This window comes from Pseudophryne corroboree, chromosome 6, assembly GCF_028390025.1.
Source record: "Pseudophryne corroboree isolate aPseCor3 chromosome 6, aPseCor3.hap2, whole genome shotgun sequence".
Taxonomy (NCBI): domain Eukaryota; kingdom Metazoa; phylum Chordata; class Amphibia; order Anura; family Myobatrachidae; genus Pseudophryne; species Pseudophryne corroboree.
The window spans coordinates 47,592,307-47,736,485 of NC_086449.1; the positions used below are offsets into that span (position 1 = coordinate 47,592,307).

The following is a 144,179-nucleotide window of genomic DNA, read 5'->3' on the forward strand; positions in this document are numbered from 1 at the left end:
CGTTTCCTTCACTTCCTACAGTCAGGAGGGACTTTGGGCCTGAAATTGGGTTCCATTGAGGTCCAGATTTCGGCCCTATCCATTTTCTTTCAAAAAGAACTGGCTTCTTTTCCTGAAGTCCAGACGTTTGTAAAGGGAGTGCTGCATATTCAGCCTCCTTTTGTGCCTCCAGTGGCACCTTGGGATCTTAACGTGGTGTTGAGTTTCCTGAAGTCACACTGGTTTGAGCCACTCAAAACCATGGAGTTAAAATTTCTCACGTGGAATGTGGTCATGCTATTAGCCTTGGCTTCAGCTAGGCGTGTGTCAGAATTAGCGGCTTTGTCACATAAAAGCCCCTATCTGGTTTTCCATATGAACAGGGCAGAATTGCGGACCCGTCCACAATTTCTGCCAAAAGTGGTGCCATTCTTTCATATGAACCAACCTATTGTGGTGCCTGTGGATTCTCGTGACTTGGAGGATTCCGAGTTACTAGATGTGGTCAGGGCTTTGAAGGTTTATGTAGCCAGAACGGCTAGAGTCAGGAAAACTGAGTCGCTGTTTATCCTGTATGCATCCAACAAGCTGGGTGCTCCTGCTTCAAAGCAAACTATGGCTCGCTGGATCTGTAACACGATTCAGCAGGCTCATTCACAAGGAAGGTGGACTCTTCTTGGGCGGCTGCCCGAGGGGTCTCGTTATTACAGCTTTGCCGAGCAGCTACTTGGTCAGGTTCGAACACTTTTGCAAAGTTTACAAGTCTGATACCCTGGCTGAGGAGGACCTTGTGTTTGCTCATTCGGTGCTGCAGAGTCATCCGCACTCTCCCGCCCGTTTGGGAGCTTTGGTATAATCCCCATGGTCCTTACGGAGTCCCCAGCATCCACTAGGACGTTAGAGAAAATAAGATTTTACTTACCGGTAAATCTATTTCTCGTAGTCCGTAGTGGATGCTGGGCGCCCGTCCCAAGTGCGGACTTCTTCTGCAATACTTGTATATAGTTATTGCTTAAATAAGGGTTATGTTTGGTTGCATCAGGGTTGATCTGATGCTCCGTTGTTGTTCATACTGTTAACTGGGTAAGTTTATCACAAGTTATACGGTGTGATTGGTGTGACTGGTACGAGTCTTGCCCTGGATTCCAAAATCCTTTCCTTGTACTGTCAGCTCTTCCGGGCACAGTTTCTCTAACTGAGGTCTGGAGGAGGGACATAGAGGGAGGAGCCAGAGCACACCAGTATCCAAATTATTTCTTAAAGTGCCCTGTCTCCTTTGGAGCCCGTCTATTCCCCATGGTCCTTACGGAGTCCCCAGCATCCACTACGGACTACGAGAAAAAGATTTATCGGTAAGTAAAATCTTATTTTTTGGGCCTGATTCTGGACACAGAACAGAAAAAGGTTTTTCTTCCGATGGAAAAGGCTCAGGAGCATATAGCTCGGGTCAGGAACCTATTAAAGCCAAAAAAGGTTTCAGTGCTTCACTGCACACGTGTCCTGGGGAAGATGGTGGCATCGTACGAGGCTATCCCCTTCGGCAGGTTCCATGCGAGGACTTTTCAATGGGACCTACTGGACAAATGGTCTGGGTCTCATTTACAAATGCATCAAAGGATCACCCTGTCTCCCAGAGCCAGGATATCTCTCCTGTGGTGGCTGCACAGTGCTCACCTCCTGGAAGGCCGCAGGTTCGGCATTCAGGACTGGATCCTGGTGACCACGGACGCAAGCCTCCGAGGTTGGGGAGCAGTCACACTGGGAAGAAATTTCCAAGGTCTCTGGTCAACTCTAGAGACTTGTCTCCACATCAACGTCCTGGAGTTGAGGGCCATATACAACGGCCTACGTCAAGCGGAGGCATTACTTCGGGACAAACCGGTTCTGATTCAGTCGGACAATGTAACAGCAGTGGCTCATGTAAACCGCCAAGGCGGCACAAGGAGCAGAGTGGCCATGGCAGAAGCAACCAGGATTCTTCGCTGGGCAGAGAATCATGTAAGCGCACTGTCGGCAGTGTTCATCCCGGGGGTGGACAACTGGGAAGCGGACTTCCTCAGCAGACACGACCTGCATCCGGGAGAGTGGGGACTTCAACACGAAGTCTTCGCACAGATCGCGGGTCGGTGGGGACTGCCTCAGATAGACATGATGGCGTCCCGTCTCAACAAAAAGCTAAAGCGATATTGCGCCAGGTCAAGAGACCCTCAGGCGGTAGCTGTAGACGCTCTGGTGACACCATAGGTGTTTTCAGATCGGTCTATGTGTTCACTCCTTTGCCTCTCATACCCAAGGTGTTGAGAATAATAAGGCAAAGAAGAGTGAGAACAATCCTCATTGTTCCAGATTGGCCACAAAGGACTTGGTATCCGGATCTGCAAGAGTTGCTCACAGAAGATCCGTGGCCTCTTCCTCTAAGGCAGGACCTACTGCAACAGGGGCCCTGTCTGTTCCCAGACTTACCGCGGCTGCGTTTGATGGCATGGCGGTTGAACGCCGGATCCTAGCGGGAAAAGGTATTCCGGAGGCGGTCATTCCTACCCTGATTAAGGCTAGGAAGGACGTGACATCGAAACATTATCACCGCATATGGCGAAAATATGTTTCTTGGTGTGAGGCCAGGACTGCTCCTGCGGAGGAGTTCCATTTGGGCCGTTTACTTCACTTCCTTCAAACAGGAGTGAATTTGGGCCTAAAATTAGGATCCATAAAGGTTAAAATTTCGGCCTTGTCCATTTTCTTTCAAAAAGAATTGGCTTCTCTTCCTGAAGTACAGACATTTGTGAAGGGAGTGCTGCATATTCAGCCTCCTTTTATACCTCCGGTGGTGTCGGTTTCGCCGTACAGTGACCGGAAACCCCAATTAGCGCATGCTTCGTTCCCAATCAGCGCATGCTTCGTTCCCAATCGTAGTCCACGTGGATCGTAATGTATGAAAAAGTTAAAAAAAAGATTTTTTTTAAAAAAACATCATGTCGACCTTTTGACCTGTCGACCTAGAACATGTTGACCTAGTTACTGTCGACCAATAGTGGTCAACCTAGACACTGTCAACCTAAGTCTTGTCGACCTAGAGAACAGATACCAGATAATACACAAGCTGATGTACAGTACATGGAAAGCTACTGTGACACATTGGTCTGGTGCAGTGTATTCTGGCCAGGGGCTAATTTGTGTTGCGGCTCTTGTTAGTCCACCATGAATACCCAGCCAGTAGTCCCCTGTTTCCTCTGGGAAGGAAATATGTTAAATTTGCCGACTGTCAGGATCGCGGCTGTCAGGATACCGATGCCGGAATTCCGGTAGCCGACAATGCTGCCAGCCAAAATCCCGGTAAAACAGGTCTACGACACCCACAGAGCGAAAATAGATCCTGTGGTGAGCCACTGAGTCCGCAAGGGGACTGTTTGCGCTCGCCCCACTGCCGGCATTGTGGAGGCTGGGATGCCGTCCGTCGGTAAATCATACTGATTCCCTGGGAAGGACTTCTGTTCTTGGGTGACCTTCTATAACGGGATCCGGTCTGAAGATCGACAGTGTCTAGGTCGACAATGTTTAGGTCGACCACTATAGGTCGACAGTCACTAGGTCGACATGGATGGAAGGTCGACAGGGTTTCTAGGTCGACATGTGCTAGGTCGACATGAGTTTTTTAGAAAAAAAATTCTTACTTAACGATCCACGTGGACTACGATTGGAACGGTAAAGTGTGCCGAGCGAAGCGAAGGCACCATGCCCGAAGCATGGCAAGCGAAGCGAGCCATGCGAGGGGACGCGGTGCACTAATTTGCGATCCCGGTCACTCTACGAAGAAAACGACACAAAAACCCCCCAAAAACCTCATGTCGACCTTTAGACCTGTTGACCTAGCACATGTCGACCTAGAAACCCTGTCGACCTTCCATCCATGTCGACCTAGTGACTGTCGACCTATAGTGGTCGACCTAAACATTGTCGATAAAACAAACCACACCCTTCTATAACTAATATCCCAGATAACACAGGTCTACAATGCCTTGCCCATTCTTGTGTCCCTAGCTGTGGATCCAGGAAGCCAGTCTGAAAGGGTCCAATGCTGTGTCGCACCTAGGAAGGACCTGTTTCCAATTCCTCGGTGTGACCCGGCATTGCGGCGTGAAAGAGGTATAAATTATTTAATTTGTGGGTTTCTTTAATTTCAGCATGGCAGCTTTGTTGCAATTTTAATAATAATTGTAGTAACAGAAGACTACCACTAGGTGTCACAACATCTCTGTTACAGGAATGTATTTTCTAAGCATAAGGGTTGCATACTATTAGTCCTGTGTGCACCCTTTTTACTCTAGCATCCATAATTGGGGGAGACTTAGTATGATGGGGTATAGACGGGGTCCAAAGGAGCCAGTGCACTTTAAATTTTCTTCACTGGGTGTGCTGGCTCCTCCCCTCTATGCCCCCTCCCACAGGCAGTTTAGAAAAAAGTGCCCTCAGGAGAGGATGCACATCTCTGAGCTCCAGAGAGTTTTCTTCAATTTATTTTTCTTGTTTGTTATTTTCAGTATGCTGTTTGGGCAACAGCATACCTGCACCATGGGAGTTGGGGGGGGGGGGGGGTCACCGGCCTTGCGAGGTGCAGAGCCGCTTCCCCGTTGCAGGACCACCGTCCTGAGGGGTTGTTGTTCTGCGGGGCACTGCGCCTTGGCTGTCACAGCCGCAGCACGCCGCACACCCCTAACATATGCCTCAAGGTGATGTCTGTGGAGAGTATAAACCAGGGGGGCCCTCTAGGGGGGAGTCCCCCAGTTCAAAGTGCGGCTGAACGTGGGGCATACGTGACCCTCCTGGGGGAGTCCCGCTAGAGCCCACTGTGTAGACTGGCTATAAATCGCTTGAACTAGCACTTGTGTGATGTTTTTAAGCAAAACTGAGACATTGCCAGTATAAATATTCAATGTAGCTCCGGCGCCATTGAGGGGACGGAGCTACCTCAGCGGGATCAGAGGCGTTTTGGCGCCTTCCTCTGCTTAATGCAGCACACACAGCGCTTCCTGCCTCACAAGACACGCTGGAAAACTGGTACAGGGTGTAGCAAAGGGGGAGAGCTGCTATTGTACACTATCTGGGTCCTCTGTAGGGGTGTCGTACGGTATGCCGGCGCTCGGGCTCCCGGCGACCAGCATACCGGCGCCGGGAGCCCGACTGCCGGCATACCAACAGCGTGGCGAGCGCAAAGGAGCCCCTTGCGGGCTCACTTCGCTCGCCACGCTGCGTGCACGGTGGCGCGCTATGCGCGCCACACTATTTTATTCTCCCTCCGGGGGGTCGTGGACCCCCACGAGGGAGAATAGTTGTCGGTATGCCGGGTGTCGGGATTCCGGCGCCGGTATACTGTGCGACGGGATCCTGACATTCGGCATACAGAAGACCACCCCTCTGTAGGACAAAATTTCTTAGTGTTTACTGTGATATAGTAAGCTGACAACCTCACTTGGGCTGTGCAGCTTAAGGGTGTGCTGGTGTCCTTCTCTCTCTGTGTCTCCTCTCGCATACAGTAGGACAGGCTTGCTAATAGAACTCTGTGTATGTGTATGTTATAGTGTTTACTGTGAAACCTGGGTAAACAAAAACTGCAGTGTATGCCACAACAGATTCTCTCCATTATCATCTGATTCTGTTTCATGTGACAAATGCAGCCAATCTTCTCAGTGAAGAGTCTGGGGGAGAGGGTCCAGAGCCCACATGGCTAGGGTCTCTTAAAGGTATGATGTCTGATATGTCATCACAACTCAGCTATTATAACAGGCTGTTGCAGACTTAGCTGCTAGGGTAGATGTTACACAGACCCCTCCTCTCATGCAGGGCCACAAAAGCGTGGTTTGCCTGCTCTACTATCTGACACAGATGACAATGTACAGTAGGATGGGGAGGACTTAGACCCCGTTAGTGGGGATCCTGATTCTGCTCAGGGTATTGAACCCCTAATTCTGGCTATTCGAGATGTGTTAAAGCTCCCTCTAGAGGACATTGCCTCACAGCAATCGTTTTTCTTTACACACAAGCCTAATGTCACTTTCCCTGATTCTGCAGAGTTAGATGACCTATTCAAGCTGGCCTGGAAAAATCCAGACAAAAAATTTCAAGTGTCAATAAAGTTTTTGCGCACTTTCTCATTTACTCCTGAAGGTAGGAAATTTTGGGAGGAACCCCTGGGGGTTGATGTGTCAGTTTCTCGCCTATCCAAAAAGGTGGTGCTGCCTACCCCTGGGCTCCTTTACCATAAAGGATCCTGGGGATAGAAAAATAGAAGCCACGCTCAAATCTATTTACGTGGCAGCTGGTGTCTCGCAAAGACCGGTCATTGCGGGTTTCTGGATGACCCATGTCATTCATTCCTGGGCCACTCAAATTCAGGAGGGCCTCTCCGGGGCTATGCCTCTGGTCACTATGGTGACCCTCCTTAAGCACATTCAGGACACTAAACGCATCCTGTGTGATTCGCTTAAGGAGATGGGTAATATTAATGCTAGGACTTCTGCCATGGCAGTGTCGGCGCGCAGTGCCTTGTGGTTGTGTCAGTAGATAGCGGACGCGGAATCCAAACGCAGTGTGGAAACCCTCCCCTTTTCAGGGTAATGGCTCTTTGGGGTTGAGTTGGATACATGGATTTCCAAAGTTACTGGGAAATCCATGTTTCTCCCCTCTGTTCATTCCATCCGGTCTAATAGATTTTGATCTGAGGCCAGAGATGCCCCCAATGCGGCTAGAGGCACCAGAGGTAAGTTAAGAAAACCTGCCAGCACCAACTCTCAGGGACAGCTCACCAGTTCATCTTCCACTAAGGCATCAGCATGATAGTGCCCACCCAGCCCGAGGGGGATCTCGAGGTGGGAGCTCGACTGCGTCACTTCAGCCGCGTTTGGGAGACTTCCTGCCAGGATACCTGGGTCAGGGATCTCGTTTCTCAAGGCTACAAGCTGGAGTTCGACAGTACTCCTCCCCAACGATTTTTCAAATCAAGCTTACCAGCTTTGGAGGATATGCGGGTTATGTTGGAACAGGCCATCCAAAAGTTGGTCCAGTGCCACGTCATTGTTCTAGTACCAATTCCACAACGAGGCAAGGGTTATTACTCCAACCTGTTTGTGGTGCTGAAACTGAACGGTTCGGTAAGGCCCATTTTGAATCTAAAATCCTTGAACCCATACCTGAAGGTGTTCAAGTTCAAAATAGAATCCTTGCGAGCAGTGATTGCGGGCCTGGAAAACCAGGAATTCATGGTTTCCTTGGATATCAAGGACACCTATCTCCTTATTCCGATTTGGCCGCCTCATCAGGCGTACCTGAGGTTTGCCCTGCTGGACACTCACTACCAATTCCAGGCACTGTCCACAGCTCCGAGGGTGTTAACGAAGGTGATAGCAGAGATGATGTTCCAGCTGCAGGTCCAGGGAGTCAATATTGTTCCTTACCTGGACAATCTTCTGATCAAAGCAAGATCCAGGAAGCTTTTGTTGCCCCATATCGACTGCACTGTCCAACTTCTGTCACACCATGGGTGGATCGTCAACTTACAGAAGTCCAACCTGGAGCCGTCTCTGCTGCTCCTGTTTCTGGGGTTGTTACTGGATACTGTGGCCCGGAAGGTGTTCATACCAGAAGACAAGGTGAGAACACTTCAGGAGATTGTCTGCATGGTGCTCGGACCTACTCGCGTGTCCATCCATCTTTGCATAAGATTGTTGGGAAAGATGGTCACCTCATACGAGGCGATCCAATATGGGAGGTTCCATGCCATAACTTTTCAGCTGGATCTCCTGAGCAAATGGTCCGGATCACATCTTCAGATGCACCGGATGATACAGATGTCACCTCAAGCCAGGATTTACCTACTGTGGTGGCTGCAATCCTCCAATCTTCTGGAAAGCCGGAGCTTCGGGATTCAGGATTGGATCCTCCTCACAACGGATGCGAGTTTGAGAGGAAGGGAAGCGGTCTCCCAAGAGGCGCAGTTCCAGGGCAGGTGGTCAGCCCACGAAGCCCTCCTTTTGATCAACATTCTGGAACTTTAGGCGATCTACAATGCTCTGCTTCAGGCCTGTCCTCTGCTCAAGGATCTCGCGATCCAAGTACAGTTGGACGACGCCACAGCAGTGGCGTACATCAATCGACGAGGAACAAAAAAATAGAGCCTGCATGCGCCAGGTGTCAAAAATACTCCTCTGGGCAGAAAGAAATGCAAGGGCAATGTCGTCAATCTTCATTCCAGGTGTGGACAACTGGGAAGTGGATTTCCTGAGTCGTCACAATCTCTACTCGGGGGAGTGGGGCTGTCCACAGATAGACATGATGGCTTCTCGTCTCAACAAGAAGCTTCATTGGTATTGCTCATGAACCAGGGGCCCTCGGGCGAGGGCAGTAGATGCACTGATGTCACCTTGGCCTTACGGGCTGGTCTACCTGTTTCTTCCAATTCCGTTGCTCCCAAGGATGCTCAAGCACATCAGATATCAGGGAGTCCAGGCAATTCTGATTGCCTCGGAGGGTGTCATACGCAGATCTTCTGGACATGTCCGGAGAAGACCCTTGGCCTCTACCTCTCAGAAGAGATCTTCAACGAGGACCGTTCGTCTACCCGGACTTACGGCGACTTCGTTTGACGGCATGGAGGTTGAGCGGAACATCCTAGCTCACAAGGGCCTTTCCAAGAAGGATATTGCTACCATGGTTCAGGCCAGGAAACCTGTGACGTCAAAACACTATCATCATATCTGGCGGAGATATGTCTCTTGGTGCGAGGAACGCACGTATCCAGCTGTAGAGTTCCACTTGGGGCGCTTCTTGTGTTTCCCGCAGGCTGGTGTGGATAAGGACTTACGTCTGGGTTCCCTTAAAGTCCAGATTTCAGCTCTCTCCATTTTCTTCCAGAAAAAATTGGCAGTGTTGCCAGAAGTTAAGACCTTCTTGCAAGGGGTACTCCACATACATCCTCCCTTTGTGCCACCTACGGCACCCTGGAATTTGAATGTGGTTTTGATATTTCTACAGTAATACTGGTTCGAACCTCTGATGATGGTAGAAGACCAGTACCTCACGTGGAAGACGGGGATGTTACTGGCCCTGGCTTCTGCTAGACGTGTCTCAGAATTGGGAGTCTTATCGTGTAAAAGTCCCTACTTGGTCTTTTACAAGGACAGAGCGGAGCTCCGGACTAGACAGTTCCTGCCGAAGGTTGTCTCCATCTTTCACCTGAATCAACCTATTGCGGTTTCGTCGGGTTCTGGTTCTTCTGCTCCTCCGGAGCCATTGGATGCTGTGCATGCCTTGGAGATCTATGTCAAGCGAACAGCTCGGATCAGAAAGACGGATTCCTTGTTTGTGCTCTATGATGCGCAGAAAAAGGGTTGTCCTGCTTCAAAGCAGTCCATTGCTCGTTGGATTAGGCTTACTGTCCAACAGGCCTATGTGTCAGCAGCCGTACCTGTACCTAAGTCTCTGAAGGCCCACTCTACAGGATCTATGGGCTCTCCTGGGTGGCTGTCTGTGGAGTCTCGGCCTTGCAACTATGCTGAGCTGCTTCCTGGTCGGGAAAGAACACTTTTGTTAAGTTCTACAGATTTGATACCCTGGCCAAAGAGGATACCCAGTTTGGGCAGGCGGTGCTGCAGCAGTGTCTGCACATTCCCGCCCATTCTGGAAGCTTTGGGACGTATGTAAGATTAACTCTAGGGAGGCTCTAGTAAACCATGATAGGATACTGTTAAAAAAAACAAGCGGATAAGGCAACCACTAAACTAAAATGTATGCTTGCAAATACAAGAAGTCTAGCAGGTAAAATGGGGGAGTTGGAATTGTTAGCATCAAAGGCTGAGTACGATATTATAGGTATTACGGAAACATGGTGGGATGACTCTCATGACTGGGTTGCAAACTTGGAGGGGTATTCTCTTTTCAGGAGGGACAGGGCAAGCAAAAGAGCAGGAGGTGTATGTCTTTATGTTAAACCATACTTAAAGGAGGTTATTTATGAGGGGACTGGCGATAATGTGGAGTTGAAACACTATGGGTTGAAATCTCAAGTGGGGGTATTGATGCAAAAAACTAGTTATAGGCAAGTGCTACAAACAACCAGATATTAGCATATATGAGGAAGAACAACTCTTGCGGCAAATTGAAAGGGCTGCGGGATTGGGGGACATCCTAGTGATTGGGGATTTTAACTATCCTGATATTAATTGGAGTAATGGTTCATGTGTTAAAGCCAGGGGCAACAGGTTCTTAAATATGTTAAATAGATTGCAATATTCACAAATTTATTCCCATGGGCAGTAAGCGCAGGTGTACCAAACTCAAACCGATGGGGCTTAACAAGAAGGTCAAGGCCGAAATCGATAAAAAGAAGCATGCTTTCAAAGCATTTAAATCTAAGGGAAAGGAGGATTTATTCCAGTACTACAGGGAATGCAATAAAAGACGCAAAAAAGCAATAAGAGCAGCTAAAATTGAAAACGAAAAGCAAATTACTATAGAGTAAAACCTAAAAAATTTTTTAAATACATAAACAGCAAAAGATTAAAAAAGGAGAGCATAGGTCCAATAAAAGATGAATTTGGAGTATTGGTAAATGACGATAAATCAAAAGCAGAAATACTGAACAAATATTTTTCATCAGTGTTCACCAGAGAAGAACTGACGGTGGGAGTAGTGCATAGCAATAGTGACAGTAAGGATTTGTGGTTAGATACTTGTTTAGCGAAGAAGTAGTGAGGGAGAGATTATGTAAAATAAAGATTAATAAATCACCTGGTCCGGACGGACTTCATCCGAGGGTTCTTATGGAGCTTAGGTCACAACTATCAAGACCCCTATACTTGATTTTCAATAGTTCAATTAGCTCTGGCATGGTACCGAAGATTTGGTGTATAGCAGAGGTAGTGCCATTATTTAAAAAGGGATCCAAAAATCATCCGGGTAACTACAGGCCGGTTAGTTTGACATCTATAGTGGGGAAATTATTGGAAGGAATTCTAAAGGATAGCATACAGGAGTATCTGCAGACCACTAAGATTATTAGCAAGAACCAGCATGAGTTTGTGAAGACAGCTCATGTCAAACTAACTTGGTTAACTTCTACGAAGAAGTGAGCGATAATCTTGACCAAGGAAAAGCAGTGGATGTGGTCTACTTAGATTTTGCAAAAGCATTCAATACAGTGCCTCACAGGAGACGAATCCCCAAATTAAAGGAGCTTGACGTAAGAAAAACTTTATACATGGATAAGTAACTGGCTGGATAACAGGGTACAGCAAGTAGTGGTCAACGGGAAGTCCTCCAGCTGGACCCCAGTAGTCAGCGGAATACCACAGGGGTTCGTACTCGGGCCACTACTGTTCGACATATTTATTAATGATCTAGAAATAGGCCTGGAAAGCACAGTGTCAATCTTGGCAGATGATACTGAACCTTGTAGGGTAATTAATTTAGAAATATATGTGGAGTCTCTGCAGAATGACTTATCTAAACTTGAAATCTGGGCGTCTAAATGGAGAATGAGGTTCAATACAGAAAAATGCAAGGTTATGCATTTCGGGACTAAAAACAAACTTGCATCCTACATATTAAATGGGGAAAGTCTAGGGGTAACAGTTTTGGAAAAAGATTTGGGGGTATTCATTGATAATAGGCTTAATAACCGTACACAATGTCAAAACGCAGTAAAGAAGGCAAGTAAGATGCTAGCGTGCATAAAAAGGGGAATTGAGACAAGGGACGAGGATGTAATTCTGCCGCTGTACAAATCATTGATACGTCCACACCTGGAATATTGTGTTCAGTTTTGGGCATCACTATATAAAAAAAGATATCGGTGAACTCGAAAGGGATCAAAGGCGAGCTACTAAATTGATTCAAGGGTTAGAGGGACTGGATTACGGGGAAAGGCTTACTAGGTTGAACATGTATACACTGGAAAAGAGGCATCTAAGAGGAGAAATTATTAATGTCTTCAAATATGTAATATGGCACTACAAAAAGTTAGTGGAATTATTTATTTAAAGAACTCTGTTTAGGACACGTGGGCACTCGCTGAGGCTGGAGGAGAGAAAATTCCGTACACTACGGAGGAAAGGGTTCTTCACTGTTAGGGCAATAAGGATTTGGAATTCCTTGCCAGGGAAGGTGGTAATGGTGTACTCTGTAAATGCATTTAAAAGGGGATTGGATGAATTTCTGATTGAAAAGGATATCCAAGGTTACAACATTTAAAATATTGACGTTGTTAATCCTGGTGTAACATGATTTGTAGTTGTCAACTAGTCATAAAGCATTCTTCAGCAGGTACAGTAAAATCAACCTAACGTAATACAAAATACAGGTTGAACATGATGGCATTTTGCCTCTTTTCAACCTCAATTACTATGTCCCCATCGTACTAAGTCTCCCCCAATATCCCTTATGGATGCTAGAGAAAATAGGATTTTAATTACCTACCTTTAAATCCTTTTCTCGTAGTCCATAAGGAATATTGGGCGCCCGCCTCAGTGCGGTAACTTTTCTGCAGGATTTCTTTTATGTGGTTACCTGTTCAGGTGTTGCTGTTGTTGCTTCCAGCCGTTTCTGGTTGTTCTATGTTCGTGGTGTGCTGGTTTATAAATCTCACCACTCTTTGTTGTCATATTTCCTTCTCTCATATATGTCCTTTCTCCTTTGGCACGTTTTTACGTGTAACTGCCTGTGGGAGGGGGCATAGAGGGGAGCAGCCAGCACAACCAGTGAAGAAAATTTAAAGTGCACTGGCTCCTTTGTTTTTTATTTTTTTTTAATTACAGTTGACCAGCCTCTGATCACCCTTCCATTCCTTGTTTCCTGGCCGTCTGCATATCTCTTGTCTAGGGAAACTGGTCAGCAAAATCTTTTGTTGTTTCCTTGATATGTTTTGCTTGTATGTATTGATTTGCATATGGTGTGTTAAAAGTAACCATTTAAAAATAAATCCGTTTGCTATAGTACTAAAAGTACCCTCTGTATCATAGAGTATACATTATGGTGCATGGACCTAAAAATTGGCAAATAAAGAGTATCCGAACATATTTTTATTCATTTTTACTAAAGTGAAGTTAAGTAGCGGGAAATAAAATGTATATTGCAGCAATGTTTATAATGGGCCCTACACATTGGCCGATCCGCCGCCGAGCTGCCCGACGGCGGATACGTCCGACAGGCGACCTGGCGGCGGGGGAGGGGGCAGTGACGGGGGGAGTGAAGTTACTTCACTCCCCCTCGTCACAAGGCTCCATAGAACTGCAGACAAATATGGACGAGATCGTCCACATTGGCCTGCATGCAAAGCCGGTATCCGGACTCCAGGTCGACACACCTTAGGTTGACGCCAATTGGTCGACGCACCTTAGGTCGACATGGACAAAAGGTCAACATGTACAAAAGGTCGACAGGAACAAGGTCGACAGGAAAAAAGGTTGACATGAGTTTTTCACAATTTTTTTTCTTTTTTGGAACCTTTTCATATTTAACGATCCACGTGGACTACAATTGGAACGGTAATCTGTACCAAGCGAAGCGGAGCGAAGGCACCATGCCCGAAGCATGGCGAGCGAAGGGACCCATGCGAGGGGACGCGGTGCACTAATTGGGGTTCCCGGTCACTCTACGAAGAAAATGACACCAAAAAAACATAAAAAATTAATGTCAACCTTTTTCCATGTCGACCTTGTTCATGTCGACCTTTTGTCCATGTTGACCTTTTGGCCACGTCGCCCTAAGGTGTGTCGACCAATTGGCATTGACCTAAGGTGTGTCAACCTTTTTGTTGTCGACCTGGAGTCCCAGACCCGCACAGCCGACGGGGCACTAGCGATGAACGAGCGCGGGGCCGCGCATCGTTCATCACTGGTGCCTCCACACTGCACGATATGAACGTTATCTCGTTCATTAATGAACGAGATCGTTCATATCGTGCAGTGATGTCGTCCAGTGTGTAGGGCCTATTAGTTGTTATGAAAGACCAGTATTATTTGGATCACTCTTCGAGAAATGTCCCATTGTCCCACTTGGCTCAGAGATTACTGCTTCTTCTCCTGCTGTGTGTCCCACACCTGGAGCAGCACTTGTGATGTCCAGCAGCCAGTAGCGGATCTTGCCACGGGCAAGCAGGACTTTTGCCCGGGGTGCCGCCTTCCGGAGGGCGCTGGCGCCATCCGGAGGGCGCCGCACCATGGCAAGATCCGCCACTGCTGTGCCCTCCGCTGCCCGCTGTGTCCCCCGGCTCTGGTCCCCTGTGAAGGGAACAAGACGCGTAGCGTCTAGTTTCCCTTCGCGGAGAGGACCTTTGCTGAGCGGTGCGCGATGACGTCATCTCGCACCGCACAGCAAAGGTCCTCTCCGTGAAGGGAACTAGACGCTATGCGTCTAGTTTCCCTTTGTGGAGGGGACTTTTTGCTGTGCGGTGTGCGATGACGTCATCGCGCACCGCTCAGCATTTAAGCGGCGCTTCCACTGTACAGGGGGCGTAACTGGCCACGCCCCCTGTATTAAGCTGTATTAAGCCACGCCTCCATCCCCTGCCCGGGGCGCCAAGGGCCGTCGAACCGGCCCTGCCAGCAGCAGTTGCCTTCGTTGTACTGTTCCATATACCCTGATATCTGTTCTCTATCACGGGGGGAATCCTGGTGGGATCTCTCTCCTGCCTCATCGCTTACGGCGCCAAAGTGCACTGATGTGGGACACATTTTTTTTAGTTTTTTTTTTACAGATTTGACAATATTGATAACAGAACAGGGCCTACGTTGACACTAAGGAGCATCTTTACACATTTTTGGGTTTTAGATCTGATCATGATCAATTCTTATTGGCGCTATTCGCGGCAGTAAGGAATTATAGTTTGCCCCAGTGTACAGTTAATCACCCGCATTGACACACACTCCGAAAGGATCGCATCCTTGAGATGTGTAAGTAGTGAGATGATTGTGAAAGTGATCATTTCCTTTCTCCTTTCGCTCTGCACATGTGCGGTGTAATGACCACACATTGGTGGCCTCCATTTCCGGTGAGAGTTCTGGAGAAGCCCTCTCCTGTACGTTTCTGCAGAATGTAGGCTACAGCAGCTAATGCCACATTCAGACAGGGTTAGCCGCTGGTGCCAAAATCCAGAATGCTTCACAAACATAAGGGATGAGTGTAATAGCCTGAGAACTGCAGGCATCAGCGGTTCCATGACAATCTGCCTGATTATCATCATTATTATTCTTTATTTATATGGCACCACAAGAGATCTGCAGTACCCATTACACAGTACATAATCAAATGCGCAAACAAGAAAACAGCACTTACAGTTCAAGACAACATAGGACAGATATAGAAAACCAGGGGTTAAGTGCCATCAAAGGGAGTATGGAGTGTAAGTAAGGTAAGAAAAGGAAAGGCACATGAGGAAAAAAAGGCCCTGCTCTTGCAAGCTTACAGTCTAAAAGGTGAGGGGCTGACAGACAGGGGTGACACAGATGGGGTAGACAGTGAGCATAGACAAGAGGGTTAGGAGGAGAGTTGGCTGCGTTTGGTGAACAAGTGGGTCTTGAGATCCCGTTTGACGTTTTGTGGAGAGGTGGAGAATTCCAGAGATAGGGAGCAGCACGTGCAAAGTCTTGTAGGTAGGAGTGGGAGGAGGTAATCAGTTGGCAGGAGGGACGGCGTGCATTAGGAGAGCGAAGAGGAGAGGTGGGAATGTAAAGTTAGATAAGGTCAGAGATGTAAGAGTGAGAAGTGTGGGTGAGGGCTTTGTAGGTGAGTGTGAGAAGCTTGAATTGGATTCTGAATGGGAAGGTTAGCCAGTGGAGGTCCTGCAAGAGAGCGGAGGTGGATGTAGTACATTTGGTGAGGAAGATGAGAGGGCAGCAACATTGAGGATAAATTGGAGTGGAGAGAGGCATTTTTCAGGGAGGCAAGATAGGAGATTACAGTAGTCCAATCTGGAGATGACCAGTGAGTGGATGAATGTCTTAGTAGCGTCCTGGATGAGAAAGGGTCTGACCCTTGAGATGTTTTTGAGATGGGAATGGCAGGTTTGTGAGAGGTACTGAATGTGTGATTTGAAGGAGAGGGAGGAGTCAAGGATTACTTCAAGACATCGCACTTGGGGGCTAGAGGAGATAGTAGTGCCATCAATGGATAATGAAATTGTGGGAGGTGAGGTTATGCAGGAGGGAGGGAAGATGATCAGCTCAGTCTTAGACATGTTAACTTTAAGAAAGCACTGGGACAGCCAGGAAGAGCTAGCAGAGAGACAGTTGGAGATAAGAATGAGGAGAGTAGGGGAGAGGTCAGAGGTGGACAGGTAGATTTGAGTTTCAGCATAGAGATGATTTTGTAAGTCAAAATAGCTAATGAACTTACCTAATGATGGGGGTAATTCCAAGTTGATCGCAGCAGGAAATTTTTTAGCAGTTGGGCAAAACCATGTGCACTGCAGGGGTGGCAGATATAACATTCGCAGAGAGAGTTAGATTTGGGTGGGTTATTTTGTTTCTGTGCAGCGTAAATACTGGCTGCTTTATTTTTACACTGCAATTTAGATTGCAGATTGAACACACCACACCCAAATCTATCTCTCTCTACACATGTTATATCTGCCTCCCCTGCAGTGCACATGGTTTTGCCCAACTGCTAACAAAATTCCTGCTGCGATCAACTTGAAATTACCCCCCATGTGTAGAGAGAGAAAAGTAGAGGCCCAAGAACAGAATCTTGGGGGACACCTACTGGTAGATGAAGTGGGGGGTGAGGTGGAGTCATGAGCGGAGACAGAGAAGGAACGGTCAGAAAGGTAGGAGGACAGCCAGGAGAGAGCAGTATCACGCAGACCAAGGGAGTAAAGGATTTGCATAAGTAGAGGGTGGTCCACACTGTCAAAAGCAGCATAGAGGTCAAGGAGAATAAGCAGAGAGTAGTGGCCCTTGGATTTAGCAGCAAGGATGTCATTGCAGACTTTCGTGAGGGCAGTTTCAGTGGAGAGGATGGAAACCTGATTTGAAAGGGTCAAGCAAAGAGTGGGAGGAAAGACAGACAGTGAGGCATTTGTAGACAATATGTAAAAGGAGTTTGGAGGCAAAAGGGAGGAAAGAAATGGGTCGGTAGTTTGAGAGAGTGGTAGGATCAAGGGTAGGTTTTTTAAGAATAGAGGAGACAAGTGCATGCGTGAAGGCAGTGGAGACTGTGCCTGATGAAAGTGAGAGATTGAGTAGATGAGCAAGATGGTAACAGGCAGAAGAAAAGAGGAAACGGAGAAGGTTCGAGGGAATAGGGTCAAGTGGGGAGGTGGAGGGGAGGATGACTGGATGAGGACCATGACTTCTCCAGATACAGGGAGGAAAGATATCAGAGTTGGTAGCATGAAAGGAAAGTGTGGTCAGGGAATGGAGGAGGGGGGTTGTTCAGGTTCTGGTGGGATGTTATGTCCTGAAGAATGGAGTAAATTTTGGATATGAAGTAGGTAGCAAAGTCAAGAGCAGAGAATGAATTGGGGAGTTGAGGTGGGGGTGGGCAGAGGAGTGAGTTGGCAGTGGCAAAGAGGCTTTTGAGGATTGGGAGGAGATGAGGTTTTTGAAGTATGATTAAGAGAGGGAAAGGGCAGAAAAGTAGGATGAGAGCATACATTTGTAGTGGAGGAAGTCTGCCTTAGACCGTGATATCTATATAACTTTTTCCCCACACATTTTCCTCTCTTGTAACTCCTAACACTGAGCAGCTGCTTTCACTCATTGAATACTCTGTAACACGTCATGGTTATCTTTCATTAGTGTGATGTCTTGGGGTGGTTTTGGCTGGGCAGTTTTGGGGATGTTCCGCTCCACAGATGTGAACCCTTAGAATATTAGGGACTTACCAGATGAGGTGACCTGGACGTTGGTAAGCCCATAACGTTGGCCAAATTTATGCTAACAACCTCTTATTTTATGTTTAATTGTAAAATGGATTTCAATTTAGAATACTAATGTTTGCATATTGCACCTGCATCTTTTCTTGCTATGTGTAGTACTAAAGGTCTCAGCAAGGTAGCACCTCTCATTACAAATAGCTAGGGTGTGCAATCTAGGGCCCCTATATATCTGATGTTTTAAAGTAGCAATCATTTAAGGTGCGCATTAAGAGAGGAGGGGGCCCTGTGGCAGTCTCTGTCTGGGCCTCCTCCTCTCTAGCTGTCATCTAAGTAGACTGAGCACTAGGGTCATAGTGCTGTACCAGAATCTCGTGCGCATGCACAGATCTCCGTGGAAGTGGTGCGGCAGCTATTTTTCCAGTGATTTTCTTACTGTGCATGTGCAAAACGCCGGGAAAAACGGCTACCGCACCATTTTCCACATGATTTGTACAGCGCTGCTGCCACTGGCGTGGCCCATGCACCCATAATAGATACGCCACTAGACTACTAGAGGAGATGAAGGCGTCACTAATGCAGTAGTGGCTGGAGCCGACGGTGAGACCTCTCAACCCTAGGGATACAGCAGCTGGTGTGGTAAAATCGACCAATGTGGTGTGAGTACATGAAAACTTGCATGTTTTTTGGTCTTCCGCAACTCGCACAGTTCAAACTCAGATCCATATGTTTTCCATAGGAAGATCTGTGCATGCTTCTGTCTGTAAAAGCTTAGAAAGAGTAAAAAAGTAAAAAAAAGAAAGATGTACAGTACTAGGTGATTAGTCTGTGGAGTGGCTGAATGGTGGTTCATCATGATCCATGATCCTTCATTAAATTCTCTGTTACTCCCAATTTAATGTGCGCTGGTGGTTACAGGATCTTACTAGGCCCCACTAGTGGACTGTAATGGACGTTTCTTTCACCCCTGGATCTAGTGATTGCCATGAAGGGTAACCTTGTGCAATGACAAGAAACTAAAACAAGAACCCAAACCGAACATGCTTTAAGTGGTCTGTCCTGTTTCATGAATGCAAGAGCTAACATTTTGCCCATTGACCAGCAGCGTTATTGGGCACTGCAGCGCAAGGTGAATGTGCCAAACTGGTGGCAGGCAGTGAGCCGTTATTCCAAACAGAATATGTGAGGATCCAAGAGGACTATGGTTTCACTATGTATCTAGAACATCATTCAGCTTTCTCCATATACCTGTCCAAGTTTGGATTATACATTATAGGTTTTTTGGGGGCTGCTTCTGTGTCTGAGGCGTATGCAGAATCGGATGCATCCTGACACTTTCCACTGACCTAAACCTGCATCTTAACTGCAAATGGTGAGCGCATGCTTTGTGCAATGTTTCCATGGTATCTGCGTCTGAGGCGCACCTTGAGAGGATGGTGCATAATGCGATGTAGGTGTTTCTGGGCGGTAACTGGGAGGCGACTTCTTGGATGCATGGAGTAGGAGCATCTCATGAGTGTACCCCAACTTCCGTACTTATGTGAGGTGTCTGGACGCAGATGTTTCAGATAAATCTTTTGCAGCCCTCATGGGGCAGATGGCTTGATGCAGATGCAGGGCCGGCTCCAGGAATGTTCAAATAGAGCGGCTGCGCAGGGCACCACCCTTAATGGGCTCTGCACACTGGCACCGCTATATTCGAGCCTGGAGCCAGCCTGCTACCAGCCTAAAGCTTTGAAAATTTCTCGCTCAGGGTGCTAGTAGGCCTGGAGTCGGCCCTGTGCAGATGCATGCAGAGGAACGGATACTCTCATAGATGGGCAGATATTTGCATTGTAATAACCCAGTATGTAGGCTGCGGCAGCCATATGCTAAAGCCATCTGCAAATGCGTCCAACACAGACTCAGCCCCACTGTGTGTTCCCCTCCAGCTTTCTCAGTTTCCTTTCAGAGATTACATTATGCCATCCTGTTCCTTTCCCATTGCACCTCCTTATTAAATCATCTGCTGATTACTACCATGATCGGTTCTTGTTTGCTCAGCTCTTCCTCCGTGGGGAAATTTCCCAGGGAAATTCTGTTTGCATCTAATTTTATACTTTAGATAAGTCCTCAGTGAGTCACTTCCTTCCCCTCCAGCCCTGCGTCACATGTTCCCTTCCTTATTCTTATTTAGTAAAACAAGTGACTCTCTGCGCATCTTTTCTGTGCATGTTATAGTTTGATGTGCTCGCGCTGTGACTGGCCAATGTTGAGGAGCGCTGCAGAATCCATTGACGCATTTTAAATACTTATAAGTTACTGTGAAATGCAATGCACTTGTATCTAGAGTTGGCGGCACCACCTTGTGGGGGACACAGTTACTGCAATGTAAATATGCGGCATAGGATTTGTTTTTTTACTAGTATATTGGAGGACGTTTCATAGAAAAGTGATGAAACATTGATAGGGTGCAGCAAATATTGGGGTCTGTAACTTAAATTTTTTCTCCCTCGCTCTTCTGAGCTTCACACCGAACAATACTGGGCCACATGGCTACACTTTCTCTTTTCAGGAAAGCAGCTGCAAAATGACCCACTGATCTTACTTTTGGGGTGTATTTGGAACAAAGGCTACAAACTGATCAGGATACATCTCGCTGAAAATAGCTCTAATCCTGTGCGGAAGGCCTCGCAATCCAGTGACTACATATATGTACAAATGGCTTAACCAGGTTATGTGGTTTATTGAATGTACAGCCATACTCACTGGTACACTGGATGTCCAGAGCATGAAGCAGAGCGGGGTTAGGCAGCTCTCTACGCGGTGACTGTCTCAGGTATTGTGGTAATGTTGCAGGTGCCAGTAGGTGCTACCTATCTAATCGCTCCTTCAGTGTTCGCTTCTCTGAATCTACCTCCTCTGCGCTACCTCTTTCAATGGAGTACCGCAAGGCTCAGTCTTGAGTCCTCTGCTTTTCTCTATCTATACCTCATCTCTTGGTAAACTAATCAGCTCTTTTGGTTTTCAGTATCATCTGTACGCAGATGATACTCAAATCTACCTATCCTCCCCTGACTTGTCCCTATCTGCACCGGACCGTGTCACTGAATGCCTTTCTGCCATCTCATCCTGGATGACATCTCACCACCTCAAACTTAATATTTCAAAAACAGAGTTAATTATATTTCCACCGGCCAATAGTAGGTACCAACCTGATATCTCTATCACTGTTGAAAACTCGACTATCTACCCTACCCCACAAGATCACTGCCTAGGTGTCATCCTTGACTCTGATCTGTCCTTTGTTCCCCACATTCAATCTGTCTCAAGATCCTGTTACATGCATCTAAAAAGTATCCAAAATACGACCATACCTTACACAAGACACTGCTAAAACTCTAATCCACGCTCTCATTATCTCCCGCATTGATTATTGTAATAGTCTCCTAACTGGTCTTCCCAAAACGAGACTCTCACCACTACAATCCATTCTGAATGCAGCGGCGAGGCTTATCTTCCTCGCTAGACGTTCATCGTCTGCAGATCCACTCTGTCAGTCCCTCCATTGGTTATCTGTACTCTACCACATTCAATATAAAATACTTTTACTCACACACAAGGCCATTAACCAAACTACACCAACGTACATCACTTCGCTTATCTCAAAATATCTCCCAACCCGACCTCTTCGCTCTTCACAAGACCTGCATCTCTCATCCACACTCATTACTCACTCCCACTCACGACTGCAGGACTTTCATCGGGTTGCACCCACTCTGTGGAATGCCCTACCACGCACAATAAGACTCTCCTCTAGTCTCCAAACCTTCAAGCGTTCCCTGAAAACTCACCTCTTTAGGCAAGCGTATCAAATTCCAGAACCGCCCACATAACTTTCATAAACCTTCCTATCAAATTACATCTACTCTGTACAGTCCACACATATCCTCACATGTCTTCTCATTCCATGTAATAGATAGCACCTTTCCTTGTGTACACATGCCTATTTCCCTATAGATTGTAAGCTTGCGAGCAGGGCCTTCCTACCTCTATGACTGTTATCACCCAGTTTGTTATTGTTATTTCAAATTGTTAAGCGCAACGGAATTTGCTGCGCTATATAAGAAACTGTTAATAAATAATAATAATAATAATAGTTTAGGGGAGGACAGTCCTCCTCCACAGTATCGCTCATACACAGTGTACAAGATGGCACCATGCATGCCCAGTTATAGTACCAGTGGCCATCTTGGTAAGGGAAATTAAGCCTCCCTTGAGGAGCCATGTTGTTGGAGACCGTGCACAGTAGCATATTCCACTTCTAATACAGAGTTCTTCCTCTATACCCAAATTCCAACGTTCCTCTTCTTTTCTGAACTGTTCTTTGTCCGGTATGTAGATTTGTAAAAGGAACTCAGCTGCCCCCCCTCCAAAATAATTTTCTGGGTCCGGATGGTTGCAGGGCCCCTCTCTTCCTCCAGCAGAGTTCTTCAGGCCATGGCACACTCCTGCCAGTTCTCGGTAGTGGTGGTTACAGTGGCATACCACATGGTGGTGCAGGTTCATGGACACCTCTACCTTGGTTTCTCTTCCTTTTGCTGCCGACCACTTACTGCCCTGGACTCCTATTCAGCCGAGCACCCTGTCCACTCACAGTGTAGACCTTGTTTGGTAGACTATATCCATTACACACTGTCATTGTCTGATCTACATCTTACCCTCTGTGGTCACTTGCTGTCACATCTCTTGGTTCCAGTTGATTCTCCTGAAGTGCCAGTTGTTTCAGATTATTCTTCAGAATTCCCCTGATAATTTCCTTAACTTTTGTTTTGGTGTCAATCTCCACCCCACTGACCGGCTACATCTCTGAGCAAGTGATTTGCCACCCTGTCCCTGCAGTGCTCAGTATCCCAACCAGCCATTTTGTTCTGGCTGTCCAGATACTTCACGGTACAATCTAACTTAATAAAGTTTGGTTTCACAATGGGAGTCTAGGGAGGTGTGTGGTCTGCTATGATTCAGTTAAAAAGTATGGATAAAGGTTTCTTGCATATTCCTTTTGCGGCCTATATTGGTCGAGGCCGAGTCCAATCCTTCTAATCCTGGGCAACCACGCACCTGCTTCAGATGTGGAGATTTTCGCTACCTGAGTAGCACATGTAATGTCACCAAATGCACGCTCTGTGGAAAAGTTGGACCTGTGGCAAGAGACTGTAATGATGTTAAATGTAACCTACAGTATGCGGGGTGGACGGCCGCCATTACAGTCGATGCCCATAGGCAAGCTATAATATGGACAATGAACGAGAACAGAAGGAGGAAGAAATTGTCTTTGTAGATGTAAAAACCATGGCTGCTAAAATAGTGGAAAAGAAAGATACATTTCAAAAGGAAATCAGAGGTAAGAGGAAAAAGAAGGGTGACAGGGATGAATTCATCCTCTTTAATAGATTTGATACCTTTTCCACTGATGAAGAACAGGAGGGGGAGGCAGTAAGAAATGATACAGATTTAGTTTTTGTTTCCAAGGTTAGTAAGAGGAAATCAAAGCAGGGTGATAAAGCTTCCGTAGGTGACAAAAGAAGGAAACAGGTTTGGAGTGGGCAGAGTAGTGGAGAAGAAGGATTAGCGTGGGATCCAGTAGGCACAGATTTAGGGAATGAAGAGGTGACTGAAGATTGGGGACGGCACAGATGGTGTAATGGTTAGCATTACTACCTCACAGCACTGAGGTCATGGGTTCGATTCCCACCATGGCCCTAACTGTGTGGAGTTTGTATATTCTCCCTGTGCTTGCGTGGGTTTCCTCTGAGTACTCCGGTTTCCTCCCACAATCCAAAAATATACTGGTAGGTTAATTGGCTCCCTACAAATTAACCTTAGCGTGAATGTGTATGTGTGTACATGTGGTAGGGAATATAGATTATAAGCTCCACTGGGGTAGCGCAACTGATAATAATAATAATAATAATAATAATTCTAGGGTAGATGGCAGGGACTGCCTTGCTCAGGTGATGGCAATAGAGGAAACATCACAGTTAGAGGAGGAGGAAGAGATTGAGATAGATTCCTCAGGTTCAGTAATTGCACCAAGTGGGGCACCTGCAGGTGATCTGTTGTGGGTTCCAGGCTTGCCTTCTAGGTCACAGCAGAAACCACTAGATCCTGGACCCTCACAAAGTAAGGGTTGCCTGTCCCAAAATTCAGTCAATTGTGATGGCATGCAGGGTGCCATTGGGAGGGGAAAACATCTCTCAAAAGGCAAGATTCTAGAAGATCAAGGTCTTCAAATAGGGTGTCAAGGAAGAATGTAAAGGAAAAGCAAGCAGGGTCCTGCTTCTATAACCCAATGAAACATGGATTCCCAACCCATACGATGTGCCACCATTAATGTGGCTTCTGTAGTTTGTGAATGAGCCTTTGATTTTTTTTGTAATACAGTTATGATTGATTTTTTGTTTTTGAAAGAGACCAAAATTAGTAGGTTGGGCATCCTCCACAAGGTGAAGAGGGAGTGGAGGCATGGGTCTTCCTACTGGTCACTTGCGGACGAGTTGTACAGTGGGGGGCAGTGCTTTTTACTGGTATTGTAACTGTGCACAGGGTTATAGAACTACAGGCACGTAGGTGTATGATTTTAGATGTCAACCTGAGGGGACATAACCTGAAGCTCATTAATATCTATGGGCCACAGTCAAAATGGGATAGGAAATGTCTCTTTTCAGGGAGATAAAACGGCTCAGCAGATTGTTTGTGGTGGTGATTTCAACACCGCTATTAAGCCAAAAGACAGGGGAAGTTCAAAGACAGCCCTGGGCTATGATTAAAATTTTTATTTAGTATGATTATACAGGCAGGTCTGGTGGATGTGCACATTCGCCATTCTCCAGACCTCATGGGTTACACTTTCTTTAGAGGTAGTCGTAGGTCTAGGATAGGTTTTTTGTTAAAAATACCTCACAAACTTTGCCTCCAGTGGTAAAGCCAGTAGAGTTCTCTGATCACGTTTTTCTCTCTGTCATTTTGAATGCTTCAGAAGCTACTCAGAAGGAGCGGGGCTTATGGCAATTGAATTCTGAGCTCCTAAAGGAGGAAAAGGTTTGATAGTCCCTTAGAGACTTCTTTCAATCTCAGGAAACACTTTTGGAGGGTGGATGGATTAGATCTGAGTGGTGGGAAGAAATGAAAAAGAGAATTTGGAGATTCTTAAAGAGGTTGGTAGCAAAAATAAACTTAATAAACCAAAATACCAGAGTTTGAGAAGGAAATTAGATTTCTTGATTTCTGAATGTGAAGACAGTGGAGATATATCCTGAGTGAAGGCTCAGATGAAGGAATATCAGTATAACCAGCTGGATTGTTTGATTTTGGAAAGGGATTTTGGAAAATACCACTCACCTGATACCAGAATTGTGGAAGATCAGTTGAGATGAAGGAGGTGAGGAGTCTTTGTGACAAACAGGGTGTTCTTCGTAAATATAAAGAAGGCATCTTGGCAGTCATTAGATCCTATTACTCCGATCTTTTGTCTGAGTAGCCACTTATCAGAGAAAGGATGGAATATTTCTGAGGGAGACTCCTGAACTTTGTAATCCAGATGCCTCAATTGAACCTTGAGCAGGAATGTGATGGCAGAGGGAGTTAAGATGGCAATTGATAAGTTAAATTGTAAGAAATCCCAAGGCCCAGATGGTTTAACATGGGTTTTATAACGTATTTGCAGACCTCTTGATTCCCCGCCTAGTAAAAGTATATAATGAGTGCCTGGGTGAGGGAACCCTCCCTCCTTCTATGAGGATATCTGCCCTCGTATTCTTGTCCAAGGTGAAAGATCCATCTCATATTGAGAACTGGCGCCCCATTGCCCTTCTCAATACAGACAGAAAGATTTTGGCAAAATTACTTTTCAACAGGTTGTCAAAATTTTCAGAACAACTGCTTTCCCTGTCTCAGAATTATATGGTGAAGGGCCGAAACACGTATAGTGCTGTCCTTGGTGTCTGGGAGGCCATATAGTGGTGCTGTGCTGAAAAATGGGGAAAATACTTGCTGGCTTTAGATCAGTCTAAGGCTTTGACCAAGGGAATCATGAGTACCTATGGGCCCTACTTGAAAGGTATGGTTTTCCAGTCAGGGTGGTGAATTGGCTCAGAATAATATACAGTCAGGCCGAGAGCTTCCCGCTTGTTAACGGTTGGGTGGGCCCCGCTTTTGAGGTGAGCTCTGGAGTCCGTCAGGGTTGTCCCCTGAGCCCCCTCCTGTATGTATTTGCGATTGATCCCTTCATAAGGAGGGTAGAGAATGCTACGGTGGGAGAGGTGCAGCTGGGCCCAGAGTTCCCTTTTAAGGTGGTGGCTTTTGCAGTGGTTCTGTCATCAGTGGCAGAGGCATGTGATGTGGAAGAGCTCATCTGTGAATACTCTGTAGCCTTATGCTCTAGGGTAAACCAAAAGAAGTGTAAAGCATTCTGGATGGGGGAGATAGGGGAAGAATTTTTCCATCTGGACAGGCTCCCCTGGACCAGTCCTCAGATAAAGATTAGGTACAGTATTTGTGTCTAGGTATTTGTTTTGACCATGGCCATTATGCCACTCTAAATTGGGTGAGGTGTCTGGAGAATGCTGCCAAGAAAGTGGAGTGCTGGAAGAGATGTAAATTCTCTTTCAGGGAATCGGTGGACTTGTGCAAAACATACCTCATCCCATTATTTTTCTTTGTCAACTATGTGCTTTTTGCCTCAGTCTTTATGGGTCAGGTTGAACTCCATGTTTTTCCTTTTATTTTTGGGAAACAGGATGAATATAATCAAGAGAGATATTACTTAGGGTGTGTACACATGGTGAGATCCTTGCTATGCCCGATTTTCACTTGCTTTTCTTGAGATATGGACTATGTGTGCTTACGATTTTGGCTTATGTGAGATTTTGGCTTTTGTGAGATGTCATTGACATGTAAGATGAACTAGATAGTACACCGATCTAGCAAGAATTGACTTGCCTGCACAGTATCTTTTCTTGCGATGCCGACCTGGCGGGACCGCGCATCGGGATCGAATCGGGATTGCAAGGTGACTTTCACCTTGCGATCTGTACTAACTTTTCTTGCAATTTTGACTATATAGTCAAAATCGAAAGAAAATATCTCACCGTGTGTACACACCCTTACAATTCGAGGAAATATGGAGGAGCTGGCATGATTGTTACAGGTGGGTTAAGTTCGAGGATTCCCAGAAAAGTACTTCAACAAACAACTTGAATATATAAATACAGTGTATGAATTTATTGTATACTTAGCTATGGTTATTGATCAATTCAGCAGATGTTCAATACAGCAATCACATCAGCATACTCAAGAGCCCTCGCTTTCTGTGTCTACAGGCTGAGTTATATTCAGATCATCCTGGCACTTCTGCAGTCAGTGGTTTCATCTAGGCTGTTTAGGCTCCTTACCCACCCGAAGGTCACATACTTATAGAGCTACTGACCAGGCTCAGATGTGACAATACCATAAAAGGGCATAAACCTAGAGGTCACAAACTGATTGGGTTATGTAGCAACAGAATATATGATGCACAAAAGAATGTATACTGATATATGCGACGTCCTATTATTCACACTCATATAATGAACAGAATGAAGTTAGAAACACGTATTGTGTATAGTTAGTATACAATCTGACATGTAATATCTTCAGTATGTTTATTCATTCTGTTCTTTGTATTAGGTGCTAAAACTGCCTGAAAGCATGAGTTTAATATAATAGTGAAATTTATATTTTTGTATCACTCCTGACAATGATCAACCCTGTTGTCTTTTTTGTTACAACTTTTTTAAAAACTTAATCTTGGTAGTTTATTGTTAGAAACTCCTTCTTAATGGTAAGTGGATTTGAGGCCTGGGTGTTCAACTTCCTCAAGCTTTGGTTAGGTGGTGGCCAAGTGAAGAATCCTCAAATTCAGAAAGGGTATCTTCTGATCTATGTTGTCCAGAGCTTGAAGGTGATAAAGCGTTGGGTCTAGCAGTGGGGGAAGTCAAAAGCATTTCCTGGAAGGAGTTGGGGGAGAGGATTTTGTGAACCCACTTTCATGTTGGGCTGTCACTAAGAGATTGCCCAAGTGATGTCGCTTCAGCTGGATTGGCTCTCATAAATTCAGAGAGGATACCGTTGAAGTTTAGAGAAATTGCTTGGCTTTCTTTCCATGGGAAGCTTTACATGAAGGGGAACATGATGTGAAGAAATGGCAATGATCATGGTTGTCCACGGAAGGAATACCTAGCAGAGGTGGAAACGATGGACCATTTCTTGATCAAATGCCCCTTTAATGTAACAGTTTATAAGAGAGTTTCAGGAGCTTTGGGTATTGTGTGCCTTTCGGGACTTAGTTACCCAGAGTGGGCTTATTTAGCATTCAGAAGATATGGTGTATTTTATTTGCTCTGTTTTTTTTTTAAATAAAATGTGTAAATAGTGGTAAAATATATAAAGTTTTGTTTTTTTGTACATATTTCTTTACTTTGATGATTTTTCTTGGTATATTGTGGTTTGCATTTAATTTATGTTATATTATGTATAATGGGGTGATATATTATTTATTAACTTATTTATTGTATTATATTGTATATATTGTAATATAAGTTGCAAGTTCAATAAATGGGAGCATTCCCTCTCAGCTCTGCATTACCTGCACCTGGAGTAGCTACGTTATTGCATATAACACATATAACTGTGACAGGGAAGGTGGTCCCTCTCAGCTCTGGGCCCCATAGCACCTGCACTCCCAGTACCTATGGTAGCTACACCCTTGTATATAACACATGTCACTGTGACAGGGAAGGTGGCCCCTCTCAGCTCTGGGGCCCATAACAGCTGCACTCCACCTATGGTAGCTAAACTCCTGTATATAACACATGTAACTGTGACAGTGAAGGTGGACCCTCACAGCTCTTGGCCCCATAGTAGCTGCATTCCCAGCACCTATGGTAACTACACCCTTGTATATAACACATGTAACTGTGACAGGGAAGGTGGCCCCTCTCAGCTCTGGCCCCCATAGCAGCTGCACTCCCTGCACCTATGATAGCTACACCCTGTATATAACACATGTAACTGTGACAGGGAAGGTGGCACCTCTCAGCTCTGGCCCCATAGCAGCTGCACTCCCTGCACCTATGGTAGCTACACCCTGTATATAACACATGTAACTGTGACAGGGAAGGTGGCCCCTCTCAGCTCTGGGCCCCATAGCAGCTGCACTCCCTGCACCTATGGTAGCTACACCCTGTATATAACACATGTAACTGTGACAGGGAAGGTGGGCCCCTCTCAGCTCTGGGCCCCATAGCAGCTACACTCCCTGCACCTATGGTAGCTACACCCTGTATATAACACATGTAACTGTGACAGGGAAGGTGGGCCCCTCTCAGCTCTGGGCCCCATAGCAGCTGCACTGGCACCTATGGTAGCTATGCCCTTGTATATAACACATGTAACTGTGACAGGGAAGGTGGCCCCTCTCAGCTCTGGGCCCCATAGCAGCTGCACTCCCTGCACCTATGGTAGCTACACCCTGTATATAACACATGTAACTGTGACAGGGAAGGTGGCCCCTCTCAGCTCTGGGCCCCATAGCAGCTGCACTCCCTGCACCTATGGTAGCTACACCCTGTATATAACACATGTAACTGTGACAGGGAAGGTGGGCCCCTCTCAGCTCTGGGCCCCATAGCAGCTACACTCCCTGCACCTATGGTAGCTACACCCTGTATATAACACATGTAACTGTGACAGGGAAGGTGGGCCCCTCTCAGCTCTGGGCCCCATAGCAGCTGCACTGGCACCTATGGTAGCTATGCCCTTGTATATAACACATGTAACTGTGACAGGGAAGGTGGCCCCTCTCAGCTCTGGGCCCCATAGCAGCTGCACTCCCTGCACCTATGGTAGCTACACCCTGTATATAACACATGTAACTGTGACAGGGAAGGTGGCCCCTCTCAGCTCTGGGCCCCATAGCAGCTGCACTCCCTGCACCTATGGTAGCTACATCCTGTATATAGTAACTGTGACAGGGAAGGTGGCCCCTCTCAGCTCTGGGCCCTATAACAGCTGCACTTCATGTACCTATGGTAGCTACACCCTGTATATAACACATGTAACTGTGACAGGGAAGGTGGCCCCTCTCAGCTCTGGGCCCTATAACAGCTGCACTCCATGTACCTATGTTAGCTACACCCTGTATATAACACATGTAACTGTGACAGGGAAGGTGGCCTCTCTCAGCTCTGGGCGCCATAGCCAGAGGCAAATGCAGGATTTGGCAAGGGGGGCTTACACACACACACACACACACACACACACACACACACACACACACACACACACACACACACACACACACACACACACACACACACACACACACACACACACACACACACACACACACACACACACACACACACACACACACACACACACACACACACACACACACACACACACACACACACACACACACACACACACTTAAAAAAAAAAAACTCTATACAGCAATATAATGATGCCGAGGTGCCCTCCACACCAAAAATAATTATATTTGGAAACACTGGAAGCAGTCGCAGGACTTTTTAATGTATAGAAAATGTTACTTGCACCACTCTATTACTTCCTTCATATACATATAATCCCTGAAGAAAGTTAGAACTGGAGTAGAAGAGTGGTGCAAATGTCATTTTTTTATATATTAACAAGTCCCATGAATGCCACCAGCCTGTAGTATACAGTATCATACCTCCCAACTGTCCCGATTTTCGCGGGACAGTCTAGTTTTTTGGGGACTTTCCAGCTGTCCCACCCGCGGGCCACAGTGTCCTGCGGTTGGTGGGGGGGGGGGGGCGGGGGGGGCGGGGGGGGGGCAGTTAGGAGGCTCTGTCTCTCGCTGCCCTGCTTAGCAGAGCAGCTGTGAATAGACGCTGTGCGCATGCACACAGCGTCTATTCACAGATGACAGAGGGAGAGGGGGCATGCCAGCAGCTCACAGAGCGCTGGACATGCCCCCTCAGTGACAAAAATGGGGGGCGTGGTGCATGATCGCGGCACTCCCACGAAGCCATGCCCCCTTTTCGATAAGCCATGCCCCCTTTCGGAAATCGGGTGCGGCTTAGCCACGCAGATGTCCCTCTTCCCACGAAAGCCAATGTTGGGAGGTATGCAGTATGTAGTATATGCCTGTAGTATATTTACAGTATATATACAGATCTTGCTTTTGCTGTGCTGCAGAAGCAGCAAAGGTGCTGATAACGGGCACACTGTAGTATTAAGCCCCGTCCACTCGCAACGCCGTGACTCGCGCATCTGTAAGGGGATGGGTCCAAAATGCAGTGAGGGGCGGGGCTTTTATTGCCGCGAGGGGCGGACAGCTGTTTCAAAGAAAATCGGCCTGTCAGGGGGTGTGGTCTTGGGTACTTATACCCTCCCTGCGTTTGCTAGTGATAGGAGCTGTACTCCCTGCACCTATGGTAGCCACGTCCTTGTGTGTGACTACAGTATATCATACAGCCCACCAAGAACCTCTGCAGTCTTGCTGGACCAATATATGATAGGTAGCACCTGTCCTTGTGTATCTATGCCTATTTCCCCTATGGATTGTAAGCTTGCGAGCAGGACCCTCCTACCTCTGTTATATCTATGTCTGTTATTACTCAGTCTTCTTTTATTCATAGTCTGTGTATAAAATGTATTTAATTCCTAGTGACAGAGGCTAGAATGGAGGACTTTGATGGAGTTGAGCAACTTAATAATTTTTTGCAATACCTTGGAATCAGCATTCCCTGATGAATAAATGAAAAACAGTCTGGAATGTAAGTGGGTGAGTGTATGTACGACCTGTTCCTTAAATAGTATGGCCAAGCGGAACACAAAATGTCACAATTCTCACTTCCTTATATTCCCATTTTATAGTCTCAGCGACAGGAACCGGACTGATAGAGACGGAGAAACCATCACCACTCTTGTAGTGTATTTCTTCTGAGGAAACATGACATCATTTTATATAATTAACTACATATATGTCGGTATATTCTTGCTGGACAAGATAAGAGGTAATTTGTTGCAAAATGTATTGTTTTTGTGTTTGATGTTTATATCGTACAATGGACCTGATTCAGCTTCAGTTGCCAATTGCAAATAATCGCACAATTGGTGTTTTTTTAGCAAACTACGCATGCGCAAACATCACAGCGTGCATGTGCCAGATCACAAACTGCGACAACTTAGGAGATTTGCATACCGAAAAGAGGTCGCAAATAGGTAACGGGGAAAAGACGTGGTGGAGGAGTGTCAGCGGGGCGGCTTTGCAATTCTGCAAAATGGGGTGTGTAGTGGGTGTATGGTGCCTGTGTCCCAGGCGGTGAGTGGCGCACCCAGGGGGGGGTTTCCGAGTACCCAGAAACCCCCCTCCACTAAAAAAAAAAAAAAAAAAATTTTTTTTTTTTTTTTTTTTAGCTGCATGAGTATTATTAATGACTGTCTAGCGTCCTCTGCAGCCTGCTGTCTTCCTGGTGGCACTTGCAAGTGCAATACAAGTTTACTTTATATTAATTATAGTACATATATATCCATGTGCCTACATATATACACATGTATATACATACATACATACATACATACATACATACATACATATAAACACACACACACATATGATATATATATATATACATGTGTGTGTATATATATGTGTACTGTATGTGTGTGTGTATATATATATATATATATATATATATATGTATGCATGTTTAATATGCTATGTATATGTGTATATGGGTTCACTACGATCTCCCGGCGGCCGGCCTCCCGGCGACCAGCATACCGGCGCCGGGAGGCCGGCCGCCGGCTTACCAACAGTGTGGCGAGCGCAAATGAGCCCCTTGCGGGCTCGCTGCGCTCGCCACGCTACGCGTGCCACACTGTTCTATTCTCCCTCCAGGGGGGTCGTGGACCCCCACGAGGGAGAATAAGTGTCGGTATGCAGGCGGTCAGGCTCCCGGCGCCGGTATGCTGGTCGCCGGGAGCCCGACTGCCGGCATACTGAAGACCACCCGTGTATATGTGTGTGTGTGTGTATGTATATATATATGTGTGTGTGTGTGTGTGTAGATATATGTATATATATATATATATATATATATATATGTGTAGATATATATATATATATATATATATATACACACACAGACACACTAGTTTTACGGACACAGCATATACTGGGTCACCTCAGTCCCCACCCCCGTGATTGGCTCCGCCCAGTTCTGGAAACCCCCCATGCAAATCCTGCGTTTGCCACTGGGTGTATACCCACATCTGCTAAGAGGCAACCTTAAAATACCCACAATGTGATCGCAGCTTATGAGTAGCTATAGAGCTGCGCAGATTGCAGCCATCACCATGACAGCTGCGCTACTATCCATGTTTCAGTTCATAATTGCACAATTAGTGCAAAATCACACACAGTGGATGTGTTAATGCCTAGCTAAGCTTTTTACCCCGATGCATACCTAAGTAGAGCAGTTTTTTTTTATCGTCTGTCCGTAAATTCAGCATTCAACCAAAATGTTGTCTTAACAATTATTAATGCTAGTAACGTACACAGATTACATACCTCCCAGAGTCCAGCGCGGGGGAATGGGGAGGGGGGGGGACGGACAGATTACATACCTCCCAGAGTCCAGTGCTGGGGAATGGGGAGGGGGGGGACGGACAGATTACATACCTCCCAGGGTCCAGCGCGGGGGAATGGGGGGGGGGGCAGATTACATACTTCCCAACTATCCTGAAAACAGCGGGACAGTCCCGCTAATTGGACACTGTCCTGCTCTCCCACCTGCGGGTCGCAGTGTCCAGCGCGGGGAGGAGAGGGGGGGGGGGGCAGATTGGGAGAGCCAGTAATTACCACTGCTCTGCAAAGCAACCAGTGATCACTGAATAGATGCCATGCACATACGCACAGCATCTACCAGTGCATGGAGGGTTAGCCGGGGGCATACCCCTCCACACTGGGCCACGCCCACTCACCACAAGGTCACACCCCTTTTGCCTGCGGTTATGCCTCCTGCATGGCAGGTCCTGGGCCTGCAGCATCAAAAGTTGGTAGGTATGAGGTTATATAAGTTAGATATATGGGTTAGATATTTCTTAGGTTATGCAGACCAAAAAACCCCAAACATCCGATAGTCTGTTTGCAAATGTCCACTATATTTGAAGGTTACACACTCGCATGGCTGAATTGCCAGGTACGCCGGCTGCCTCCTCTTTTGTGTACGGATGTTTTTTTTATAGCAAGTTAGCGTTGTGGGCGTGTATTGTGCCTGTTAGCAGATTCGCGATTGATTGCAAATAAACGCAAATTACCTTGTGTCTGCATTATTTAATGATCCATGCTGAATTAGGCCCTACATCAATGCAGTGAATGAACAGACTGATAGCGTTAATAAAAATAGATTCTTTTTAATGGTCATTTTCATAACAAAGCCACATTAACAAATACATATAAAAGCATTCATAATGAATTATTGTCAGGGAGCTTCAGTGTATCAAACAAACAAACAAACAAACAAACAAACAAACAAACAAACAAACAAACACATAACTAATGGAATATTTAGAATTACCAACAGGCGCTATTGATTCTATGCTCCGTGGCTATTTGTGGTCCAGCCACAAGATCTCTAGAAGTACATATTAAAGGTTCTTTACGCATTTGTTTAATGTAACGCCTCATCCTAGAGTCCCTGATTGTTTCCCATCATGTTACATGATAATTCGGCCGCTGCATTCTGCAGGTCTGCTGTTCTTACACAACATGACATCCTGCATCAGCAAAGTGCAAAGTACTGTATGGCTTTGTCTATTCCCTGACTATTACTAGTAGATGGAGAATACAAGGTAAGCAGGACATCGGTGCAGAGTAATCTGTGCCTCACTGTTTCATTTTATACAAAGCTAAAGAAAAAAACAAAAGAGCTACAACCCTTAAAAATGACAGTAACAGCCTACATTTCCATTTCTGTCCACAAGGGGGTGTCATGTCACCCAGATCACATTAGTTAGACATATTGCAGTATTGCTAGTACATTACAGAATTTCCTATAAAGCCAATCTGGTAATTAATACAAAGTGATATTCCCAGAATCTACGCCCTTGTGGCCTACTGTAAACTAATTCATACCCTTTGTGTTAATTGTTTTTCATCTAATGCCGCTTCCTGCACAGCTACCGGTAATCTGACCCTTAGGTGTGTGGCCTTTCTGCAGACGTGAGTGGACTGAAGGATAATCATTGTGTCTTTGAAACACAGGTATATTAATACTGTATTTCATGAGACTGATATTATCTGGGGGTTTTTTGAAGAAGAAGTGAGACGTTGTTTCGTTATGACAGAAAGTGATTCCATTTACCGCAGTGCCACTCATGACTGTGCATCTATTTATACAGCACTTATATATGTCTGGAGAATGGTCACGTGACAGGAATTCCTAATCCTAAGCAGCGCTGGGGAACATTGTACAGGGGAAGTGGAGGCGGAGCACGGGGCTGCTTTTGGCACTAAGCCAATGGGATGGTTTGAGTTGCCCGGATGCCCATGGCAGGGCAGCAATATTTTAAGCTGCATTTGCTTGGGCATGCCCAGTAAGATGTATCATTGGCTTATTTGGAAGACTTGTATTAATGAATATGAGACACTGGCCCCGGATGGGGGTCTGGGAAGAGTCAGTGTTTTTTTTTATCATGTTACTGGGCTGCCCTTTTGGTTTCCTCTACTATTGCTGGTGAATTTTATCACACCTTCCTAGAACTTGTACCACCAGACTAGTCCATTCCAGCCACATAATAGGCCACTAGGGGGAGACACTAAGTTGGCCACAGGACCGTGAGCAGTTCAGTTGAGTACTCGTATCTTTACTTTTAGCACTGACACTTTTTTCATAGACCTAAAACCATCGGCCAGACCCATCTGAGTGACGGCCGTCTGTAACCTATCACTTGGCGGTGACATGTCTGTGTTGGAGGTTAACAAACAAATGGGGGCTATCCTCATGAAAGACTGCACCCAGTGAGTACCATCGCCACCTCCACCAGCCGCCATGCCATGTTTTACAGGAGCCGGTGAATGTCTTTACTCAAAGTCAAAGTCAACAGGTGGCTGCCCAAGTGTTGGGGAACTACAGGTCTCAGCATTCTGATAACAGCAGGAGAGGGCTACCCATTGGGTGGTTACCCATTCTGTATTCTGCTACCGGACCCCATTTACCAGTTTTTCCCTGTATTGTGTGATGCATGGTGGGAGCTAAACCATTGTTAGATCCTCAACACAAAGATACCGTGTTTTTTTTTCAACTAACAAAGGTGTAGGGAGTGTGTGTTTTCTGGTCTATGGAGGATGTGATTATCTCCAACGTACATTTATGTAAAAGGGTCTTATGAAACCGTAGATAACTATACAAAGACCGCACTGGTGGCCATATTGCCTCTCCGAGATCAATGATTGTCATTGGCTGAGTACCCAACATTCAGAAGATCAGGATTCACAATGGAGGATTTGTGGAATCCATCCATAGTCCGTAGACCAGGTCTGTGTTACTAGCGCTGTAATATCCATCTTCTACCTGTTACAGAACATTGCTTCTCTTCACCTTTTTCGTCCATGGCCTTCACGATATGGAGTCCTCTGATTGTGCGACACTATAGCACACAGGTCTTTCATCGTAAGGCAGATTACCTTTGGGTCTCCTCCTCCGGCACCATAAGGCAGTGCCAACGACCGTAATTGCAAAAATAATTCCAATTAATGAGATTATGGCAATCTTCATCTGTTTCATCTTTGTGCCATCATCACCTTCCGATGGTGCACCGTCTATATGAGAGGAGGAAAATAAGGAGTGTTAGTTGATAGACTCCCGGGACAGAAGCTGAGACATCAGAAAACAAGAAAAAAAGCATTTTGTTTCCCCCAGCACACTGAATGATACCAGTAACCAGATTTAAATCCTACAAAATAATAGAATTCAGAGATCTTTGTTACATATATTTGTGCAAATGTATGAATAAGCCCCCAAGCCTCGTCAATGCTTCTCTGTATATTGGGAGTCCCTATTGCTATATCTAGGTGCAAGGTGCGGCACCCCAAAATTCAGAATAAGCCAGAAATCCCAGGGCAGCATACCAGTGAATAAACGAGAGTGTTAATAAATTAGTGTTAGGAAGCCGAAGCTATATATAGAAAGTGATACAAAAATAATGAGATGTAATTAAAATATTGAAGAAATAGTGTAAGGAAATTAGTAAGTGAGAAGTGTTAATAAAATGTAATGGTATGCCACACTACAGCCCAGCCAATCCAGGGGCACCGCACCCCACACCTCCATTACCCCAATTTGGGTCTATGATTAACCAGCAAAGAGCCACATGATAATGGCTTATTACTTATATATATCTAAGAGCTGCCTGCCTTGTAGCAACCCCATAATGCTCCATGTGGCATATCAGGACCTGCACCTCCTCCTAATGCAGGAACCTCTCTGCCTCTCACAACAGACATATATAGCGTCAGATGCTCAATTAGCTTAGTGATATCATTCAGGTGCTTGCAAGGGAGGGGTATTTCTAAGCAAGAAAAAAAGCATTTGGTTTCCCCCAGCACCCTGAATGATATCAGTAACCAGATTTAAATGGGCTTATGTGCATGATTTGTTCCCCTTAGCTATAACATTGGGATACTTATTAACAGTTGTTTTTATAGCGCCTACATAACGTTACAATTAGGAATGAAACAGCCATAAAATAAGACCGAGTAATAGCAGACAGAGAGGTAAGAGGACCCATAATCTGCTCTACAATCTAAGAACATTTTTGATCCCTGACAAATATATATTTGTCACAATAGGTTACACAGTAAATATATATAATGTGCTGTACCGTGCAGGCGGTCATTGCCATTTGCGTTTGAGTCTGACGCTTTGGTGGTGAGTGGGAATGTCAGCGTGGTAGGTCCATCTGTTCCCGTAGCCCCAGTGGGCTTTTGACTTCTCCCGTCCTGGCGCTGTGTGGAGACATCTTTATTGGCTGCGGACCTTGTTGTGGAATCAGGGGATGTGGGGGGCTTCTCGTCGGAGACTTTGGGCCAAGCTTGCTGAGATTCAGTGTGTGAAGTCATTGCAGGTGGACTTGTCCCTGTGGGAGTCAAAGATGGTCACAGGTAACTCCAACACGTAATATAAATCAGAGACTTCGGCACATTGCTCATTAGCGGGTAAGTAACAGGAGCTCAGCTGTAAAAGGGCCACAAAACATACATTTCAGCGGCTCTGTATCAACTTCCATAGTGGGTACAAGGGGTGCCGTTGCTATGGGGCCCTGAGGCTTAGGGGGCCTGGACCCAGGTGATAAAGTTGCTTACCAATTTCCCAGATTTGCCTGCTAAGCAATTGGGTCTGATCCATTGGCCATCCTGAATTGTGTGACAATACATTATCAGTGAGAGGAGTGTGCAGTGGATGTTATAATGGTAAGGGGACACTGTAATGTGGCATAATATGAACTGGGGACACTGTATGTCATAATTGTGGATATTGTATGGCATAATGTGTACTGGCAGCCCTACAGTGAGCCATCATGTAAACTAGGGAACTACGATGGTTCAGTAAATAAACTAGGGCATTACTATGTGGCATAAAATGAACAACTACTGCAGAGAGGTGTCTCTCAAGAAGCACTGGGAAGAGAGAGATAAAGTAGCAGCCAATCAGGTCCTAACTGTCATTATTCAAACACATCCTGTGACATGGCAGTTAGGAGCTGACTGGCTGCTACTTTATCTCTTTCTACATTCTATCACTGTCCATGGCTTAGAACATCTTGTCTTCTTACTATACCACTGTCTCTCTGACCAAAACCATACAAACCTACTTTATGTCTACTTTACTGCCCCAGTATCTCGATATGTGCACTTGCTATAGGGTCCGTACCGTGTTTCTGCTCCACAGTAAAGGATTATTTTTTCCCACTGGTTTATAAACGTTACTTTGGTTCAGTCATGTGATCATTTTTGGCTGACATCACCGCAGTCACGTGAACGACCTTTACCACGTTCTGTAGGGTTATCCATTACAGGTCACTTCTATAGGAATTAAAGCTGCGGATGGATCTGCTGCTTGTGATGTGGACGCCCCTGTCTCCGGTTTTACTCTTATTTTGTGAGGGGGACATCACAACTCTACAAATGCCAGTTAATCTTTCTTATATTTATTTACCCTTCTCACACTATGCAGGGCTGTACTGGGAGTGCTCATTATAATCATTCACATTAATCTGTGGTCATGCAGAGCTTCCAACCAGGGATGCGTCACTAGGTGTGGTGACACCCGGTGCGCACTCTGCACTATCCCCCCCCCACACACCTCTGACGTGATCGCCCAAAAAGGGGGCGTGGCCTCATGGGGGTCTCTCCGTTTCTTCACTCCAGGGGCATGTCCAGCATCCCCAAATGCAGTGCCGACTCTTCATTTGTGACAATAGCCAAGTGCTGCAGGTGAATGTCACACTGCAGTACTCGGCTCCAGTCACTGCAAGAGCCGGCACTTTGGCGTCACCCCTTCTGTGGGTGACACCTGGGTGCAGACCGCACCCCCCGCACCCAGCTTGTGATGCCACTGTCCAAACTAATACACACACACACACACACACACACACACACACACACACTCACACACACACAGTAAGGGTCATGATTGGAATGGAAATCATGATAACAGTAATGTAAGTGATGTCAACACAACTTGACAAAGGTAAGGATATGATTCACGGTATCCGTACAATAGATAGACAGTGTCTAGTTAGTCAGTCAATAGACACCACATGTTAAACAGACATTAGGTCAACGGGGGTCAAAAGGTCGACAGGGTCAAAAGATAGACAGTACAAAAGGTCCACGTGAAAATGATTGACATAAAAAAGGAAGACAGGTTTTTCATCCATGTCGGCATAGCGTTGTTTATAAACCGTGTGGCGAGCCACAAAGCCCGAAGCGTGGCGAGCAAATACCTTTCTACAATTGGGGGTCCCAGATGACAAAACAATCCACACAAACCCCAAAAATGCAGAAATAAAATGGTATCTATCTTTTGACCCTGTCGACTTTTTGACTGTCTAACATGTGGTGTCTATTTATTGACTGTCTAACTAGACACTGTCTATTATAACACACCCATGTTTTACAGGATATTGAATATACAGTACTAATGTCATGTCTGTTTTTCAAATAAATCTATCTATCTATCTATCTATCTATCTATCTATCTATCTATCTATCTATCTATCTATCTATCTATCTATCTATCTATCTATCTATCCACATATGAGTTGAGCAATATAGTGTGACATCTTTGCTGTACCGTTCAGGTGTTCACTGCCGTTCAGGTGTGAGTCTGGTACATCCGGTACTGGAGCCTGGGTGGGCGCGTGTTTGTCAATCATCCGGCTCTGTGTGGAGGCATCATTGTTGGGTGCAGATCTTGTGGAGGAGACAGTGGAAGTTGTGGGCTTCACTAGACACACTTGTCTTCCTGTACAGAGGAGAAGTAGAGGATTGGATGTAGCCTCCACACATGATACAATGCAGGACTGTAAGCCCATTGTCCTTTTATTGCTAATTTTTATTTTTTTTAAAAGGATCTGCCACAAAGTATTAGCTTAGGAGTGTACACACCTCTGATTATGTGAGTCAGCGATATGAAAAACTGAAGGACTACTTTCTATCCCCAAATGTGAATCCACTTATGCTGCATTCAGATCGCAAATGCTGGATCCTACCCGGTAAGAGAAACGTGTCCTTACCAGGTGGGATCCGGCATTTGCGCTCCTCTGCTGGCTTTCCGACCCGGCAATATACCGGGTCGGTTGCCATAGCAGCGGGGGGCGCAGCAGCAGCAGGGGCGGGGGTGGAGGCAGCGCTGGGAGATGAGCTCATCTCCTGCGCCGCCTCTCCCTATGCTGCGAATGGGAGCCGTGTCGCATCGGAACGGCTCCCATTCACACTGCACCTGACCCGGTATTCAACCTGGTAATAACCCTTCTTTTTTACCGGGTTGAATTACCGGGTCAGGCGACCCGCTAATTCTGCAAAGGACCTTTCACATCGCACACTGACCCGTTTCGACACGGCAATATGCTGTGTCGATACCGGGTTTTTAGTGCGATGTGAAAGGGGTATTACTCTACACATCAAACAGCTCCAGTCTGAGTAACCTGGGCACTTATAGGTTAAATCTGTGGTCCTAATTCTGAGCTGATCATAGATGTGCGAAAAAAACACACATCTATAATCAAAATCTCTGACATATGGGGGGACGCCCAGCATAGGGCAGGTCTGCCCTGCACGCCAGGCCCCCCCCCTCACAAAGGTGTAAAAGCATTGCACAGTGATGATGCTTTTGCACCTGGTGAGTAGCTGTCTGCATATGCAGCCTAGCTGTGGAGGCAGGCGGCTACCCGCCATGTTTTTGGCCGCAGCGGCTGCGTGTGATGTTAGCAACAGTCCCGACACGCCTGCGTTGTCCAGACAGCGCCCCCCCCCCCCCCCAACGACGTCCGAGTGCTGCCGGCTCTGCCCTTCCCGTGACTGCCTCTGCCGGTCAATCAGGCAGAGGCGGTCGCACCAGTGAGATGCTGCACGTGCACACACCTCACTGGGCTTTAGCCTGCGATCACTGCCGCTGCGGTGACCGGGTCTGAATCAGGCCCTGAATGCTGCAAGACCTTTCAATTTCATCTGCAACTACTCATACTTACAGTTTTAACTTGCCACAAACACCTGATTTCTCACCTATATCAATGTCATTTATATTTTACCTATTTTTATAAGTCCTGTCTGAATTACCATTGATTTTCCTCTACTCTCACAACCTCTCTCAATTCTTACCATCTACTTTAAAACTCAGTTTATGCAATCTTATAATCTTCACTTCACATTTCGCTTGTAACTCTATTTTTGTCATCTACAGTAATATACACATTTACCAAAACCGTGCTTTTACCTAAACTCTTGCAATTCTACTGCTCTGTCTGTATCATACAGGCTGAGGCTATTGGCACCACTTCCCTATCCTCTGTGCTCCACTCACTTCTCTCCTAGACTGTCTCTCTTGTGCCCTGAACAAGCCACATCCCTATACAATGCATCTCTTACTTCTGCTCTTGACTCTGTTGCTCCACCAACCACTATTCACCCTCACAGATCAACAGTTCAACCCTGGCACACCAAATGCACCAGATATCTGCAAAAATGCTCACAAACTGCTGAGCGACTTTGGAGGAAATAATGCTCTAAGGCAGACTACCTCCATTACAAACTTATGCTCCCATCCTTTAGTGCTGCCCATTCCCTCATACTTCAAGATTCTCATCTCCTCCCAGTCTTCCAACCCTCGGCGGCTCTTTGCCACTCTCAACTCACTCCTCTGCCCACCTCGCCTCCACCCCATCACTCTCTGCTCTTGACTTTGCCACTTACTTCACATTCAAAAATGACCCCATACGTTATGACATCACATCCCACCAAACAATCAGCAACCAGCCACCTCCTATCCCTTACCACACCTCCCTCTTACCAACTATGATATCTTTCTCCCTTGTATCTGGTAGTCATGGCCCTCATCTGTTCCTCACCCCCCTTTGCCTCCCCATTTGACCTTATCCCCTCCCACCTCCTCCGCTACCTCTCTCTCTGCTTGCTCCCATCTTGCCCACCTCCTCAATCTCTCAATCTTTCCCACTCATCAGGCACTGTCCCCTCTGCCTTTAAACATGCTCTCGTCTCCCCTATTCTTAAAAAACCTATCCTTGATCCACACACTCTCTCCAAATATTGACCCATCTCTCTCCTTCCTTTTGCCTCCAAACTTCTTGAGCGTATTGTCTATAATTGCCTCACTGCCTTTCTTTCCTCCCACTCACTACTTTACCTATTCCTGTCTGCAGTGCCGTAACTAGACATTTTAGCGCTGTGTGCAAGAAACGGCCTTGGCGCCCCCCCCCCCCCCCTCTATGCAAAACAGGTGCAGTTCATTTTACTGTGCACAGTAGCGTCACTACACCAGGTAGAGCCCCTTTTACACATTATGGCAGACAGATTCACCTTTTAACACATTACGGTAGACAGCGTCCCCTTATTACACATTACGGTAGACAGCGTCCCCTTATTACACATTACGGCAGACAGCGTCCCCATATTACACATTACGGCAGATTGCGTCCCCTTATTACACATTACGGCAGACTGCGTCCCCATATTACACATTATAGCAGATTGCGTCCCCATATTACACATTATAGCAGATTGCGTCCCATTATTACACATTACGGCGGACAGCGTCCCCTTATTACACATTACGTCAGACAGCGTCCCCTTATTACACATTACGTCAGACAGCGTCACCCTTTTTACACATTACGGCAGACAGTGTCCCCCTTATTACACATTACGTCGGACTGCGTCCCCATATTACACATTACGGCAGACAGCGTCCCCTTATTACACATTACGGCAGACAGCGTCCCCTTATTACACATTACGGCAGACAGCATCCCCTTATTACACATTACGGCAGACTGCGTCCCCATATTACACATTACGGCAGACAGCGTCCCCTTTTTCCACATTACGGCAGACAGCGTCCCCTTATTACACATTACGGAAGACAGCGTCCCCATATTACACATTACGGCAGATTGCGTCCCCTTATTACACATTACGGCCGACTGCGTCCCCATATTACACATTATAGCAGATTGCGTCCCCATATTACACATTATAGCAGATTTCGTCCCCTTATTACACATTACGGCAGACAGCATCCCCTTATTACACATTACGTCAGACAGCGTCCCCTTATTACACATTACGTCAGACAGCGTCACCCTTTTTACACATTACGGCAGACAGTGTCCCCCTTATTACACATTACGTCGGACTGCGTCCCCATATTACACATTACGGCAGACAGCGTCCCCATATTACACATTACGGCAGACAGCGTCCCCTTATTACACATTACGGCAGACAGCGTCCCCTTATTACACATTACGGCAGACAGCGTCCCCTTATTACACATTACGGCAGACTGCGTCCCCATATTACACATTACGGCAGACTGCGTCCCCATATTACACATTACGGCAGACAACGTCCCCTTTTTCCACATTACGGCATACAGCGTCCCCTTATTACACATCACTGCAGACAGCGTCCCCTTATTACACATTACGTCAGACAGCGTCACCCTTTTTACACATTACGGCAGACAGTGTCCCCCTTATTACACATTACGTCGGACTGCGTCCCCATATTACATATTACGGCAGACAGCGTCCCCTTATTACACATTACGGCAGACAGCGTACCCTTATTACACATTACGGCAGACAGCATCCCCTTATTAAACATTACGGCAGACTGCGTCCCCATATTACACATTACGGCAGACAGCGTCCCCTTTTTCCACATTACGGCAGACAGCGTCCCCTTATTACACATTACGGAAGACAGCGTCCCCATATTACACATTACGGCAGATTGCGTCCCCTTATTACACATTACGGCAGACTGCGTCCCCATATTACACATTATAGCAGATTGCGTCCCCATATTACACATTATAGCAGATTGCGTCCCCTTATTACACATTACGGCAGACAGCGTCCCCTTATTACACATTACGGCGGACAGCGTCCCCTTATTACACATTACGTCAGACAGCGTCCCCTTATTACACATTACGGCAGACTGCGTCCCCATATTACACATTATAGCAGATTGCGTCCCCATATTACACATTATAGCAGATTGCGTCCCCTTATTACACATTACGGCAGACAGCGTCCCCTTATTACACATTACGGCGGACAGCGTCCCCTTATTACACATTACGGCAGACAGCGTCCCCTTATTACACATTACGTCAGACAGCGTCACCCTTTTTACACATTACGGCAGACAGTGTCCCCCTTATTACACATTACGTCGCTGCGTCCCCATATTACATATTACGGCAGACAGCGTCCCCTTATTACACATTACGGCAGACAGCGTCCCCTTATTACACATTACGGCAGACAGCGTCCCCTTATTACACATTACGGCAGACAGCATCCCCTTATTACACATTACGGCAGACTGCATCCCCATATTACACATTACGGCAGACAGCATCCCCATATTACACATTACGGCAGACAGCGTCCCCTTTTTCCACATTACGGCAGACAGCGTCCCCTTATTACACATTACGGAAGACAGCGTCCCCATATTACACATTACGGCAGATTGCGTCCCCTTATTACACATTACGGCAGACTGCGTCCCCATATTACACATTATAGCAGATTGCGTCCCCATATTACACATTATAGCAGATTGCGTCCCCTTATTACACATTACGGCAGACAGCGTACCCTTATTACACATTACGGCGGACAGCGTCTCCTTATTACACATTACGTCAGACAGCGTCCCCTTATTACACATTACGTCAGACAGCGTCACCCTTTTTACACATTACGGCAGACAGTGTCCCCCTTATTACACATTACGTCGGACTGCGTCCCCATATTACATATTACGGCAGACAGCGTCCCCTTATTACACATTACGGCAGACAGTGTGCCCTTATTACACATTATGGCAGACAGCATCCCCTTATTACACATTACATCAGACTGCCTCCCCATATTACACATTACGGCAGACAGCGTCCCCTTTTTCCACATTACGGCAGACAGCGTCCCCTTATTACACATTACGGCAGACAGCGTCCCCTTATTACACATTACGTCAGACAGCGTCCCCCTTATTACACATTACGTCAGACTGCGTCCCCATATTACATATTACGGCAGACAGCGTCCCCTTATTACACATTACGGCAGACAGCGTCCCCTTATTACACATTACGGCAGACAGCGTCCCCTTATTACACATTACGGCAGACAGCGTCCCCATATTACACATAACATCAGACAGCGTCACCCTTTTTACACATTACGGCAGACAGTGTCCTCCTTATTACACATTACGGCAAACTACGTCCCCATATTACACATTACGGCAGACAGCGTCCCCTTATTACACATTACGGCAGACAGCGTCCCCTTATTACACATTACGGCAGACAGCGTCCCCTTATTACACATTACGGCAGACAGCGTCCCCTTTTTCCACATTACGGCAGACAGCGTCCCCTTATTACACATTACGGCAGACAGCGTCCCCTTATTACACATTACGTCGGACTGCGTCCCCATATTACATATTACGGCAGACAGCGTCCCCTTATTACACATTACGGCAGACAGTGTCCCCTTATTACACATTACGGCAGACAGCATCCCCTTATTACACATTACGTCAGACTGCGTCCCCATATTACACATTACGGCAGACAGCGTCCCCTTATTACACATTACGGCAGACAGCGTCCCCTTATTACACATTACGGCAGACAGTGTCCCCTTATTACACATTACGTCAGACAGCGTCCCCCTTATTACACATTATGTCAGACTGCGTCCCCATATTACATATTACAGCAGACAGCGTCCCCTTATTACACATTACGGCAGACAGCGTCCCCTTATTACACATTACGGCAGACAGCGTCCCCATATTACACATAACATCAGACAGCGTCACCCTTTTTACACATTACGGCAGACAGTGTCCCCCTTATTACACATTACGGCAAACTACGTCCCCATATTACACATTACGGCAGACAGCGTCCCCTTATTACACATTACGGCAGACAGCGTCCCCTTATTACACATTACGGCAGACAGCGTCCCCTTATTACACATTACGGCAGACAGCGTCCCCTTTTTCCACATTACGGCAGACAGCGTCCCCTTATTACACATTACGGCAGACAGCGTCCCCTTATTACACATTACGTCAGACTGCGTCCCCATATTACATATTACAGCAGACAGCGTCCCCTTATTACACATTACGGCAGCCAGCGTCCCCTTATTACACATTACGGCAGACAGCGTCCCCATATTACACATAACATCAGACAGCGTCACCCTTTTTACACATTACGGCAGACAGTGTCCCCCTTATTACACATTACGGCAAACTACGTCCCCATATTACACATTACGGCAGACAGCGTCCCCTTATTACACATTACGGCAGACAGCGTCCCCTTTTTCCACATTACGGCAGACAGCGTCCCCTTATTACACATTACGGCAGACAGCGTCCCCCTTATTACACATTACGTCAGACTGCGTCCCCATATTACATATTACAGCAGACAGCGTCCCCTTATTACACATTACGGCAGCCAGCGTCCCCTTATTACACATTACGGCAGACAGCGTCCCCATATTACACATAACATCAGACAGCGTCACCCTTTTTACACATTACGGCAGACAGTGTCCCCCTTATTACACATTACGGCAAACTACGTCCCCATATTACACATTACGGCAGACAGCGTCCCCTTATTACACATTACGGCAGACAGCGTCCCCTTATTACACATTACGGCAGACAGCGTCCCCTGTCTTACACATTACATCAGACAGCGTCCCCTTATTACACATTACGTCAGACAGCGTCCCCTTTTTACACATTACGGCAGACAGCGTCCCCCTTATTACACATTATGTCAGACTGCGTCCCCATATTACATATTACGGCAGACAGCGTCCCCTGTTTTACACATTACGGCAGACAGTGTCCCCATATTACACATTACGGCAGACAGCGTCCCCTGTTTTACACATTACGGCAGACAGCGTCCCCATATTGCACATTACGGCAGATAGCGTCCCCTTATTACACGTTACGGCAGACAGCGTCCCCATATTACACATTACTGCAGATAGCGTCCCTTTATTACACATTACGGCAGCCAGCGTCCCCTTATTACACATTACATCAGACAGCGTCCCCTTTTTACACATTACGGCAGACAGCGTCCCCCTTATTACACATTATGTCAGACTGCGTCCCCATATTACATATTACGGCAGACAGCGTCCCCTGTTTTACACATTACGGCAGACAGTGTCCCCATATTACACATTACGGCAGACAGCGTCCCCATATTACATATTACGGCAGACAGCGTCCCCTGTTTTACACATTACGGCAGACAGCGTCCCCATATTGCACATTACGGCAGATAGCGTCCCCTTATTACACGTTACGGCAGACAGCGTCCCCATATTACACATTACTGCAGATAGCGTCCCCTTATTACACATTATGGCAGACAGTCCCTACACACACACACACACACCCACACACACACACACACACACACACACACACACACACACACACACACACACACACACACACACCTTTCAGCACTGACAGGCGGCCTGGGAGATGAGGAGGCGCAGGACCGGACACAGGGCAATCACATCCGGTGTCCTGATCCGCCGCTGCAGCTACAGTGCTACTGCAGACAAGCACTGAGCAGCACGGACCAGCCGGTGTTGCCGGCGGTCCTGCGCCCTCAGTGCACATGCGCTGTGTGCCAGGCACCGCCGGCACACACCTAGTTACGGCACTGTGATAGGCCATAAAGACTTAGTTGTATCCTGAATCTCCTGTGTATTGAAACATTGTACCCTATAACTTATAATTTTTTGTTCTACACAGACTGATGAATTTCTCAGTCATATCATCTAGGCTGGTACTGAAAACCTATTTGTCACTAGTAAGTTTTTTTCTGCTCTCAAATACTGCAAATAAGGTATTAGGCCTCTTTTAGTTGCTGGAGGGTAGTAGCTTTCTGCCCAAAGGATCATATTCTGTATACCTCTCAACTATTCCAATTCCAGTTGGGGGAGCCTTTAATCACCCGCTGCTCTGCAAACCAGAGAGTGATCTCTGAATACATGCTGTGCACACACACATGGCATGTATTCAGTGCTGAGAGGTGAGCGGGGGGCTGGCCAGCAGCTCATGGAGTGCAGGGCATGCCCCCAAAATGAAGGAAAATAAGTCATCACAGCGAGGTCATGTCCATTAAGCAGAAGCCACGCCCATCCCCCAAAGGCCACACCCCATTTCCGGTCCCAAGTCTCAACAATGAAAAGTTGGGAGGTATGTATGGGTTTGGTATACTGTATATCCAGTGGTACAAGTAGAAAAAAATTCTTAGTGGTACTGTGTGTGCGCGAGCACCAAAAAATGGGTGTGGCCACATGGGGGTCCAATGAATATAGGGGATGTAATACACATATGGGGGCCCAGATACACATAGGACCCCAACAGCGCAGTGCCAGATATCAGTGCCGTATCTAGACTTTTTGGCGCCTTGTGCCAGAGAGAGAATTGTCGCCCCCCTTTTTTTTTTCATTAAGGACAGAAAGCGCATGCCTCGTGGGGAAGGGTTATGACAAGACAGACCCCAGAGAAAGCCCATGCAATGATACCCCTTCCCACTATATATATATATATATATATATACCAAAAGACGGCACTCACTGGTCTCACACAGAATTAATAGACAGCGTCCTCTTGTTGACAAGAGGACGCTGTCTATTAATTCTGTGTGAGACCAGTGAGTGCCGTCTTTTGGTATATCTGCATGCTTTCTGCCGACGCAGCACCTTGGCAAGGTACATTTTGGGACAGAAGTGAGTGCCGACCATTTGGAAATTATATATATATATATATATATATATATATATATATATATAATACACACTCATTTATAAACCACTGCAAGAAAATGGATTTGGACACAAATCCTCATTATACCACATTCATGCACTTCACTTGAGAGCTCGTTATTCAGTTACAATACCCTTTATTAAATAACACATTTCAATATACTGCTACTGTATACACAGGATTCAAACCTACAACCTGTTAAATTAAACAAACACCCTACTCATTGAGCTATTTGATCCTGCATAAAAACTATGAACACTATATGTAGCTACTGGTACTTTGTAAAAAAAAAAAAAAAAAAAAAGCATTGCAGTTGAGCAGATCTATGTAGCTTTCAGCCACACATCCCATACCTTCCAGTCACACACTACATAGATCTGCTCAGTCGCAATGCTGATCATTTTTTCACAAAGTGCAAGGTAAGCTTCAAATAGTTAGCATTCTCTAGCTTAGAATTCTCTACCTTTCTATGCAAGGGCAGATAGCTCAATGAATAGATTTTCTGACTGCAATGCACAGGCAATGGGTTCGAATTCCAGGTATGTCAGCATCTTGAAATGTAATAAAGGACAGTGTGACTGAATAAGAAAGAAATCTCAAGTTGCTGGGCTTCAAAAAGGGGAGGAAGCTGCAAGTGAAAGTAATGAAAACACATAATGACAAGTGCCGCCAACAGCGCCCCCTACCTTGCGGCGCTATGTGCAGTGCCCCCTCCGCACACACCTAGTTACGGCCCTGCCTGTCTGGTTTCCATCCTCTCTACTCCACTGAAACTGCCCTCACAAAAGTCTTCAATGACCTCCTTTCTGCTAATTTCAAGGGTCACTACTTTCTGCTTATTCTCCATGACCTCTATGCTGCTTTTGACACTGAGGACCACCCTCTTTTTCCGCAAATCCTTCACTACCTTGGTCTGCGTGATACTGCCCTTTCCTGGCTATCCTCCTACCTCTCTGACCATTCCTTCTCTGTCTCTTCTCATGACTCCACCTCACCCCTACTTCCATTAACTGTAGGTGTCCCCCAAGGTTCAGTTCTTGGTCCTCTGCTTTCTCTCTCTATACGTCCTTTTTAGGTGAACTCATTAGCTCTTCTGGCTTACAATATCACCTCTATGCTCATGATACTCAAATCTACATTTCCTCCCCTGACCTCTCCCCTGCTCTCCTCACTTGTGTATCCAATTGTCTCTCTGCTATCTCTTCTTGGATGTCCCAGCACTTTCTTAAAATTAACATGTCTAAGACTGAGCTGATCATCTTCCCTCCCTCCCGCATAACCTCACCTCCCACAATCTCATTATCTACTGATGACACTACTATCTCCTCTAGCCCCCAAGTGCGCTGTCTTGGAGTAATCCTTGACTCCTCCCTGTCCTTCAAACCACACATTCAGCACCTCTCAAAAACCTGTCATTTTCATCTCAAAAATATTTCCAGGATCAGACCCTTTCTCACCCAGGATGCCACCAAGACCCTTCTCCACTCACTGGTCATCTCCAGACTGGACTACTGTAATCTTCTATCTGGCACCCCTGACAAATACCTCTCTCCACTCCAATCTATCCTCAGTGCTGCTGCCTGGCTCATCTTCCTCACCAAACGTACTACATCCGCCTCCCCTCTCTTACAAGCCCTTCACTGACTCCCCTTCAGAATTCATTTCAAGCTTCTCACACTCACAAAGCCCTCACCCACTCCTCTCCCATCTACATCTCTGACTTTATCTCCGTTTACTCTCCCACCCGTCCTCTTCGCTATGCTAATGCACGCCACCTCTCCTACCTACTGATTACTTCCTCCCATTCCTACCTCCAAGATTTTGCATGTGCTGCTTCCATTCTATGGAATTCTCTACCTCTCCCCCTTAGACTCTCCACCTCTCTACAAAACTTCAAACGGACTCTCAAGACACACTTCTTCACCAAACCCTCTGTGGCCCACGCTCACTTTCAACCCCATCTGTGTGCCCCTCCCCTTTAGAATGCAAGCTCTCACGAGCAGGGCCCTCTTCCCTCATGTGCTTTTATGTCTCTTACTTAACCTATCTTCTTTTCAATACTCCCTTTGAAGGCACCATATCCCTTATTTATTTGCCGCACTGTTTATAAACCCTGTACTTGTCCTATATTGTGTTGAATTGTAAGTCAATTGTTTTTTGTACTCTGTAATTGAGCGCTGCGGATCCCATGTAATGCCTTAGAAATAAATGATGATGATAATAATAATTATAATAATAACAATAATAATAATAATAATAATAATAATAATATTATGACTGGTTTCTCTTCTGTGACTTGATATAGAGAGATGCTCAGGTCAGAGAGCAGATAACGGCTTATGGGAAGCTCATAAAGTTTTGTACAGTGACTATTGTCAGTAATATACCAAAGACCCCCCCCCCCCCCAACACAAACCAAACACACACACCAAAACAATGTTGTTGTGCTTGACAAGCAGGATCTTGGCTAATTTTCATCGACACTGAAAGCCAAGGAAAAAATGGGGCCTGTATTACTGCCAAGACAAGGATAAATACCTTATCCCACATGTGAAACACTGTACAAGTCCTCAGAGCCAGTCTTACATTGGAAGTTGCTCTATCTACTTGTGTGTTCATTCAAACAGATTCATGTAAGTGAGGGTGTTCATTAATTTTTCCTTTTTGGTTAGAGGAATACCTTTGCATAAGACTATCTTTGTGTCTCATTCGTATTGTTTTTGGATATACTTTAAGCATTGTACTGTATCTTTCTCATATTAAACATCATTTAATAAGATGGGTCTCTGTGATTCTTATCGGATCCATTTTAAATGTGGATTTGACTAAACCATGCTACACACATGTACTACAAATTAAAATTTGGGTAATGATAACTGGGATTTAAATGTAATTGCATAGGGAGATCAGAGACTTCCTACTTGGAGTGTGTCGCTCCTGAAATCTTTTCCGTGGTGGCAGTTTATATTTGGAAAATAAGAAGTGAGTGGGAGAGATACTGGGGAATGTCATCATTTCAGTAAACAGACCAGGTGGTTGCTTTTATAACAACTCTGTGTCAGACCCACATCACGCAGGCTTAGGTGAGTTCTGATCTTGACAAAGTTATGATCAGTGGTTAGAGATTGGAGCATGTCTCACAAGCTTCCTCTTGGACAGTATTGGCAGGCCCTGGTATTAGGGGGGAGGGGGATGGGGGGGGGCACGATCAAGCATATGAGGGTTTGACCATACTCCTGTTGTAAAAGGGACCACTCTATCAGTGTCTCTTACTAAACAATACTTCATCCTATATTATTTAAAGCTCTGAAGAAACCACAAAATGCAACCTCACCTCTGTTAATGCAGCTGATAACTTCCTCCACCCGTTTGTCTTTCGACTGATCAAGACAAATATATCCTCTTGGTAATGTAAATCTGAGAAGAAAAAAAGAAGAAAGCAGATAAAGACAAGAGTGAGAGGAAAGGAGTAATGGTTAGAGGTAGGATACAGGTAGGAAATAGGTTCGGAGGACAACCAGACAGAGAGCACACATTAGAGTGAGATTTCATTTTAGCTGAAGATAAGAATGAGTTTGGAATAGGACAGTTTGGTTACAGGATATTGATATTGCTCTTACTCAATGATGTTGGTGCGACAAACAGCATATGATGCTTTCTCCACTAGATGTGAAAAATAAGATTCTTTCCATGGTTTTACGATTTGACAGCATTTGAAGCTGCTGACCAACTGAGAAGATCCTGAGAAACGATCAGAGAAGGACGGTTAGGTCATATAGTACATTCATATGTGTATATGTAATAAACTGTTTTATGTGTAATAGGTGTAAATGTCTGAGTATATCACTAAAGGAAGAGAGCTAGTAATAAACAGGAGGATGAACCCAGCAGTGGAAGCAGAGATGTTGGAGGATCCATCGGTGGCAAAAACTAGGACCATGGGTATAAAACTCCAACACATACGCCCTTGTATCACGTCACGCAGCTATTTATTCAGTAGCGCAACTCATCTTCTAGATACATGGCTGATGCTGCATTATAACAAATAGAAGCTCCAGTTAGGATGCAAAATTATACAGTGTCTTATAATGGAGATGTTTGGAATGGGGGGGGGGGGGGGGGGGGGGGGTTAGGAGTGCACTTTGTATTGCAGCAGCATGAAAAAAAAGAGGATCTTGTTTTGCAGGACAAGATTGTTTAATGAGACAGATATGTGAAGAGGGTCCAGTTATCCCAAAATGGTTTCATTTTCTATCAACCATGATGCAGTGGGAATCAGGTGCACGCCTGTACCTTTAACGCATTTCACTCCTCTCAGTTGTACTTTTGTATAAATACATATTATCATGCACACTTCAACCAAGTGACTTTAGAGTAGGTTCCTTCATTCATTCACATGATTTATTCACCACTTAAATGAGGATATAATCATTACTATTTTAGAAAAACAATGGGCGCAGAATGTTCTCCTCTCTGCATGTGCCTACCGGGGGTTAAAGTGAGCTGTTCCGTCAGTTCCACTGGGAGATGGAACGCAGTTCTGCCTCCTCAGGCTCACCTAACCCGATGTGTGCCCGGCACCGCACAGGGAGATGCTAGATGCCCGCTGAGATTGTGTTCCCAGCGGCGCCCGGCTCTCCGTCCATTGCAAAAGCTGGCGGCAGGAGCTCACTACTGAGCTCCTGCTTCCGGCTCCCAGCTCCGTCAGTGTGCGCTATGGGAGAGATGTCATGACGTCTCTCCCATAGTGCAGAGGTGCGGACACTAGGAGGACTGCAACGGCCGGACGCGGGAGTGGGGCTCGGTGGGTATGGTGTTTTTTTGTTTTTTTTATGTGTGCGAGTGATTCTACTGGGGGCAGACTACAAGGCGGCAAACTACTGGGGGCAAGCTAATGGGGGGCAAACTACTGGGGGGCATTACTACTGGGGGCAAACTACAAGGGGCAAACTACAAGGGGTAAGCTACTGGGGGGCAAACTACTGGGGGGCATTACTACTGGGGGCAAACTACAAGGGGCAAGCTACTGGGGGCATAACTACAGGGGCATTACTACTAGGGGCATAACTACAGGGGCATTACTACTTGGGGGCAAATTACTAGGGTGCATTACTACTGGGGGCAAACTACAAGGGGCAAGCTACTGGGGGCATAACTACATGGGCATTACTACTTAGGGGCTAAACTACAGGGGGGGCATTACTACATGGGGCAAATGACAGGGGGACATTACTACTGGGGGCATTACTACAAGGGGCAAACTACAAGGGGGCTAAACTATTGGGGGCATTACTACTTGGGAGATAAACTACAGGGGGGCTAAACTACATGGGCGCAAACTACAGGTGGGCATTACTACTGGGGTCATTACTACTGGGGTCAAACTACAGGGGGGCATTACTACTGGGGGCTAAACTACTAGGGGCATGACTACAGTGGCTAAACTACAGGGGGCATTACCACTGGGGCTAAACTACATGGGGCAAACTACACGAGGGATAAACTACAGGGGCTAAACTACTGTGGGCATTACCACTGGGGGCTAAACTAAAGGGGGGATAAACTACTGGGGTCATAACTACAGGGGCATAACTACTGAGGCTAAATGACTGGGGGCATTACTGCTGGTGACATTACTACTTGGGGCAATGCTACACAGGGGCATTACCATTAAGGGCATTACTAACGGGGGCACTACTAATGAGGGCATTGTAAAAGGGGGCACTTCATAAGGGGTATCACTCCTGGGGATATAAGGAGCACTACTACTGCGGGCATTGCATAAGGGTCACCACTACTATGGGGTCAATATAAGGGGCACTACCAGTACAGTGGACATTGCATAAGGAACACTACTACTGTGGGCATTGTATAAGGGGCGCTACTACTGTGGGCATCAAACCTTCTTTATCTATGTCGGCATAGAGTTGGTTACAAACCTTATGGGGAGCGCAGCGAGCCCTAAGCATGGCGAGCGAAGTGATCCCCGCGAGGTGATGCCACTCTACAATTGGGGTTCCCAGATGACAAAACTATCCACACAAACCACAAAAATGCAAAAAACATGCGGTCTACCTTTTTTTTTGTGTCAACCTTTTGACCCTGTGGACCTAATGTTTGTCTAATATATGGCGTCTATCTATTGACTGTCTATCTATTATCCCACACCCGTGCTAGCCCCTCCTCATTTACTTATACTCAAGCACTGGTAGTTTGTGTCACTGGAGATTTAAACTTCTGTGACCTGACTTCTCTCACCCCTAAACTTGTTTCCTGTGACATTTCCCTGTACCTTTGCACGCCATTATACGCTCAGCTGGGAATCTGAGTGGCTGGGAGTACTTGGGAGGCCGGCGAGTGTGAGGGGGCACAAAGAAGGTATCCTAGGTGGTACTGAAAATACAGTAGCACACAATCTTGGGCAGAAAAGAACATTTAATTTAGACAATTGCCTACTAAATAAATGATAACGTAAGCAAAAAAACAAAAAATAAATAAATATATATATATATATAAAAACAAACAAAAAATAAAAAATAAATAAAAAATAATAATAATATATATATATATATATATATATATATATATATTACATTTAGAAACAGCTTCCTCATAGTCTGGACATGAGACAATAAGGATGTTTTATCTCTGTATTGTGCAACACTTCTTGAACAGCTTGCTCTGGCTGTTCTGCACTGTTTGCAAAATTCCTCCCGGAATCATCTTATACAATCTTACAGTCTGACTTAACCCCTTTTACAAACTATCCCTGGATTAGTGTTCTGATACAATGAACGTAGCGCACCCAGTTTCTGTGTTTAGCCTTTTCTGTGACCGTTATCTTACAGCCACAGCAGTAACGATTTGCACTAATTGACACTGTTAATGAGTACATCTGTCTCCTATTGTGTAAACTGTTTCTACATTTCCTTAACTTGAATCATTGCATTTTCAACCCACAAGCCGTGTGCTAGCTGTAAAAATGTGGCGTCATCAATGTTATGCATCCCTCTCTCAGCCCACCCTATCCCCCCCAGATCCAGGAATGGATAACTAGTGTACCTCCCTCCTTATTCCCCTCAGGCACCCCTCACCCACCAGCCCGATAGCACACTTTTTTTGTTGTAACCACAGCAGAGCCGGTATACTGGGGGTGATGCAAGGAGTCTAAGACAGAACACTGATACTCTGGGTACTGTATGGGAGTCACTAGGATGGTCACTGTATTGTATGGTGCTCTCTGTACTGTGTGGCATTTGCCAGGGTGCTCTCTGTATTGTATGGCAGTCACTGGTATGCTCTCTGTATTGTATGGCAATCACCAGGATGCTCTCTGTATTGTATTGCAGTCACCAGGATGCTCTCTGTATTGTGTGGGAGCAACTAGGATGCTGACTTTTTTTGCATGAAAGTCAATAGACTACTCTCTGTAATTGTGCGTAGTCACTGGGATACTGTCTATATTGTACAGCAGTCATTAGGATGCTTTCTTCATTGTACTGCAATCACTCTCATACTCTTTCCATTGTATGTCAGTCACCGGGATACTCTTAATATTGTATAGCAGTTATCTGTATTGCATTTGGTAACATACTAAATAAATATTCCTTTTATGATGGACTTTGTATACCTCTTTAATATTTAGCTCCTACTTTTAATCTTCTCTCTCTCTCATGCAAGTTTACACTTTGGCCCTTTATCAAGCCTTGGAAAGTGATAAATTGCACAGTGATAAAGTTTGGTTGGTACTTTATCACCATGCAATTTATCACTCTCCAAGGCTTGATAAATCTGGGCCTAAGTTCTTAATTTTAAGCCATATGGGGACCTCCTTTATCAAGTCATCTGCGCTCCAGATTGTTAACCAAGCTCTTTGTACATGCCCAAAATGCAAATGGGCACAGATATGGAACTACATCTAGGCACACGGGTTCTGTATAAAAGTGGTTTACACTGCTATTCATCTGGGCCATAACTAGGTGTGTGTGCGAAATGTGCCACCACACACAGCGCTGCAGGGTAGGGGGCACTGTTGATAGCACGTGTCGATTATCTGTTTTCATTTTTTTTTCACTTGTAGCTTCCCCCCTTTTGAAGCCCAGCATCTCCTGACCGCCCCAGTCTTCTTTCCCCACGAATACCTTTACAACCTTCATGAACTCAGCTTGAGATTTCTTTGTTATTCAGTCACATTGTCCTTTATTACATTTCAAAATGCTGACATACCCAGAACTCGAACCCATCGCCTGTGTCATTGCAGTCAGACAATCTATTTATTGAGCTATCTGCCCTTGCATAGAAAGGTAGAGAATTCTAAGCTAGAGAATTCCAACTATTCAAAGCTCACCCTGTATTTTGTGAAGAAATGATCAGCATTGCGGCTGAGCAGATCTATGTAGTGTGTGGCTGCAAGGGATTGGATGTGTGGCTGCACACTACATAGATCTGCTCAATTGCAATGCTGATAATTTTTTTCTTACAAAGTACCATATAGTTAGAAATCTTATAGTTTATGCAGGATCAAATAGCTCAATAAGTAGGGTGTTTGACTGGAATGCAACAAGTTATGGGTTGGAATCCTGGGTATGGCAGTGTATTGAAAAGTGTTATTTAACCACTTGCCTGGCATGGTCGCATCAGATGCGACCACACCAGACTGGGCTTTCCCTGACATGGTCGCATCTGATGCGACCAGTTAGAAACGACCACTCAGAGGGACCTGCCAGCCCTCATGCAACTGCCGCGGCTCTGCCTCCAGTGTATCCTGATCACTGCTGAATAGAGTGATCAGGCAGCCCTGCTGCATCCCCCCCAACCTGGTGGAAACCCCCTCCTCCCTCTGTCCCGATCAGTGTATGCAGTGATTGGGCATCAGCAGCAGCGCAGCTCTGCCCTCCCTCCTGCCTCCTCCTCCTGTCCCGGTCACTGCAGCCAGCAGAGATCGCGCAGGCAGCCAAGTGTCACCCAGATGCATCACCGGCTGTGGTGACACCCGGTGCGCACCCCTGATCTCCTGCCGCGCTGGCGGGAAAAAGGGGGCATGGTCTTACACATAGGGGGCGTGGCTTTGCTGGGATCCCTGAATCGTCACTCTGGGGGCGTGCCCAGCATCTCCGAAGATGCTGGGGTTTCCTCAGAGACAGTCTCCGTGTGCTGTCGGATCCAGGTGTCACACCCGCCTTGTGACGCCACTGGTGTCACCCCTCCTGCCAGCATAAAAATAAATAAAACACAGTTGTGGCTCTGCACCCCTCCCCCCCTTCCCCTTGTCACGATCACTGTGGCCAGCAGTGACAGGGCAGTCCTGCATCACCGCCCCTCTCCCCCTTACATCTCTCCTCCCTTACCGTCATCTGGAGCTATGGGAGCATTGGACACAATGTTTCAATGGTGACCGATGTTCCGATGTTTGGGGGAAATATTAAGTATTAGAAAAATGTTTGTTTTTTTGCTAATAAAAACTTTGTGGACAAGTTTAAAAACGTGTTCTTTCAATAAAAAAAAAGACTTTTAAAAAAATAAATAAATAAACGGTATACCATACTACACCCGTAGATACGAGTGCCAGGGGGATTACGGTGGCTGTGAGAGGTAGGACCACGCTACCTTTTTCATGCAGCTGTAGCAGGCTGCCCTCTCAGGTCCTGGTGCCCCTAGGCAGCTGCCTAGTGGAAGCTCCGGCCCTGGTGTGTCTATACAGTATGTTAGATACAGGGACATGTACTAAGCAGTGATAAAAGTGGAGAAGTGAGCTAGTGGAGAAGTTGCCCATGACAACCAATCAGCATTGACGTAACATTTATAATTTACATACTATAAAAGTATACAGAGCAGCTGATTGGTTGTCATGGGCAACTTCTCCACTGGCTCACTTCTCCACTTTTATCACTGCTTAGTACATGTCCCCTATAGTTAGTTACGGCTCTGCTATTCATTAATGATTTACAAAGTCCACAGCTCCTCTCCTTTTCATTTAGTCAGCTGAGTTGCCTCCCAGTCTATGGCTGTTATTTACCTTTCATTCCTGCGCCCTTCCCAGTCACACATTTTTTACCTTCCTCATTACCTTAACCCTTCCTTGTCAGACGAATGTGATCTATGACACGCCTTGGAAGAAGAGTTAATGAGAGCATGTATCGGCGGCTGTACAGAAAACAACAAGTGCTCAGCTGACATCTCAGGGTGTGGTAGTACTGTACACATAAAGTCCATACACACTGCGAGATTTTGAGCTCAAGCTCGTCCTGTGTGTATGGCCTAGCGATGAGCGGTGAGCATCGTTGCGCGCTCCCGCATCATCGCTAGCCGCCGCTGTCCGTCAGGCTGTTTGTACAGCCGAGTGAAGCACTTTCCACAGTCACCTACTGTGGAAATTGGTTCATTCCCCCCCCCCCCCCCCCCCCGTGAACATCACTGGGCACAGGGAAAATAGCTCAGTGCGTATGCACCTTTACACCAGGAGTGCGTTTACAGGAACCTACTGTGGCTGAAGTGTGTCTTGCGTGTGTGTATGCCACATATAAATACAGTTAAATAAGCACAAGCAGACAGAGGCAGACTTGAGAGTTAAAAAGTTCATTGATAAAAAACAAGAACTGTACGGTGGTAAAGACAGTACAGACACTAATCAGCGCAGCCCAACAATGCGACTGCCCAATGGCTGCCTTAAACAAAAACTAGGGTCTGCAGTGACTCTTCCACCATAACTATCCCAATTGGAAAGGTGTACTTGGTGCCCTGGTGAGGACGGTCCAGACTTGCCAAGCAATTTCCATGAAGGTGATTGCACCCAAAAGACCAACTGGACCTGGAAGGCCAATTAGCTGCCCTGTCCTGCCAAAATAGCTAATAACTATGAACCACAAGTAAATAGGTGAGGGAGGGCAGGACACAGTCTTCAGGGAAAGAGGCCTGGACCCTGAAGCCAATGACTTAAATAAAACCCATAGACCACACCACTAACTACTGGCTATGAACACAACAGGTGACCACCACTCAAGCTAGCACCCACACTTGTGGTTTAAGTCACTTCGGACTTTCCTATGAAGCCACTCAGACATATATTTTTTTGCGTGCCTTCGGTACGCACTGTCCCTTGTTTAAACTAGTGATGAGCATCGGAAATATTTCGGGTTTTGTGTTTTGGTTTTCGGTTCGGTTCCGCGGCCGTGTTTTGGGTTCGAACGCGTTTTGGCAAAACCTCACCGAATTTTTTTTGTCGGATTCGGGTGTGTTTTGGATTCGGGTGTTTTTTTCAAAAAACCCTAAAAAACAGCTTAAATCATAGAATTTGGGGGTCATTTTGATCCCAAAGTATTATTAACCTCAATAACCATAATTTCCACTCATTTTCAGTCTATTCTGAACACCTCACACTTCACAATATTATTTTTAGTCCTAAAATTTGCACCGAGGTCGCTGGATGGCTAAGCTAAGCGACCCAAGTGGCCGACACAAACACCTGGCCCATCTAGGAGTGGCACTGCAGTGTCACGCAGGATGGCCCTTCCAAAAAACACTCCCCAAACAGCACATGACGCAAAGAAAAAAAGAGGCGCAATGAGGTAGCTGTGTGAGTAAGCTAAGCGACCCTAGTGGCCGACACAAACACCTGGCCCATCTAGGAGTGGCACTGCAGTGTCACGCAGGATGGCCCTTCCAAAAAACACTCCCCAAACAGCACATGACGCAAAGAAAAAAAGAGGCGCAATGAGGTAGCTGTGTGAGTAAGCTAAGCGACCCTAGTGGCCGACACAAACACCTGGCCCATCTAGGAGTGGCACTGCAGTGTCACGCAGGATGGCCCTTCCAAAAAACACTCCCCAAACAGCACATGACGCAAAGAAAAAAAGAGGCGCAATGAGGTAGCTGTGTGAGTAAGCTAAGCGACCCTAGTGGCCGACACAAACACCTGGCCCATCTAGGAGTGGCACTGCAGTGTCACGCAGGATGGCCCTTCCAAAAAACACTCCCCAAACAGCACATGACGCAAAGAAAAAAAGAGGCGAAATGAGGTAGCTGTGTGAGTAAGATAAGCGACCCTAGTGGCCGACACAAACACCTGGCCCATCTAGGAGTGGCACTGCAGTGTCACGCAGGATGGCCCTTCCAAAAAACACGCCCCAAACAGCACATGACGCAAAGAAAAAAAGAGGCGCAATGAGGTAGCTGTGTGAGTAAGCTAAGCGACCCTAGTGGCCGACACAAACACCTGGCCCATCTAGGAGTGGCACTGCAGTGTCACGCAGGATGGCCCTTCCAAAAAACACTCCCCAAACAGCACATGACGCAAAGAAAAAAAGAGGCGCAATGAGGTAGCTGTGTGAGTAAGCTAAGCGACCCTAGTGGCCGACACAAACACCTGGCCCATCTAGGAGTGGCACTGCAGTGTCACGCAGGATGGCCCTTCCAAAAAACACTCCCCAAACAGCACATGACGCAAAGAAAAAAAGAGGCGCAATGAGGTAGCTGTGTGAGTAAGATAAGCGACCCTAGTGGCCGACACAAACACCTGGCCCATCTAGGAGTGGCACTGCAATGTCACGCAGGATGGCCCTTCCAAAAAACACTCCCCAAACAGCACATGACGCAAAGAAAAAAAGAGGCGCAATGAGGTAGCTGTGTGAGTAAGCTAAGCGACCCTAGTGGCCGACACAAACACCTGGCCCATCTAGGAGTGTCACTGCAGTGTCACGCAGGATGGCCCTTCCAAAAAACACTCCCCAAACAGCACATGACGCAAAGAAAAAAAGAGGCGCAATGAGGTAGCTGTGTGAGTAAGCTAAGCGACCCTAGTGGCCGACACAAACACCTGGCCCATCTAGGAGTGGCACTGCAGTGTCACGCAGGATGGCCCTTCCAAAAAACACTCCCTAAACAGCACATGACGCAAAGAAAAAAAGAGGCGCAATGAGGTAGCTGTGTGAGTAAGATAAGCGACCCTAGTGGCCGACACAAACACCTGGCCCATCTAGGAGTGGCACTGCAGTGTCACGCAGGATGGCCCTTCCAAAAAACACTCCCCAAACAGCACACGACGCAAAGAAAAAAAGAGGCGCAATGAGGTAGCTGTGTGAGTAAGCTAAGCGACCCTAGTGGCCGACACAAACACCTGGCCCATCTAGGAGTGGCACTGCAGTGTCACGCAGGATGGCCCTTCCAAAAAACACTCGCCAAACAGCACATGACGCAAAGAAAAAAAGAGGCGCAATGAGGTAGCTGTGTGAGTAAGCTAAGCGACCCTAGTGGCCGACACAAACACCTGGCCCATCTAGGAGTGGCACTGCAGTGTCACGCAGGATGGCCCTTCCAAAAAACACCCCCCAAACAGCACATGATGCAAAGAAAAATGAAAGAAAAAAGAGGTGCAAGATGGAATTGTCCTTGGGCCCTCCCACCCACCCTTATGTTGTATAAACAGGACATGCACACTTTAACCAACCCATCATTTCAGTGACAGGGTCTGCCACACGACTGTGACTGAAATGACGGGTTGGTTTGGACCCACACCAAAAAAGAAGCAATTAATCTCTCCTTGCACAAACTGGCTCTACAGAGGCAAGATGTCCACCTCATCATCATCCTCCGATATATCACCGTGTACATCCCCCTCCTCACAGATTATCAATTCGTCCCCACTGGAATCCACCATCTCAGCTCCCTGTGTACTTTGTGGAGGCAATTGCTGCTGGTCAATGTCTCCACGGAGGAATTGATTATAATTCATTTTAATGAACATCATCTTCTCCACATTTTCTGGATGTAACCTCGTACGCCGATTGCTGACATGGTGAGCGGCGGCACTAAACACTCTTTCGAAGTACACACTTGTGGGAGGGCAACTTAGGTAGAATAAAGCCAGTTTGTGCAAGGGCCTCCAAATTGCCTCTTTTTCCTGCGAGTATAAGTACGGACTGTCTGACGTGCCTACTTGGATGCGGTCACTCATATAATCCTCCACCATTCTTTCAATGGGGAGAGAATCATATGCAGTGACAGTAGACGACATGTCCGTAATCGTTGTCAGGTCCTTCAGTCCGGACCAGATGTCAGCATCAGCAGTCGCTCCAGACTGCCCTGCATCACCGCCAGCGGGTGGGCTCGGAATTCTGAGCCTTTTCCTCGCACCCCCAGTTGCGGGAGAATGTGAAGGAGGAGATGTTGACAGGTCGCGTTCCGCTTGACTTGACAATTTTGTCACCAGCAGTTCTTTGAACCCCAGCAGACTTGTGTCTGCCGGAAAGAGAGATCCAAGGTAGGTTTTAAATCTAGGATCGAGCACGGTGGCCAAAATGTAGTGCTCTGATTTCAACAGATTGACCACCCGTGAATCCTTGTTAAGCGAATTAAGGGCTCCATCCACAAGTCCCACATGCCTAGCGGAATCGCTCTGTGTTAGCTCCTCCTTCAATGTCTCCAGCTTCTTCTGCAAAAGCCTGATGAGGGGAATGACCTGACTCAGGCTGGCAGTGTCTGAACTGACTTCACGTGTGGCAAGTTCAAAAGGTTGCAGAACCTTGCACAACGTTGAAATCATTCTCCACTGCGCTTGAGACAGGTGCATTCCACCTCCTATATCGTGCTCAGTTGTATAGGCTTGAATGGCCTTTTGCTGCTCCTCCAACCTCTGAAGCATATAGAGGGTTGAATTCCACCTCGTTACCACTTCTTGCTTCAGATGATGGCAGGGCAGGTTCAGGCGTTTTTGGTGTTGCTCCAGTCTTCTGTACGTGGTGCCTGTACGCCGAAAGTGTCCCGCAATTCTTCTGGCCACCGACAGCATCTCCTGCACGCCCCTCTCGTTTTTTAAATAATTCTGCACCACCAAATTCAAGGTATGTGCAAAACATGGGACGTGATGGAATTTGCCCATATTTAATGCACACACAATATTGCTGGCATTGTCCGATGCCACAAATCCACAGGAGAGTCCAATTGGGGTAAGCCATTCTGCGATGATCTTCCTCAGTTGCCGTAAGAGGTTTTTAGCTGTGTGCGTATTCTGGAAAGCGGTGATACAAAGCGTAGCCTGCCTAGGAAAGAGTTGGCGTTTGCGAGATGCTGCTACTGGTGCCGCCGCTGCTGTTCTTGCGGCGGGAGTCCATACATCTACCCAGTGGGCTGTCACAGTCATATAGTCCTGAGCCTGCCCTGCTCCACTTGTCCACATGTCCGTGGTTAAGTGGACATTGGGTACAACTGCATTTTTTAGGACACTGGTGAGTCTTTTTCTGAGGTCTGTGTACATTTTCGGTATCGCCTGCCTAGAGAAATGGAACCTAGATGGTATTTGGTACCGGGGACACAGTACCTCCAACAAGTCTCTAGTTGCCTCTGCAGTAATGATGGATACCGGAACCACGTTTCTCACCGCCCAGGATGCCAAGGCCTCAGTTATCCGCTTTGCAGCAGGATGACTGCTGTGATATTTCATCTTCCTCGCAAAGGACTGTTGGACAGTCAATTGCTTGGTGGAAGTAGTAAAAGTGGTCTTACGAGTACGACTTCCCCTCTGGGATGACCATCGACTCCCAGCAGCAACAACAGCAGCGCCAGCAGCAGTAGGCGTTACACGCAAGGATGCATCGGAGGAATCCCAGGCAGGAGAGGACTCGTCAGAATTGCCAGTGACATGGCCTGCAGGACTATTGGCATTCCTGGGGAAGGAGGAAATTGACACTGAGGGAGTTGGTGGGGTGGTTTGCGTGAGCTTGGTTACAAGAGGAAGGGATTTACTGGTCAGTGGACTGCTTCCGCTGTCGCCCAAAGTTTTTGAACTTGTCACTGACTTATGATGAATGCGCTGCAGGTGACGTATAAGGGAGGATGTTCCGAGGTGGTTAACGTCCTTACCCCTACTTATTACAGCTTGACAAAGGCAACACACGGCTTGACAAATGTTGTCCGCATTTCTGTTGAAATACTTCCACACCGAAGAGCTGATTTTTTTGGTATTTTCACCAGGCATGTCAATGGCCCTATTCCTCCCACGGACAACAGGTGTCTCCCCGGGTGCCTGACTTAAACAAACCACCTCACCATCAGAATCCTCCTGGTCAATTTCCTCCCCAGCGCCAGCAACACCCATATCCTCCTCATCCTGGTGTACTTCAACACTGACATCTTCAATCTGACTATCAGGAACTGGACTGCGGGTGCTCCTTCCAGCACTTGCAGGGGGCGTGCAAATGGTGGAAGGCGCATGCTCTTCACGTCCAGTGTTGGGAAGGTCAGGCATCGCAAACGACACAATTGGACTCTCCTTGTGGATTTGTGATTTCGAAGTACGCACAGTTCTTTGCTGTGCTTTTGCCAGCTTGAGTCTTTTCATTTTTCTAGCGAGAGGCTGAGTGCTTCCATCCTCATGTGAAGCTGAACCACTAGCCATGAACATAGGCCAGGGCCTCAGCCGTTCCTTGCCACTCCGTGTGGTAAATGGCATATTGGCAAGTTTACGCTTCTCCTCCGACGATTTTATTTTAGATTTTTTAGTCCTTTTTTTACTGATATTTGGTGTTTTGGATTTTACATGCTGTCTACTATGACATTGGGCATCGGCCTTGGCAGACGACGTTGCAGGCATTTCATCGTCTCGGCCATGACTAGTGGCAGCAGCTTCAGCACGAGGTGGAAGTCGATCTTGATCTTTCCCTATTTTTGGAACCTCAACATTTTTGTTCTCCATATTTTAATAGGCACAACTAAAAGGCACCTCAGGTAAACAATGGAGATGGATGGATACTAGTATACTTATGGATTGACGAGCGACTGCCGACACAGAGGTAGCTACAGCCGTGGACTACCGTACTGCGTCTGCTGCTAATATAGACTGGATGATAATGAGATATAAAATATATATATATCACTACTGCAGCCGGACAGGTATATATTATATAATGACGGACCTGCTGGACACTGTCAGCTCAGCACTGCAGACTCCTAAAGTAAGCTACTAGTAGTATCAAGAAGATAGAAAAAAAAAACCACCACGGGTAGGTGGTATACAATTATGGATGGACGAGCGACTGCCGACACAGAGGTAGCTACAGCCGTGGACTACCGTACTGCGTCTGCTGCTAATATAGACTGGATGATAATGATATAAAAAATATATATATATATATCACTACTGCAGCCGGACAGGTATATATTATATAATGACGGACCTGCTGGACACTGTCAGCTCAGCACTGCAGACTCCTAAAGTAAGCTACTAGTAGTATCAAGAAGATAGAAAAAAAACAAAAAACACCACAGGTAGGTGGTATACAATTATGGATGGACGAGCGACTGCCGACACAGAGGTAGCTACAGCCGCGGACTACCGTACTGCGCCTGCTGCTAATATAGACTGGATGATAATGAGATATAAAATATATATATATATCACTACTGCAGCCGGACAGGTATATATTATATAATGACGGACCTGCTGGACACTGTCAGCTCAGCACTGCAGACTCCTAAAGTAAGCTACTAGTATCAAGAAGATAGAAAAAAAAAAAAACACCACGGGTAGGTGGTATACAATTATGGATGGACGAGCGACTGCCGACACAGAGGTAGCTACAGCCGTGGACTACCATACTGCGTCTGCTGCTAATATAGACTGGATGATAATGATATAAAAAATATATATATATATCACTACTGCAGCCGGACAGGTATATATTATATAATGACGGACCTGCTGGACACTGTCAGCTCAGCACTGCAGACTCCTAAAGTAAGCTACTAGTAGTATCAAGAAGATAGAAAAAAAAAAAAAACACAGGTAGGTGGTATACAATTATGGATGGACGAGCGACTGCCGACACAGAGGTAGCTACAGCCATGGACTACCGTACTGCGTCTGCTGCTAATATAGACTGGATGATAATGAGATATAAAATATATATATATCACTACTGCAGCCGGACAGGTATATATTATATAATGACGGACCTGCTGGACACTGTCAGCTCAGCACTGCAGACTCCTAAAGTAAGCTACTAGTATCAAGAAGATAGAAAAAAGAAAAAAAACACCATGGGTAGGTGGTATACAATTATGGATGGACGAGCGACTGCCGACACAGAGGTAGCTACAGCCGTGGACTACCGTACTGCGTCTGCTGCTAATATAGACTGGATGATAATGATATAAAATATATATATATATATCACTACTGCAGCCGGACAGGTATATATTATATAATGACGGACCTGCTGGACACTGTCAGCTCAGCACTGCAGACTCCTAAAGTAAGCTACTAGTATCAAGAAGATAGAAAAAAAAACCACCACGGGTAGGTGGTATACAATTATGGATGGACGAGCGACTGCCGACACAGAGGTAGCTACAGCCGTGGACTACCGTACTGCGCCTGCTGCTAATATAGACTGGATGATAATGATATAAAAAATATATATATATATATCACTACTGCAGCCGGACAGGTATATATTATATAATGACGGACCTGCTGGACACTGTCAGCTCAGCACTGCAGACTCCTAAAGTAAGCTACTAGTAGTATCAAGAAGATAGAAAAAAAAAACACCACAGGTAGGTGGTATACAATTATGGATGGACGAGCGACTGCCGACACAGAGGTAGCTACAGCCGTGGACTACCGTACTGCGCCTGCTGCTAATATAGACTGGATGATAATGATATAAAAAATATATATATATATATATCACTACTGCAGCCGGACAGGTATATATTATATAATGACGGACCTGCTGGACACTGTCAGCTCAGCACTGCAGACTCCTAAAGTAAGCTACTAGTATCAAGAAGATAGAAAAAAAAAAAACACCACAGGTAGGTGGTATACAATTATGGATGGACGAGCGACTGCCGACACAGAGGTAGCTACAGCCGTGGACTACCGTACTGCGTCTGCTGCTAATATAGACTGGATGATAATGATATAAAAAATATATATATATATCACTACTGCAGCCGGACAGGTATATATTATATAATGACGGACCTGCTGGACACTGTCAGCTCAGCACTGCAGACTCCTAAAGTAAGCTACTAGTAGTATCAAGAAGATAGAAAAAAAAAAAAACACCACAGGTAGGTGGTATACAATTATGGATGGACGAGCGACTGCCGACACAGAGGTAGCTACAGCCGTGGACTACCGTACTGCGTCTGCTGCTAATATAGACTGGATGATAATGAGATATAAAATATATATATATCACTACTGCAGCCGGACAGGTATATATTATATAATGACGGACCTGCTGGACACTGTCAGCTCAGCACTGCAGACTCCTAAAGTAAGCTACTAGTATCAAGAAGATAGAAAAAAAAAAACACAACGGGTAGGTGGTATACAATTATGGATGGACGAGCGACTGCCGACACAGGAGGTAGCTACAGCCGTGGACTACCGTACTGCATCTGCTGCTAATATAGACTGGATGATAATGATATAAAAAATATATATATATATCACTACTGCAGCCGGACAGGTATATATTATATAATGACGGACCTGCTGGACACTGTCAGCTCAGCACTGCAGACTCCTAAAGTAAGCTACTAGTATCAAGAAGATAGAAAAAAAAAAACACCACGGGTAGGTGGTATACAATTATGGATGGACGAGCGACTGCCGACACAGAGGTAGCTACAGCCGTGGACTACCGTACTGCGTCTGCTGCAGTGCTAATATAGACTGGATGATAATGATATAAAAAATATATATATATCACTACTGCAGCCGGACAGGTATATATTATATAATGACGGACCTGCTGGACACTGTCAGCAGAATGCGTTTATAGAATAAAAAAAAACACCACACGACGAGTATTTAACTTTTTCAGGCAGACAATCACAATATACTGGTGGTCAGTGGTCACTGGTCAGTCACACTGGCACTGGCACTGGCACTCTGGCAGCAAAAGTGTGCACTGTACTTAAATGTACTCCTGCTATAACTGCTCCCCAGTCTCCCCCACAATTAAGCTGTGTGAGCAGTGAGCACTCAGCACAGTCAGATATACAGTATTACATAGATGATGCAGCACACTGAGGCTGAGCACAGATATGGTATGTGACTGTGTCACACTGTGTATCGTTTTTTTTCAGGCAGAGAACGGATTAATTAAACTGGTGGTCACTGGTCACACTATCAGCAAGTAGTACTCCTAATATGCTCCCCAAAATTAGTAAATCAAGTGTCACTCTCTACTACTCTCTAGTCTACTCTAAACGGAGAGGACGCCAGCCACGTCCTCTCCCTATCAATCTCAATGCACGTGTGAAAATGGCGGCGACGCGCGGCTCCTTATATAGAATCCGAGTCTCGCGATAGAATCCGAGCCTCGCGAGAATCCGACAGCGGGATGATGACGTTCGGGCGCGCTCGGGTTAACCGAGCAAGGCGGAAAGATCCGAGTCTGCCTCGGACCCGTGTAAAAAGCGTGAAGTTCGGGGGGGTTCGGTTTCCGAGAAACCGAACCCGCTCATCACTAGTTTAAACATGAGGGGCGCCCAAAGGAAACTTTCACCCTGAGCTCCACACGGTCTAGAACCGTCCCTGTCACCAATTTAGGATTTTTTAAATATTTTTTCTTTTCAAATGTAACATACCCCCAATTCAGCACAGGGGAGGGGGCACCAAAACGTGCCTTTAATCCGGGCACCATGGCACCTAGCTACACCTCTGACACTGTCATGGACGTAATGCCACCATGAATATACGAGCGGACGGTGGATGAGAGGACAGCTGGGGAATTGAGAGAAGGGCAGTCGTTCTGCTGTCCCTGTTAGAGCGTAGCCTGCACCTTGGTATTATATGGACTTTGCAAGGAGCAGAGCTGCAATCAGGGATAAGAGAGGGCTGGATAGAGGTTGCCTGTGTCCACGGACAGTTATCAGGACAAAGACGGGGGAGAGGGAAAACTGAGAGAGGTGTGGGTCCATAGCGCCCTGTGCACACAGCGTCACTACATCTGCAGTTAATGCGTTTCATAGGGCTTGTTCACATCACCGCCAGGGGTAGCAGTTGATTTACCAATAGACTCAATACAGTTAAAATACAGACATGGTCAAAATACCAACATTCTTTATGCCAACATATTCAAAATGCCGAAATAGTCAGAATACTGGCTTTGGGAATGCCGACATGTCAAAATGCCGACATGCGTTTTGAAGGAATTTTTGCCCCAAAACAGACTGGTTCATACTTTACCATCCCAGTGGACCTGGAGGGGGAATATAATAGTGTGCCCGAAGTATGGCGAGCGCGGTACACTTAGACAGTGCCCATGTTGACCTTTGTCGACATTGACACAACCCCCCAAAAAAAAACCATGTTGGCATTTTGGCATGTCGACATTTCAAATGTCTGTATTCTGACTATGTCGGCATTTTAAAGATGTCGGCATAATGAATGTCGGTATTTTGGCTGTGTCGGTATTTTGACTGTAGGTCAATGGCTGTTGGGATTATGACCGTCGGTATTGTGTCCGTCGGTAAATCATACTGCACCCCCTTCCAGCGCTTCGGGAGCATTACCATGTATACTATATCATGTGCAGACCCCCAAACATCATATCTGTAATCAAACCATCGTGTCTGTGTACAAATGTGAATGAGGCCCTTGTACATTCTTTGTTCTCCGCTTCCATACCAACTTTATATTAACTCAAATATATTTGATGATTCGAGAATTTGAATTCATTTAGTTGATCTCAAAATAAATGTAACCTAATTAATCCCAACTGTTGTCCGTGTATTCACATGAGATAAGTATGTAGAGTTAAGATGAGTGTTAGAGGTATACTGCAGATATCGAGGGTCATTCCGAGATGATCGTAGCTGTGCTAAATTTAGCACAGCTACGATCATTCACACTGACATGCGGGGGGACGCCCAGCACAGGGCTATTCCGCCCCGCATGTCAGTGCCGGCCTTCCCCGCAGAAGTGCAAAGGGATCGCACAACGGCACTTCAAGAGTAGCTCCTGACCAGCGCAGCTTTAGCGTGCTGGCTGGGAGCTACTCATCGCTCCCCGGTCCACAGCGGCTGCGTGTGACGCCACACAGCCGCTACGGCCCACCCTCCATTTGGTCTGGCCACGCCTGCATTGGCCGGACCGTGCCCACGAAACGGCGGCCAAACGCCGTCGTTCCGCCCTCCCGCCCAATCAGGCAGAGGCGATCGTAGCGGCCCGACAGCCGTTGAACATCTGGCATGCGCCGGTGCCCGCGCAGTTCTGACCCGATCGCACCGCTGCAATAAACTGCAGCGTGCGATCGGGTCAGAATGACCCCCATCAACCGCTAGGGAGTTTATTAAGTCAGTTACATCAGTCCCTGCCCCAGTGGAGCTTGCACTCTTTTAGAGAAGTGCGGTTCGGTTCCCCAGAAATCTGCACCCACCAGAATTTTGCGAATTTCAAACCGAACTGAGCTGAGGTTCTAAACTTCACACTGTTTGGAATTTGGATTTTAAATCCGAAGTTTGGGTTTTGGATTGCAAAAATTACATGATTTTAGCAGTTTTTATAAAAAATTGTAAAATCCTGATCCAAAAGCAAAACACAATGATGAAATTAAAACCAAAACCAAAACATGGCACCCCACGCACATCTCTACACTCTATGACCGGGATGAAATGGGAGACGATAATGCCGGACGGAAAAGTATCGCACTGCATGGACATTACAAATATGCGTCTATTTACCGGAATGGGCAATGTAATGGCGTGCGTAAATTTCCCGTCTTCAATGTCTCGGATCTGAGGTGTTGCAGTATTTACACTAGAAAACGTCCGATATTTATGGACTAACCAAAATGAGGGCCTAATTCAGACCTGATCGATAGGCTGCGTTTTCTCACAGCCTGCGATCAGGTCTAAACTGCGCATGCATATGCACCGCAATTCGCAGGCGTGTCGCACGGGTACAAAGCGGATCGCCGCTCAGCAATGGGTTTGTGCAAAGAATCCATTTGCACGGGCGTTCGCAAGGAGATTGACAGGAAGAAGGCGTTTGTGGGCGGCAACTGACTGTTTTCTGGGAGAGTTTGGAAAAACGCAGGCGTGTCCAAGCGTTTGCAGGGTGGATATCTGACGTCAATTCCGGTCCCAGACAGCCTGAAGGGATCGCAGCGGCTGAGTAAGTCCTGGTCTACTTAGAGACTGCACAAAATCTGTTTGTACAGCTCCGCTACACATGCGTTTGCACGCTTGCAAAGCAAAAATACACTCCGCTATGGGTGGTGACTATGCGAACGCAGGGCTTCAAAAAAACCCTAGCAAGCGATCAGGTCTGAATAAGGCCCTGTGTCTTTTAGTATAGGAGGACCACAGTGTCAGAGAAAATCACCCATTGTCCCCCAAAAGTCCCATGATTAAAGAAGCACACACCCTAAATAATCCCCAGTCCTCCAGGAAGCACAAGCAGTTTATGTTGATTTAAATGATATGCAGCATGGCTATGGGGGTAATTCCAAGTTGATCGCAGCAGGAATTTTGTTAGCAGTTGGCCAAAACCATGTGCACTGCAGGGGAGGCAGATATAACATGTGTAGAGAGAGTTAGATTTGGGTGGGTTATTTTGTTTCTGTGCAGGGTAAATACTGTCTGCTTTATTTTTACACTGCAAATTAAATTGCAGATTGAACACACCACACCCAAATCTAACTCTCTCTGCACATGTTAAATCTGCCTCCCCTGCAGAGCACATGGTTTTGCACAACTGCTAACAAAATTCCTGCTGCGATCAACTTGGAATTACCCCCTATATTCAGTGTGTATTTGCATACAAAATGTTATGCTACAGTGTATTCTAGCCAAACACTGTAACATAATTACATACAGTCACAATTACACACTGAATATAGCCAAGCCGCATATAATTTAAATCAGCATACGCTACCTGTGCGACTTAGTACATTAATTTGTGTCTATGATGCATTTGCATGTTAAACCCCCCCCCAAAAACAAACAAACAAACAAACAAACAAGTACACTATGTGGAGTATTTAGAAATTATACACAGGATATAGGCATGTCACATATCATTGGATTCAGCTGGAACTGCTTGTGCGACTTAGTACATTTATATGCCTCTAATTACATATATCCTGTGGAAAATAATGTAAAAATGACATGTACAGTACGTGGAGAACTTTTACAGATCAAAGGGTTTTTATTTTTTTATTTAAAGTGTCAAAATGTATTGAAAACTGTTTATTTATTGCAACTATCCTTGAAAAGTATACTTATAATTGATTTCTAACATTTTCATAACAAACTCGTCCCAAAAAACCATCTCTAAATTCTTTGAGAGTTTCTGAGCTGTTTTGTGTCCGACTTGCAATGTCAGACTCCATTACATTGGCCGAGTTGTATACTTAACACGAGCAAAACATCTGGATCCAACTTTTTATCGGGCAAACTGACAATGCTAAATTCCCTTGTCGTATAAACAACCCTTTATGAAGCTAAGAACACTGTACGCTGTTTACTTAAGAAGTACCGTAATGGTACGCTAGTTGCGTAACGATCGCTCAGCCGTAGGCGAGACGCTCAAGCGTCACGTTCGCTCACGGCCCAGCGATCACAGGACACGTTATTGGCTATGACTAGAGTAATGATTCGCTATGGCGTAGCGGACGCTCGAGACCACGAGGAGATCACCAGCGGCGCAGACGCTCACAACGCTATACCTTTATGTCTGAACCTTATACCAAAGAAATACACGGAATACCTTAATGTGAATACAGGGTGTAAGTGCAACCTTGTGTAACCTGACTAACTACAAAGCTGTTTGAGCGTCACCGACGCTCAAGTGAACACTTAACACTATAGGAAATACACAGATACTGGTTTAGGGTCCAAAGCCTATTAACTGTATTATATCTAGTATACTTGTAAAAAGGAGATAACAGTACAAATGATACACTACAATATAACAAAGACTTCCTAACCAAAATACAATACTATCTAATACAATACAATACTAGTCTAGGGGAGATACGAGAGAAAGAGGAGGGAAAGAGAGAGAGAGACGGAGAGAGATGAGAGAAATTGGCTCACAGAAAGACAATGATTACGGAGAGAAACTTACGCACAAGGGTAAACGATCGCATGCGCCTGGACATCCAGCACCCGATTTTCAGCAATGAGAACCGTTGAAGAGTGAGAGCTGGATGTGGTCGGCTTGCCTATTTATGCCCCACACACAATGCAATCTCATAGTCCCTACAATCCCATTGTCCATTGGATGAAGGAATTCGACCCTGTATCACAACAAAAGGTCATAGGTTGATTCATACAGGTGGGCTGTGACGATTTCAAACAGCTCAGGTGGGTGGGGAACTAGGTTTCCCGCCGCATACCTGAGTATGAGTAAATAGTAGAAATGGACATAAACTTCTTATGTCCATAACTATTCGCACGAGCGATTAATACGCTCCAAACCAACACCGGAATATTGCTAATTAAATACTCTTCCGATGGGTACCAAACACTGCTGTATGATTCCTGTTAGACCCTTCGTATGATACAAAGAGGGATTCCTTTAAACAGGGACCTTCTATATTAACCAAACTTTCAGAAACTATCAAAGGGATCATGATCTATAAACTACATTAATTGTGAAAATATGTAACGAATGAGTCGCACGCTACGACTACATAAACTCTACCGTAAATACGCATACCGCGCCTGCGAGTGCACGCTATTGCGGGTATGCGCCTTCACGGGAGAGCGTACGCATGCGCAGCACGGACCAGTGTGCGGTGCAAATATGGCAACGTGCATAGAGACATTTTTCTGACTTTGACAGTCCACCCTTTGGCAGTCAATAATAACTGCCACAAAACATTTAAGGAGAAAAATGCAAGTCAGGGGTTAATTGATTTCCATGGTTGGGTAAGGGAGGAGAGAGGAGAAGGTGTGAAGAGGGTATGACCTAGTGAGATAGCAGAAGCATGTGTGTATGAATCCATGTTTGGGGGGTCATGTATCATCGTGCCGTACGTGTTGTACATCAAGCTTCGAGGTATTGCGAAGTATACATTTGAATTCCTTCTTATCCTGTGGTACAGGTCTGTGGATGGGCTGTCAAACTTTACCGAGCTCATTTCGGCTTTTAGTTGTAACAAAATGGGGATGCACATTTTAGTTGATGATACATGAATGGGGGAGGTATGTGGTTGCTGATATCTGTGCCTGTATTCCCTATCGTCTATGTGTGTCATTACCTGAGGGTTGTAGAGATGAAGATAAAGAACACTTACGGAAAAAAAAAATGCAATGATATTCTATGTCAGGGAAATGTACATCTGTCGTTGAAGTTGTGTTCGGTATCTGTTGAGAGTCGTCTTCTTTGCGCTGTATTGCTCCTTGGGCATGAGCAAATAGCTTTGTCTGAGCCATCAGATTTACAAAAAATGTTGGGCTAGCGTGAGTTTAAAAGTACTAGGGAAACTGGGGATCCATGGCAAAGTTCATCAAGTGTCCATATCATAGGTTGTCAAAACTTCATCTTTGGTGCTTGTCTGTTGTCTGTATAGCGTCTCGTCAACTTCCTCGTCCAAGGGGGTCTTTGTATCTTGGAGAAAAGCAGAAAAACAGGTGAAAGAAACGGACCGTATAATCGCATTTTCATCCCATCCTGGTTTCTATCATTGGGTCATAAATCAAATCCAGGTTAATTACAGTTTCCTCGCTCCTCAAGCTCATCACTCTTGTACTTTGTTTGCACCTCATTAAAGCCTGCCCGCATCTAAATATCAATCCAATCGATATAACGACACCCAAGATACATAGTAGAAACTTTCCAACATCCATTATGACTCCTTGAGCCCAGTCCCCCAAACCGGAGAACCAATTTCGCGGGTTCAACCATGACACCCAACCAGTCAGCTCATTACCTACAGCAGCAAGGGTGAGATTGTGTTTTCGACGAAATTCCCACTTCAATTGGAGAATATCGTCCATCTTTTGGTCTATGACCTCTACCGGATCCTCGGTGCTATTCGTGATATAAGTGCAACACTTTATGCCGTACTGTGTTGCCAATGTAACACAATATCCGCCTGTTACTGCTGTAAGATAATTAAGAACCATCCTATGCTGAACTAGTTCTGTTTTATAAGCTTGAAGTTCTCTTCCAGTGTATCTAAATGTGTCATCATACATTTCAGTGATATTATCTAACAAATTGGCGAGTGCGGAAATGTATCTATAATTCATCACTCCTCGAGCGGTGCGAGTGAAATCTAACGCTACCAGAACCTGAATCCCGGTGGATTCATGGATAAGATCGGAGGCCGGATGCTCTAACCTTTCTGACAGTTGTCTTTTAACTCGGTGCTCGTAATGAGTGTGAGTATAAGGAGCTTGGGCACCACGGTGTATGTCCTTCATTTTGTCATGTGTTACAGTCATCACTTCAGGCAATACTTTTCCAATATAACACAATCCTTCAGAGTTTGGGGCAAGCCACTTGTACGCCTTTCTCCCGCATATGAAATATGCGTCATCGGGGAGAACATAAGGGACGGAGAAGGACATGACCATGTTACAAACCTTCCAGGTGAAATCTCCTGACCCTAATTCTTCCATCTGCTTAATGCACGTATCAGTTTGTACGATATGTGCACAGTATCCTGGTGATACCTCTCCAACTCTAGTAATCCTATTTCCTAAGGTATATCGATACCGGAAAGATTTTCCTCTACTGGCTATGTGGCGTACGAGCTCTGTATCTGTAGGCATTCTATCTGCTCTGTGTGAAAAGGTCATGGTAAGGTTGCTCCATGACACTTCCCAATTTCCCGGTTTTCTGGGATTGGAGATGTTGAAACATAAGAGGGACCTATCCACATGGTATCGGTGGAGCTTCAAACTAGGAGGGCTGGAGATGTTAAACCTCCGGTCCACCGGTCTCCCACCACTTAGCTCAAGTACCTCCCCTAACGTTAAAGGAAATGGTACTAGCCCTGATTTGCTGTGACCCTGAGGTACTTGAGAGCATACCCAACAATCTGTTTGGTTTAACACGTTACCCACTAAGGAGTGATAGTCACTCAATGGATGCCGGTCCATATGGATATTAAAACTGGATTGGCATTATTGTTACAGAGCCTACGGATACAGTTTTCTTTTTAACTAACAATCCTTCACAATTGTTTACAAATAACATGGTTGTTAGATCGTGCCCGGTACTCGCCTTTGCTTGGTGATTGGGTTGCTATTGGAAATTTACACCTCCGTCTCAGTCATCAGGACCTTTCTGGATCCTTTCTCGACCTCACTGGTACTCTCACCGAAACAGACTGCTCTGGTCAACATCATGGTTAACGGGAAAATCCATATCACAGTCTCTTGGGGCAAGTCCATCTTACAGGAGGAGAAAAGAAGAAATTTGTAAATGGGGTATAAGAAAACAGTTTGAGGGGGAGAGAACTTGTTACGATAATAAGTTCTCTCGTCTTGTCGTTCTTCTTGTTCTGCTGTCCTCTCAAAAGGTGCTGTCTCTTCAGTCTTCCGAATGAACCTTCTGGTGATGTAATCTTTCTTCCTAACTAGCGATCTTTCTGTGTAGAGCAAAATCTGGCATTACCATTGGTCCAACTGAGGGGTGACATACCATCTTTAAATCATGGAAACATGAGTGAGAAGAGAGAGAAAATAAAAAACAAAAGAGATAGAGAACAATTCATGTGCATATATACATTACATAACTCGACAATAACCATCAATAAGAGAAGAGAAACAAAGCATTTTTAAACATTGTCAACATTAAGAAAACATTGTCAGACTATTAGGCTGTCGTATCTACGTGTCTAATGGTTTCCTTGAGCAGTCCCTCCCCACCAGCACTTGCATTATTCCACTGTCTGTATCTGGCCAGAATACATTGTGGTGGATAGGTCATGCTGGGGTTTGGTAGACTTCTGCAAGGACCAAGCGAATATGCAATGTTTGAATTCTTACCAATGATCGTCAGAGATGGGGATAGAGAGAGAGAGAAAAAACATTTTTCACAAATACATTTACAACGTTTAACCTGGTCATTCCTGTGTCTTCAGTGAATGACCTCCCAATTTACTAACCATTACCTCAGGCTTACCATCCGTCGTATGATCACCTTTCTTGACTACCTATCATGGGTGTGGCTCAAAATTCCTCCTATCTGATCTCTGATTATAATGGTGTGTGTTGTAATTTTGCTCATTTCTTGGTCTAGGGGGTCTAACTTTATGTGGGTTATTACAGTTGTTGGCATAATGCCCTTCTCTTCTACAATGGTAACAAATCCTTGGCTTTCTCCATGTGCTAGGGGCCTGGGGTTCCGGTCGACTTGATGCATCCTCTAGTGCTTGGATGTTCAGTGTCATCAACCGCTCTCCCTGCGCTTCCCTGGTTCTTTGGATATTTCGGTCATGCTCGGTAGCGGACTCTCTTAATGCCGCCACCGAGATACCTCTCCAATGAGGTATTGAAGTTTGTACCCTAATTTTTAGTGTATCTTTTAAGTTGTTCGCTAATACGGACACAGCTACCTCTCTGTGGTGTACATTAGTTTCAATGTCATCTATACCAGTGTACCTAGCCATATCCTGCAGAGCCCGGTGAAAATACTCTTCTGCGGATTCACCTTCTTTTTGTCTTATTGTATAGATTTTATTCCACTTTGTTACTGTAGGAAAATATTCTTTCAACTGTAGGTTGATTCTTTTTACATTATCTTGGTTATACTTGTTTGTTAGTGGCACTTCCTCATCTAGCTTACAATCAGTGATAAATTTCAATGAATCAACATCGGGGGGTAAACATGCCCTCAAAACTGTCCTCCAATCTTTGTTACTTGGCTCTGCAGTATGTCCTAGCACTCTAATGTATCTTTGACAAGCAACTAAGTCTTTCCTAGGATCAGGAAATTCAGACAGAATTGCTCTTAATTCTGTTCGGGAAAAAGGGCAGTACATGGCGATGTTCCTGACAGGAGTGATTCCTGAAGAGTCAGTTTCCCCATTTGGTACTGCAATTATCCTAACAGGATTAAGTCCAGTAATGTCATTCTGAATTGATTCTAGGATATAAGGTACATTTGTTTGTGCGTGATGTATAATACCATACATACCTGTGGACACGACCTCACCTGACCCTCCATTAGGGGGTTTGATTACAGTTTTTACTGACTGGGTCGCGTCCACCTGGACGTCTTGTGTGATGGCTTCTGGAAGAGGTGCCGACATCGTTCTGGGTTCACTTTCTGGTTGGTGTTCCTGAGGAAAGTTTAACATGGGGTGCGACTTGCATGGGTTAATAGTTGTACATTCAACAGTATTACAATTATCTTTGTTACATTTATTACACTTATTCTTATCATCTATATTACAGTTGCTAAGAGCGTTTATATTGTTCACCCCTGTGCTTTTCTCCGCAATCATAATTCTCCCTGCTGCCACGTTTCTCCTCTCAAGATGAAAGTTAGGTATGTAAGTTACATTTCTCTGTATTTCACTTTCCTGTAGCCATAACTGCAAACAATCATCATGTTTAACCCGTAGTTTCAAGTATTTTATGAGACAGATCCTCCGCCTTAAATTATGCAACACCTCTAAGTCAAAACTACCTATCCCGGGAAATGGTACCTTATCCCCCGCAGTCATTCGTGTCCATTCATCACAAAAGGTCTCAGAGTGGGGACCATATTTCCCCCACATTACTAACCGAGCAGACCCTCGGGGTCTGCAAGCCTCTGGAGTCTGAATCCTGACCTCCGACCGTCTCTGTGTTGTGCACTTGGCTGCCATTGTGGACCTTTTTAACACAGAAAAAAACTTCCTAAAATGCACCAAACACAGAACTTCGTTGGAAATCCTTAAAGCTCTTCCACTGAACTTCTTCTGCTCCGGGTATCTCCGTTCCGCCTTCTAGCAGACACGTGTAGCCGTTGCAGGCCCTATTTTTAGAGATTTTCCTGAGAAAATTCCCTTCCTTTTTCTTTACACAAATCACGCTTGCATGTGCTCCCTACAACACGTATGAGGGCAAGATTTACGCATGGATATACGACCTCATATCACGTTGCGTTATTGGTCACACATACAACCGTGCGGTCCAATCGTACCACTTATAGACACTTGTTGCCCATAAATGGTAGGATCATTGGAGTCTCCCTACTGTGCTCCAAAACAGCCAGAGCGTAATACAACGAAAACTTTATCACACTCTGTTGCACGTTTTCACTCAGATCGTGCTCATCACGTTCCACATAGATCACAAAGTTCACAAAGCGGGATTATCACATAGATCACAAAGTCCACAAAGCGGGATTCAATACACTCATACCGTTTTCAACCCAATATCATTCTTATAGTTTTCTGATCAGAAAAATCATTTCCCGTAGTCTGATAGCTCTCCCCAGAGGTATTACAGTAAAGTAAGGTATTTAAACTAAGTTTTGGAAAGCTGAAATCAATTTGTGCTATTTATCGCTTTGCGTTATTTACCGCGTTGCGCTACTTATTGCTTTGCGCTATTTATCGCCTTTTAATTATAACATTTGTGATTTGTTACATGAGCGTACACGGACGCTCCGTTGCGCTGCGTGCGTCGGCCTTTGGGTTGCGTATGCAAGTCTCAGTCTTTTGTTAGAGACACGTGTACGCACAGCAAAGATCCACCGTAACACGATTTATACGTTTATCAATGTAGATGATCCTTGATCATTTACCGCGCACCACACTGACCTTGTCTCTTGGCAAAGCTGTGTGTTTGTCTATATTTTAACTATGTTGCTTCTACTTAAATTATTGAAATAGCGACAATTCTCTCTCAGCACATTTATCAACTATAAAACTGGCAAACAGGATAGTGATATACGAAAAAAATGAAATACACGGATGGAAAAGAAATGCAGATATATATGTATACGTGCGTATATACGCAAGACAGAAGAAAAATACAGTTTTAAAAGACACAAGCGTTTTGTTCTTACCTCCTGGTCTCCGGATTCCTTCAGCACTCTTTATCTAAGCGAAGCAGACGCTTATCCCATCAGCACTGCGAGACAACCTCCCGCCCTTTTGCTGGGGGATAATGTCTGCTGATCTACCTAGTGCAGTTATGTGAAGGACTGGACGGCCCCCAATTGACAATGCTAAATTCCCTTGTCGTATAAACAACCCTTTATGAAGCTAAGAACACTGTACGCTGTTTACTTAAGAAGTACCGTAATGGTACGCTAGTTGCGTAACGATCGCTCAGCCGTAGGCGAGACGCTCAAGCGTCACGTTCGCTCACGGCCCAGCGATCACAGGACACGTTATTGGCTATGACTAGAGTAATGATTCGCTATGGCGTAGCGGACGCTCGAGACCACGAGGAGATCACCAGCGGCGCAGACGCTCACAACGCTATACCTTTATGTCTGAACCTTATACCAAAGAAATACACGGAATACCTTAATGTGAATACAGGGTGTAAGTGCAACCTTGTGTAACCTGACTAACTACAAAGCTGTTTGAGCGTCACCGACGCTCAAGTGAACACTTAACACTATAGGAAATACACAGATACTGGTTTAGGGTCCAAAGCCTATTAACTGTATTATATCTAGTATACTTGTAAAAAGGAGATAACAGTACAAATGATACACTACAATATAACAAAGACTTCCTAACCAAAATACAATACTATCTAATACAATACAATACTAGTCTAGGGGAGATACGAGAGAAAGAGGAGGGAAAGAGAGAGAGAGACGGAGAGAGATGAGAGAAATTGGCTCACAGAAAGACAATGATTACGGAGAGAAACTTACGCACAAGGGTAAACGATCGCATGCGCCTGGACATCCAGCACCCGATTTTCAGCAATGAGAACCGTTGAAGAGTGAGAGCTGGATGTGGTCGGCTTGCCTATTTATGCCCCACACACAATGCAATCTCATAGTCCCTACAATCCCATTGTCCATTGGATGAAGGAATTCGACCCTGTATCACAACAAAAGGTCATAGGTTGATTCATACAGGTGGGCTGTGACGATTTCAAACAGCTCAGGTGGGTGGGGAACTAGGTTTCCCGCCGCATACCTGAGTATGAGTAAATAGTAGAAATGGACATAAACTTCTTATGTCCATAACTATTCGCACGAGCGATTAATACGCTCCAAACCAACACCGGAATATTGCTAATTAAATACTCTTCCGATGGGTACCAAACACTGCTGTACGATTCCTGTTAGACCCTTCGTACGATACAAAGAGGGATTCCTTTAAACAGGGACCTTCTATATTAACCAAACTTTCAGAAACTATCAAAGGGATCATGATCTATAAACTACATTAATTGTGAAAATATGTAACGAATGAGTCGCACGCTACGACTACATAAACTCTACCGTAAATACGCATACCGCGCCTGCGAGTGCACGCTATTGCGGGTATGCGCCTTCACGGGAGAGCGTACGCATGCGCAGCACGGACCAGTGTGCGGTGCAAATATGGCAACGTGCATAGAGACATTTTTCTGACTTTGACAAAACTACTTTAGAACTGAAAGCGTCCGAAGAAGCCGCATTTTTCCGGCCGCTATTACATTAGCCGACTTTGCAAAATGCCCGATGTTTTTGGCAATACACGCAAACAACAGGCATTTTGCCATTATCGGCTCCCATTAAATCCCTGCCTATATCACATGTACACACACACAGCCAAATTTCTTAGCCAATTAACCTACCAGTATGTTTATGAAGTGTGTTGGGAAATTGGAGCATTCAGAGGAAACCTACATAAGCATTGGGAGAACATGCAAACTCCACATATAATCTTGATAGGGACTTGAACTCATGACCTCAGTATGCGAGGCAGTATTACTAACCACTACACCAGCATGCTACCCTCAGTTATATATACGATTAATCCTGCTGTGTGTGATTGGGATAAGTAGTATATGGGTGGAGGGTAACCCCTCAGGTGATTATGCACTGGACTAAATAGTAGCTGCAGATATTGTAAAACCAACCAATTTATGATTATTTGTACATTTATCTGTCATGGATCACAGGGCTGGAGGTGCACCGAAAGCAAGATACAATATATCAATTTGGAAGTGAATGACCCATAAAAGAGGCTAATTAAAAAAGGCTTTCTTTACGGTGCACTCTTTTGTAAATAATTATTAGTTACTTAAAACATATCTTTTATTTAGTTATTAATTAAAAATTCTATGACACTAACTAGACAAAGATTCTGTTGAAAAAACAGTATAGAAATAAGACAAAGTTAAAAGATAAATTTGTGAGAATGAGATGACTATGGGGGTAATTCCAAGTTGATCGCAGCAGGAATTTTTTTTGCAGTTGGGCAAAACCATGTGCACTGCAGGGGGGGTAGATATAACATGTGCAGAGAGAGTTAGATTTGGGTGGGTTATTTTATTTCTGTGCAGGGTAAATACTGGCTGCTTTATTCTTACACTGCAAATTAGATTGCAGATTGAACACACCCCACCCAAATCTAACTCTGTCTACTAATGTTATATCTGCCCCCCCCCCCCCCCCCCCCCCGCAGTGCACATGGTTTTGCCCAACTGCTAACAAAATTCCTGCTGCGATCAACTTGGAATTACCCCCTATATCTTTAAGTCAGAGCTCCGGCCACTATAATGGTCACAGAAGTAGATCAGTGTAAATTATACCAATAATCAATGACATCTAGAGCTCAAAGAAGTCGTTTTGCAAAAATATGGTTAGTATATCCCTATTAAGTATAGGCAGTGTACCTTACAAAAGGTGTGTTTAAATACTGAAATAGTTAATTATACACCAAATTGTTTTTCTTCTTTAGAATACACTGATTTGTGGCAGCAGTCAGAATCGGGAAGGGAGACGGAGATATAACAGATTGATAGTTTTGCAACAAAGTCACAATATTTGCCTTCTCTAGGGCCAATTTATGCTTAGCAACAATTGTGAAGTTGGCAAGCCACTAAACATTAAACATCGTTGTATAAAAAACATAATTCCATAATCAAGACACAGTATTTACTAGGTAAACAATGCTTAGCAACAGATGTAGCTATTAGTATTAGTTTCCTGCAAGGAGTCAGTTGGATGCCTCTGAAGGGGTGGTCTTCAGGTTGCCGGCGGCCGGGCTCCCGGTGACCACCATACCGACGCCGGAATCCCGACCGCCGTCATACCGCCATCTTTTCTCCCTCTTGGGGGTCCACGACCCCCTTGGGAGGTAGAATAGATAGCGTGGCGCGCGTAGCACGCTACCGTGCCCGCAAGGGGCTCATTTGCGCTCGCCCAGCTGTCGGTATGCCGGCGGTCGGGATTCCGGCGCCGGTATGCTGGTCGCCGGGACCCTGACCGCCGGCAAACCATACTACACCCCTCTGAAGTAGGTGCCCTTTCTTATGACAATGTAGATAGATAAATCCACTCAGCAGATAGTTATACTGATAAGTGACCCCTCATATATGATGTGAGCTTTCAATCAAATTAACAGCACAGCGATTGCCTGGATCTCTAAAGTACAATAGGATTGGCAGCAAGACATAAAGGGCGGTATTCAAATGATGTATCACACCCAATCTCCTTTATAAAATGATCCCCGTTATCACGTATATCGCAACAATTTGGTGTATAATTAACAATTTCAATATTTAAACACACCTTTTGTAAGGTACACTGCCTATACTTAATAGGGATATACTAACCATATTTTCTCAAAACTACTTCTTTGAGATCTAGATGTAATTGATTATTGGTATCCAATACACTGATCTATTTCTGTGACCATTATAGTGACCGGAGCGCTGACTTAAAGATATGGTCATCTCGTTCTCACAAATTTATCTTTTTCCTTTGTCTTATTTCTATACTGTTTTTTTCAACAGAATCTTTGTCTAATTAGTGTCATAGAATTTTTAATTAATGACTAAATAAAAGTTATGTTTTAAGTAACTAATAATTATTTACAAAAGAGTGCACCAAAAACAAAGCCTTCTTTGAATGAGCCTCTTTTATGGGTCATTCACTCCCAAATTGTGATTGGGATAAGACTGGGAACGCTTAAGGGCAGATTCCACCAGTGATATGAGCACATTTTTTATGGCAATGCACAGAACAAGGCTAAGATTTCACAGAACAATTTGGAAAGTGTCGTTCATTTCTGCGCTTAACCCTTTAGACCAGAGGTTCTCAAACTCGGTCCTCGGGAGCCCACACAGTGCATGTTTTGCAGGTAACCCAGCAGGTGCACAGGTGTATTAATTACTCACTGACACATTTTAAAAGGTCCACAGGTGGAGCTAATTATTTCACTTGTGATTCTGTGAGGAGACCTGCAAAACATGCACTGTGTGGGCCCCCGAGGACCGAGTTTGAGAACCTCTGCTTTAGACTGTGTCACCTTCTTTCTGCACCGCTACAGTACAAGGTGCTATCAAGCAGACACATATTATGCCAGGCCTCCCCTCCCCTTATACACACAAAACACAAACCAACATATCAAACATTTACATGTACTGCCTCCAGCACTAGACAGCGCCCCTCCCGCACTCAGTGACACTACCCACCTGGCATGAAATGTCAATGCCCATTGCCTAAACCAGTTCCTAACCAGCTGACCCATGCCAGGTTACATGTCCTGAGATATGGTTCTGCTGCATCACACCCGGGTAACACTCCTGTACACACAACGCTGCCTTCAGCCGCCCAACTGCTAAGTGACTAGTGACAAAAACATCTCTTCTGTGAGTTCTTAACACTGCCCTACTGGAGGCAATTATTCCCTTCCCTCCTGGATTTCCGTTCATATGGGTCAATTCAGTTAGGTGCAAGGGGTGCGAGTTGCCCCTGCGATGGCGTTGGAACTCCAACAATGGCAGCTGAATTGGAGCAAATCAAGTTGTACCGTAAGTGTGACATATACTGTAGCTGCACTTACAGCTGTGACTAAGTTTCACCTAATTAAATTCACCCAATAGTGTCTCATTCCTGGATAAAAGAGGGACATGGGGTGAGCAGGGCGGCTAACTACAAATATTGTGTCTTCTGATTGGTTCTGCCCCTCATATCTCCCTCAGTTACAATACAAAAGTTTTCACTATTTTAGGTGGTAATGTAGCATTAAATATCATTTACTACCTAAGGGGGAGATCTATCAAAGGTTGGAGGGAGACAAAGTGGAGAGAGATATACAGCACTAACCAATCAGCTCCTGTTGTTTTACAGGCTGTGTCTGAAAAATGACAGGAGCTGCTTGGTTGGTACTTTATCTCTCCCCACCAAGCTTTGATAAATCTCCCCCTAAGACAGCTATTTTGAATGAATTGAAGAACGTGTAGCTCTTGAGACTGGAGAGCCTCATTATAATATTAAATAAAAAACTATTCACAGAAATAAACATTCCAAGTACAGCGCAAGTTTCTGCTTACATACACAGTAAGGGCACACAAGTGATATTTGCACATTTCATTTTTGACAAGTTAAAACCAGTTACTGTCTCTGCCAGAGTATTCAGCCCTAGGGGAGCAATGGGGGGAAAGAGTCTGACAGTGCTGCCACAAGATATGGTTCCTACACAGAGATTTCACTAATAACATGTGACACGAAAGTCAATAAAGAATTTCAATAAAACAGTAACGCATTGAAAATTTTTAACAGAATCTTGTGTGTGCTGTCAGTGACCCAGAGGAAGGAGCTTATTGCAGCTGCTGTAGAACTACAAGTACCAGCAGGCTCCCCCAGCCCTTTCACAAACACTTTTTGATGAGGATCTTATATTAAAAAAGAGTATATATATATATATATATATACAGTATCTATCTATCTATCTATCCGTCTATCTATCTATCTATACAGTATCTATCTATCTATCTATCTATCTATCTATCTATCTATCTATCTATCTATCTATCTATTTATGCAGTATCTATCTATCTATCTATCTATCTATCTATCTATCTATCTATCTATCTATCTATCTATCTATCTATCTATCAATATAGATGTAGATACACTGTACATACAGATATAATTCTGATAGAGTAATATAAAGGTACTGTCATAGCTACAAGACATGTGTGAATGTATAGATCCTGCAGGTAAGTCCCTATGCAGAATGTGTTATGTTACACAGGTGTGGGGTGTATAGTGAACGTGTCACATACCTGGCCGATAGATCAGCTCCAAGATCACAGAGAGAGAGAGTAAGAAGCGGAGTCCTTGAAACGTCATCTCCACAGCAGCTCTATGACAATGTATATATTACTTGTATGTTCTATATCCAAGTCACATCTCTGTAGCTGTCTGACCCTCGGTGACTATTATTGCCTGAAATATACCTCTCAGGGTGGCAGTACTCCTACCTTCCCCCTCTCTCTATCTTTCGCTCTCTCTCTCTATATATATATATATATATTTATATATCCAATTCTCTCTCTCCTCTCCTCGCGTCTCCTCGCCCCCGTCTAGATTGCTCTCTGCCGCGTCTCTCACTGAGCCTCAGCTTCCACTTTCAGTTTGCGCTGGAGTTTCCCATAGAATGTAATCATCTGATGATGTGACTCAGAGTGACAGTGTGGGACGGCTGCAGTGTTGCAGCACAGCTAATAGCCCAGGTTTGTGTGTGGAACTCGTGTCCTGTATCCTGAGTGTCATTTCCAGGCAGTCATTATTTACACGGTGTGTTCCCATTTATTAGAAAGGAATAAAACATAATGCAGTTGTTCTGTGATCATGTCCAGACATCAGCTGGTGGTGGAGGTGTCAGGGGTAAAGACATGGGGGTATATTTACTAAGGTCCCGATTTTGACCGAGATGCCGTTTTTTCTTCAAAGTGTCATCTCTGTAATTTACTAAGCAAACATCACGGCAGTGATGAGGGCATTCGTAATATTTTGGAAGTCCTAGGAAAAAATCACGAATCAATACACCATCGGTCAAATACGCCTGCAATTTGGTAGAAATCGGGAATTTACTAAAAAGTGCAAAACACAAACACTGCCGACAATAGCCAAACACTGCCGTGATGAAATACAAATCGTGAAAAAGTGCTAAAAAAAAACAGACCTGCTTTTTTATCCCGTGTTTGTATAGGCATGCACGGATCCATGAGATCCGTGCATGTTTTTCAGTGGGAAGGGGTGGGAAATGTTTTAATTTTTCAAAAAAAAAAAAAAATGCGTGGGGTCCCCCCTCCTAAACCAAACCAGCCTCGGGCTCTTTGAGCCGGCCCTGGTTGCCAAAATATGGAAAAAAATTGACAGGGGTTCCCCCATATTTAAACAACCAGCACCGGGCTCTGCGCCTGGTCCTGGTTCCAAAAATACGGGGGACAAAAAGCGTAGGGGTCCCCCGTATTTTTGAAACCAGCACCGGGCTCCACTAGCTGGACAGATAATGCCACAGCCGGGGATCACTTTTATACAGTGCCTTGCGGCCGTGGCATCAAATATCCAACTAGTCACCCCTGGCCGGGGTACCCTGGGGCAGTGGGGACCCCTTCAATCAAGGGGTCCCCCCCCAGCCACCCAAGGGCCAGGGGTGAAACCCGAGGCTGTCCCCCCCATCCAATGGGCTGCGGATGGGGGGCTGATAGCCTTTGTTGAAAGTTATGAATATTGTTTTTAGTAGCAGTACTACAAGTCCCAGCAAGCCTCCCCCGCAAGCTGGTACTTGGAGAACCACAAGTACCAGCATGCGGCGGTAAACCGGGCCCGCTGGTACTTGTAGTACTACTACTAAAAAAAATACCCGAATAAAGACATTACACACACACCTTGAAAGTATAACTTTAATGCATACATACACACCACCATATACACATACTTACCTTATGTTCACACGAGGGTCGGTCCTCTTCTCCATGTAGAATCCATGGTGTACCTGTTGAAAAAATTCTACTCACCAAATCCCGTGTAGAGGGCTCCTCGGATAATCCATTTGTAATCCACGTACTTGTAAAAATAAAAAAACGGGACACCCGACCACGAACTGAAAGGGGCCCCATGTTTTCACATGGGACCCCTTTCCCCGAATGCCAGAACCCCCCTCTGAATGATGTCTAAGTGGGTTTCTTCAGCCAATCAGGGAGCGCCACGTTGTGGCACCCTCCTGATCGGCTGTGTGCTCCTGTACTGTCTGACAGGCGGCACACGGCAGTGTTACAATGTAGCGCCTATGCGCTCCATTGTAACCAATGGTGGGAACTTTGTGGTCAGCGGTGAGGTCACTTTCGGTCAACCGCTGACCACAAAGTTCCCACCATTGGTTACAATGGAGCGCATAGGCGCTACATTGTAACACTGCCGTGTGCCGCCTGACAGACAGTACAGGAGCACACAGCCGATCAGGAGGGTGCCACAACGTGGCGCTCCCTGATTGGCTGAAGAAACCCACTTAGACATCAGTCAGAGGGGGTTTCTGGCATTCGGGGAAAGGGGTCCCATGTGAAAACATGGGGCCCCTTTCAGTTCGTGGTCGGGTGTCCCGTTTTTTTATTTTTACAAGTACGTGGATTACAAATGGATTATCCGAGGAGCCCTCTACACTGGATTTGGTGAGTAGAATTTTTTCAACAGGTACACCATGGATTCTACATGGAGAAGAGGACCGACCCTCGTGTGAACATAAGGTAAGTATGTGTATATGGTGGTGTGTATGTATGCATTAAAGTTATACTTTCAAGGTGTCTGTGTAATGTCTTTATTGGGGTATTTTTTTAGTAGTAGTATTACAGGTACCAGCGGGCCCGGTTTACCGCCGCATGCTGGTACTTGTGGTTCTCCAAGTACCAGCTTGCGGGGGAGGCTTGCTGGGACTTGTAGTACTGCTACTAAAAACAATATTCATAACTTTCAACAAAGGCTATCAGCCCCCCCATCCGCAGCCCATTGGATGGGGGGGACAGCCTCGGGCTTCACCCCTGGCCCTTGGGTGGCTGGGGACCCCTTGATTGAAGGGGTCCCCACTCCCCCAGGGTACCCCGGCCAAGGGTGACTAGTTGGATATTTGATGCCACGGCCGCAAGGCACTGTATAAAAGTGACCCCCGGCTGTGGCATTATCTGTCCAGCTAGTGGAGCCCGGTGCTGGTTTCAAAAATACGGGGGACCCCTACGCTTTTTGTCCCCCGTATTTTTGGAACCAGGACCAGGCGCAGAGCCCGGTGCTGGTTGCTTAAATATGGGGGAGCCCCTGTCAATTTTTTACCCATATTTTTGCAACCAGGACCGGCTCAAAGAGCCCGAGGCTGGTTTGGCTTAGGAGGGGGGACCCCACGCAATTTTTTTTTTAAGTTTAAACATTTTTTTTTTTTTTACAAGGTGCACAATGAAGCCCTGCACGGATCTCTCAGATCCGGCCGAGATTCATTGTATTAAAGTCGGCAGTGTTTTACAAGTCACTCACGTAAAACACTGCCTAAAAAAACGAATGACATCGACATCGGTAAACCCGAAAATGCAGAATACGGTAGCTTAGTAAATTAGTCGTACTAAATTCAAAAAGTTGCATATTTACACTTTCAATGTCATTCGTGATTGAACTTTGACCTCAAACGGAAAATTACGAATATTAGTAAATTTACCCCATGGTTTCTGGAGGGGTTTTCCAAATACTTCAATATGAAACAATGTAAAAAGAGCACTTGCCCCAGTAATCCCTCTCAGCACCTGGGGTGTATTACAAGATTGATGGCACAGCCTCCATTCTGTATTACAGTAATCTTGCGACACTTTCTTTGTAATGAATTGTTTTATTGTGAATAAATAAGTAGTCACATAATAATAATAATAATAATAATAATAATTATTATTATTATTTACAAAGAGTAATTTAAAAAATGTGTACTGTATATATTATATATTATTCTCTTTATTATTAGTTTGGTCTCAAGCCAGCAGACAGCCTGTAGAAAACTGAAAAAAACAAAAGGTAAGAGAGCGCACATTGGGGCTTCTTCAGTGTTAGACTGGGGTATGAAGGGCCCACTGGGGAAATGCAGTGATAGGGGCCCATATTTAGGGGTGTGAACAGCCTATAAAGGGGTGTGGCCAGCCTCCATAGAGGCTTAAAATGTACAATAGTCTTGTGCAGTGTAATGCAGCATATCTACTATGTACAATACAAGTGCACAGTCTGGAACCTGATCCCTAGAGGAAGGAGTGGGCCCTCAGGCAGTAGGGCCCACCGGTGGTCCCCCCTGTACCCCTGTGGGCCAGTCCGACCCTGGGCTTATTTACTTAACCCCTATTTAAAATGAATCTGCACTGGAAGCCCAGTGCCCCATGCGCAGGACAGCTGACCCCCTGGTCACTGATGCATTAAGTCTACGCTTGCTGCCCTGACGATTGATTTTTTTGTTGTTGTTGTAATTGATGGATCAGCCCAAATAGTTTTTTTTATATCACCACATGTAACGAACAGATGTATCTCTGTGTACACTTCAGTCTGAATCTTCCACAATTCTACCTGCACAGCCACAACATGCCTGTAAACACTTGTCCTGTGAGAATACACCTCAGTGAGCTCAGATGCAGCCTCTCAGCCGTGTTTGGAAATGGTTGTGAGCTGGATACAATTCTGGATCACCAGCCGTTGCTTGACGTTGCATATGCTCAGCTGCAGGTTATGCACGGTGCCAACTTCCAAGTAATCAGAGAGAGAGCGGTTTGGTTTTGTTAAATACAGAACACACCCCAGCTTCGGGGATCTGAGTTGCACCGAGACCCAGCTTAGATCACTTTTGGGGATTCAAGCAGACCAAGGCTTCCCCCAAATTTGGAACTCAGATTTAAAATATTAATCTTGAGTTTTGGATTGCATTGCTTGGGATTCCAGGTGCCATTTCATTCAGGAGAGTGTATGGTGCAGTGGGCAATATGGACTGGAAATCACTAGAAAATTAGTGTTATTAATGTGGATTAGAGATGTGCGGTGTGGATTATGCAAAATCTGAACACCCCTGAATTTAAGGGATCCGAGAGTTTCCGAGGGGGTAATTCAGAGTTGATCACAGCAGCAAATTTGTTAGCAGTTGGGCAAAACCATCTGCAGTGCAGGGGGGTCAGATATAACATGTGCAGGTTATTGTGTTTCTGTGCAGGGTAAATACTGGCTGCTTTATTTTTACACTACAATTTAGATTTCAGTTTGAACACCCCCCACCCAAATCTAACTCTCTCTGCACATGTTACATCTGCCCCCCCCCCCTTCCTGCAGTGCACATGGTTTTACCCAGTAGCTTGCTTTTTCAGTTTGCTAGCTAACCTGAATAAGGCTTTATGTGTGGTGTTGTAAAAAAAAAAATAAAAAAAAATAGTTCCTGTTTATTAAAGTGAACCTGCACATTTTGATAAAGGAAATATTAAAGTGAACCTGCACGTTTTGATAAAGGAAATATTAAAGTGAACCTGCACGTTTTGATAAAGGAAATTTCTGATAAAGAAAATACTGCAGAAATTATTCTGCAGTATTACTTGTCACTTGTGTATGAGCCTGGGCAGAGTCAGTGGTGATTTGATTATCTGTCTAACAACAAATACTTTGCTGTGCCTACCTTGAGCTACACCTCAAGAAGCCATCTTTTGAGTGTTTTCCTGACTGTTATAAAAAAAAAATGAAAATAATAAAAAAAAAAAAAAAATCACTTTTTTCCTATTTAAAAACAAAACACAATTATTTATTTTAAGAGTGATGCAACGTATATACTATATTATTAGCTGGGTTGTGTTACTGCCGGGAGCTTGCCTGATTCCTACCGCCTACAGAGCCGGATTAAGGGGGGGGGGTCCCGGGGATACGTACCCCGGGCCCCACTTTCCAAAAGGGCCCCCTGCCACACCACAGATCGGATCTCTCTTCAATCCGATCTGCGGTGCTGCGCTCACGAGCCCCGGCTCCCCGCTGCCCTGTCCCTCCTCCTCCTTCAGTTCAGCGTGCGGCGCGCCAATGACTGAGCCACAGGCTTGCTGAGCCGGACAGCAATTGGACAGCTGAGCCGTCGCTTAGCTGCACTGACTACAGCTCTAAGAAGAGTGCTCTAACAGCTGTAGTCAGGGCAGCTGAGCGACTGCTCAGCTGTCCAATTGCTGTCTGTGTCAGCAAGCCTGCGGCTCAGTCATTGGCGCGCCGCACGCTGAACTGAAGGAGGAGGGATTCTTAGAGCGATGTGGATATATATATATATATATATATATATATTTAATTTTTTTATTTATTTTAGTCCATGGGGGCCCCCTGCTATTTAGTGCCCCAGGCCTCCCGGGGCCTTAATCCGGCTCTGACCGCCTATTTTCTGCTACAAAATAGTTCTTACTATTATTGAAGTTAATCAATTGTTCCTGCTCTTTTCAAAATGAAGTCACGTAGCGTATATCATATTACATTAGCTGGGTTGTGTAATGTGTTACATACTGTATGCAGGCAGGGCCGGTTCTACACCTTGTGGTGCCCAGTGTGAAACTTTCCACTGGCGCCCCCTCCCCCGCGGCGAAACAGTGTGCGCCGGAGGCCCGCGCCAAAAATAGGGGTGTGGCTTCATAGGGGAGGGGCATGGCCACAGTTATGCCCGCAGATTTGCCCCAACTAGTTGTGCCCCCAGTTAATTTGCCCCCGGTAGATTTGCCCCCTGTAGCTGTGCCCTTAGTAGCTGTGCCCCCTGTAGCTGTGCCCCATTAGTTGTGCCCTGTTGCTTTGCCCCCAGTAGTTGTGCCCTCTGTTGCTGTGCCCCCTGTTGCTTTGCCCCCAGTAGATTTGCCCCAGTAGTTGTGCCCCCTGTTGCTTTGCCCCCAGTAGATTTGCCCCAGTAGTTGTGTCCCCTGTAGATGTGCCCCCTGTTGCTTTGCCCCCAGTAGTTGTGTCCTCTGTTGCTTTGCCCCCAGTAGATTTGCCCCAGTAGTTGTGTCCCCTGTAGTTGTGCCCCCTGTTGCTTTGCCCCCAGTAGTTGTGCCCTCTGTTGCTGTGAACCCTGTTGCTTTGCCCCCAGTAGTTGTGTCCCCTGTAGTTGTGCCCTCTGCTGCTGTGCCCTCTGTAGTTGTGCCCTCTGCTGCTGTGCCCCCTGTCGCTATGAAACACACACACAAAAAAAAAAACCCCAATACTTACCACTGCCCCGCTCCTGCTTCCCGACCGCCGCTGCTGCTCCGTCTCTGGCCTCCCGCGGCTCCTCTCTATGGGAGAGACATCATGACGTCTCTCCCATAGCAGCGTCGTACAGACACTAGAGGTCAATAATGACCTCTAGTGTCTGTCACTGGAGCCGGCTGCAGCGGACACCCACACAGCCCACGGCGTCTGCTGCAGCCGGGGAGGGGGGTGCGGGTAGGCGGTGATGCCTGCGGGGTGACTGCGGCCGCGCCCCCGGGCCGCAGGCACTGCTTGCCCGCACCAAGAACCGCTCCTGTATGCCAGTTGTGTTACACACGGTATGCCTGCCTGATACATACAGTACTGTATGCTGGCTGTGTTATATACTGTATGCCTGCCTGATATATACAGTACTGTATGCTGGCTGTGTTACATACTGTACGCCTGCCTGATACATACAGTACTGTATGCTGGCTGTGTTACATACTGTATGCCTGCCTGATATATACAGTACTGTATAATGGCTGTGTTACATACTGTATGCCTGCCTGATATATACAGTACTGTATGCTGGCTGTGTTACATACTGTATGCCTGCCTGATATATACAGTACTGTATGCTGGCTGTGTTACATACTGTATGCCTGCCTGATATATATACAGTACTGTATGCTGGCTGTGTTACATACTGTATGCCTGCCTGATATATACAGTACTGTATGCTGGCTGTGTTACATACTGTATGCCTGCCTGATATATACAGTACTGTATGCTGGCTGTGTTACATACTGTATGCCTGCCTGATATATACAGTACTGTATGCTGGCTGTGTTACATACTGTAAGCCTGCCTGATATATACAGTACTGTATGCTGGCTGTGTTATATACTGTATGCCTGCCTGATATATACAGTACTGTATGCTGGCTGTGTTACATACTGTATGCCTGCCTGATACATACAGTACTGTATGCTGGCTGTGTTATATACTGTATGCCTGCCTGATATATACAGTACTGTATGCTGGCTGTGTTACATACTGTATGCCTGCCTGATATATACAGTACTGTATAATGGCTGTGTTATATACTGTATGCCTGCCTGATATATACAGTACTGTATGCTGGCTGTGTTATATACTGTATGCCTGCCTGATATATATACAGTACTGTATGCTGGCTGTGTTATATACTGTATGCCTGCCTGATACATACAGTACTGTATGCTGGCTGTGTTACACACTGTATGCCTGCCTGATATATACAGTACTGTATGCTGGCTGTGTTACACACTGTATGCCTGCCTGATATATACAGTACTGTATGCTGGCTGTGTTACACACGGTATGCCTGCCTGATATATACAGTACTGTATGCTGGCTGTGTTACATACTGTATGCCTGCCTGATATATACAGTACTGTATGCTGGCTGTGTTACATACTGTATGCCTGCCTGATATATACAGTACTGTATGCTGGCTGTGTTACATACTGTATGCCTGCCTGATATATACAGTACTGTATGCTGGCTGTGTTACATACTGTATGCCTGCCTGATATATACAGTACTGTATGCTGGCTGTGTTACACACTGTATGCCTGCCTTATATATACAGTACTGTATGCTGGCTGTGTTACACACGGTATGCCTGCCTGATATATACAGTACTGTATGCTGGCTGTGTTACATACCGTATGCCTGCCTGATATATACAGTACTGTATGCTGGCTGTGTTACACACGGTATGCCTGCCTGATATATACAGTACTGTATGCTGGCTGTGTTACACACGGTATGCCTGCCTTATATATACAGTACTGTATGCTGGCTGTGTTACACACGGTATGCCTGCCTTATATATACAGTACTGTATGCTGGCTGTGTTACATACTGTATGCCTGCCTTATATATACAGTACTGTATGCTGGCTGTGTTACACACGATATGCCTGCCTGATACATACAGTACTGTATGCCGGCTGTGTTACATACTGTATGCCTGCCTGATACATACAGTACTGTATGCCGGCTGTGTTACATACTGTATGCCTGCCTGATAAATACAGTACTGTATGCTGGCTGTGTTACATACTGTATGCCTGCCTGATATATACAGTATTGTATGCTGGCTGTGTTACATACTGTATGCCTGCCTGATATATACAGTACTGTATGCTGGCTGTGTTATATACTGTATGCCTGCCTGATATATACAGTACTGTATGCTGGCTGTGTTACATACTGTATGCCTGCCTGATATATACAGTACTGTATGCTGGCTGTGTTACATACTGTATGCCTGCCTGATACATACAGTACTGTATGCTGGCTGTGTTACATACCGTATGCCTGCCTGATATATACAGTACTGTATGCTGGCTGTGTTACATACCGTATGCCTGCCTGATATATACAGTACTGTATGCTGGCTGTGTTACATACTGTATGCCTGCCTTATATATACAGTACTGTATGCTGGCTGTGTTACATACTGTATGCCTGCCTGATATATACAGTACTGTATGCTGGCTGTGTTACATACTGTATGCCTGCCTGATATATACAGTAATGTATGCTGGCTGTGTTACATACTATATGCCTGCCTGATATATACAGTACTGTATGCTGGCTGTGTTACATACTGTATGCCTGCCTTATATATACAGTACTGTATGCTGGCTGTGTTACATACTGTATGCCTGCCTGATATATACAGTACTGTATGCTGGCTGTGTTACATACTGTATGCCTGCCTGATATATACAGTAATGTATGCTGGCTGTGTTACATACTATATGCCTGCCTGATATATACAGTACTGTATGCTGGCTGTGTTACATACTGTATGCCTGCCTGATACATACAGTACTGTATGCTGGCTATGTTACATACTGTATGCCTGCCTGATACATACAGTACTGTATGCTGGCTGTGTTACATACTGTATGCCTGCCTGATACATACAGTACTGTATGCTGGCTGTGTTACATACTGTATGCCTGCCTGATATATACAGTAGAGATGAGCGCCGGAAATTTTTCGGGTTTTGTGTTTTGGTTTTGGGTTCGGTTCCGCGGCCGTGTTTTGGGTTCGACCGCGTTTTGGCAAAACCTCACCGAATTTTTTTTGTCGGATTCGGGTGTGTTTTGGATTCGGGTGTTTTTTTTTTAAAAACACTAAAAAAACAGCTTAAATCATAGAATTTGGGGGTCATTTTGATCCCAAAGTATTATTAACCTCAAAAACCATAATTTACACTAATTTTCAGTCTATTCTGAATACCTCACACCTCACAATATTATTTTTAGTCCTAAAATTTGCACCTAGGTCGCTGGATGACTAAGCTAAGCGACCCTAGTGGCCGACACAAACACCGGGCCCATCTAGGAGTGGCACTGCAGTGTCACGCAGGATGTCCCTTCCAAAAAACCCTCCCCAAACAGCACATGACGCAAAGAAAAAAAGAGGCGCAATGAGGTAGCTGTGTGAGTAAGATAAGCGACCCTAGTGGCCGACACAAACACCGGGCCCATCTAGGAGTGGCACTGCAGTGTCACGCAGGATGTCCCTTCCAAAAAACCCTCCCCAAACAGCACATGACGCAAAGAAAAAAAGAGGCGCAATGAGGTAGCTGTGTGAGTAAGATAAGCGACCCTAGTGGCCGACACAAACACCGGGCCCATCTAGGAGTGGCACTGCAGTGTCACGCAGGATGGCCCTTCCAAAAAACCCTCCCCAAACAGCACATGACGCAAAGAAAAAAAGAGGCGCAATGAGGTAGCTGTGTGAGTAAGATAAGCGACCCTAGTGGCCGACACAAACACCGGGCCCATCTAGGAGTGGCACTGCAGTGTCACGCAGGATGGCCCTTCCAAAAAACCCTCCCCAAACAGCACATGACGCAAAGAAAAAAAGAGGCGCAATGAGGTAGCTGTGTGAGTAAGATAAGCGACCCTAGTGGCCGACACAAACACCGGGCTTATCTAGGAGTGGCACTGCAGTGTCACGCAGGATGGCCCTTCCAAAAAACCCTCCCCAAACAGCACATGACGCAAAGAAAAAAAGAGGCGCAATGAGGTAGCTGTGTGAGTAAGATAAGCGACCCTAGTGGCCGACACAAACACCGGGCCCATCTAGGAGTGGCACTGCAGTGTCACGCAGGATGGCCCTTCCAAAAAACCCTCCCCAAACAGCACATGACGCAAAGAAAAAAAGAGGCGCAATGAGGTAGCTGTGTGAGTAAGATAAGCGACCCTAGTGGCCGACACAAACACCGGGCCCATCTAGGAGTGGCACTGCAGTGTCACGCAGGATGTCCCTTCCAAAAAACACTCCCCAAACAGCACATGACGCAAAGAAAAAAAGAGGCGCAATGAGGTAGCTGTGTGAGTAAGATAAGCGACCCTAGTGGCCGACACAAACACCGGGCCCATCTAGGAGTGGCACTGCAGTGTCACGCAGGATGTCCCTTCCAAAAAACCCTCCCCAAACAGCACATGACGCAAAGAAAAAAAGAGGCGCAATGAGGTAGCTGTGTGAGTAAGATAAGCGACCCTAGTGGCCGACACAAACACCGGGCCCATCTAGGAGTGGCACTGCAGTGTCACGCAGGATGGCCCTTCCAAAAAACCCTCCCCAAACAGCACATGACGCAAAGAAAAAAAGAGGCGCAATGAGGTAGCTGTGTGAGTAAGATAAGCGACCCTAGTGGCCGACACAAACACCGGGCCCATCTAGGAGTGGCACTGCAGTGTCACGCAGGATGGCCCTTCCAAAAAACCCTCCCCAAACATAACATGACGCAAAGAAAAAAAGAGGCGCAATGAGGTAGCTGTGTGAGTAAGATAAGCGACCCTAGTGGCCGACACAAACACCGGGCCCATCTAGGAGTGGCACTGCAGTGTCACGCAGGATGGCCCTTCCAAAAAACCCTCCCCAAACAGCACATGACGCAAAGAAAAAAAGAGGCGCAATGAGGTAGCTGTGTGAGTAAGATAAGCGACCCTAGTGGCCGACACAAACACCGGGCCCATCTAGGAGTGGCACTGCAGTGTCACGCAGGATGGCCCTTCCAAAAAACCCTCCCCAAACAGCACATGACGCAAAGAAAAAAAGAGGCGCAATGAGGTAGCTGTGTGAGTAAGATAAGCGACCCTAGTGGCCGACACAAACACCGGGCCCATCTAGGAGTGGCACTGCAGTGTCACGCAGGATGTCCCTTCCAAAAAACCCTCCCCAAACTGCACATGACGCAAAGAAAAAAAGAGGCGCAATGAGGTAGCTGTGTGAGTAAGATAAGCGACCCTAGTGGCCGAAACAAACACCGGGCCCATCTAGGAGTGGCACTGCAGTGTCACGCAGGATGTCCCTTCCAAAAAACCCTCCCCAAACAGCACATGACGCAAAGAAAAAAAGAGGCGCAATGAGGTAGCTGTGTGAGTAAGATAAGCGACCCTAGTGGCCGACACAAACACCGGGCCCATCTAGGAGTGGCACTGCAGTGTCACGCAGGATGGCCCTTCCAAAAAACCCTCCCCAAACAGCACATGACGCAAAGAAAAAAAGAGGCGCAATGAGGTAGCTGTGTGAGTAAGATAAGCGACCCTAGTGGCCGACAAAAACACCGGGCCCATCTAGGAGTGGCACTGCAGTGTCATGCAGGATGTCCCTTCCAAAAAACCCTCCCCAAACAGCACATGACGCAAAGAAAAAAAGAGGCGCAATGAGGTAGCTGTGTGAGTAAGATAAGCGACCCTAGTGGCCGACACAAACACCGGGCCCATCTAGGAGTGGCACTGCAGTGTCACGCAGGATGGCCCTTCCAAAAAACATTCCACAAACAGCACATGACGCAAAGAAAAATTAAAGAAAAAAGAGGTGCAAGATGGAATTGTCCTTGGGCCCTCCCACCCACCCTTATGTTGTATAAACAGGACATGCACACTTTAACCAACCCATCATTTCAGTGACAGGGTCTGCCACACGACTGTGACTGAAATGACGGGTTGGTTTGGACCCCCACCAAAAAAGAAGCAATTAATCTCTCCTTGCACAAACTGGCTCTACAGAGGCAAGATGTCTACCTCATCATCATCCTCCGATATATCACCGTGTACATCCCCCTCCTCACAGATTATCAATTCGTCCCCACTGGAATCCACCATCTCAGCTCCCTGTGTACTTTGTGGAGGCAATTGCTGCTGGTCAATGTCTCCACGGAGGAATTGATTATAATTCATTTTAATGAACATCATCTTCTCCACATTTTCTGGATGTAACCTCGTACGCCGATTGCTGACAAGGTGAGCGGCGGCACTAAACACTCTTTCGGAGTACACACTTGTGGGAGGACAACTTAGGTAGAATAAAGCCAGTTTGTGCAAGGGCCTCCAAATTGCCTCTTTTTCCTGCCAGTATAAGTACGGACTGTGTGACGTGCCTACTTGGATGCGGTCACTCATAATCCTCCACCATTCTTTCAATGTTGAGAGAATCATATGCAGTGACAGTAGACGACATGTCCGTAATCGTTGTCAGGTCCTTCAGTCCGGACCAGATGTCAGCATCAGCAGTCGCTCCAGACTGCCCTGCATCACCGCCAGCGGGTGGGCTCGGAATTCTTAGCCTTTTCCTCGCACCCCCAGTTGCGGGAGAATGTGAAGGAGGAGATGTTGACAGGTCGCGTTCCGCTTGACTTGACAATTTTCTCACCAGCAGGTCTTTCAACCCCAGCAGACTTGTGTCTGCCGGAAAGAGAGATCCAAGGTAGGCTTTAAATCTAGGATCGAGCACGGTGGCCAAAATGTAGTGCTCTGATTTCAACAGATTGACCACCCGTGAATCCTTGTTAAGCGAATTAAGGGCTCCATCCACAAGTCCCACATGCCTAGCGGAATCGCTCCGTGTTAGCTCCTCCTTCAATGTCTTTAGCTTCTTCTGCAAAAGCCTGATGAGGGGAATGACCTGACTCAGGCTGGCAGTGTCTGAACTGACTTCACGTGTGGCAAGTTCAAAGGGCATCAGAACCTTGCACAACGTTGAAATCATTCTCCACTGCGCTTGAGACAGGTGCATTCCACCTCCTATATCGTGCTCAATTGTATAGGCTTGAATGGCCTTTTGCTGCTCCTCCAACCTCTGAAGCATATAGAGGGTTGAATTCCACCTCGTTACCACTTCTTGCTTCAGATGATGGCAGGGCAGGTTCAGTAGTTTTTGGTGGTGCTCCAGTCTTCTGTACATGGTGCCTGTACGCCGAAAGTGTCCCGCAATTCTTCTGGCCACCGACAGCATCTCTTGCACGCCCCTGTCGTTTTTTAAATAATTCTGCACCACCAAATTCAAGGTATGTGCAAAACATGGGACGTGCTGGAATTTGCCCATATTTAATGCACACACAATATTGCTGGCGTTGTCCGATGCCACAAATCCACAGGAGAGTCCAATTGGGGTAAGCCATTCCGCGATGATCTTCCTCAGTTGCCGTAAGAGGTTTTCAGCTGTGTGCGTATTCTGGAAACCGGTGATACAAAGCGTAGCCTGCCTAGGAAAGAGTTGGCGTTTGCGAGATGCTGCTACTGGTGCCGCCGCTGCTGTTCTTGCGGCGGGAGTCCATACATCTACCCAGTGGGCTGTCACAGTCATATAGTCCTGACCCTGCCCTGCTCCACTTGTCCACATGTCCGTGGTTAAGTGGACATTGGGTACAGCTGCATTTTTTAGGACACTGGTGACTCTTTTTCTGAGGTCTGTGTACATTTTCGGTATCGCCTGCCTAGAGAAATGGAACCTAGATGGTATTTGGTACCGGGGACACAGTACCTCCAACAAGTCTCTAGTTGGCTCTGCAGTAATGATGGATACCGGAACCACGTTTCTCACCACCCAGGATGCCAAGGCCTCAGTTATCCGCTTTGCAGTAGGATGACTGCTGTGATATTTCATCTTCCTCGCAAAGGACTGTTGGACAGTCAATTGCTTGGTGGAAGTAGTAAAAGTGGTCTTACGACTTCCCCTCTGGGATGACCATCGACTCCCAGCAGCAACAACAGCAGCGCCAGCAGCAGTAGGCGTTACACGCAAGGATGCATCGGAGGAATCCCAGGCAGGAGAGGAATCGTCAGAATTGCCAGTGACATGGCCTGCAGGACTATTGGCATTCCTGGGGAAGGAGGAAATTGACACTGAGGGAGTTGGTGGGGTGGTTTGCGTGAGCTTGGTTACAAGAGGAAGGGATTTACTGGTCAGTGGACTGCTTCCGCTGTCACCCAAAGTTTTTGAACTTGTCACTGACTTATTATGAATGCGCTGCAGGTGACGTATAAGGGAGGATGTTCCGAGGTGGTTAACGTCCTTACCCCTACTTAGTTATTACAGCTTGACAAAGGCAACACACGGCTTGACACCTGTTGTCCGCATTTCTGTTGAAATACTTCCACACCGAAGAGCTGATTTTTTTGGTATTTTCACCAGGCATGTCAGTGGCCATATTCCTCCCACGGACAACAGGTGTCTCCCCGGGTGCCTGACTTAAACAAACCACCTCACCATCAGAATCCTCCTGGTCAATTTCCTCCCCAGCGCCAGCAACACCCATATCCTCCTCATCCTGGTGTACTTCAACACTGACATCTTCAATCTGACTATCAGGAACTGGACTGCGGGTGCTCCTTCCAGCACTTGCAGGGGGCGTGCAAATGGTGGAAGGCGCATGCTCTTCACGTCCAGTGTTGGGAAGGTCAGGCATCGCAACCGACACAATTGGAGTCGGACTCTCCTTGTGGATTTGGGATTTCGAAGAACGCACAGTTCTTTGCGGTGCTACTGCTTTTGCCAGCTTGAGTCTTTTCATTTTTCTAGCGAGAGGCTGAGTGCTTCCATCCTCATGTGAAGCTGAACCACTAGCCATGAACATAGGCCAGGGCCTCAGCCGTTCCTTGCCACTCCGTGTGGTAAATGGCATATTGGCAAGTTTACGCTTCTCCTCCGACAATTTTATTTTAGGTTTTGGAGTCCTTTTTTTACTGATATTTGGTGTTTTGGATTTGACATGCTCTGTACTATGACATTGGGCATCGGCCTTGGCAGACGACGTTGCTGGCATTTCATCGTCTCGGCCATGACTAGTGGCAGCAGCTTCAGCACGAGGTGGAAGTGGATCTTGATCTTTCCCTAATTTTGGAACCTCAACATTTTTGTTCTCCAGATTTTAATAGGCACAACTAAAAGGCACCTCAGGTAAACAATGGAGATGGATGGATACTAGTATACTTATGGATGGACTGCCGAGTGCCGACACAGAGGTAGCTACAGCCGTGGACTAACGTACTGTGTCTGCTGCTAATATAGACTGGATGATAATGATATGAAATCAATATATATATGTATGTATATATAATATCACTAGTACTGCAGCCGGACAGGTAGATAATATATTTATTAGGTAATGATGACTGATGACGGACCTGCTGGACACTGTCAGCTCAGCAGCACCGCAGACTGCTACAGTAAGCTACTATACTATAGTAGTATGTACAAAGAAGAAAGAAAAAAAAAAACCACGGGTAGGTGGTATACAATTATGGATGGACTGCCGAGTGCCGACACAGAGGTAGCTACAGCCGTGGACTAACGTACTGTGTCTGCTGCTAATATAGACTGGATGATAATGATATGAAATCAATATATATATGTATGTATATATAATATCACTAGTACTGCAGCCGGACAGGTAGATAATATATTTATAAGGTAATGATGACTGATGACGGACCTGCTGGACACTGTCAGCTCAGCAGCACCGCAGACTGCTACAGTAAGCTACTATACTATAGTAGTATGTACAAAGAAGAAAGAAAAAAAAAAACCACGGGTAGGTGGTATACAATTATGGATGGACTGCCGAGTGCCGACACAGAGGTAGCTACAGCCGTGGACTAACGTACTGTGTCTGCTGCTAATATAGACTGGATGATAATGATATGAAATCAATATATATATGTACAGTATGTATATATAATATCACTAGTACTGCAGCCGGACAGGTAGATAATATATTTATTAGTGTCACGATCCGGGTATCTGGACGCCATTACTTACCCTTCAGATGCCTCCTAAGGCTGGCTCAGCGTTCCAGGACCGGATCCCATCTGTTATGCTGATGTCCACATTCCTGCCTCCTCTCCTGTCACTCTGAGACGCGGTCACCGCAACGCCTGTTACATCCGGAATGGCGTCTCCCGCGGCCTCCGCCGCTGTTCCTGAATTTCTACATGCAGAATGTCAGAGTGGTGATTACTTCAGCCGCGACCTCCGCTGTGCCCGCGTGGTTAAATGTGCACTTATCAGTCTGGCGTCTCCTGTCTCCTGTGGCCGGCGCCGCCATTACTGTTTTAATTCCCACATGGATTACAAACCAAACTTCCCTCCAAGTGTCTGCATGGGCGCAGCCATCTTGGATTCTGTCATCTGTTCATTTCCACCAATCTACTGTTTGCAATGTTAATCTGCATAATTGCCTAGCCAATCCCTTCCTTGCTGCAGGTATAAGTATTCTGTGCCTGAGCAAGGAAGGCGTCAGTGCTTTGGTTGTCAAACCTTGTTCCAGTTTGTCTCTCTCCTGTGGTTGTTTTCCAGGTTCCAGTTCCTATATCCAAACCTCCACTAAAGAGACCCGCACCAGCATTCCACCTGCGGTGTAGCCTGACTCTCCTATCCATTTGGATTCATCTGCTTCCAGCTACAGATCCACCTGCTTACAGCAATCAGCTTCCAGCAGAGATCAGCTCTTCTTAAAGTGCCGGTACCCTTTTCTACAGATTATCATTTATCACCGGCATTATTATTTCACCGCTCTCAAGCTCCAAACATCACTTCATATTTCATCGCTCTCAAGCTACATTTATCATTTAACTGGTTCCAGCCAGTATCCACTCCGTGCCAACATCAGTCTGGTTCCAGCCAGTACCCACAGCAGCCGGTTTATCCACAGCAGCCCAGCTTTTCCTGGAACACCAGCTGGTATGATCCTGGTCTATCTCCATTGCTACAGTCGGGCCTGGTAAGGACTTTCCAACTAGAAGATTATAAGAACTATCTCACACTACCAGAGCCCTGTGGCCCTTGCCACCCTGTAGAACCCAGGAACTGTATTTATCCTCTGCTGATTTTTATGTTTTCTTTTACTGCTGCTGTGTTACGGAGTTTGTCATAAATAAACATCATTGACTTTTACCCTGGTTGTCGTGTTCACGCCTTCGGGCATTTCTTCTACATGTTACTTACATGTCTAGGGGTCTGATACAACCTCCCAGGTTCCGTTACATCTCAGCCCCTACAACTGAGGCTGCCTCCCGTCAGCTCAGGCCCTCAGTTGTGACAGTAAGCACTGACCAGATGAATCCAGCCGGAGACCAGGATCAAGCGGCCAGGCCGATGCAAGAACTGGCAGCCCGACTTGAACATCAGGAGGCTGCACAGGGCCACATCATCCGCTGTCTCCAGGATCTCTCTACTCGGCTGGATGGGATTCAGACAACCCTCCGTGGATCAGACGCGTCCGGTGCGTCAACCACAGTGACTCCAGCTATAACCCCACCCACCTTACCCATTTCTGCTCCACGTCTTCATCTTCCAATGCCAGCAAAATTTGACGGATCTCCAAGATTCTGCAGGGGATTTCTCAACCAGTGTGAGATTCAGTTTGAGCTACAACCTGGCAATTTTCCCAGTGACCGTACAAAAATTGCCTACATTATCTCTCTTCTCAGTGGCTCAGCCCTTGATTGGGCATCACCGTTATGGGAGAGGTCCGACACCCTGCTATCCTCCTACACTGCATTCGTGTCAACATTCAGGCGTATCTTCGACGAGCCAGGCCGGGTAACTTCAGCTTCATCTGAGATTCTCCGTTTACGCCAGGGATCACGTACTGTAGGACAATATCTTATACAGTTCCAGATCCTGGCATCCGAACTGGCATGGAACGACGAGGCCCTGTATGCTGCATTCTGGCATGGCTTATCTGAGCGTATTAAAGATGAGTTAGCTACCAGAGACTTACCTTCCAAGTTAGATGAGCTAATCTCACTCTGCACGAAAGTTGATTTACGTTTCAGAGAGAGAGCAACTGAGCGTGGAAGATCATCTGCTCCAAAATCTTCTGCTCCTCCTCCTCGCCAACTGTCACCATCTAAAGACAAGCCCATGCAAATTGGCCGTTCCCGTTTAACTCCTGCTGAGCGCCGAAGACGTCTCTCTGAGTCTCTTTGTCTTTACTGTGCAGCTCCGTCTCACACCATCAATGCCTGTCCCGAACGTCCGGGAAAACTCCAAACCCTAGCTCGCCCAGGAGAGGGCCGGCTAGGAGTAATGATCTCCTCTCCATCTCCTCATGATTGTAATCTCCCAGTCTCGCTTCAAGTTGCTCAACGTTATCGGAACGTCATTGCCCTCCTTGATTCCGGAGCAGCTGGGAACTTTATTACTGAAGCCTATGTTAAACGGTGGTCCCTACCCACCGAGAGACTTCCTTCATCCATCTCCTTAACTGCCGTGGATGGCAGCAAGATTTTTGATGCAGTTATTTCCCTAAGGACTCTACCAGTTCGTCTGAGAGTGGGAGTTCTTCATTCCGAATTTATTTCTTTTTTAGTGATTCCAAGAGCCACACATCCTGTGGTCCTGGGCCTTCCATGGCTCCGTCTTCACAATCCATCTATTGATTGGACGACTACGCAGATTCTGGCATGGGGTCCCTCCTGTGCTGAGACATGTTTGTTTAAAGTATTGCCTGTCTGTTCTTCCTCCCCCAGGTCGTCTGATGTTCCACCTCCTCCATATCAAGATTTCACGGATGTGTTCAGTAAAGCTTCTGCTGATATCCTTCCTCCTCATAGAGAATGGGACTGCCCGATTGATCTCGTTCCAGGGAAGGTTCCACCTCGAGGCCGAACTTACCCGTTGTCTCTGCCTGAGACGCATTCTATGGAGGAATACATTAAAGAGAACCTAGCAAAGGGGTTCATTCGACCTTCCTCTTCTCCAGCCGGCGCAGGCTTCTTTTTCGTAAAGAAAAAAGATGGTGGTCTGCGGCCGTGCATTGACTACAGAGGTCTGAACGACATTACCATCAAGAACCGCTATCCACTACCCCTGATTACTGAGCTCTTTGATAGAGTTAGCGGAGCTACCATCTTCACAAAGCTGGACTTGAGAGGTGCATACAATCTCATCCGGATCCGTGAGGGTGACGAGTGGAAGACCGCCTTTAACACCCGTGACGGACATTATGAGTACCTCGTCATGCCCTTCGGATTGAGCAATGCTCCAGCTGTCTTCCAGCATTTTGTCAATGAGATCTTCAGAGACATTTTATACCGTCATGTCGTGGTCTATCTAGATGATATCCTCATTTTTGCCAACAATTTAGAGGAACATCGTTTTTGGGTAAAAGAGGTTCTGTCCCGTCTCCGTGTCAATCATCTCTATTGCAAATTAGAGAAATGCGTCTTTGAAGTCAAGTCCATTCCGTTTCTAGGTTACATTGTGTCCGGTTCCGGACTAGAGATGGATCCTGAGAAACTACAAGCAATCCAGAATTGGCCGATACCCTTAACCCTCAAAGGGGTCCAGAGGTTCTTAGGGTTCGCCAATTATTACAGAAAGTTTATACAAGACTTTTCCACCATTGTGGCGCCTATTACTGCTTTAACTAAGAAGGGTGCTAACCCGTCCAAGTGGTCTGAAGAAGTTACGCAAGCTTTTCATCTCTTAAAACAACGGTTCATCTCTGCACCAGTTCTGAAACAGCCCGACATCGACTCTCCTTTCATCTTAGAGGTGGATGCCTCCTCCGTTGGAGTAGGAGCGGTGTTATCTCAGAGGGCTAAAGATGGCCATTTACATCCTTGCAGTTTCTTCTCCCGGAAGTTCTCCCCAGCGGAGCGCAACTATGCCATTGGCGACCAGGAGTTGCTAGCCATCAAGCTCGCTCTAGAGGAGTGGAGATATCTGTTGGAGGGAGCTTCTCATTCAATCACCATACTTACAGACCACAAGAACCTTTTATATCTGAAAGGCGCACAATGTCTCAACCCTCGTCAGGCCAGATGGGCACTTTTCTTTTCCAGGTTCGACTTTAAACTCCAGTTCTGTCCGGGCTCTCAGAATCGCAAGGCCGATGCCCTTTCCCGCTCATGGGAGCAAGAAAATGAGTCAGAGTCTTCAGACAAGCATCCTATTATCAATCCGTTGGCATTCTCCACGGTAGGGATGGACTCTACGCCCCCACTAGGGAAAAGTTTTGTGAAGCCGGTACTGAGGAAGAAGCTCATGCATTGGGCCCATGCTTCCCGTTTTGCCGGACATACAGGTATCCAAAAAACCCTGGAGTTTATCTCTAGGTCCTATTGGTGACCAACTCTGAGAAAGGACGTCATGGAGTTTATTGCATCTTGCCCAAAGTGTGCCCAACATAAAGTATCCCGCCAGTCGCCTGCGGGGCAACTGGTTCCACTATCCGTTCCCCGTCGACCATGGACCCATTTGTCGATGGATTTCATTACAGACTTACCCATGTGCAACAAGTTCAATACCATCTGGGTGGTAGTTGACCGGTTCACCAAGATGGCACACTTCATTCCTCTCACCGGTCTTCCGTCAGCTTCCAAGTTGGCTCAAGTGTTCATACAAGAGATCTTCCGACTCCACGGTCTGCCTGAAGAAATTATCTCAGATCGAGGAGTTCAATTCACAGCCAAATTCTGGCGAAGTTTATGTCAAGTCCTCCAAGTCAAACTAAAGTTTTCCACGGCTTACCATCCTCAGACCAATGGTCAAACTGAGAGGGTGAATCAGGACTTGGAGGCCTTCCTCCGCATCTATGTGTCTTCCTCTCAAGATGACTGGGTTCAATTACTTCCCTGGGCCGAGTTCTGTCATAACAATCAGTATCATTCCTCATCTTCTTCAACACCATTCTTCACCAACTTTGGATTCCACCCTAAAGTCCCTGAATTCCAACCGCTCCCAGCAACTTCTGTTCCAGCAGTGGATATCACCTTGCATCAGTTTGCAAACAACTGGAAGAGTGTACGAGCAGCTCTGCTCAAGGCATCGTTCAGGTATAAGAAGTTTGCGGACAAGAAGCGTAGAGCGGTTCCTGCTCTCAAGGTGGGTGATCGGGTATGGTTATCCACGAAGAATTTGAGGTTAAGAGTTCCCAGTATGAAGTTTGCACCTCGCTACATTGGTCCTTTCAAAATTGAGCAAGTCATCAATCCTGTTGCTTACAGACTTCAGTTACCTCCCTTCTTAAAGATACCCAGGACATTCCATGTTTCCCTGTTGAAACCGCTGATCCTGAATCGGTTTCATTCCTCACTTCCTCCAACTCCGAAAGTCCAAACTCAACGAGGCGTTGAGTATGAAGTGGCCAAGATCCTGGACTCACGTCACCGTTACGGTCAACTACAGTATCTTATTGACTGGAAGGGTTACGGCCCTGAGGAACGCTCATGGACCAATGCTTCTGATGTCCATGCTCCTGCCTTGGTCCGGAGATTCCATTCCAAGTTTCCTCAAAAGCCAAAGAAGTGTCCTGGGGCCACTCCTAAAGGGGGGGGTGCTGTCACGATCCGGGTATCTGGACGCCATTACTTACCCTTCAGATGCCTCCTAAGGCTGGCTCAGCGTTCCAGGACCGGATCCCATCTGTTATGCTGATGTCCACATTCCTGCCTCCTCTCCTGTCACTCTGAGACGCGGTCACCGCAACGCCTGTTACATCCGGAATGGCGTCTCCCGCGGCCTCCGCCGCTGTTCCTGAATTTCTACATGCAGAATGTCAGAGTGGTGATTACGTCAGCCGCGGCCTCCGCTGTGCCCGCGTGGTTAAATGTGCACTTATCAGTCTGGCGTCTCCTGTCTCCTGTGGCCGGCGCCGCCATTACTGTTTTAATTCCCACATGGATTACAAACCAAACTTCCCTCCAAGTGTCTGCATGGGCGCAGCCATCTTGGATTCTGTCATCTGTTCATTTCCACCAATCTACTGTTTGCAATGTTAATCTGCATAATTGCCTAGCCAATCCCTTCCTTGCTGCAGGTATAAGTATTCTGTGCCTGAGCAAGGAAGGCGTCAGTGCTTTGGTTGTCAAACCTTGTTCCAGTTTGTCTCTCTCCTGTGGTTGTTTTCCAGGTTCCAGTTCCTATATCCAAACCTCCACTAAAGAGACCCGCACCAGCATTCCACCTGCGGTGTAGCCTGACTCTCCTATCCATTTGGATTCATCTGCTTCCAGCTACAGATCCACCTGCTTACAGCAATCAGCTTCCAGCAGAGATCAGCTCTTCTTAAAGTGCCGGTACCCTTTTCTACAGATTATCATTTATCACCGGCATTATTATTTCACCGCTCTCAAGCTCCAAACATCACTTCATATTTCATCGCTCTCAAGCTACATTTATCATTTAACTGGTTCCAGCCAGTATCCACTCCGTGCCAACATCAGTCTGGTTCCAGCCAGTACCCACAGCTGCCGGTTTATCCACAGCAGCCCAGCTTTTCCTGGAACACCAGCTGGTACGATCCTGGGCTATCTCCATTGCTACAGTCGGGCCTGGTAAGGACTTTCCAACTAGAAGATTATAAGAACTATCTCACACTACCAGAGCCCTGTGGCCCTTGCCACCCTGTAGAACCCAGGAACTGTATTTATCCTCTGCTGATTTTTATGTTTTCTTTTACTGCTGCTGTGTTACGGAGTTTGTCATAAATAAACATCATTGACTTTTACCCTGGTTGTCGTGTTCACGCCTTCGGGCATTTCTTCTACATGTTACTTACATGTCTAGGGGTCTGATACAACCTCCCAGGTTCCGTTACATCTCAGCCCCTACAACTGAGGCTGCCTCCCGTCAGCTCAGGCCCTCAGTTGTGACAATTAGGTAATGATGACTGATGACGGACCTGCTGGACACTGTCAGCTCAGCAGCACCGCAGACTGCTACAGTAAGCTACTATACTATAGTAGTATGTACAAAGAAGAAAGAAAAAAAAAAACCCACGGGTAGGTGGTATACAATTATGGATGGACTGCCGAGTGCCGACACAGAGGTAGCTACAGCCGTGGACTAACGTACTGTGTCTGCTGCTAATATAGACTGGATGATAATGATATGAAATCAATATATATATGTATGTATATATAATATCACTAGTACTGCAGCCGGACAGGTAGATAATATATTTATTAGGTAATGATGACTGATGACGGACCTGCTGGACACTGTCAGCTCAGCAGCACCGCAGACTGCTACAGTAAGCTACTATACTATAGTAGTATGTACAAAGAAGAAAGAAAAAAAAAAAAACACGGGTAGGTGGTATACAATTATGGATGGACTGCCGAGTGCCGACACAGAGGTAGCTACAGCCGTGGACTAACGTACTGTGTCTGCTGCTAATATAGAGTCTAGACTGGATGATAAATTATTGATAATGAGATGAAATCAATATAATATCACTAGTACTGCAGCCGGACAGGTACTATATATATTTATTATGTAATGACTGATGACGGACCTGCTGGACACTGTCAGGTCAGCAGCACCGCAGACTGCTACAGTAAGCTACTATAGTAGTATGTATAAAGAAGAATGAAAAAAAAAAAAAAACCACGGGTAGGTGGTATACAATATTATATATATATATATATATATTATATACAATTATATATATATATATATATATATATATATATATATATATATATATATATATATATATATTAAACTGGTGGTGATTGATTATTAAACTGGTGGTCAGGTCACTTACGTTGCAACTTGCAACTAGTACTCCGAGTCCTAAGCAGACAATCACAAAATATATTATTATACTGGTGGTCAGTGTGGTCACAACAATGGCAGTGTGGCACTGACTCTGGCAGCAAAAGTGTGCACTGTACGTTATATGTACTCCTGAGTCCTGCTCTCAGACTCTAACTGCTCCCCACTGTCAGTGTCTCCCCCACAAGTCAGATAATACAATACACTTACAGTCACACTATCTAATCTATATCACTTCAGCAAGTAGTATAGTAGTATAGTAGTACTCCTCCTAATAATGCTCCCCAAAATTACTACTACTGTGTCTCTCTCGTCTCTACTGTGTCTCTCTCTTCTCTAAACGGAAAGGACGCCAGCCACGTCCTCTCCCTATGACTCTCAATGCACGTGTGAAAATGGCGGCGACGCGCGGCTCCTTATATAGAATCCGAGTCTCGCGAGAATCCGACAGCGGGATGATGACGTTCGGGCGCGCTCGGGTTAACCGAGTCGCTCGGACCCGTGAAAAAAAACATGAAGTTCGGGCGGGTTCGGATTCAGAGGAACCGAACCCGCTCATCTCTAATATACAGTACTGTATGCTGGCTCTGTTACATACTGTATGCTTGCCTTATATATACAGTACTGTATGCTGGCTGTGTTATATACTGAATGCCTGCCTGATATATACAGTACTGTATGCTGGCTGTGTTACATACTGTATGCCTGCCTGATATTTACAGTACTGTATGCTGGCTGTGTTACATACTGTATGCCTGCCTGATATATACAGTACTGTATGCTGGCTGTGTTACATACTGTATGCCTGCCTGATACATACAGTACTGTATGCTGGCTGTGTTACATACTGTATGCCTGCCTGATATATACAGTACTGTATGCTGGCTGTGTTACATATAGAGATGAGCGGGTTCGGTTTCTCTGAATCCGAACCCGCACGAACTTCATGTTTTTTTCACGGGTCCGAGCAGACTCGGATCCTCCCGCCTTGCTCGGTTAACCCGAGCGCGCCCGAACGTCATCATGACGCTGTCGGATTCTCGCGAGACTCGGATTCTATATAAGGAGCCGCGCGTCGCCGCCATTTTCACACGTGCATTGAGATTGATAGGGAGAGGACGTGGCTGGCGTCCTCTCCATTTAGATTAGGGTTGAGAGAGAGAGAGAGAGATTGACCTGAGGCTGTGATACTGTAGAAGAGAGTGCAGAGTTTAGTGACTGACGACCACAGTGACCACCAGACAGTGCAGTTGTTTGTTTTATTTAATATATCCGTTCTCTGCCTGAAAAAAACGATACACACAGTGACTCAGTCACATACCATATCTGTGTGCACTGCTCAGCCCAGTGTGCTGCATCAATGTATATATATATCTGACTGTGCTCAGCTCACACAGCTTATAATTGTGGGGGAGACTGGGGAGCACTGCAGTGCCAGTTATAGGTTATAGCAGGAGCCAGGAGTACATAATATTATATTAAAATTAAACAGTGCACACTTTTGCTGCAGGAGTGCCACTGCCAGTGTGACTAGTGACCAGTGACCTGACCACCAGTATATATAATATTAGTAGTATACTATCTCTTTATCAACCAGTCTATATTAGCAGCAGACACAGTACAGTGCGGTAGTTCACGGCTGTGGCTACCTCTGTGTCGGCACTCGGCAGCCCGTCCATAATTGTATATACCACCTAACCGTGGTTTTTTTTTCTTTCTTTATAGTCATACTAGTTACGAGTATACTATCTCTTTATCAACCAGTCTATATTAGCAGCAGACACAGTACAGTGCGGTAGTTCACGGCTGTGGCTACCTCTGTGTCGGCACTCGGCAGCCCGTCCATAATTGTATATACCACCTAACCGTGGTTTTTTTTTCTTTCTTTATACATACATACTAGTTACGAGTATACTATCTCTTTATCAACCAGTCTATATATTAGCAGCAGACACAGTACAGTGCGGTAGTTCACGGCTGTGGCTACCTCTGTGTCGGCACTCGGCAGCCCGTCCATAATTGTATATACCACCTAACCGTGTTTTTTTTTTCTTTCTTTATACATACATACTAGTTACGAGTATACTATCTCTTTATCAACCAGTCTATATATTAGCAGCAGACACAGTACAGTGCGGTAGTTCACGGCTGTGGCTACCTCTGTGTCGGCACTCGGCAGCCCGTCCATAATTGTATATACCACCTAACCGTGGTTTTTTTTTCTTTCTTTATACATACATACTAGTTACGAGTATACTATCTCTTTATCAACCAGTCTATATTAGCAGCAGACACAGTACAGTGCGGTAGTTCACGGCTGTGGCTACCTCTGTGTCGGCACTCGGCAGCCCGTCCATAATTGTATATACCACCTAACCGTGTTTTTTTTTTCTTTCTTTATACATACATACTAGTTACGAGTATACTATCTCTTTATCAACCAGTCTATATATTAGCAGCAGACACAGTACAGTGCGGTAGTTCACGGCTGTGGCTACCTCTGTGTCGGCACTCGGCAGCCCGTCCATAATTGTATATACCACCTAACCGTGGTTTTTTTTTCTTTCTTTATACATACATACTAGTTATGAGTATACTATCTCTTTATCAACCAGTCTATATATTAGCAGCAGACACAGTACAGTGCGGTAGTTCACGGCTGTGGCTACCTCTGTGTCGGCACTCGGCAGCCCGTCCATAATTGTATATACCACCTAACCGTGGTTTTTTTTTCTTTCTTTATACATACATACTAGTTACGAGTATACTATCTCTTTATCAACCAGTCTATATTAGCAGCAGACACAGTACAGTGCGGTAGTTCACGGCTGTGGCTACCTCTGTGTCGGCACTCGGCAGCCCGTCCATAATTGTATATACCACCTAACCGTGGTTTTTTTTTCTTTCTTTATACATACATACTAGTTACGAGTATACTATCTCTTTATCAACCAGTCTATATATTAGCAGCAGACACAGTACAGTGCGGTAGTTCATGGCTGTGGCTACCTCTGTGTCGGCACTCGGCAGCCCGTCCATAATTGTATATACCACCTAACCGTGGTTTTTTTTTCTTTCTTTATACATACATACTAGTTACGAGTATACTATCTCTTTATCAACCAGTCTATATTAGCAGCAGACACAGTACAGTGCGGTAGTTCACGGCTGTGGCTACCTCTGTGTCGGCACTCGGCAGCCCGTCCATAATTGTATATACCACCTAACCGTGGTTTTTTTTTCTTTCTTTATACATACATACTAGTTACGAGTATACTATCTCTTTATCAACCAGTCTATATATTAGCAGCAGACACAGTACAGTGCGGTAGTTCACGGCTGTGGCTACCTCTGTGTCGGCACTCGGCAGCCCGTCCATAATTGTATATACCACCTAACCGTGGTTTTTTTTTCTTCTTTATACATACATACTACTACGACATCTCTTTATCAACCAGTCTATATTAGCAGCAGACACAGTACAGTACGGTAGTTCACGGCTGTGGCTACCTCTGTGTCTGCACTCGGCAGGCAGTCCGTCCATAATTGTATACCACCTAACCGTGGTTTTTTTTTCTTTCTTCTTTATACATACATAGTTACATAGACATCTCTTTATCAACCAGTCTATATTAGCAGCAGACACAGTACAGTACGGTAGTTCACGGCTGTGGCTACCTCTGTGTCTGCACTCGGCAGGCAGTCCGTCCATAATTGTATACCACCTAACCGTGGTTTTTTTTTCTTTCTTCTTTATACATACATAGTTACATAGACATCTCTTTATCAACCAGTCTATATTAGCAGCAGACACAGTACAGTACGGTAGTTCACGGCTGTGGCTACCTCTGTGTCTGCACTCGGCAGGCAGTCCGTCCATAATTGTATACCACCTAACCGTGGTTTTTTTTTCTTTCTTCTTTATACATACATAGTTACATAGACATCTCTTTATCAACCAGTCTATATTAGCAGCAGACACAGTACAGTACGGTAGTTCACGGCTGTGGCTACCTCTGTGTCTGCACTCGGCAGGCAGTCCATAATTGTATACTAGTATCCATCTCCATTGTTTACCTGAGGTGCCTTTTAGTTGTGCCTATTAAAATATGGAGAACAAAAATGTTGAGGTTCCAAAATTAGGGAAAGATCAAGATCCACTTCCACCTCGTGCTGAAGCTGCTGCCACTAGTCATGGCCGAGACGATGAAATGCCAGCAACGTCGTCTGCCAAGGCCGATGCCCAATGTCATAGTACAGAGCATGTCAAATCCAAAACACCAAATATCAGTAAAAAAAGGACTCCAAAACCTAAAATAAAATTGTCGGAGGAGAAGCGTAAACTTGCCAATATGCCATTTACGACACGGAGTGGCAAGGAACGGCTGAGGCCCTGGCCTATGTTCATGGCTAGTGGTTCAGCTTCACATGAGGATGGAAGCACTCAGCCTCTCGCTAGAAAAATGAAAAGACTCAAGCTGGCAAAAGCAGCACAGCAAAGAACTGTGCATTCTTCGAAATCCCAAATCCACAAGGAGAGTCCAATTGTGTCGGTTGCGATGCCTGACCTTCCCAACACTGGACGTGAAGAGCATGCGCCTTCCACCATTTGCACGCCCCCTGCAAGTGCTGGAAGGAGCACCCGCAGTCCAGTTCCTGATAGTCAGATTGAAGATGTCAGTGTTGAAGTACACCAGGATGAGGAGGATATGGGTGTTGCTGGCGCTGGGGAGGAAATTGACCAGGAGGATTCTGATGGTGAGGTGGTTTGTTTAAGTCAGGCACCCGGGGAGACACCTGTTGTCCGTGGGAGGAATATGGCCGTTGACATGCCAGGTGAAAATACCAAAAAAATCAGCTCTTCGGTGTGGAGGTATTTCACCAGAAATGCGGACAACAGGTGTCAAGCCGTGTGTTCCCTTTGTCAAGCTGTAATAAGTAGGGGTAAGGACGTTAACCACCTCGGAACATCCTCCCTTATACGTCACCTGCAGCGCATTCATAATAAGTCAGTGACAAGTTCAAAAACTTTGGGTGACAGCGGAAGCAGTCCACTGACCAGTAAATCCCTTCCTCTTGTAACCAAGCTCACGCAAACCACCCCACCAACTCCCTCAGTGTCAATTTCCTCCTTCCCCAGGAATGCCAATAGTCCTGCAGGCCATGTCACTGGCAATTCTGACGATTCCTCTCCTGCCTGGGATTCCTCCGATGCATCCTTGCGTGTAACGCCTACTGCTGCTGGCGCTGCTGTTGTTGCTGCTGGGAGTCGATGGTCATCCCAGAGGGGAAGTCGTAAGCCCACTTGTACTACTTCCAGTAAGCAATTGACTGTTCAACAGTCCTTTGCGAGGAAGATGAAATATCACAGCAGTCATCCTGCTGCAAAGCGGATAACTGAGGCCTTGACAACTATGTTGGTGTTAGACGTGCGTCCGGTATCCGCCGTTAGTTCACAGGGAACTAGACAATTTATTGAGGCAGTGTGCCCCCGTTACCAAATACCATCTAGGTTCCACTTCTCTAGGCAGGCGATACTGAGAATGTACACGGACGTCAGAAAAAGACTCACCAGTGTCCTAAAAAATGCAGTTGTACCCAATGTCCACTTAACCACGGACATGTGGACAAGTGGAGCAGGGCAGGGTCAGGACTATATGACTGTGACAGCCCACTGGGTAGATGTATGGACTCCCGCCGCAAGAACAGCAGCGGCGGCACCAGTAGCAGCATCTCGCAAACGCCAACTCTTTCCTAGGCAGGCTACGCTTTGTACCACCGCTTTCCAGAATACGCACACAGCTGAAAACCTCTTACGGCAACTGAGGAAGATCATCGCGGAATGGCTTACCCCAATTGGACTCTCCTGTGGATTTGTGGCATCGGACAACGCCAGCAATATTGTGTGTGCATTAAATATGGGCAAATTCCAGCACGTCCCATGTTTTGCACATACCTTGAATTTGGTGGTGCAGAATTTTTTAAAAAACGACAGGGGCGTGCAAGAGATGCTGTCGGTGGCCAGAAGAATTGCGGGACACTTTCGGCGTACAGGCACCACGTACAGAAGACTGGAGCACCACCAAAAACTACTGAACCTGCCCTGCCATCATCTGAAGCAAGAAGTGGTAACGAGGTGGAATTCAACCCTCTATATGCTTCAGAGGTTGGAGGAGCAGCAAAAGGCCATTCAAGCCTATACAATTGAGCACGATATAGTAGGTGGAATGCACCTGTCTCAGGCGCAGTGGAGAATGATTTCAACGTTGTGCAAGGTTCTGATGCCCTTTGAACTTGCCACACGTGAAGTCAGTTCAGACACTGCCAGCCTGAGTCAGGTCATTCCCCTCATCAGGCTTTTGCAGAAGAAGCTGGAGACATTGAAGGAGGAGCTAACACGGAGCGATTCCGCTAGGCATGTGGGACTTGTGGATGGAGCCCTTAATTCGCTTAACAAGGATTCACGGGTGGTCCATCTGTTGAAATCAGAGCACTACATTTTGGCCACCGTGCTCGATCCTAGATTTAAAGCCTACCTTGGATCTCTCTTTCCGGCAGACACAAGTCTGCTGGGGTTGAAAGACCTGCTGGTGACAAAATTGTCAAGTCAAGCGGAACGCGACCTGTCAACATCTCCTCCTTCACATTCTCCCGCAACTGGGGGTGCGAGGAAAAGGCTCAGAATTCCGAGCCCACCCGCTGGCGGTGATGCAGGGCAGTCTGGAGCGACTGCTGATGCTGACATCTGGTCCGGACTGAAGGACCTGACAACGATTACGGACATGTCGTCTACTGTCACTGCATATGATTCTCTCAACATTGATAGAATGGTGGAGGATTATATGAGTGACCGCATCCAAGTAGGCACGTCAGACAGTCCGTACTTATACTGGCAGGAAAAAGAGGCAATTTGGAGGCCCTTGCACAAACTGGCTTTATTCTACCTAAGTTGCCCTCCCACAAGTGTGTACTCCGAAAGAGTGTTTAGTGCCGCCGCTCACCTTGTCAGCAATCGGCGTACGAGGTTACATCCAGAAAATGTGGAGAAGATGATGTTCATTAAAATGAATTATAATCAATTCCTCCGCGGAGACATTGACCAGCAGCAATTGCCTCCACAAAGTACACAGGGAGCTGAGATGGTGGATTCCAGTGGGGACGAATTGATAATCTGTGAGGAGGGGGATGTACACGGTGATATATCGGAGGGTGATGATGAGGTGGACATCTTGCCTCTGTAGAGCCAGTTTGTGCAAGGAGAGATTAATTGTTTTTTTTATGGGGGGGGTCCAAACCAACCCGTCATATCAGTCACAGTCGTGTGGCAGACCCTGTCACTGAAATGATGGGTTGGTTAAAGTGTGCATGTCCTGTTTTGTTTATACAACATAAGGGTGGGTGGGAGGGCCCAAGGACAATTCCATCTTGCACCTCTTTTTTCTTTTCTTTTTCTTTGCATCATGTGCTGATTGGGGAGGGTTTTTTGGAAGGGACATCCTGCGTGACACTGCAGTGCCACTCCTAAATGGGCCCGGTGTTTGTGTCGGCCACTAGGGTCGCTAATCTTACTCACACAGTCAGCTACCTCATTGCGCCTCTTTTTTTCTTTGCGTCATGTGCTGTTTAGGGAGGGTTTTTTGGAAGGGACATCCTGCGTGACACTGCAGTGCCACTCCTAGATGGGCCCGGTGTTTGTGTCGGCCACTAGGGTCGCTAATCTTACTCACACAGCTACCTCATTGCGCCTCTTTTTTTCTTTGCGTCATGTGCTGTTTGGGGAGGGTTTTTTATAAGGGACATCCTGCGTGACACTGCAGTGCCACTCCTAGATGGGCCCGGTGTTTGTGTCGGCCACTAGGGTCGCTAATCTTACTCACACAGCTACCTCATTGCGCCTCTTTTTTTCTTTGCGTCATGTGCTGTTTGGGGAGGGTTTTTTGGAAGGGCCATCCTGCGTGACACTGCAGTGCCACTCCTAGATGGGCCCGGTGTTTGTGTCGGCCACTAGGGTCGCTAATCTTACTCACACAGCTACCTCATTGCGCCTCTTTTTTTCTTTGCGTCATGTGCTGTTTGGGGAGGGTTTTTTGGAAGGGACATCCTGCGTGACACTGCAGTGCCACTCCTAGATGGGCCCGGTGTTTGTGTCGGCCACTAGGGTCGCTTATCTTACTCACACAGCGACCTCGGTGCAAATTTTAGGACTAAAAATAATATTGTGAGGTGTGAGGTATTCAGAATAGACTGAAAATGAGTGTAAATTATGGTTTTTGAGGTTAATAATACTTTGGGATCAAAATGACCCCCAAATTCTATGATTTAAGCTGTTTTTTAGTGTTTTTTGAAAAAAACACCCGAATCCAAAACACACCCGAATCCGACAAAAAAAATTCGGTGAGGTTTTGCCAAAACGCGTTCGAACCCAAAACACGGCCGCGGAACCGAACCCAAAACCAAAACACAAAACCCGAAAAATTTCAGGCGCTCATCTCTAGTTACATACTGTATGTCTGCCTGATATATACAGTACTGTATGCTGGCTGTGTTACATACTGTATGCTGCCTGATATATACAGTACTGTATGCTGGCTGTGTTACATACTGTATGCCTGCCTGATATATACAGTACTGTATGCTGGCTGTGTTACATACTGTATGCCTGCCTGATACATACAGTACTGTATGCTGGCTATATTACATACTGTATGCCTGCCTGATACATACAGTACTATATGCTGGCTGTGTTACATACTGTATGACTGCCTGATATATACAGTACTGTATGCTGGCTGTGTTACATACTGTATGCCTGCCTGATATATACAGTACTGTATGCTGGCTGTGTTACATACTGTATGCCTGCCTGATATATACAGTACTGTATGCTGGCTGTGTTACATACTGTATGCTTGCCTGATATATACAGTACTGTATGCTGGCTGTGTTACATACTGTATGCCAGCTGTGTTACATACTGTATGCCTGTTGTGTTACATATGGTATGCCAGTTGTGTTACAAACTGTATACTGGCTGTGTTGCATACTGTATGCCAGTTGTGTTACATACTGTATGCTGGTTGTGTTACACACTGTATACCTGTCTGATACATACAGCCTGTCTCCTACAAAATAATTCTTATAATTTTTTTATTATTGAATTTGACCAATTGTTCCTGCTCTTTTCAAAATAAAAACATATAATGCAGCGTATATCATATTGTATTAGCAGGGATGTGTTACATATACATACTAGGTGTCTGCCTGATACATATGACCTATATGCCTACTACAGAATTCTTATATTATTATTGAAGTTGACCAGTTGTTTTTGCTCTTTGAAAATGTATAATGGTCTGTCATTTTTTCCCCCTCATATGCAAATTAAATAATAATTCACACCGTGCGTTATTTACAGCGTATATTATTATCTGAGTTGAGTTACTGGCTGTGTGGTATCCCCTATCATCTGCACCCCGAATTCATAAGTGGGGGAAAAAACTGCATGGTAAAGGTAACGTTCGTCCCTCCTCTCCCTACCTCATTGTCCGGTCACTTGGTGTTGTGGCAGTAAAGTTCATTAACAGTAACTTTACTCCTGTTCTGGTGTTAAAAAATAAAGGAACAATGGGATTGGGCGCTAGTGTGCTAGTTGTGCGATACTGGACATATACAATATTAATTCTAAAATTCAAACAAATACCGTCACAGACTGCAGCTACGAATATTTGAGGAGCTGTACCTCAAAACAATTTACAAGATGGAGGAAGAAAAGAGCGCTGTCTGTGGAGATATGTTCACTAAAAAGTATTTTTAATATAAAAAACACATCATACATATATTAGAGCCACATAAATTAAAACAAATACATAAAAAATGACATTGGAAAGATAAACTCTCAGTTGGCGGCTGCAGAATATAATATTGTAGAACTTATTCGACCACTGGTTTAGAGAAAAAATAAAACCACCCATGAATCAGTCTATAGATCACAGTACTACTGCTGCTGCCAGTGCCAATCATAGTACTTCTTCTTCCACATCTACTAAAGGTGGTCAAGGGCAAAGACTGTGTACAAATGGGCACCTCAACACTAAACAGCATATCACAATGATTAAGAAATCATTACAAACAAAACATTACTGTAATCTCCTCCTATCTGGCATTCCTGACAAATACCTCTCTCCACTCCAATCTATCCTCAATGCTGCTGCACGGCTCATCTTCCTCACCAAATGTACTACGTCCACCTCTCCTCTCCTACAGGCCCTTCACTGGCTTCCCTTCCCTTTCAGAATCCATTTCAAGCTTCTCACACTCACTTACAAAGCCCTCACCCACTCCTCTCCCACCTACATCTCTGACCTTATCTCCCTTTACACTCCCACCCGTCCTCTTCGCTCCGCTAATGTACGCCACCTCTCCTACATACTTATTACCTCCTCCCATAACTACCCCAAAGATTTCTCATGTGCTGCTCCCTTTCTCTGGAATTCTCTACCCAGGGCCGGCGCTACCATTAGGCAGCATTAGGCAGCTGCCTAGAGAGCCGGCTACTGGAGGGCGGCACTTTGTCAGCAACACAACTAGGGATGAGCGCCCACAACTTTCTCCCGCAACCCACAGCACCGTTTAAAAAAAAAAATATTTCTGTGGGTTTCAGAGGGGGTTGATTGAGAACAAGGGCTGGCATTTAATCAGAGGCAGCAGCTGCCCGCCCCTCACCAGCTGCAGCGCACTATGGAGCCGGCGACAGCAACAGGAGCAGTGTCTCCCTGCCAGCAGCAGCGCTAACCCCGGCGGCACCATGAGCCGGAAGATGGTGGCAGCAGCGGGGAGCAGTAACCCCTCCACAGCATCCTGGCCAGTGGTAAGATGCTGCCCCTTTGTTGTGATGGTGAGGCACCGGACCCAGACCCTGGGGAAGTGGCTAAAGTGTGCACTGGCTGGGGGAGGAGGGGGATTGGATTTATGTACAGGATGTATGTATGTAGACAGTATGTATATATAGATGTATGGATGTATGTATGGAGGCAGGGGCGGAACTGTGGGAGGCAGTGGAGTCGGCTGCCGCCGGGCTCCTGACCTCAAGGGGGCACTTCTCCACTGTCTGCTCGCTGCTATTGCAGACGGAGGAGCTGTGAGTCCAGGGCCATTAACTTCACCAGGGGAATTACCGGTGGGCTGGTTGGTGCGTGAGGCCGCCTGTCATCTGTGGCTCCGCCCCCTTAGGTCATCACCGGGTCGCGGTTTTGTGCATGACAGGCAGCCCATACAGACTGTTACTAGTGAGGCCACTGTAGTGAGAAGAGGCTCGTCCCACCTAACTGAAAGGCGGTACACGCGCCACTGAAGTCACGGCTGTCACGCACCTCGGAGGATGAAAGGGAAGAGGGTGCGCATCCAGGAGAGGTGAGTTCAGCAGCCTGCACAGCGATCCCCCAGGCAGTCATCAGCTGTAGCCTGCCAGCCTGTGCACAGGAGCAGGTACACGAGGGCAGACAGAGTGGGGAAAGTCAGGTGCCACTGAATGAGTCTGATTGCACTGTTGGCACATGCTGCAGTCAGTCTTTAAAAAGTAAAATGTCATGCAGGTTGCAGGACTTTTTTTTTTCTTTAAAGACTGACAGGCTGCCTACAGAGGTGCACTGGCTGATAGGGGGACATGGAGATCTGTCTGGGGGAGTGGGGGCACTAGCGCACGCAGGGGGGGTTTCTGAGTACCCAGAAACCCCCACTGCCAGACCAAATTATTATTATTTTTGTAAAAAACCCGCCGCGGAGACCCGCGATTTAAGCCCCGCCCCTTTTGGATTTGGCCCTGCCCCTTTTAGAGACCCGCAAATCGCGGGTTGTACACCTGTTGTGGGCTGGCTGTATGTCAGCTGCAGCTGCTGTTGTCTCTGATGCTGCCACAGCCCTTACATTCCGTTCTGCTTCTATTCACTCAGCCCACTCTTCCTTCCTGGAGGAAGGTACTGTATTTCAAGCTTAGATAATTCACAAATATACATACAGCATGCAGTAATATTTTATAAGTTTATATTATATATATATATATATATATATATATATATATTACAGATGTAGCCAGCCTCCTCTATCTCACGATGTGTACGCACAGGCATACGCATCACGGATAGCGCATATGCGCCACACTGCGATTGATCGCAGCGTGGCATTTGCACATTGGAATACAGTGTATGTGCGTACGCACATGCGCAGCGGTCACACTACTTGCATCATCCATGCCGCTATGTGTACGCATTGCGAGATGGATGAGCATGGCTACATGTGTACAAATATTATATATATATATATATATATATATATATATTAATTATACAGTGTATGTGTAATGTGAAAATGTCTTGTAAACGCCATTGAAGCGTTGAAGCACTGAAGACAAAGTCTTTCTGAGCTACGAGTGCCGCCGACACATGTATTATTTGGATGGTAATGGCTTTGTTTCATTATTACCAGAGGGCACCGGCATATGCTACCTGAGGATGGGGAGTGTGTATGTATGTATGTATGTATATATATATATATAATTATATATATATATGTGTGTATATATATATGTGTATATATATATATATATATATATATATATATATATATATATATATGTTTCCTTATCTGGCTAACCCCTTCAAGGTCTAGCACCTGGCATTGTCATGTTTCTATACAGTGATGGTTTTCTAATACATTTTTAGAATAGCTCTATGACTATTTTAAAATACATTTGATCTATCTATCTATCTATCTATCTATCTATCTATCTATCTATCTATCTATCTATCTATCTATCTATCTATCTATCTATCTATCTATCTATCTATCATCACATGTAGGCCTTTCTTTCTATGCTAGTTTAATGGACCTGGCATATACTGGGTCACCACAGTCTCCACCCCCATGCTTGGCTCCACCCCCCTCTGGAAACCCCCTCCTGCATATCCTACGTTTGCCCCTGAGTGGGGGGGCAATGTGTAGTAGGGGGGAGAAGGTTATTTAGTGCCAGGAGCGTATCTCTTTATTGACCAGGATGGAACCTGCCCGAGGCACTAGCTAAGGAGGGGCACTGCCTGGCGGTGCCTCCAACTGCAATGGTTCGGAGCCAGCAATAATTAATCCGCAGAAGCAGTGATACGTGTGAGCTCCCCTAGAGTAGCAGACAAATACTCTCCTCATGGCAAGTTCCTTGCTGCTGCATGCACCCCTCTCCAGTAACAATCTCTGGCAGCCCATTGTGGTTTGGAGCTAGGGGGAGAGCAGGACCACACAGACAGCAGGACTGGCCTCATTCACTGCTGCCTGCTACAATCCTGGGAACCAACTGAACTGCGGTCACTTTAACTGATTTGCCCTACACACTGGCAGATCCACCGCCGAGCTGCCCGACGAAAGAGGCATGTGTGTATGTTTAAGTGAAAGAGGCGTGTGTGTGCTTTTAAGTGAATGAGGTGTTTGTGTGTTTTTTATATTTATCGGCACACCGCTGCGCCAAAGCATCTCCATCGAGACCTACTGGCGGGTGAGGGAGTGATGTAGGTGTACTATAAAGGTATGCTGGTTTCTGTTTTTATTGTAATGACTGACTTGGAGTGCGTCTACTTTTTATGTGTATCTATATCACTGTTGGGAAAGGTACCTGAGCACGCTGCTACTGTTCACCCTGAGTGCCGGATAGTTACATATGGTATGTGTGTGTATATGTAGGGGGGCACCAACATTTATCATGCCTCCGGGCGACTGGGACGAACTTACGCCACTGTATGGAGGCAGTGTAAATATGGATGTATATATGTGTGTATGCAGGGCCAGGGCTGGATTAATCCTTGGGGGTGCCCGGGGCACTGAAGACAGGAGGGGCCCTGGTGGAAGGTGGGGAATGTATATTAGATTGTATATACCTCCCAACATGTCCCATTTCAGGAGGGACAAAATGCTGTCTACCTGGACTTATTTATTTATTAACAGTTTCTTATATAGCGCAGCATATTCCGTTGCGCTTTACAATTTACACTTCCCTCTCAATATATGATTGGTGTCACCTGTGTTGAACTATTTAATTGATAAGAAAAGTACTTCAATACAGGTGATTGCAATCATAAATGAAGAAGGAAGTATCAGACACCCAGGTGGGGTGGAGGAGAAGCTGGGATCCCTGTGTCACTTACAGCTCTCTCCACCCTCCTATCTCTCCTCTGGTCAGAAAGCTCTGTTGGTAGCTCATGAAACCTGATACTCCTGCGTCTCTGCCTGCACTGTATACTGTCCTGCTCACATTCTGGCTCTCACATTAAGAGGGAAAGCTAGTGATATAAGTGTGCTTTGGCCTGGGGGGCCCCTGCAAAAGGGGGCCCTGGGGTACAGTATGCCTTGCATCCCCCCCTTAATCTGGCTATGTGCAAGGTATAAGGGTTGTGGGGCCAGGGGTAACAAAGTTGTGGGGGCCCCCACTACTGTGCCCAAACACTCTCCCGACACACATACACCCACACACACACCTCCTCCTTCCATCTACCCCCTACCAACTCTATCTAGCCTCAACTTCTTTTGTCTTCTATTTACCCCTTCCTGTCTGTACTTACCCCCATAGTCCTCTACCCACCCCTTCCAATACTTACCCCACAGTCCTCTCTCTACTCCCTTCTGTACTTACCCCCACAGTCCTCTCTCTGCCCACTCCTGTACTTTACTCCAGTATCCTATATCTACCTCCATCATCTCCTCCTTCCTCCACACACCTCGCACCAGTAAGTGTCCGAAGTCTCCTTACACAGCAGTGAGCTTGCACTGTTTACCTAACCCAAATTCCCCCTGACCTGCAGCTCTGCCTCCTTCACTGGTTTCTTGGGTGCTGCTCCTCTGCCGCCTCTGCACCGGTCAGCAGTTTGCTCTCTCCTACTCTATGATAACAGCTAGTGACCTGAGAGACGTAGGAACAAAACTGAAAGGCGGGGAGAGGGTGGAACTTCTACTTCCAGGATTACACTGGCCCTCTGCTTCTTCCTCCTTCCTCCCCTATATGCGGTCCTGAGTCTCACAGAGACGCAGTGAACATACGCTGACAGGACTACATTGGACAGATGGAATCACACACGACACGCCCAGATGCATAACTAGGGTTTTTGACACCCAGGACAAAATGGAACCCCCCCCCCCCCCCCCCTTCCCCCAAAAAAGAAAAAAAAACACAAAACAAAACAAAAAACAATAAAAGCATGATAAACATCTTATATACACTGCTCAAAAAAATAAAAGGAACACTTAAACAACACAATGTAACTCCAAGTCAATCACACTTCTGGGAAATCAAACTGTCCACTTATGAAGCAACACTGATTGACAATCAATTTCACATGCTGTTGTGCAAATGGAATAGACAACAGGTGGAAATTATAGGCAATTAGCAAGACACCCCCAATAAAGGAGTTGTTCTGCAGGTGGTGACCACAGACCACTTCTCAGCTCCTATGCTTTCTGGCTGATGTTTTGGTCACTTTTGAAAGCTGGCGGTGCTTTCACTCTAGTGGTAGCATGAGACGGAGTCTACAACCCACACAAGTGGCTCAGGTAGTGCAGCTCATCCAGGATGGCACATCAATGCGAGCTGTGGCAAGAAGGTTTGCTGTGTCTGTCAGCATAGTGTCCAGAGCATGGAGGCGCTACCAGGAGACATGCCAGTACAACAGGAGACGTGGAGGAGGCCGTAGGAGGGCAACAACCCAGCAGCAGGACCACTACCTCCGCATTTGTGCAAGGAGGAACAGGAGGAGCACTGCCAGAGCCCTGCAAAATAACCTCCAGCAAGCCACAAATGTGCATGTGTCTACTCAAACAATCAGAAACAGACTCCATGAGGGTGGTATGAGGGCCCGACATCCACAGGTGGGGGTTGTGCTTACAGCCCAACACCGTGCAGGACGTTTGGCATTTGCCAGAGAACACCAAGATTGGCAAATTCGCCACTGGCACCCTGTGCTCTTCACAGATGAAAGCAGGTTCTCACTGAGCACATGTGACAGACGTGACAGAGTCTGGAGACGCCAAGGAGAACGTTCTGCTGCCTGCAACATCCTCCAGCATGACCGGTTTGGCAGTGGGTCAGTAATGGTGCGGGGTGGCATTTCTTTGGGGGCCGCACAGCCCTCCATGTGCTCGCCAGAGGTAGCCTGACTGTCATTAGGTACCGAGATGAGTTCCTCAGACCCCTTGTTAGACCATATCCTGGTGCGGTTGGCCCTGGGTTCCTCCTAATGCAAGACAATGCTAGACCTCATGTGGCTGGAGTGTGTCAGCAGTTCCTGCAAGACGAAGGCATTGATGCTATGGACTGGCCCGCCTGTTCCCCAGACCTGAATCCAATTGAACACATCTGGGACATCATGTCTCGCTCCATCCACCAACGCCACATTGCACCACAGACTGTCCAGGAGTTGGCGGATGTTTTAGTCCAGGTCTGGGAGGAGATCCCTCAGGAGACCATCCGCCACCTCATCAGGAGCATGCCCAGGCGTTGTAGGGAGGTCATACAGGCACGTGGAGGCCACACACTACTCAGCCTCATTTTGACTTGTTTTAAGGACATTACATCAAAGTTGGATCAGCCTGTAGTGTGTTTTTCCACTTTAGTTTTGAGTGTGACTCCAAATCCAGACCTCCATGGGTTAATAAATTTGATTTCCATTGATAATTTTTGTGTGATTTTGTTGTCAGCACATTCAACTATGTAAAGAACAAAGTATTTAATAAGAATATTTCATTCATTCAGATCTAGGATGTGTTATTTTAGTGTTCCCTTTATTCTTTTGAGCAGTGTACATAAACTGGTTAATTGCTATAAAACGGCTTACATAATTAGATATGAAGAAAACATTTACAAGTGTGAAACTTTTATTGTTTCCTGGGGCAAAGGTCTGTTTTTTTGTTTTGTTTTTTAAATAAATAAGTAATCCTTGGGGCTTTTAAAAATAAATAAAAAATTAAACAAGGCCTAGGGCTTTTCTTTTAATAAATAACACTTTTATAATATATAAAACAGGCTTGGAACTCTTTTTTTTTATTAATTATAAGCAAGGCCTGGGGCTTTTTAATATTTTTTTTTGTAAAGAAAACTATTTAAATCAGGTTTGGCCCTGGGTGACTATTCATAAATTAATATGATCCATATTACATGATATGCTCTGTAATAAAATGGCAAAAACTCACATGCCACACAATATAGGGGGTCATTCCGAGTTGTTCGCTCGCTATTTTTTTCGCTACGGAGCGATTAGTTGCAAACTGCGCATGCGCAATGTACACAGCGCGCCTGCGCCAAGTAAATTAGCACAAAAGTTTGGTATTTTACTCACGGCGTAACAAAGTTTTTTCATCGTTCTGCTGATCGTAGTGTGATTGACAGGAAGTGGGTGTTTCTGGGCGAAAACTGACCGTTTTCTGGGAGTGTGCGGAAAAACGCAGGCGTGTCAGGGAAAAACGCGGGAGTGTCTGGAGAAACGGGGGAGTGGCTGGGCGAACACTGGGCGTGTGTGTGACGTCAAACCAGGAATGAAACTGACTGAACTGATCGCAGTGTAGGACTAAGTCTCGAGCTACTCAGAAACTGCTAAGAAATTTCTATTCGCAATTCTGCTAATCTTTCGTTCGCAATTCTGCTATGCTAAGATACACTCCCAGAGGGCGGCGGCGTGTGCAATGCTGCTAAAAGCAGCTAGCGAGCGAACAACTCGGAATTACCCCCATTGTTCCTTATTCACATTACACCACACAGTAGTAATACTCCATATATATCTTACACTGCACAGTGTACCCATTATTATACACCTTACACCACACAGCAATAGTACTCCATATACACCTTACACCGCACAGCAATAGTGCCCCATATACAACTTACACCGCACAGCAATAGTTCCCCATATACACCTTACACCGCACAGCAATAGTACCCCATATACACCTTATACCGCACAGCAATAGTACCCCATATACACCTTACTTTGCACAGTGTGCCCATTGTATGCCTTACATCGCACAGCAGTAGTACCTCAAATTCGCAATATGTCGTACAGTGTGTCCATTATATACATTACACCGCACATTGGCCCTCATTCCGAGTTGATCGCTCGCTAGCTGCTTTTAGCAGCATTGCACACGCTAGGCCGCCGCCCTCTGGGAGTGTATCTTAGCATAGCAGAAGTGCGAACGAAAGATTAGCAGAACTGCTACTAAATAATTTCTTGCCGTTTCTGAGTAGCTCCAGACCTACTCCTATCTTGCAATGAATGCAGTCTGTTTAGTTCCTGGTTTGATGTCACAAACACGCCCTGCGTTCGGCCAGCCACTCCCCCATTTCTCTAGCCACTCCTGCGTTTTTGCCTGGCACGCCTGCGTTTTTTAGCACACTCCCTGAAAACGTTGAGTTACCGCCCAGAAACACCCACTTCCTGTCAATCATACTACGAACACTCGAGTGACCGAAAAACGTCGCTCGAGCTTGGGTAAAACTACAAAGTTTTGTGTGAAAGTACTTAGCGCATGCGCGCTGCATACCATGCACATGCGGCGAATTGCCATTTTTTCACTTGAATGCTGCGCTGCGAAAAACGGCAGTGAGCGAACAACTCGGAATGAGGGCCATTGTGCCCATTATACACCTTACGCCGCACAGCAGTAGATCCCCATATACACCTTACACCGCACATTATACACATTATGCCACACAGTGTGCACCCCCTCATACTCTACAGCCCCCAGCCCCCCTTCCTCATACACCCCAACACACAGTCCACCCCTTCATCAAACACTACAACACCCAGCACCCCCCCATCCACTACTGCACCCATCCCCCCTTCCTCATACACTACAACACCCCCCCCCCCATACACTACAGAACCCAGTCCTCCCCTTCCTCATACACTCCAACACCCAGCACCCCCCTTTCCTCATCCACTCCAACACCCAGTCCCCCCTTCCTCATACACTGCAACACCCAGCACCCCCCATACACTACAGAACCCAGTCCCACCCATCCTCATACACCCCAACACCCAGACAGCCCTCCTCATCAGACATCCCACCCTCTTCACGTCCACTCACCGGATGTTGCTGAACAGGGTTGTGGGGGCCTTGTGGTGTATATGGGGTACTATTGCTGTGCGGTGTAAGGTGTATATGGGGTACTATTGCTGTGCGGTGTAAGGTGTATATGGGGTACTATTGCTGTGCGGTGTAAGGTGTATATGGGGTACTATTGCTGTGCGGTGTAAGGTGTATATGGGGTACTATTGCTGTGCGGTGTAAGGTGTATATGGGGTACTATTGCTGTGCAGTGTAAGGTGTATATGGGGTACTATTGCTGTGCGGTATAAGGTATATATGCTGTACTATTGCTGTGCGGTGTAAGTTGTATATGGGGAACTATTGCTGTGCGGTATAAGGTATATATGGGGTACTATTGCTGTGCGGTGTAAGGTGTATATGGGGAACTATTGCTGTGCGGTGTAAGGTGTATTTGGGGAACTATTGCTGTGCGGTATAAGGTATATATGGGGTACTATTGCTGTGCAGTGTAAGGTGTATATGGGGTACTTTTGCTGTGCGGTATAAGGTATATATGGGGTACTATTGCTGTGCAGTATAAGGTGTATATGGGGAACTATTGCTGTGCGGTATAAGGTATATATGGGGTACTATTGCTGTGCGGTGTAAGGTGTATATGGGGTACTATTGCTGTGCGGTATAAGGTGTATATGGGGTACTATTGCTGTGCGGTATAAGGTGTATATGGGGTACTATTGCTGTGCGGTATAAGGTGTATATGGGGTACTATTGCTGTGCGGTGTAAGGTGTATATGGGGAACTATTGATGTGCGGTGTAAGTTGTATATGGGGTACTATTGCTGTGCGGTGTAAGTTGTATATGGAGTACTATTGCTGTGCGGTGTAAGGTGTATATGGGGAACTATTGCTGTGCGGTGTAAGGTGTATATGGAGTACTATTGCTGTGCGGTATAAGGTGTATATGGGGTACTATTGCTGTGCGGTGTAAGGTGTATATGGGGAACTATTGCTGTGCGGTGTAAGTTGTATATGGGGTACTATTGCTGTGCGGTGTAAGGTGTATATGGGGTACTATTGCTGTGCGGTGTAAGGTGTATATGGGGAACTATTGCTGTGCGGTGTAAGTTGTATATGGGGTACTATTGCTGTGCGGTGTAAGGTGTATATGGGGTACTATTGCTGTGCGGTATAAGGTGTATATGGGGAACTATTGCTGTGCGGTGTAAGGTGTATATGGGGAACTATTGCTGTGCGGTGTAAGTTGTATATGGGGTACTATTGCTGTGCGGTGTAAGGTGTATATGGGGAACTATTGCTGTGCGGTGTAAGGTGTATATGGGGAACTATTGCTGTGCGGTGTAAGTTGTATATGGGGTACTATTGCTGTGCGGTGTAAGGTGTATATGGAGTACTATTGCTGTGCTATTGCTGCTCCGTGCACATAGTGCTCCTTCTCCAGAGCAGAGGGAGCTGGCTCCGCCCGCCGTGTGTAAGAGAGGTTTGGGGGGAGGAGCCTCGAGCAGAGGTAAGGGCCGAGTGGGGCTTGCACTTCATCATGTGCCCCCGCTCTGGCTGCTGCTGCAATGCGATCCAAAGTATTATATGGTTCCTACCCCATGCAGTCCGCTGCCCATCAGTCCTGATCTGGCACTAGCGCAACCCAGTACGCGGGGCTGCAGATGGCCGGACTCTGGGGGTAATTCAGAGCTGATCGCAGCAGCAAATTTGTTAGCAGTTGGGCAAAACCATGTGCACCGCAGGTGGGGCAGATATAACATGTGCAGAGAGAGTTAGATTTGGGTGGGTTATACTTTTTCTGTGCAGGGTAAATACTGGCTGCTTTATTTTTACACTGCAATTTAGATTTCAGAATAGATTGAACACACCCCACCCAAATCTAACTCTCTCTGCACATGTTACATCTGCCCCCCCCCCTGCAGTGCACATGGTTTTGCCCACCTGCTAACAAATTTGCTGCTGCGATCAGGTCTGAATTAGGCCCTCTATTGCATGAGATTTAAAAATACAGCAAAAGTCTATGTCCCTGGACGGTTCGGAGCGGAGGTGGGCCGGGATGTTCAGCAGCTGACACTATACTGTTCAAACTGACCTGGCTGGCAGCACCCCCTTCTGCCAAGCATATACCCTGCTCGCCCTACCCTAGATATGCCTCTAGCTGCATATACAGGGGAGCTGTTAATGGACAGATGAGCCACTGGAGACTCCTTCAAACTGCTGTGTGGGGGCCCCAAATATGTGGGGCCCCAGGGACGACCGCCCTTGTCATCTCTGCTTTAATCCGGCCCTGTGTGTATGTATGGAGACAGTATGTATGTATGTATGTATGTATGTATGTATGTATGAAGGCAGTGTATGTATGTATGTATGTATGTATGTATGAAGGCAGTGTATGTATGTATGTATGTATGTATGTATGTATGTATGAAGGCAGTGTATGTATGTATGTATGTATGTATGTATGTATGTATGAAGGCAGTGTATGGATGTATATATGTATGTATTAGTGATATGCGGGTTCGGTTCCTTGGAAACTGAACCCCCCCGAACTTCACCCACTTTACACGGGTCCGAGGCATACTCGGATTCTCCCGTATGGCTCGGTTAACCCGAGCGCGCCCGAACGTCATCATCCCGCTGTCGGATTCTCGCGAGATTCGGATTCTATATATGCAGCGACGCGTCGCCGCCATTTTCACTCGTGCATTGGAAATGTTAGGGAGAGGACGTGGCTGGCGTCCTCTCCGTTATTGTTGAACTTGATTGTGCTTTATTGCTTAATTGTGGGGAGGGCTGGGGAGCAGCTGTATAATATAGGAGGAGTACAGTGCAGAGTTTTGCTGATCAGTGACCACCAGTTATCCGTTGTCTGCCTGAAAAAAACGCTCCATATCTGTGCTCAGTGTGCTGCATATATCTGTGCTCACACTGCTTAATTGTGGAGACTGGGGAGCAGCAGTATATTATATAGGAGGAGTACAGTGCAGAGTTTTGCTGACCAGTGACCACCAGTATACGTTGTCTGCCTGAAAAACACTCCATATCTGTGCTGCATTGTAGACAGTATATAGTAGGAGTACAGTGCATAATTTTGCTGACCACCAGTATATAATATATAGGAGTACGGTACAGAAGGCCACTGCTGTACCTACCTCTGTGTCGTCAAGTATACTATCCATCCAAACCTGTGGTGCATTTCATTTTTGCACAGTTTGCTGACCACCAGTATATAATATATAGCATTACGGTACAGTAGGCCACTGCTGTACCTACCTCTGTGTCGTCAAGTATACTATCCATCCATACCTGTGGTGCATTTCATTTTTGCACAGTTTGCTGACCACCAGTATATAATATATAGCAGTACGGTACAGTAGGCCACTGCTGTACCTACCTCTGTGTCGTCAAGTATACTATCCATCCATACCTGTGGTGCATTTCATTTTTGCACAGTTTGCTGACCACCAGTATATAATATATAGCAGTACGGTACAGTAGGCTACTGCTGTACCTACCTCTGTGTCGTCAAGTATACTATCCATCCATACCTGTGGTGCATTTCAGTTGTGCGCAGTATATATAGTAGTAGGCCATTGCTATTGATACTGGCATATAATTCCACACATTAAAAAATGGAGAACAAAAATGTGGAGGTTTAAATAGGGAAAGATCAAGATCCACTTCCACCTCGTGCTGAAGCTGCTGCCACTAGTAATGGCCGAGACGATGAAATGCCATCAACGTCGTCTGCCAAGGCCGATGCCCAATGTCATAGTTGAGAGCATGTAAAATCCAAAAAACAAAAGTTCAGTAAAATGACCCAAAAATCAAAATTGAAAGCGTCTGAGACGAAGCGTAAACTTGCCAATATGCCATTTACGACACGGAGTGGCAAGGAACGGCTGAGGCCCTGGCCTATGTTCATGGCTAGTGGTTCAGATTCACATAAGGATGGAAGCACTCATCCTCCTGCTAGAAAACTGAAAAGAGTTAAGATGGCAAAAGCACAGCAAAGAACTGTGCGTTCTTCTAAATCACAAATCCCCAAGGAGAGTCCAATTGTGTCGGTTGCGATGCCTGACCTTCCCAACACTGGACGGTAAGAGCTTGCGCCTTCCACCATTTGCACGCCCCCTGCAAGTGCTGGAAGGAGCACCCGCAGTCCAGTTCCTGATAGTCAGATTGAAGATGTCACTGTTGAAGTACACCAGGATGAGGATATGGGTGTTGCTGGAGCTGGGGAGGAAATTGACAAGGAGGATTCTGATGGTGAGTTGGTTTGTTTAAGTCAGGCACCCGGGGAGACACCTGTTGTCCGTGGGACGAATATGGCCATTGACATGCCTGGTCAAAATACAAAAAAAATCAGCTCTTCAGTGTGGAATTATTTAAACACAAATGCAGACAACAGGTGTCAAGCCGTGTGTTGCCTTTGTCAAGCTGTAATAAGTAGGGCTAAGGACGTTAACCACCTAGGAACATCCTCCCTTATACGTCACCTGGACCGCATTCATCAGAAGTCATTGACAAGTTCAAAAACTTTGGGTGACAGCGGAAGGAGTCCACTGACAACTAAATCCCTTCCTCTTGTAACAAGCTCCTGCAAACCACACCACCAACTCCCTCGGTGTCAATTTCCTCCTTACACAGGAAAGCCAATAGTCCTGCAGGCCATGTCACTGGCAAGTCTGACGATTCATCTCCTGCCTGGGATTCCTCCGATGCATCCTTGAGTGTAATGCCTACTGTTGCTGGCGCTGCTGTTGTTGCTGCTGGGAGTCGATCGTCATCCCAGAGGGGAAGTCGGAAGACCACTTGTACTACTTCCAGTAAGCAATTGACTGTCCAACAGTCCTTTGCGAGGAAGATGAAATATCACAGCAGTCATCCTGCTGCAAAGCGGATAACTCAGGCCTTGGCAGCCTGGGCGGTGAGAAACCTGGTTCCGGTATCCACCGTTAATTCAGAGGCAACTAGAGACTTGATTGAGGTACTGTGTCCCCGGTACCAAATACCATCTAGGTTCCATTTCTCTAGGCAGGCGATACTGAAAATGTGCACAGACTTCAGAAAAAGAGTCACCAGTGTCCTTTAAAAGGCAGTTGTACCCAATGTCCACTTAACCACGGACATGTGGACAAGTGGAGCAGGGCAGACTCATGACTATATGACTGTGACAGCCCACTGGGTAGATGTATTGCCTCCCGCAGCAAGAACAGCAGCGGCGGCACCAGTAGCAGCATCTCGCAAACGCCAACTCGTTCCTAGGCAGGCTACGCTTTGTATCACCGCTTTCCAGAAGAGGCACACAGCTGACAACCTCTTACGGAAACTGGGGAACATCATCGCAGAATGGCTTACCCCAATTGGACTCTCCTGGGGATTTGTGACATCGGACAACGCCACCAATATTGTGCGTGCATTACATCTTGGCAAATTCCAGCACGTCCCATGTTTTGCACATACATTGAATTTGGTGGTGCAGAATCATTTAAAAAACGACAGGGGCGTGCAAGAGATGCTGTCGGTGGCCCGAAGAATTGCGGGCCACTTTCGGCATTCAGCCACCGCGTGCCGAATACTGGAGCACCACCAAACATTCCTGAACCTACCCTGCCATCATCTGAAGCAAGAGGTGGTAAGTAACGAGGTGGAATTCACCCCTCTATATGCTTCAGAGGATGGAGGAGCAGCAAAAGGCCATTCAAGCCTATACATCTGCCCACGATATAGGCAAAGGAGGGGGAATGCACCTGACTCAAGCGCAGTGGAGAATGATTTCAACGTTGTGCAAGGTTCTGCAACCCTTTGAACTTGCCACACGTGAAGTCAGTTCAGACACTGCCAGCCTGAGTCAGGTCATTCCCCTCATCAGGCTTTTGCAGAAGAAGCTGGAGACATTGAAGGAGGAGCTAAACCAGAGCGATTCCGCTAGGCATGTGGGACTTGTGGATGGAGCCCTTAATTCGCTTAACCAGGATTCACGGGTGGTCAATCTGTTGAAATCAGAGCACTACATTTTGGCCACCGTGCTAGATCCTAGATTTAAAACCTACCTTGTATCTCTCTTTCCGGCAGACACAAGTCTGCAGAGGTTCAAAGACCTGCTGGTGAGAAAATTGTCAAGTCAAGTGGAACGTGACCCGTCAACATCTCCTCCTTCACATTCTCCCGCAACTGGGGGTGCGAGGAAAAGGCTAAGAATTCCGAGCCCACCCGCTGGCAGTGATGCAGGGCAGTCTGGAGCGAGTGCTGACATCTGGTCCGGACTGAAGATCCTGCCAACGATTACTGACATGTCGTCTACTGTCACTGCATATGATTCTCTCACCATTGAAAGAATGGTGGAGGATTATATGAGTGACCGCATCCAAGTAGGCACGTCAGACAGTCCGTACGTAGACTGGCAGGAAAAAGAGGCAATTTGGAGGCCCTTGCACAAACTGGTTTTATTCTACCTAAATTGCCCTCCCTCCAGTGTGTACTCCGAAAGAGTGTTTAGTGCAGCCGCTCACCTTGTCAGCAATCGGCGTACGAGGTTACTTCCAGATAATGTGGAGAAGATGATGTTCATCAAAATGAATTATAATCAATTCCTCCGTGGAGACATTCACCAGCAGCAATTGCCTCCAGAAAGTACACAGGGACCTGAGATGGTGGATTCCAGTGGGGACGAATTAATAATCTGTGAGGAGGGGGATGTACACAGTGAAAGGGGTGAGGAATCGGAGGATGATGATGAGGTGGACATCTTGCCTCTGTAGAGCCAGTTTGTGCAAGGAGAGATTGATTGCTTCTTTTTTTGGTGGGGGCCCAAACCAACCAGTCATTTCAGTCACAGTCGTGTGGCAGACCCTGTCGCTGAAATGATGGGTTCGTTAAAGTGTGCATGTCCTGGTCATACAACATAAGGGTGGGTGGGAGGGCCCAAGAACAATTCCATCTTGCACCTCTTTTTTCTTTCATTTTTCTTTGCATCATGTGCTGTTTGGGGACAATTTTTTTGAAGTGCCATCCTGCCTGACACTGCAGTGCCACTCCTAGATGAGCCAGGTGTTTGTGTCGGCCACTTGGGTAGCTTAGCTTAGTCACACAGCGACCTTGGTGCACCTCTTTTTTTCTTTGCATCATGTGCTGTTTGGGGACAATTTTTTTTAAGTGCCATCCTGTCTGACACTGCAGTGCCACTCCTAGATGGGCCAGGTGTTTGTGTCGGCCACTTGTGTCGCTTAGCTTAGTCACACAGCGACCTTGGTGCGCCTCTTTTTTTCTTTGCATCATGTGCTGTTTGGGGACAATTTTTTTAATCTGCCAACCTGTCTGACACTGCAGTGCCACTCCTAGATGGGCCAGGTGTTTGTGTAGGCCACTTGGGTCGCTTAGCTTAGTCACACAGCTACCTCATTGCGCCTCTTTTTTTCTTTGCATCATGTGCTATTTGGGGACTATTTTTTTGAAGTGCCATCCTGTCTGACACTGCAGTGCCACTCCTAGATGGGCCAGGTGTTTGTGTCGGCCACTTGTCGTTTAGCTTAGTCACACAGCGACCTTGGTGCGCCTCTTTTTTTCTTTGCATCATGTGCTGTTTGGGGATTATTTTTTTGCAGTGCCATCCTGTCTGACACTGCAGTGCCACTCCTAGATGGGCCAGGTGTTTGTGTCGGACACTTGGGTCGCTTAGCTTAGTCACACAGCTACCTCATTGCGCCTCTTTTTTTCTTTGCATCATGTGCTGTTTGGGGACAATTTTTTTGAAGTGCCATCCTGCCTGACACTGCAGTGCCACTCCTAGATGCGCCAGGTGTTTGTGTCAGCCACTTGGGTCGCTTAGCTTAGCCATCCAGCGACCTCGGTGCAAATTTAGGACTAAAAATAATATTGTGAGATGTGAGGTGTTCAGAATAGACTGAAATGAGTGTAAATTATGGTAATTGAGGTTAATAATACTATGGGATCAAAATGACCCCCAAATTCCATGATTTAAGCTGTTTTTGAGGGTTTTTTGTAAAAAAAACAAAAACAAATCCAAAACACACCCGAATCCGACAAAAAATTTTCAGGGAGGTTTTGCCAAAAGGCGTCCGAATCCATGACACGGCAGCGGAACCGAATCCAAAACCAAAACACAAAACCCGAAAAATGTCCGGTGCACATCACTAGTATGTATGTATGTATGTATGTATGTATGTATGTATGAAGGCAGTGTACGGATGTATTGCATATATGTGTGTATGTATGAAGGAGTGTATGTATGTAGGTATGGAGGCAGTGTGTGTATGTATGGATGTATATATTATGATGTTAGTGTATTAGAATGCTTAATATTTGTAGACACTCCCTTACTAATATGTGTAAGCCTGAATCTTCAGTGATGGTCCCTAGGACCAGAGGGATGCTGGGAAGTGGGTGGTCCAGTGTGCAGTGTGTCTGGAGTTGGTGAGGGAATAAATAGCACAGCAGTGAACTCACATGTCTCTGTGTCCTGATGACTGGATTTACAAACTTATGAACAAAACATATATAAGTGTATGGATGTATGTATGTATGTATGTATGTATGTATGAGAGAGGCAGTGTATGGATATGTATGTATGTATGTATGTATGTATGTATGAGAGAGGCAGTGTATGGATATGTATGTATTGATAGGGTATGTTAACCTATTCAGGTATGGTCTATAAACTCTCTGCAGTCATCAGTCAGAATTCTGTTTCCCTTAGCAACCGGTTGGAGATCAGTGAATGAAAAGGTGACACAGGATCATTGTGTAACCTAAGCAGTTCATAGTTGATCTGTCTTAGGGGCCATATAAGGTTTATTTTATAGTAAAAGAACAAAGGATTCATGTGTGCCAATACATTTAGCCAATCAGAATACACCATGTATGTCTTGAAAACTGAAACACATCAATTGTCAAACAGGATTATAATTAGCAATTAGAATATATTTATTGCTTTGCGATTATCAGTTTTCCCGGAACATCCTCTCTGGCGGTCAGGACAGGTCAAAATCCTCCTCGATGTTCAGAACTTTTGGCGATATGCTTGACTGGCCTTGGATACATCTGGTGCTGTGACATTGACCAATTCATGCTTTGAATATAATTTTGAGCTTATGAAATATCTGTGAAGCTTTTAAGGAAACACAAACCTAATTGTGAGCAGGAGTAAATATCTTGGTTAATGCGAAAAAGCTTGAATCAATATATATTTGCTATACTAAGAAAGCCCCTACACCATCATTTCCCCTCTTTTTGATTCCACTTTTTCTCCCTATTCTACCTACACTACACTACCTAGGCCTGAACTATTCCCTTTCAGTAAACCAGTCCCCTGGACTTATAGTCCAAACCTTGGGGATTACCCCTAACAACAACCAAAGGATAAGCAACTTCATTCTTCTGGCTGGAGAGTCACTGTCAACTTCTTCGAGTGGGATGCATGTAATCAGGTATCACGACCTTTCACCTTAATGTAAGGTAGACATGGTTAGCAGCACTTGATATGGACCATCATATCTTGGTTCAAAGGTCTTTCTCACATGTCTCTTTAAATAGACCCAATCTCCTGGATTTAGCTTATGCGTAGCTGATCCTTCTGGGTCTGGAATGGAAGAAAACACTCGGCAATGGAGGTTAGTCAATGTTTTACAGACCTCCTGTACATAACCTGTAAAAATCACCATGATTATGTTGTAATTGTTGTGGATAATAACAACCTGTTCTTAGAGCTGACCCAAACAATATTTCATATGGAGTCAGTTTACTAGGTTTCATGGGTGTGGTCCTAATATTGAACAATACTATAGGTAGGCATTCTGGCCGTTCTTTTGGTTTCTGTCATCATTTTCTGTAGTTTTAGCTTAAGGTCAAAGTTCAAACGTTCCACCCTCCCACTCGCCTGGGCGCGGCAAGGCACGTGGAAGGCCTGCTGTACCCCCAAATCTTTCATTATATGCTGCATGACTTCTCCTGTGAAATGTGTACCTCTATCTGATTCTATAACCTCAGGTATCCCAAATCTACATACTACTTCTGCTATCAGTTTCTTTGCAGTGGTTTTTGCTGTGGCTTTGCTTACTGGCCAGGCTTCGGCCCAGCGACTAAACATGTCCGTTGCTACTAGTACATATTCATATGGACCGCTTCGTGGCCACTGTATATAGTCAATTTGTAGTCTTTCAAATGGGTAAGAGGCTTTGGGTATAGTTCCTAGAGGTGTCTTGGTTCTTTGTCCTGGATTGCTGATTCCACAGATCCAGCATCCTGCTGCAAAGTTTGGTGCAGCTTTATTGAAGCCAGGAGCCATGGCTTCCTTTGAATGATGTACTTGTCCATGAGCTACTTGTAACATAGGTGGAAATAGAGCTGCTGGTAGACAGTACTTTAATTCTCTTGACTTCCAAAGTCCATGTTCATCTTCTTATGCCCCCAATCATCTCCATTTCTCCTTTTCTCCTTGTGATGTTTGTTGTTGAATTTTGATCAACTCCTCTCACTGGGCATTTGCTTCACATCTTGAGCTACTAAGACTTGCTCAAGTTCTTTTGATTGTAAGGCAATTCTCTTGGCTTCTGCATCTGCAAATGCATTTCCTTTAGCTTCCATGGTTTGGCTCTTAGTATGTGCTTGTACCTTGATTATGCCAATCCTTTTAGGTAGTTCCAATGCTCTGAAGAGTTCCATAATCAAACTGGCATGTTTGATAGGTTTTCCATTTGCACCTTTGAAGTCCCTACTTTTCCAAATAACAGCGTAATCCTGGGACTAGATGTTAGCTGTCATGTTTTCAGCATGTATGCAGGCTCTGGTCATTGCTATGAGTTCTGCTTCTTGTGCTGTCATTCTTGGTAGCAATGGTCCAGAGTCTATGACTTAAGTTTCAGTTGTTACTGCATATCCTGTCCTTGGGGATCCATTATCATAATATCTTGATCCATCGACGAACAGGTTCATGTCTGGATTGTCCAGTGGTGTATCTTGGACATTAGGAAGAGGTAAAGTCTCTAATTCCATGAGGGCTAGGCAATCACTTCATATTTGGTAAGTCTGGCTGCAGAAAGATGCTTGCTTTTTTCTTGACTTAGTATTTCTGTTACAGCGTGCGGTACTTGTATACACAGTGGATGATCAAGCACAATGATGTCAGTCACCTTTTCCTTCATTATTGCTGCTGCTGCCACTGCTCGGACACAGGATGGTGCTCCTCTGATAATCGGATCCAGCTGGGCTGAATAGTATGCCACTGGTCTTTGTTTTGGTCCGTATTTCTGGGTGAGCACCCCTAAAGAATGCCCTCTGTTTTCATGGCAGAATAGGTTAAAAGGCTTTTTGTAATCAGGCAATCCCAATGCTGGGGCGGTTATTATGGCTTGCTTTAGTTTTTTTTTACTGCTTCTTCAATGGTGTCCCTGTTTTCTGCTGACGCCTCCTTTTTTGTTAATTCATATAGAGGTTGCATCAGTAATGAAGCTGAGGGTATCCATTCTCTGCAATAACCAATAAGGCCCAGAAAAGCTCTGATTTCATTTAATGTTCTTGGGGTTTTTGCTTGAGTTATTGCTTTTGTTCTTTCATCAGTAAGATGCCTTGTTCCTTGAGATATGCAGTGTCCTAAGAAGACAACTTTTTTCTGTACTAGCTGAAGCTTGTCTTTTGACACTCTGCAATCTTCTTCTGCCAAAAAGATGAGCAGTGATGCTGTTTTCCTTTTTTTCACTTCTCTTCTGTCTGTGCAGCAATAAGCAGATCATCGACATATTGAACTAACTGGATGTCTGTAAAGTGCGGTCTCCATTTCTGCAGGATTAATGCCATTGCCTCTGAGAAATCTGATGGACTGGTGGCTCACCCTTGGGGTAATCATGTCCAACAATATTGTTTACCTTCGTGAGTGAATATTAGAAACTTCTGGCTTTCCCATTCATCAGTAGATAATCTGTTTTTCCCTCTTTTTGAATCTTGAGATTCAACACCTTTATTGATTAATGTTGGAAAAGGGTTGCTGCGTTGAGGGTAATACATCTTCTGATGGTTACTTGTCGCACTTTGGCAGTGCTACTTCATACATGGTCAGCCTTGCCACTGACAGGTGTTTGGTTCTTGCTTGTTGAAGCTTCTCTGTACCTGCATGTGGACCCTGGATGATATATTCATGATTCAGCACTATGCCTGTGCGCTTGTCCTCTTCTAGGACTTCTGATTCATCACTGTCTCTGTGCTCTTATACTCTTCTAGGACTGTTGCTGCTATTACTGCTCTGATGCCGGTAGGTGCTCTTTGATTACCACTGTCAAGCTTGCTTGAGTTGTAGGCCACTGGTCTTCACCTCAGTCCATGATTTTGCATAAGGACTTCTATGTATGGCCTCTTTCATTAATAGTCAGGTAGTTCTAGGGCTTGACATGAGGCAACTGCTGTTTCCAACTGTTCAATAGCCTAATTTATCTGTTGCTGTATGTAGGATGCGGACCCTCCTCCCTTTAAGTGTTGTCATACAATGCTTGCATGTAGACTGGTGCTAGAGGTATCCGTGTTCTGTAGTGTCCTACTAGGCCCAGGAATGATCATCTGACTTGCTTGACACTAGTTGGCATC

The 144,179-nt window shown here is 46.0% G+C and overlaps 1 protein-coding gene across 2 annotated transcripts; it reads right to left on the reverse strand.

Annotated features, from left to right (window-relative positions):
- Window positions 1-34,304: 34,304 nt before the first annotated feature.
- Window positions 34,305-88,184, reverse strand: LOC134936052 (uncharacterized). 2 transcript variants are annotated; one of them, XM_063930958.1, is made up of 6 exons: window positions 87,729-88,179; window positions 53,189-53,309; window positions 52,903-52,985; window positions 40,267-40,437; window positions 37,793-38,047; window positions 34,305-36,731 (listed from the first exon to the last, which is right to left on the reverse strand). In XM_063930958.1, exons 1-6 carry the CDS (start codon window positions 87,793-87,795, stop codon window positions 36,529-36,531), a joined length of 900 nt encoding a protein of 299 aa, XP_063787028.1. In that variant the 5' UTR covers window positions 87,796-88,179; the 3' UTR covers window positions 34,305-36,528. The 2 variants fall into 2 exon arrangements, with proteins under 2 accessions (XP_063787028.1, XP_063787029.1); XM_063930959.1 differs by lacking the exon at window positions 40,267-40,437 and having other exon boundaries at window positions 87,729-88,184.
- Between the last annotated feature and the right edge of the window lie 55,995 nt (window positions 88,185-144,179).

Coding starts and splice junctions, on each gene's coding strand:
- LOC134936052 (XM_063930958.1), bottom strand. CDS start 87,795: ATGACGTTTCAAGGACTCCGCTTCTTACTCTCTCTCTCTGTGATCTTG. Junction 40,438..52,902: donor TATCAGCTGCATTAACAGAG/GTGAGGTTGCAT, acceptor TCCTCTGTACAG/GAAGACAAGTGTGTCTAGTG. Junction 38,048..40,266: donor CGGCAGTGAACACCTGAACG/GTACAGCAAAGA, acceptor TGACTCCCACAG/GGACAAGTCCACCTGCAATG.